Source organism: Talpa europaea (genome assembly GCF_964194135.1).
Source record: "Talpa europaea genome assembly, chromosome: 7".
In the NCBI taxonomy this organism is placed as follows: Eukaryota; Metazoa; Chordata; class Mammalia; order Eulipotyphla; family Talpidae; genus Talpa; species Talpa europaea.
Genome location: NC_140074.1, coordinates 59,031,072 through 59,175,250, shown reverse-complemented (window position 1 = coordinate 59,175,250; position 144,179 = coordinate 59,031,072). Strand labels below are relative to the sequence as shown.

General features: G+C 43.2%; 1 protein-coding gene and 1 pseudogene across 2 annotated transcripts in view; both read right to left on the bottom strand.

The window, feature by feature from the left end:
- The window catches only part of LOC311174135 (ferrochelatase, mitochondrial-like), a 1,224-nt pseudogene extending 1,133 nt beyond the window's left edge, over positions 1–91 (bottom strand). Inside the window, exon 1 of the transcript in view lies at positions 1–91. This exon is cut by the window's left edge and continues 1,133 nt beyond it. The product of the transcript in view is annotated as a ferrochelatase, mitochondrial-like (transcript).
- A 46,459-nt stretch (positions 92–46,550) lies between these two features.
- ZNF462 (zinc finger protein 462) lies at positions 46,551–122,149 on the bottom strand (the record flags this gene model as incomplete). The annotated part of the gene is made up of 12 exons (XM_084237499.1): positions 46,551–46,988; positions 48,006–48,129; positions 51,996–52,128; positions 65,268–65,491; positions 74,325–74,461; positions 76,410–76,677; positions 104,924–105,115; positions 109,116–109,234; positions 113,004–113,107; positions 114,865–115,026; positions 115,781–121,386; positions 121,930–122,149. The coding sequence occupies 12 exons, from the start codon at positions 122,147–122,149 to the stop codon at positions 46,781–46,783; spliced, it is 7,497 nt and encodes a 2,498-aa protein (XP_084093625.1). The 3' UTR covers positions 46,551–46,780.
- Positions 122,150–144,179: the final 22,030 nt, after the last annotated feature.

The window sequence follows — 144,179 nt, the reverse complement described above, 5'->3', positions numbered from 1 at the left end:
CACCTCGGTGGCTGGCGGATCCTTGCAGATCACGGAGCCAGGCGGCCGCAGGTTGCAAGGCTGCAGCCATGTTGGTGTCGACGGAAAGCATTCCCGGGGCGGCTGGGCCCGTCCCTGGGCTTGTTCTGTGGAGCGTTGAGACCTGGGCCCCGCCAGCGCCCAGCCCCAGGGCGCCCCCACCCTAGGCCCCCCAGAAGCCATCTTCAAAATACCCCGGGGTGCAGTGAAAGGAAAGTCTAGCCAGAGAAAAGAGGCACCACCGCAGAAGGCGATTCCGGAACCCCTGTGCCCTTGAGTAGGACCCTGTAAAGGGCTGGACTGGCCACAGTGCAGGTTTTTTGATCCCATGCAGACCGGGTAAAGGAGGAGTCAGAGTCCTCAGTAGTTTTGCAGGTTTTTTATTTGGGGTTCACCAGGCATATGGCAGGCAGGGGTGCTGGTGCCTGCCAGCCTCCCAGCCCCCAGCAAGTCTTCACTCTATCTGGGCTCTCTAGCGTTTGTTCTGCCGCTTCTCGGCTTCTCTTTTGGCTTCTGCTTCGGCTGCTACTGGTGCTGCTGCTGCTGCTGCTGCTGCTGGCGTCCCAGTGACGCCGCCCTTAAAAAGCACAGTCTTAGCTCAGCTGAATCCCATCTACCTATGCCCACACCCTATTCCAGGTGCCCGCCATCAGGCATGCATTCAGGACAAGGATCCATCATCTATCCTGATGGCGGAAGGGCAGAAAAGCCTGATATTTTCTTTACCCTACAGACCCCCACGTATGTAACTTTCCTGGCATTTCCCCACAAATTATAGACATGTTCTGTGGAGGAGAATTTCTATTTACTGCTCACTATTGGGGTGGTATGTGAGTGAAAGAGATGATGCACCTCATGCCTTATGGATGAAAACAACTACACAAGGTGGGGGAGGAATCAGCGAGGTCATTGATGGTGCTTCTGCGTGCTTTATGCTCAAGGTTGATTGTTTAATTAAGACCAGCTGGCTCATTCAACAGCGGCTAATTCAAGGGAAGACTTAAAGGACTGGTTTTCTGATCTTAAATATGACTTTTGAAGCCCAAATAGTCCTGATTATTAAATGTGAGCTCCAAGGAGGACTTAATTAGCTTTAGGAAGAGAACTGTAAATAGAAAAGGCATCCATGGACAAGTTTGTCATCCTTCCTTGCGGATCAGCTTACTCATCCTGTGTATCTGCATCATATTGGAAAAATATGATGTATTTGGGGAAGTTACATCAGCACAACACTGTCAAAGGAATTGGCCTGATGAAAATAAAATATACTTACATGTACATTTATATATGACAAAACTTGTGTAGCAACAATTACATTCTCATTCTCCATCTATTATTAATCATTCTGAGGTCCATGGCTTCAATATTTTTTCTAAGAATTTTCTCACCACCAGACATTCAAAAAAATTTCCTGAAGTATCCCTTAGTAAATTAATACTGCTATATTAAGACTCTTAAATCCTTTAATAATTCTTTGGATAATTCCTAAATTACTCTAAGAACTGTATCCTTGGAAATAAATCCTAAGAACAAAATGAACGTGGTTTTGTTGGAAGGACCAGTTAAAGAAAATAGGCATCTTAAAATGTGGTAGAAAAGTGGCAAAACCTTTTTAGACAACCATTAGCTATCCTCATGGAGGAATAGATTAAAATGTCTAAAAGAAATAGAAATGTTAAATGCTCTCATTTTGCATCAAGTATGTAATTTCTTTTTTGTTTTGTTTTATATCCAACCAGTTGAAACCTACAAAATAATACAGCACAGATTTCTTTTTGTTGGTCCTATAATACTTCCCCCAGAACAATTATGCATGTGATTCGGGGACTGTCACAGCCAAACTGATGTCTTCCCTTGGGACCAAGAGGAACAATTGCCTGTCCCCATGGGGTGGCTCTAAAAGCGGAGACTAAAAGCCAGGCCTATTTGATGAATGGCAGCAGCTCTCTGGAGTGTGCCACCCTGTGTGGGTGAGGCAGGGAGCTGCATAGTTGAGCCAAAAGACTTTCTCTTAATGGTCAACTGCAAATTGTATGTGACGGCGACAGAGCCCCATAAAAACCAAAGAAAAGAAACCATAACATTTCATTCCAAAAATCATGTGTTGTTGTTGTTTTTTAATCCCCTAAGGGTCTTATTTTGGTTCGTTTTTTAATTGTCCTATTTTTTTCAATCCTTTTCTAGACTTTCATCTCATGAAATGAACAAGGGATGGTTTTTTTGTTTTTTTGTTTATTTTTTTGTTTTGTTTTTTGCTTTTTTTTTTTTGCAAACCAAGTAACACTTTATCGTTTGAACCCCACTTGATGTAATTTCAGGTCACTGATATGTGTGAAAAATAAATATTTCATTACCTTCATGGTTCTCTTCCCCAGACTTGCACGTCTGCTTATTTTAAGGTCAGGAGTTCTGATTTGTGAGTAGGGTGCCTGGTATCTCATCACAACACATAGACCTTCCAGATTGAGACTTGTAGGCTCTCCTCTTCATCTTTGCCCCAATAGCAACATAACTCCAGACCCTCAAACCTGATCTCTCTGCGTAAAATAAGGACTTCGTCGAATCTTGTGAAAGCAGAGTCTAATCCCTGGTCACAGGTGTCCCTTCTCCCATTCTCAAAATTCTCTTTGAGAGACTGGAGATCATGGTGGGGGAATGTCTGGGTTGTTACCCCTGGAACATCCTTTTTCCCTTAGATAGTACCCTAGTCTGAACCAGATAACCTCAAAACAGGTCACTAACAGGTGTAGCAATCCAGAAATCATCTTTTGCACATGTCCTATAATATACCTCTGATTCCCAGACAGTGATTCTGAGAAGGACGCCCCAACAAAGTGTGTGCTGTCAGCCAAGGTGCTCTCCTTAAAGAGGAACAGACTTATCCTCACTACAACATAAAATAAATGAATTCTCAGTAGGTCACCAAAATAGCTAAGGATTTGGTGAATAATCTCCTATAATCATAGTGTTTTACATTTACTCCATTTTATTCAAACTTTCAATTATGTTCCCACCCTGGGACACTCATTTAAAGGTTTGATATTGGATAGTAAGATATGGGGTTCTGGACTATAAGATTCTAGGGAACTTCACAAATAGTGATATTTCACCTGAGATACTTGGCCCTCAGAACAGTAGGCAGGTTATTCTGGGGGAGCTGTTGGTACGTCTCAAGATGGCTTTCTTAAGATAATTTATAAGTCTTTGAAGTTGACCAAAGTCATTTGGTACCAGTTAGCTCAATCCTAAACAGGACTCATAAAATCAAAAGCTCTCTAGGCAACATTAGTCAAATCTGAACTTTGTCCTTCCTTGGTGACAGAATTGGCAGAGGATCTTTGCAGAACCCCAAGGAAGTTACTTTGTCTGAATTAAGGGTAATGCAATGGTAAGGAGAATTGATGTAATGAAGACTCAGCACTTAAATGACTAACTGGGTTTCATTTAATTTTGAAGTCACAGATTGGATCTCACACCACCACTAAAACACATTTCCTCTCCAAGGAAGTTGAGTAAGAATATAGGACCAGAAAGGCAATGGTTAAGACTGCTTCCAGAGACCTCAGCTGGGCAGTAGAATCAGGTTCAAGGTTGCTTTCTTGGAGGAAATGTGTACAGGAAAGTTAATATAGGCAGTAAAAGTGGGGGTGGCCACCCTAAAGACTTGTGTTATGTTAATCATTCTTGAGGTGGCTTCACTGAGCCAAAACAAGCATCCAAAAGCAACTACCTATTGAAACTACATGCAAATTTGTGAAATTCAGTAATTTTCATCACCTGATATATTTACTAAGACCTCCTCTTGGAAAACCTCTGACTCAGTTGTCTGACTTATCCATGAATGTAGGACATCACCAGCGTAACCTGCACCAGCCCCTAAACATGCCTAGATCTAGATCTTGCTTTCATTGTTTGAAGGTGATTATTAGATTTTACTCAGTCTTTGTTTTGGTGTTGGTAGAATGTGCTGGATCACAGACCTGGCCAAACTTACTTCCTCGTTCAGTCTGTTTGACATGGCTGATTTCAAACCTGTTTTAGAACTAAGTGTGGTAAATGGACTGATAAGGAAGTGAAGGTCAGATAATCATTGTCCCAAGAAGACCCAGGCAGAAACGGGTCTGCATATCCATAGGGTATGTTCATTGTGCCTTCTGTCCTATTGATTCCAAATGACCCAATTCATTCTTTTTAGAAAGGATGAAGGAATTGTTCCCTAAGAATGAGACCCTTGTTCATATGCAGAAGCACAAAAAATATAGTCGTGAGGTCTCTTCCTAGGAATTCCTCACTTTGGACAAAAGATGGGTCAGGATCCATCTGAGATCGGGTACCCCCAAACATTCTGATCATGCCTTTGCTTAAGCTATTCCTGCTACCTACCCTTTCCCCTCTCCACAAATATGCCAGGTGCCTGTTCCATATGCCAGGTGCCTAGAATTCAAATCAAATAAATACTACTCCCATTTCCTCCCAAACTCCCGCCTTCCAGGAGCTCTTAGCTTAGTGGGAAAGATGGGCAATTATACTAATGAGTGATAAGGCTCAGTTGGGTTAAATACAAGGTGCACTGGAGATATATACATCAGACTAGGACTTCAGGTAAGGCTTCTTGGAGGAGGTGGGAGCCTGAACTGACTTTTGAAGAAAGAAGGGGTTTACATAGTTAAAAAAGGCAATTCAGTTAAGGGTTTTCCAGACAGATGATTAGTAACTGAAACCATGGAAGTACCAAAAATTTCATATCAGGTTTAAGCTGTGAGTGGGATTTTGAACAGGGAATGGCAGAATCGTATTTGTCCTATAAAAAGTCTATGGTATAGGCAGGACTGGAAAACAATTATCCTTTCTTTTCTCTATGCACATTAAATCTATTAAAGTTATTTTACACTAGCATCTCCTTCATCTTTGTACACACAGATGGCCAAGCCCCTTTAAAGCATGCAAGTTTGGGGACCCAGAGGAGAGCCTTGGTTGTACGCTAACAGATTTACTCATCCAGTTAAGAAGCCATGCTATATATAATGAACATATGAGGTAAAGTTTAGGGATGGAGGGTGAGAGTTCAATGAACCCTCAGTGGCAAGAGAGTTGTGTGTAGGGTGAATGTGGAGGAAAGCTATGCTCTGGTCGTGGTGCCAGGCACTGGTGAGTAGTCCATGAAAGAACCACCATCTGAGCTCAGGAAGATAAGGTAGGGTGCGCAGGAGAATGAGGTGTTGACTCTCTTGTTCAAATGTGAACTGAGTAGGGTTTGCACCCTAATGGCATTGTTCAGTTCTATCAGAACATTCACCCAGTGACAGTGCATTGATCTGTCCTTGTCCATTTCTTTTTCACTTAAGTGGAGTGAATTCACTGAAAATTGATGTAGTGTCTAGTTACGCTCTATCACCATGCCCAGATGTTCAATAAATGATCTCTGTGTTGAACTGAATAGAGGTGAGGGCCTCCTAGCAGAGAGCCCAGTGTGGTGTGGTTGACAGAGCATTAGCTTTGTTCTCCAAGGGTTGGGCTGGGAACTTTCCACTGCTTAGTTTGGGAGCTTTGTATATATATGTAAAAGTATGTATGTGTGTATGTGTGTTTGTGTGTATGTCTAACACATATAGAGCCATGTATGTGTGTACATGATGCCTTTTATGCTTATTTTTCAGGGATACTCTAAGAATAAAATGTAGCAATGTCCTGGGCTAAAGGATGATGGGTGCTTTGATGGTAGGGGTAGCATACATCTGAGGAGCTATGAACCTAATCCCCTAATTCATGTACAGTGTTGTAAATCAATGCATGTTACTGCAATTAAAAAAAAGCAAAACAAACAAACAAGAATAAAATGGAAGCACAACACATAGAAAGAGCTTAGTAGTTTAAAACTCAGAAGTCCAGGGCTCCATCCCATCCTAGCTCTGCCCTCACTTCATGAGGGCCTTGAGTAAACCCCTACTCTATTTGGCCTCAACTTCTTTAAAAAACGTGTTAGATTAGATAATGTTCCTTTCTCGCCTAGCATTCCACTATTTTTCTATGAAACCAGATTATTTCGGGTCATGTAAATAAATCTATATGCAAATGATAGAGGAGAATCACTTAGAGTTTAAGGGCGGCTTCAGCAGTAAATGTCACGTACTTAAGAAGAGGCCCCCTGGTAGCTGCTGTGACGTGCCACTCAGACTGATACCCTCACTTTAGAACCCAGGTGCTCACATCACACCCCAGCTGCCAGGGGTGTTGCCTGCTGGCTGTCTGCCTGCAACTTGTCCTTGGCTGAGGAAGTTGCCTCTCCCCAGAGAGTTCTGGTGCCCTCCCCATCCAATCACTGGTCAATGTGGGAGCAAAGGCCCAGTCCTGTCATCTCAATTTTGGGCATCTCCAAAGATTCGGTCAGCTTCAGAGTTCCCCTGGGGTCCATCAGAACGGCTTTCCAGTTCAACTTCCCCTTCAGCTCTGCCCATCCCACTTCCTCCCCAAGAAAACCTCTGCCCACAAACCACCTTTTTAGGGTGTTAACCCAGGGAACTTGACCTTTAGCTTTTTATCAGGACTCTGGGCCTCTAGGACTTGGATGCATGCTCCCATGTCCTTATCAAAAGGGCCGATGGAAGCCTTAGCTCCCTCGTGGCTCTTAATAATTACAGAAATGCAGCTGGACCTTCCACTCCAAAGGTGACATCTCCTGCTACCCCCACTGTAGGTCAAAATGGCAAACAAGATTTCTTCTCCCAGAGAAACTTTTCTAACGTCCAAAGACAGAGAAGCTAGCAAGTCAGAGAAGGACTGAGTTAGTAACTTCCCAAAATGGGAAAAAAAAATTTTTTTAAAAAGACTTAATAAAAAAAAATCATACTGAATGAACCTTCACTCACTAGAAATCAACTCTCAGTGAAGGAGGAGCATCAGCCTGATTTGTCACAGGTCTTGCCTCGACTGTCAGAGCTTCACAATTTAGTCGCCCCTCAGCCAGAGTTTTATTTTTGATATCTTAAGATCTGGAGTGAAGACGCGAGAACTTCCTTCTGTTACCCGAGTTTGGTCTACCACAAAGCGGCAGAGAAATAGAATGAAAAGGAGGAAGAGCTAAATGATGAGTTATAATTCTTGAATAGCTAGATAAATATTGACTAAGATTGCCTATGAAAAAGAAGCGTTCAGATCTGCCTGGAAAAATTAGCTTCCCTCCTTCCCGCTCTCCCCCTACTGTTCACAGCTCTGCTGTGCGAATCTGGCTCCGTTATTTCTCTCTGTGGGAGCTGCCATTTTAATGACTCAGCGCAGCACTTTTTCAGCGGGAGCCCCTGCCTCAGGTGGCCGATCAGGCCTGGGAGAATTGAGGTCTCATTTAAACAAAGTCAGAAATTTCCCAACTTGTTTTAAAGTGAAATAGATTTGTAAAAATAACAATAATAATTATTTGACAGTGCTTGTTACAGCTCCCAGTTCGAAATTTAACCTTTCAAGTAGAATCCATCCTTCTCCTTCCCCCATAAAACTTTCCTTGCCTTGGCTGCCGAGGCACCTCCACCCTGAGTTAAAACTCAGCAGCTCAGACCAGTCTGATGTGAGTGAACAAAGAAACTGCAGAACAATTTGTTTCTGAGTTTGGGTCTTTCTTAAATATTTGTCATTGCTCACATAGCAGCCATTCATGTACGCTTTAAAGGAAATCCATCTTTGTACTTCATCTATGTATTTATAACACAAGCCTCTTCATTTGGGAGAAATGGTTGATTGACACTTTAGATAATTTGCATCATTCAAAAGAATGTTTTCATTCTGTATTTTATCAATAGGGGCATCATTTACAGTGAGATGAACGAGTCATAGAACAGGGCTCACTACGTTCTTATGTCCAAGGTCCATTTTTCTCAGTCCTACCAGATCTCAAGCCATTTTCCCCTGAGCCTCCTCTGCGCTGGCGCTACTAGCTCCTGCCCATCTTCAAGCATGTCTAGCTACACCCCTGCCACCGCTTCAGCTGGACTGAGACCCAGCTGCACCTGACCCCGCTGTGTCTTTACAACTCTCCAAAGTGAAGGCCAGTCACCTTCTCACACCTTTCCCACAGACCACCTGTGGGGGTGGGGTTCTCCCCACTTCCTACTCACCTGTCCAGAGTATTGTCTTTCCTTCTGCATCTTCTTGTGTAAGGTAACCCTGTTGTCTTTTTCTAACCCCAGTGATATTACTAACCAACCTCAGAGCCATTCATCTTCACCCATAAAGGATTTTCGTACCTTATTTACAGACGTCCTTTCCTCCCATCTGTCATCTTTCTCTAAGAATTAAGTATGCAAGAATGCACTCCTTCAGCTAATTCCTTTATTTATCCCTAAGTCTGACCCACTGTCGGTTTTCTCCATTGCCCTTTCTCCCCAGAACAATCAGCCTGTGATGTTTCTCGAAGCCTTTCGCCCTGTGTTCAACTCACGAGGTCCTGTCAGCATTTCAGAGGTCCAGGTAACTTACAGTCTTCCTCCCGTGTCTTCAGTAGTTTTCCACTGACGTCTCTGGAATCTGCAGGTGCTGCTGTTCTTCTCTCAACACCTCAGCCCTGTCCTCTGAAAGCCAAATCCTCACACCGTGTTTCATGGTGTGGGCCCTGCAGATCCATGTCAAGGCAACTGGCTCCTGCTCAAACTTACTGACTTTTGCTCCTCCCGCTGTAGCAAGACTACATGTCCTGCCTTCCTCGCCATTAGGAGGGGTCACGTGATTGCCTTAGAGCCCATGGGATATGAGGGGTAAGGTATGATACTTCAAGGTCAGGCCCACAGCCGCCTCTCACATCCAGTCCTTCCTGCTTTGCAAACTAGACGCTGACACCCTGGGTGAGACTGAGAGTCAGCTGCTAAAAGTAGGCACCTCGAATCCCTGACTGGAACACAAGCCCCTCTGTCTCGGTCTGTTTGGGCTGCTGTAGCAAAAATATCAAGACTAAGTGCCTTAAACAACTGAAGTTTGTTTCTCACAGTGCAGGAGGCTGGGAAATCCAGGATCAAGGTGCTGGTGAGTTTTGCTGCAGTCAGGGCCCTCTTCCTGGTTTGCAGACCCCTTTATACCTGTCTTCACATGGTGGAGAGGGAGGTCATTGGTTTCACATCACTTTTATAAGGGCACTAATCCCATTCTTGAAAGCTGCACCCTATTCATCCAATTGCTCCCCAAAGGCCCCCACCTTCAACTGCCATAACATTGGGGCTTAAGCTTCAACATATGAACTAGGACGGGAACACAAACATTCAATCCACAGCATCCTTTCTCCCTGCCCCCCGTCCCGTGCCCCAGAACTGAAGAAAAGCACATGCACTGACCACGAATAAAAACACGTTTTTGACAGAATTAAGCCTCTGGAATTCTGGAGTTCATTTGTTACAGTTAGTTTTATTCTAATATAAATGTGAAAGGAGAAGGAATTCTAAAATGGATCAGGTTTGAGTAGTCATCAGGGACATAAAAGTGGGTCACAGTAAGGAGGGGCCAGCTTCAAGTGGGGGGATAAAGAGAATCAAAGTTCTTGCTTCTTCATGGACACTGTTCTTTACTGTTTCGCTCTTTTGGCCTTCTCTCCTGAAGCTCCATTTGTGAGGCGGGGGCTTCCGCGCCTGCATGTAATGCTGGTAGGAATGAGGGTACGCGTGACCCGGAGCAGAGGAAGCAGAGAGCGGGTGAGAGGTGTGAGGAACGACTTCACCCCACACAATCCCCCACCCACCCACCTTGGCAGTAGACAAATTGTGTCCTTCCCACTGTGAGCACCCGAGGGGCCTGTGGCATCGGTTAGCAGCTAATTAGGAATCTGGAGTTCTCGATGCAGGTCTTCTGTCTCCATCACGCTGGCTGGGGCAGTGGCTAAAAGCTGGGTTAAAGGGAAAGATTCAGGACCAAGGCCATAAGTACAGCTGCGGGTACCCATAGGACTTGGCGGGTGGCTCAGGGTAAAAGGGGCGACCTTCTTCCTGGAGAAAGAAGTCACATGGGCCTGAGGAGTCGAACTTCAGTGGCAAACTGGAATCTTTGTGAGCTTACCAGAATGGGTGTCGGTAGCCGTTATGCTGAGGAGGGAAATTACTCAAGGAGTGAATCTTTTCCTCTCTGTCCTGCTTAGCATTCCTACATTCTGACATCTCCACTGAGAAACACTCTCTCTCCTGATCACACAGTGCCCGAGCAGGAGCAGATGGCCCCAGGGAGCAAGGGCAAAGTGCTTTATGGATAGTATCTCATTAAAACCTTCCACCTTTCCCCAAAGAGTCAAGCCACACCCCACCCTTGCTTCCGCCAGCTCACAATCCCTGCTTCATTCAAACCAGATTCTGAATAATAAATATTGTGATTTATGTTGAGTCATTTGGGAGGAATCGTAGATGGAATCTCAACATCTCCATCCACTGAAAGGCACCATTAATGTGTTCACATCTTAATGGTTGTCTTGACACCTACTTACCTGGAATGCCAATGATTTACGGTTATTAGGTGGGGGTTCCCAGGTGCCCATTATTCCCATTGGACAGAAATCCAAGACCCTTATTCTTTCCTTGAATGTTGATGTTTTATACCTTTCCACTATCTCACCAATACACCAGGCTTCTAGAAATATTGGCTGTTCTCTAAATGTACCAATTTCCTTCAGGCTTTTGAAGCTTTAAATAAACTGCTCCCTCTGTCAGAATGCATTCCTCTTAGACCTGCTACTGTGATCTTCTGCTTAAGAACCAGCTGAAATCTCATCTCCTCCATCAGCCCTACTTGGGCTTCTATAGGACGAAGTAAGTGCTCTTTCCGCTAATCTTCCACAGCATCAAATGGATGAACATCCATTTGCACCAAGCTTCAGCTACAAGCTATACATATATATTATGTCGTTCACACTCTGCAGTTGGTGATATTATTATAACTAATTTTACTGATAATAGAAAAAGGATTCAAAGACATTAGTAGCTCTCCCTTTGTTACATGGTCATTAATGGAGCCAGATTTCAAACCCAGGTTAAACACCAAACCTGTACTCTTTCACCCCATAAGCTTCCTCCATTTTCCCCCTAAAATCACCTGCCGTTTTCTCCATCAGGTTTGAGATTCTTAAAGTAAGGGATTGTGATGTTAGGTACCTGTTTCCTAGTATGTAGAATAGTGCTTGGTATACAATAGGTACTCACTAAATGGGAATGAATGAACTAAAGAAAGAATGAGCAATAACATTGTCACTTTAGAGAAATTTCCGTTGTCTATTTAAACATGGTGGGGGCTCATGAAAATTGTCAGATTTCCCTTCTGGTGACAATTTTGAGAAGAGGGATTCCTTTGGGAAGAAGAGAATAATTGCTCCAACTAGGCAAATCCAGGGGTGATTAAAATTAGTCTACACGAGCTTCATGGAGACTTGAAGAGCTAGCTTATCTTCCATTGAGCTTATCCACAGGATAATTGAAATACACAGATAGTGTCTGAACGCATTCATTTATTCATTCCCTTATTCAACAAATATTATTAGAGCAGGCTCTTGTGGCACCCAGAGGTCACTGTGTTGAGCTTTAGGGACACAAAGGCCAACACAGTCATGGTCCTCCAAGAGAACTTGGCCCATCCAGCATCTGCCAACAGAACCACCCTTTTCTCTCAGGAAAGCATCTTCCTATTCTCAGGCTGGGTGTTTCTGCTGGGCCTTGTCCACTCTTGGACTCCAAGCTTGTGAACATGATGAACTGCAGTCTTGCACCCTCTAGTTACAGTGATTGGTTTTGGGGTGGGCTTGAGAGTCACCAATGGGACTTCTGGGATTAGAAAAATGGTGCTTTCTTTTTGCTTGTTAAATATAAATGAGGACCTACTGGTAGAGAGTGAGATAAATACAAAGGAAGGCAGTATCAAGAGTTTGCTGGAGTCAGAGGGGGTAAACTGATGGCATAAATCCAGGCCTTGGATACCTTCATATCAAAGGCAGCGGAAACCCTAACCATCCCATTCAGATGAACGAAAATATTCCCCCTTTTTTCTTTGTCTTGAGCCATTCTAAGATGGGCTTCTTTAACTTGCAATGAAATAAGCCCTAAATAATAATAGCATTAACTTCTGGAAGTGGAATTTTAAAAGTGACCACATAGAATGTGGAATTGGCTGAATTACATTGGGGCGCAGAGCAACAAGAACTCCTGTCTTTTGGTGAAAAGTTGGAAATTCCAGTCATGTGTTAGGTGGCAATTGGATTGGACACATGAAATATCTTGAGGCTTGCACCATATTTCAGAGCTAGGAAATACAATTACATTGGAAAGGATTGTCCACATCTTCTGTTCTTTAGTAATGTCTTACAGGGATGAAGCAAGATGAATAGGAAGGAAACAAGCTTTGTCAGAGAAGCCCACCCTGTCTCCATCAGCTGTCCTGGGTGGTTGAGGAGAATGCTGCAGTTATGAAAAGTTTAATCCTCCATCTCAAATTAACTTAGTATAAGTGGAGTTAAGGGAGGCTAAAAACACAGAGGGATAGAAGATTAGAACCCTAAAGTCTTATAACCCGAAGCCTTCCAATCATCCTCCTAGCAGTGTAAAAAGCTGACCTCCGGGATGCAGCTGGGAAGCAAAAGGAATCTGAACCTTGCACTCCCCACCCCACATCATGCTAGCACATGAGTGGAACAGGAACACCTGCTGTGAAGGCAGAAACCTCCAGGTAGTACTCCAGATCCAAGGAGCATAATCCTGACTTTGGGTGTGACTGGACGCAAATCAACTAAGAGCTTCTTAAGGCTGGAGAGGCAGAAATCCCCGAAAACACAGTCTGTCAAACAATATTCTGCAGCACAGCAACCAGTGGCCAGGTAACCCCACGCCCGTGCTCTTCCTAGGAGAAAGTGAGCAGCCCCGAGAGAAAAGCTACTGGAGCTCCTCGAGGTGATGGCCCCAGGGTCCCTGGAAAGGGAGCTCCTGCCAGGTAGCAGACGCAGGCCAGACTGGCCATGGGCAAAGGCATCCTGGTCGTCCTGTCCCCGGTGCCATTATCCCCATCCACACGTTCTGCTCGTGTCTGGACCACATGCCAGTGATGACAGTATGTCGGTTCCCAGTCTTTCTTTTTCCAAGATTGAGCTTTCACTAGTAGTTATCGTCCACTTTTCTCATCAGTGTGTATCATACTTGTTGGTAGGGAAGGGAGATTAAATATGACCTTTAGTGATTAATGGTTAAATTTTAATTTCTGGACCAAAAACATGTCACATCCCAATCTCATATAAGCACAAATGGCTGAACCCCACCCTGCTCTGGAGTGAACTCTAGATTTTGCCTTTCTAAGAGGTTCTGAGATGATGTGGATGCTGTCATTGTTTTGTTTTGAGTTCCTCAGGTAATTTTAATTTGCAGGCAGTATTAAGAATCTCAATTCTAGACCCTCTAACAAGCATTTATTTGTGTGTGTTCCAAAATATTTCATTTATTTTTTTTACATCATTGTTCATTTTTAAACAGTATTTGCTTCCCCCCACCCCCTCAGGTGTAGTCCCCATAGTTTCCATCACCAATGCACCTGTGCACCATCACCTCAGTCCCCTGTGCTCCTCCCTCCCTCCCTCGGATCCCTCTCCCTCCTCCTCCCCCGCAGGATGTCTCTGATTTATATTTGTCTGTTTTTGCTTTGTCGTGTTTTGTACTGTTATTATTTTTTTACACCGATGTCTTATTTGGTTCCCCTACATTCCTGCTATAAGTGAAACCATCTGATATTTTTCTTTTTCCTCCTGGCTTATTTCACTGAGCATAATTCCTTCTAGTTCCATCCACATTGTTGCGAATGGCATGAGTTTATCTTTTTGGATTGCCGAATAGTGGTCTGTTGTGTATATATACACCACATCTTTTTGATCCAGTCATCTATTTTGGGGCATTTGGGTTGTTCCCAGGTTTCACCTATTGTAACTAGTGCTGCAATAAACATAGGGGTACAGGTGGTCTTTTGAATCAATGTTTTTGTACCCTTTAGGTAGATCCCTAAGGGTGGAATTGCCAGGTCATATGGTAGATCCATTTTTAGTAGACTCAGGAACCTCCAGACAGCTTTCCATAATGTTGGACCAGTTTTTCACCACATCCTCACCAACATTTGTTATTGCTTCTAACAAGCATTTATTGAGCATACACCATGTGCCAGGTACTGAGTTAGGTCCAGGGCATGGATATGATATGTATGTGAATCCATATGCATATATGTAGATGTACACAGGAATAAATTCCCTGCTCCTGAAACAATCACCACCTAATAGGGAAGAAGTCATATAAATCAAAATAAATTTCAGGGTAATGAATGAAGTAGCCTGGGGCTGAGCACACACAGGGAAGTCAGAGAGGAATGCAGAAGGAGAAAATAGCCTTAAAGAATGAGTAACACCTTTCAGGTTCTAGACAAAGGAACAGCTTGTGCAAAGGCACTGGGACATTGAACAGGATCACATAAAAATGCACAATTAGGAAATTACAAGAAGCTTGATGTAGCTGAAGCATCAGAAATGAGGTGGCAGGCATGGAATCTGGGAACTGGAAGACAGTCCAAGATGCTCCTTATCTCATGGGAAAAATCTAAAGAGTTTAAATAGTTTAAATAGCATGGTCTGCCAAATCTTTGGCCAAGATTGGTCAGAATCTCCCCCCATACCTCAATGCTGGTGAAGAGCGGCCAATGGTGGGGAGAATCAGGAGCAAATAAAATGCTCTGGCAGAAGAGGCAGTTGCTGGCACTCCTGGGGGAGCCACTTGAGATTTGGGGTGTCCATGGCTTGGAAGAGAAAGTACTACAGAGACACCTGGACTATGGAGAGCCAGCCGGACTTTCCCTAAGAAGGTAGTCACTATCTGTCCCCACTAAGAGCCGAGATGCTCCCTCCTCCCAGGTCAGACACAGACGAGCTGGCAGGGGCCGCCCTCATCTTGCAGCCAGGAGCCAATGTGCCAACACACAGCTGCTGACTTTCTTCCCCCCTCACGTTAAGTTGGAACATTTTGCACTTTTCTTCCCCAACTCTTTCAAAGCAAGTCATTTTCCTCCTCTGGAAGGATGCCCATTGTTCCTTTGACATTAAAGATAGGTCTTCACTGTTTTCTCTTAAGGCAGCAATTGGTGAAGTTAAGCTGTATTATGCGGACTTGTCAGAAGGATACAACATTATACAAAGGAATGATGTGAAACAAAAATTGCTCTCTTCAACCTCCCCAACCTCTCCGGCATACAGATTGCAAGCCATTTTCTGCCCTCGTGTGTTCCTGGCTTAGTGTGGAATTGGGGGTAATTGAAGGGAGTGATGGGGCGAGAGGCTCCCCAGCCATATAAAAGCCAGTTTTCTGGCTGCCAGGGAAGCAACCTGGGGCTGGGAATTGGTGGACAGAAGAGGACAGAGGGTGAGGCTGGGGGATGGGAGCCTCAGGAGGAAATCCTTTCTCACCTTGTTTTCTCAGCAAAGTGATGGGGACTTCAGGCTCTCAGAGTTGTGGGGTGCTGGGTTTTCTGTTTGTTTTTTTAAAGATTTATTTATGCATTCAAGAGCTGGGGTGCAGGCCAGAGAAGTGGGGGGGGGTGAGAGGATTCACCAGAGACAGAGTGGGGAGCAGAACAGGCAGATCTACTGAAATACACTGCTGAGAGGAGCAGCGGGCGAGACAGGAGAGGTCTGCTGCGCCATGTGGGTCACCTCTCTGGCCGGGGATTGAACTCATGCTGCAGTGGCTACGGACAGCTTCTTAGTGATGTGTTGTAACCCCTTGTGCCATCAGGGAGCCCTCTTTTCTGTGCCATATTCAGAGTCCGCTTCCTAGTGACGCTTACTTGGAATTACGTGGTTAATATTGCTACTGGAGTGGGTCCTATTAGGGTGTAGCCATCCTTCCCTTCTTCTCTACCTCCCTCCCTCCACCGGGCTGTGGGCTCTGGTTCCCACCTCACCAACTAACCAAATTAACATTCCCACTCCTCAGTTTCCTCAGCTGTAAAATGGGAGTAAGAGTTGGATCACCTTCTAGCGTTGCTGTACTGTCTAAATGATACTTAGCACAGCTCCTGGCAGTCTACGCCCTCATTAAACATGGGGTGCATGTTACTATTTTTATCATTATCGGTGCACAGACTTTTACTAAGTGCCTCCAGTACCACCCTGGGTCCTGTAGAAGGAAATTCTAGGAGATGGGACATAGCTTGTGGTTGGTGTGAGATAGGTGAGCTGTGAGCTTCCAGGATTGGTGGTGAGTGCTGGGCGGGTTCAGCACAGGCTGCTGTGGCAGGTGAGGGGTTCACCTAACCAAAGCCAGTGGTCAGAGAAGGCTTCTGGAGGATGGTCTCCTTAAGGGGACCCAAAGGATGAATGCAAAGGAGACAGTCATCCTGCTAGAGGGGACAGCATGTACAAAGATACCAAAGCATTGGATGTCTTTAAGGTGCATATCATGGAGTGTTTCGCCTATATTTCCTTCTATGTATTTTATGTTTTCAGGTCTTATGTCTAGTTCTTTAATCCATTTTGAGTTGATTTATGTGTATGGTGTGAGGTAGTAGTCAAGCTTCATTCTTTTGCATGTAGCGACCCAGTTTTCCCAGCACCATTTATTGAACAAACTTTCCTTGCTCCAATGCATATTCTTTGCTCCTTTGTCAAAGATTAGTTGACCATAAATCTGTGGGCTTATTTCTGGATTTTCTATTCGATTCCATTGGTCTGTGTGTCTGTTCTTGTTCCAATACCATGCAGTTTTGATGATTATGGCTTTCTAGTATAGTTTGAAGTCTGGGAGTGTGATACCTCCATTCCCTTCTTTTTGTTTCAAGAGAGCTTTGGCTATTCGGGGTTTTGGGTGATTCCATATGAATTTCATCAATAATTGTTCTATTTCTTTGAAGAATGACATTGAAATTTTGATTGGAATAGCATTGAATCTGTATATTGCTTTTGGTAGGATGGCCATTTTAATAATGTTTATTCTTCCAACCCATGCTCAAGGTCTTTTGACCATTCTTGGTCAAAGGAATAGAATGAGGCAGAGTCAGAGGCCAAGAGAGTCACCCTGGAGGAACTGCCCAGCCGGAGCCTCAGAGCCACTATAGACAGCAGACAGCTCTCAGCAGGGGACCAGGAGTGAGGGACAGCGGGTGGTGCAGGGGCCTGTGCTCTCTGGTGACACAGTCACCAGCCCTACTGTGCTGTTTTATGCTGTTCTGTTTAGGGCTGAAGTAGGCAGGTTTGGCCCCTTTGGGTGCTGAGCCATGGTGAGGAAATAAGACAAAGAGCAGTATCCACCCAGCACTTTCCAGAGTATCATCACTCTCCCAGAAGCTGCATAATGCAGGACACAGCAGACTGACCACCCACCATGTGACAGACAGATAAAAAAGCACAGCTTTGAGAGATCTGCTCAGTTGGGGTGGCAGAGTCTGGATTCAAGTGTAAGAACATCTGGCTCCAAAGCCAGTGCTCTCTCCACTAGCCCAGGAGTTGATTTAAGAAAGGTAGCCCTGGACTGAGACCCACAGAGCTGGCCCTTCCCATGATGCGACCCAGAGGGCTGGCCCTTCTCATGATGCAGCCACAGCCTTGCTCTGGTACTTGGGACAAGTCAGTTAACTGCTCTGTGCTTGAGTCAGCAACTCTGACAAATACGGAGCTGGGAATAGAAAAACCAGAAGATCCCTTCCAACTGCACCAGCTGCCGGTCTTAATGCTGGAGGCGCCTGGAGCCACCTGGTAAGCCACGGTGAAATCTGGAAAGGTTATTGCCTTGGACAATGAATTCCATCCAAAAGCCCAGGTGTGGGCCTCCCCGGTGGCGCAGTGGTTGAGCACTGGGTTGCGAAGCTGCCTGCAGCCTCTGCAGCGCCGGTTCGATCCCCGGCTGCTCCCTGGCCACCGGAGGAGGGTCCCACATGACGCACAGACCTCTCCTGCCGCCCGCTGCTCCCCTCAGCAGTGTACTTCGGTCCTTCTGCCTGCTCTGCTCCCCGCTCTGGCTCTGGTGAATTCTCTCACCCTCCTGCGCTTCTGACTGTACCCAGTGCTTGTATAAATAAATAAATAAATAAATCTTTAAAAAAAAAAAAAAAACCAAAAAAAAAAAGCCCAAGTGAATATATCTCCCGGAGAGCCCTTTATGCCTCAAATAAACGGTGATGAACCACCTGTGAAGAGAAGGGCCTTAGAAAGGGGGAAAGTCAGATAGCCCTGATGACCAGCAGGGCGGCGCCATCTTCCCCAGTTTCCTGCCTCTAGTCCAACTGCTCTTCCAGATGTTACTCCCTGGCCCTCTCCTCCCCTCTTGAGCTCTTCTTGGTTTCAGGCTGAATAGTTTTCCCTCACCCCTGTGATTTGCTTGTGTGTCCCCCAGGATGCTACCAGGGCAGAAACTCAGCAGGAACTCAGTCCCGTTTGTGGGTGAACAGGAAACAAGCATTCCTCTCCCCATGGTGTTCACGTCCCCCAGGGCTCTGCTGAGTGGGGTCCTCGCTTCCCAGAGGGACCTATCCTTTCCTGCCTGGGCATCGTTGTTCCCTTGGGAGACTAATTTTGGTTTCTGTAGTTGACAATCACAGAAAGCATGTGAGAAATTTTAAAAAGAAAAAAAAAAAAAAAAGACCTTCCTCTCCTAGAGATGACCTGTGTTGGGCTCCTAGGTGGGGGATAGGGCTGCTCAGGCCGACACTCCCTGCACTCAGGGTACACAAGACTCACTTTCTGGGGCCCCAGTGAGCTTCCCAGCTGTGCCAAACAGAAGGAAGCCTGGACTTCCTGGCGGTCCAGGCCTGGGCCTAGAGGCCACTTCCTTTAGTTTCTTTTGGTTCCCTTGACCTTCTGGCTCGACATGCAGATTAAGGAGATTGGCCCGAGGAACAAAGTCTCTCCAGTCACCACGCAGATTATTCTGGAATTAGGCCACCACTGTCAATTTTATTTGGTGATCCCAGTTGGATCTCCAAATTATACCTGTAATTTGGTGCACTCCATGTATTACAGTCTGTCAGAGAAATCCTATAATTATTTTTTAAGTGACAAAGTTTTAAGGAATAGCTAAATAAATGTAGCTAAATTTAGAGCCCTGTCTCTGTACAATGGAATGTGGCAGGAGGTAGAGATATGATCAGTGGCTGGTAGGAGAATTTTGTTACTATCCAAAAGGTGGCAGCAAAAATTACCTCAATTAACTTAACAAGAAGCCTGTCCTCCTCTGCCAGCCTGCCCAGGAGCCCTGGCACACACCTTTCTCCTTTCATGCCAGAATCCCATGCCTTCCTCACCAAGCTATCCCCAGCTCCACCTGCTGTCCTGTCTGAGACAGAGGCCCATGCATCCTGCCTTCTCCCTGTGAGCACCCCCCCCCACCCCACCCCCCACCCCGCATTCCAGAAGGAGCAGGGTCAGGAGTGCGTGTCTCAGAGAATCTCAGTGCAGCTCAACGCTGAGCAGGAAGGCCAGAGAGAAAAGGCAGGACCTGGTTCTTCCCTGAATAAATGCCCTGTCTAAATACCATGGAAAAATAAGAAAGCTTTTCTACAAACCCCAAAACATAAGATTGCAAGGGAAACTTGATACATATTCTCATCCATTTAGCCAAGTTTTTGTAGTTTTAAGAATCTACTCTGTGCTGAATGTTCCTGAATGACTCTGATGCATGGGTGGGTTGTTTTAGTGTTAATACCCTTCTTGGTCCTGGCTTTGCAGCAGTGAACAGAGCAGAAGTCCCTGCCTGCATGTGGTTGACATTCTAATGGGGGGAGGCAGGCAACAAGATAGATGGGGGGAAGCACAGTGAGCTAGATGGCAGTAACACCAAGGAGAAGGACAAAGCTGGATAAAGGCATGCCAGAGAGTGTAGCAAGCAGTGCCAACTGAGAAAGACCAGGGGATCTGGGCTGCAGACAAAGTTGCTGTCACTTGAGGAAAGACCATACAGGGATTGAAGCAGGAGAATAAGGTGGGATTTGATAGACAAGTTTGATAGACAAGTTTGTGAGGGGCCTTGTGCTCCTTTCTCAGGTGCGCTAATTTGGTATATTTTCCCCTTTTGATCTTACAAGTGCCTCTCTCTCTCTATCCCTGTGATCATCTTGGGACAGAGGCTGAAAAGCTGGCTCCCAGAAATACCTGCAACCTGGTCTTTGAGGGCCACAGCTTAGTGGACTTTTCCTGAGCAACTTCTGTGATTGGTGTCCTACTCCTCATGGGACTGGTCCCTGGTGACTAAGAACCACACACCATGGGGCCTCCCTAGTGGCCTAGGGGTTAGGTCTCAGTGCTATCACCGCAATGGCCTCAGTTTGATTCCTGGCCAGGGAGCTGCCCACATGGCGCAGCAGACCTCTCCTGTCCAACCACTGCTCCCCTCAGCAGTGTATTTCAGTGAGTCTGCCTGTTCTGTTCCCCACTCTGTCTCTGGTGAATCCTCTCACCAACTCCCCCCACTACCCCCACACCCCATACACACCTATGGCCCCTGACATCAGGGAGAGGGCTAGAAGAAATAGGGACATCTTTAAAGAAAAGGAATGCAAGATGCTAAGAAAAAAAGTATAATCCAGTGTAAGCTGATAGCCAAGACTTTGTCCTAAGGACACAGGAAAGGCTTTGAAGGGCTCAAAAACAGGAGAGATGTCATCAGATTTTTTTTTTTTTTTTTTTGGTTAAAGATTTATTTATTTATTTATACAAGCACTGGGCACAGTCAGAAGCGTGGGAGGGTGAGGATTCACCAGAGCCAGAGCGGGGAACAGAACAGGCAGACTGACGAAATACACTGCTGAGGGGAGCAGCGGGTGGCAGGAGAGGTCTGCGCGCCATGTGGGACCCTCCCCGGTGGCCGGGGAGCAGCCGGGGATTGAACCGGCACTGCAGAGGCTGCAGGCAGCTTCGTAACCCAGCGCTCAACCACTGCGCCACCAGGGAGGCCCCATCAGATGTGTTTTAATCAGCCCCTGGGGCCTGGGAGGCATGGGATGCAAGAGCTGTCACTGAATTCCATGGAACACAGTAGTGCTGGCTTAGGGTGAGGAAATGACCTTGGAAATGAGTGAGTGAAGTCACTGAGAACAGAGGGATACAAGGAAGAATTCATGGGGCTTGGTGATTGGGTGCAGAGGGGAAGCAAGCACCTGTGGCCAGTGAGCAGAGATCTGCAAACACCGTGATGCTGTTTACCAAGATGGGGAACCAGAAGGGTCCAGGGAGTGAGGAGGAGGTGAGGGTCATGAATTCAGTATTGGGGATCTTGAGTTGGCGATGACTGTGGGTTCATCGAAGTAGGAAGTGAGAGCTATCTTGACAAATGTGGCTCTCTCAGTCTGAAGTCCGTGAAAGAGCTCAGGGCTGGAGCTAGAAATCAGGAACAATAATAAGTGGGTGGTACCAAGCCCCCTGCCGTGGCTCAGATCACCCCAGGAGAGATCTGTTCGCCTGCGTGGTGCTTTTCCCCATCTGTGGGATCTCACCCAGCCTCCTTTGAATCCCATGTATTATGCTGCCTTTTGAAAACAAACACACACACAAACAAACAAACAAACGCTTCAATTCCTGATGACTCAAGTGGCATGTGTCTGGCCCTGATTGTGCAGACAGTTTTGCAGGAAGTTGCCAACACAATGAACCATCTGAGGACTCTAATGAAGCAATTATAGTATGTGGAGTGAACGATCAATCAGCTGTAAACGCAGTGGTGAGAATTTTACAGAGATGGAGGGCAGATAACAGCTCTGTGTGGTTATAGCAGAGGAACCTGATCTTGGAGATGGAATATTCAGAAACTGGGAAGCTCTCCACTCCTATCCCAGCATCACCAAGGGAAAAAGTTCCTGTAAGAGGACTTTCACCACCCACTTATTAGTGCTGTTCTCAGCAGTGTGGTCCTGGATCACAAAGAAAACTGTTCACATTTGAAGAAATTATGGTTAATAAAGACCTTTCACCTCCAGAGGGATCTCTACAGGTAATGTATTTCAAGCCCTTCTCATTTGATTCTCGAATGTAAAACAGATTGGCTAAGGGAGATGTCCAGTCGATGGCAGTGGTTACAATATTGTTATTTTCATTGCTCTATGGCAGTTCTGAACACATATTACCTTGAGTTCTCACAATAAGTCTACAGAATAGGTATTGTTAGGCTTACGTGATAATGAAGAGGTAGAGACTTGAAGTTTAAATAACCTGTCCTGTGTCTCAGAGCCCAGATGTGGCAGCATTGGGTGAACCCAGCCTGCCTGATTCTAGAATGCTTCCTTTTCCCCATGCCTGCCACCTTCCAGTCTCTGTCTGAACATTTGGGCGAACTCCCCATCTGTGCAGCCCATTCTCTTGACGGCCGGTGCTACGAAATTCCTAATGACATCTCCACCATCAGCTAGGCCAACCTCCTACAGCACTTGAGGTTACTTCAGCCTCGTCCCATGTGACACGGGGCAGCCACAGCCACCATCTTCCCAACAGGCATTCCCTCTGTCCAGGATTTCCTTGCCAGGCTCACCTCCCACTGTAGAAGCTGAGAGGGCCGGGAACTCACTGCCCCAGAAGCGAACCCTGAGAAGGTGGTTCTGGAGCTAGGGAGCTAGGGAACTAGAGAGGCAGAGAGGTAAGTGTGGCCAAAAGCAAGTGTCTGGATTCTTCTCCTAACTTCCCTAACCGCAGGCCAATTATTTACATGTTCTGGGACCTCGGTTTCTTCATCTCTAAAATGCAAATGACCATACTCATCACAGGGCTGTTCTGAAAACAGAATCGGATTAAGTTTATAAGCTCCCAGCAAAGCGTTGGACATGGAGAAGTCACGGAATAAGGGGGTGTTATTTTTATTACCATTACTGAATACCATGACTGTGATTCTTATTATTTTTACCTTATGAGATGAAGGCACAAGGTTCATGGGTATGAACTTCCTAATGTTCATGAATGTATAGAATGCTCTTCCCATCCACCCCCCCCGAAACAAAAACCCAAGTGATAATATTTGCATATGCATATTCATTATTCATTGCCTGGGCAAAATATTATCCCCACCTCAACTGCCAGCATTTGTCTCAGAAAAGGAACTCCCTTAATTTAGGAAGAATAATTAGTTGCATGAATTGTTTAGTCTTTCTTTCAAGAAGCTTATAGTCACTGAAAGCCAAGGATATTGGGTTAGACTTTAAAAAAAAAAAATCATATTTCCAGAGTCAGTATGTTGGGTATCAGGTATGAAGTTTTAGAATATCTGTTTTAATGAAGGGACAAAGTTGAGAGATGTTTGAAATATGAAGAGCTGGGTATTTTTAAAACAGTGATTTTCAACTTTGTGGTGTTTAGACTCATTGTGACTGTGATAAACATGCAATTGTATCAAACATCAACATTCCCAAAGCATGCCTTGCTCTTTCATGGCCTTGGTAGTGCCATGACCTCTCTCTGGAGCTTCCAATCCTTCTTTAGTAAGAAACTGAAACCCTGTTGCAGTTTTATCTGAAGGACTTTATGCAAGATTCCCCTATTAGTCAGGGTTCATTGATTTGTATATGCCAGGAACCAAAGGCAAACCAAGACAAAGGAGGATTTACTGATCAAAATAAAGAAAGACTTGGTGGGTGGATGGGTAGATGGATGGATGGACCAGACCCTGCTGTTGCCTCTGCCAGGGCCTGTCATGTCTGCTCCCCTCAGCAGAGCCCACCCTACTGCTTACCAGGACCTACTGGGCCTGGTTGCTTCTCGGACCCTCCCCTGGGGTTGCTGGAATCTGTGGGGTCCCCCTAGATGCTCATCGAGGCCTGCAAGGGGGCTACCACCAGTGGTGCTGCTTCCATGCCCTGTTGGAGGGCTCACTGAGGTCTGCTGAGGGCTACTGGCTGGGGGGCTGTTTTCAGGACCTATCCTGTAGCTCACCAGGTCTGTGCAGAGGGCTGAGGAAGCCTGGTCTGGCGGGTCTGCTTCCATATTTTGCTAGTTCTGGCTATTGCTCTCTTAGCAGAAGCAAAGTATGTGCACCACGTGACTTCCTCCTGGGCTCTGGAGAACACACAAACAGAATGAGAGCTTTTCCTCCTCCCCTTTCTCCCTTTCCTCCTCTTTCTTCCTGCCTCATCCCCAGTCTTTCTCCAAAATTCCTTGCATACACATTGTGATTCTCCTTGGTGTTCCCAGGACCTAACATGTGCCTTGTCCTCTTCATGGGGACTCCTTAATTGTGGTGTGAATGACGATTAAAAAGGATGTTAAAAACAAGAGAGGGTCAGAAAGAAGTAAATTTCACTTCTGCCATTGAGCGATCAAACATCAAATCATATGAAGTGTATTGAAGTAAAACCTTCCAGGAGAGGCCAAAAAAGGTTTAAGTCACATTCTCCCCTGAATTCCCTTTAACAAACGCAACCAAACACCTGGGAATAAGAGACCTGCCACGGCAGCATCCATTTAATTTCAAGATGGAAACCCTAGATAGAATCCCTCGTCTGCAATTATCCAGGTGGAGCACAGACAAGTTAATATCAACAGCTCATCATGATGCCTACACTGTCCCCAGAACCCAGAGAAAGGGATTCTTCCTTTAATCCTCTGTGGCAGGACAGATGGCACTTACAACCCAACCTAACACCTGGGAAATGTTTTTCACGCTACCAATTAAGATGCGTTTCCTCCACTGTGTCCATCACTTGCACCTGTAGGGCAACGTGCAGCCTCGCCAGGAGCATATTCCATCTGATAGGTCCCTTGTCCATTGGGGCGTTTTGCTACGGATCCAAAAAGTGTTGTAAAGAAAGAAAATGAAAGTTGCATCTGAGCTCGAAATTTCCTGGTGCACTGATGGAAGTCCTAGCAATTTTTTTTTCACTGTTTCATGCAATTGACAATTGTTATGAACCTACTATGTGCAAGTAGACGCCAGAGAGAAAAGAAAAGGTCAATCCCTCTATCACTAAGAACTCATGGCCCAGTGGGAGAGATTAGAAAACAACTAATTAAAATTCATTGTGAAAATGCTCTAAGTAGAAACAGGTAGAGGTGCCGGAGGAACAGAGAGAAGGTACGGGTCAACAACTGACAAAGGGCCAAAATAGAGCCTCGTGTATTTGTTCATATTTATGTAAAAACAGTAGCTCACATTTTTATAAAGCAATGTGGTTTTCAAAGCCTTTTCACACATTCATCTCACCGTATTCCCAGCACTGCCTTTACATGCCACCTTTACCTAGAAATGATTCTTCCTCCCTATTTATAGTTTAAGGAATTATGGTTCTGATGGGCTAAGATATTTGCTCAAAAATAAAAGATAGGGCCTCCCTGGTGGCGCAGCGGTTGAGCGCTGGGTTGCGAAACTGCGCGCGGCCTCTGCGGCGCCGGTTCGATCCCCGGCTGCTCCCCGGCCACCAGAGGAGGGTCCCACATGGCGTGCAGACCTCTCCTGCCGCCCGCTGCTCCCCTCAGCAGTGTACTTCGGTCCTTCTGCCTGCTCTGCTCCCCGCTCTGGCTCTGGTGAATTCTCTCACCCTCCCGCGCTTCTGACTGTACCCAGTGCTTGTATAAACAAAACAAACAAACAAACAAACAAGCAAACAAATAAATAAAGCATGCCTCTATAAAAAAAAAATAAAAAAAAATAATAAAAGATAAATGGAAGAACAGTTCAAAATGAGGCTTCATTGATTTCAGAGTTTATATTGAACTTTGTCTGAATTGAACAGGGTTCTGAGGTACAGGCAAAAGTTAATTAAACAACAAAACAAAAACCCCTCTGCACCAGGCTTGGAGGGTCTGTCGCCAGGAATAGCATCACCCCTAGCCCAGGCCCAGCACTAGCTGGCACAGGTGCCAGGGCATCCTCTCTGAGCACTAGATCCCATCGTCTGCATACCTGACATCTCCACTCTCCCCCGTCATGTCTCAGATTGCTGATCTGGTTGCTTTGAGAAACCCAGTGGAGTTGCCGCACCCATTGGTGGGCGGATTCTCCATGACCTCTCCTTCTGGGGTCCTTAATTTCTTAGTAGATTCTCAAGTTAGTTCCCTAATGAGCAGAATCTCCACCAAGTCCCCTTGATTCAAGGCAGCAGGGAAAACTGAGAGCCTACCATTTTTAGTTTTGTGGGAGTTGACCTCATCTTCACCATCATTCCCAAGTCTGAGGTTTAGAAAGGTGGCAACACTTTCTGTTCCCTTCACCATTGCCTGTCAGTAGCGCAGATTTTCCTGCTTTAAAATTTATATTTATTCAGCTTGGCTCCGTTTCTAACTCCCCGAAGCCCTTTTGAACCCTGCTTGAACCAGCAAAACCACTCCTTGCCACCTCCCACATCATGCAGCAGGACCACGGCTGCATCATCACAATCATTCCAGAAAGAGCTCACTTAATTATTGATCCAACCCATTCATTTAGGTGTGTGGTTAAATCCTCTTCCTTGGAAGACTGGCCAAACCAGCTCTAGAGTTTAATCACTAAGCATCAGTGACCCTCACTTCCGACCACTGAATGGGAAAGAAGGAACCAGGGTCCTTACTAATCTGTGAAATGAGAACTATTTTCCTTCACTGACAGAAGAAGCTGGCCCTGCTGTGAAGGGACAATGTGGGGGAGCAATGCGCTGGGTTTTTTTTAGGTCAGTGATTTTCAAAGTGTGGTCTCCTGGATCACAGAAGCACCTGGACACTAGTTAGAAGTGGAAACTCATGGGCCCCAGCCGAGATGCACTGAATCAGAAATCCTGAGCAGCCAACCTATGAGGTGATTCTGAGGCATGTGAGAGCTCGAGAACCCCTGCTCTGGACCCACCCAGGAGCTGCTTCTGACATGACTACCAAGGCTTTTGATTCTTCGTGGTCTAACTGTGTTTTCTTCTGTAGATACGGATGGGAACTGAAAGAATTGCATTTAAAGCAGTAAGCCTATTGTAGATTATTCTTTGGGATAAATCTACTCTAAAAGATCAGCCTCAAAGAAACCTGTAATGGTTAGCCTCTTCAGCAAAGTAATTAATGACTCAACCTTGCACTACTTCATTGCCATTATCTCATTCTGCCCACATTACAGCCCTGGAAGGGAAGTTATTTTCAAGATGAGGAAACAGACTCAGGAAAGTTAATTTACTCGTCCAAGGTCATGTATCTCGCAGTTGCAGAGCTAGTGGCCTCTAAACTATGCCAGGGCTGTGGACTCGATGGGGCTAAGGCAGGGGCAGTTGCGCTCCTACCAATCTGTAATGATTAGAACACACACATCTCAACTAATCCTCTCTCTGCTGAGGATGTGTGACCCTTTGACTTGGTGAAAATCTCAAGTGTGGAGCCTCACTTTAAAAATACAATTTTATACAAATCTCCCAGTATCTCCATGGCTTTGTAACAGCAGATGCGTGCGCAAGCTAGGCAGTCCATCCTAAGAGAGAAAGGCATAAAGTATGAAAGCAGGATCAGATGGCTACCAAACCGTGCTCAGTCAGGTTAAGCCACAAATGGAACCATTAACCTTCACGAGTTCTTGGAATATAAGAGGCTATTTTTCTGGTACTCCTAAGACTTCTGTTAACTTTTACCCTAATATTTTTGATCCCACCTAAATTTGTGCCCCCATTCAGTTCCATCCCATTGTTGCTCCTCTCTTGACCCAGCCTGGATCCCATGGAAAGCATTTCAACTACATTCAAACCCCTCATCCCACTGCCCCCACCCCCACCCCCAACACATGCGCTCCTCTGCTACCTAGGATAAAGTCACTGTTAATTTCATCACTTTGGCTCCTGAACTATTCATTGCTTCCAAATCGAAGGGCTCAGCCACACTCTGGATTAGATTCATTTTAAATCCATGCCTTCACCTGCAATAGGGCCCTCCATCTTCCCTGTCATGTCTCCCACATGCCTGCCTTCTCCTTCCCTTGCTTCCCACTGCTGTTTTACAAAACTTTGTTCCTTTCCTCTACCCTCTACCATCTCTAAACCCCACCATCAACAACAACAGAGGATCCTCCATCCTGGTCACAGAAAACGGGGGCCACTAAACAGGAATTTCCTCAACACCCTTCTGCTTCCTAACCAATCTGTGTCTTTACCAGTTGAGTACCCAAGGTAGCACCCCAAAATACATGTTAAAGTCCTGAGCCCTAGTGTCATTTTATTTGGAGTTAGAATGTAGAAGGAGGTGATTAAGGTCAATTGAGATCATAAGAGTGGGGCACTGATCCAATAGGGTTAATGTCCTTGTAAGAGAGAGCAGAGAGCTTACTTGCTTTGCCCACAAGCACCACGGGAAGGCCACGTGAAGACATAATGAGAAATCAGTCATCTGCAAGCCAGGAAATGTCCTCAGAAATTAGATTGACTAGGATCATTAGTTTAGACTTTTAACCTCCAGAATTGTGAGGAAATAAGTTTCAGTTTTTTAAGTCACTCAAGTCCATGATGTTTTGTTATGGTAGCTCAAGCAGACTAAGACCTCCATGCTTTCTTCTTATCACAAAGAGAGAAATTGGGGCTTCCCTGGGGTGCAAAGGGTTAAGGCAACCTATGAAGCTGTCCACAGCCTCTGCAGCATGAGTTCAATCCCTCGGCCAGCCAGGGAGCAACACACATGTGGCAGCAGACCTCTCGTCTCTCCTGCTGCTCCCCTCAGCAGTGTGCTTTGGTCAGTCTGTTCCCCACTCTGTCTCTGGTGAATTCTCTCCCTCACCCACCTCCCCACACTTCTGGCACATGCCCCAGTTCTTGTGTGCATAAATAAACAAATCTTTTTAAAAAAAGAAATTGCCTTTCTGCTGAAGTTAGTGCTTCTACCTCAACATTTTCCCTCTCTTGCCCCATTCAAGATTCTGACTTCTCCCTGTTATTTCTTGCTGTGTCAAATTTCCTCCACCTTTAACTTCTTCTCCCTATATTTTCCTTTCTCTAAAATGATAAACATGTTAAGTTTCCCATTTAAAATTGTTTCTCCTTCACTGCCTTTTAAAGATTCACCCGAGATAACAGATTCTATGTCCTTTTGTCTTTTCGCTCCTCAATGTGGAACTTTCTGGTTCTTTCCTTAATTCTTCTACATAACTACAGATTTCATGTAGGCAAATTCATTGGCCTCTCCAGGATATTCTTAACTTACTTCTTTACTACATTTGACATTCTTGAACTTCTCTGAAAACCTATTTCTTTGAGGGGCCTCCCCTGGTGGTGCAGCGGTTGAGCTCTGGGCTGCGAAGCTGCCTGCAGCCTCTGCAGTGCTGGTTCGATCCCCAGCCACTGGCAAGGGTCCCACATGGCGCGCAGACCTCCCCTGCCACCCGCTGCTCCCCTCAGCAGTGTACCTCGGTCCATCTGTGTGTTCTGGTCCCCGCTCTGGTGAATTCTCTCACCCTCCTGCACTTCTGACTGTACCCCAGCTCTTGTACGCATAAATAAATAAATCTTTAAAAAAAAACATTTCTTTGATTTTCCTATTACCAATTTTCCCATGCCCTACTCTTAACTCATGTCTGCCTTTAAATTGTTGGGGTTTGCCATGGTGCCATGCTTAATTACTTCTGCTTCCTTTTTTTTACAGAAGTTGACAGCACGCACATGATGATATTGAGGAATCTTATCAGAGAACAGAGAGGCTAATTGTTTCTCAGGGACCCCCTAAACTGCCTCTCATCGTCTTGATATAACTATGTTGGTTTGACATGTTTTTCAGCATTCTAGGCTTAAAAACCTGGTTTTTATCAATGCCTACAAGTAAATTTATCACAAAGTATAAGAAATAAATTTCACAGACTTATGAGTGCATGAAGCCAGGCACGAAAGTATATATATTGTCCAATTCCACTTATATGTAGTTCAAGAACAGCCAAACCTACTCTATGGAGAAACTTGTCCTCACTGTGTTTGCTATAGGAGTGGTAGGATAGGAAATAGGACTGTAAGATTTATGTATTTGATGTATATTATTTATACCTTTAAAATACATTATTCATTATATATTTACACATTTTTTTAAAATACTGCAAGAAAAGAGTTTGCAGCAGTCTTTACTAGTGCCTTCTTTCCTTTTAGTCAGAACTGCAAGGCAGGGCAGGGGTGGAGCTGCAGGGGATGGTTTAGAGAGTGGCTGGAATCTGGATTGGCTATAGTAGAGGGTAGGACTGGAGATATTAATTTGAGGCTCACACAAAGGGAGTAAGATGAATTGGATGGCATTAATTAAGATGTCCAATAATTCACCTCCAAATCGGGAGGGCTTGCCCTGAAGACTTGAAGTCTGTAAGCTACTCCTCCTTCCAGTTAACTAGAGGCTTAAAACAGATAATGTTATACCATTTTTGATAATACTTCAAAACAGACAAGATTTTATGGGAGGTCACTCTTGGGGCTGTAATTTTTCGGTGGATCGATGGGGCCAAGCTCAGCTGAGATGCTGGGACTCCTGGGCCTCCTCTTTTTCCATATAATCTCACAACCTCCCTCTTTTCTCTCTCTTCCTTCTATGCAGTCTCCCCAGCAGTGTTGCCAGACCCCTAAGATGGGGCTCAGTGTCCTCACAGCACAAAAGTGGAAGCTGGTAGATATTACAGCTTATCCCCAGAACAGACACCCGTCACTTCCTCGGCAGCCTGTGGGTTAAAGCTTGTCACAGGACCAGCCCAGACTCCAGGAAGGGGCCTAAACAGTGGCTCACTGAGGCCCATTTCTGTAACAGAATACTAGTACCATTTTGCATCTATTGACCTGTGCACCAGGGAAGGACCTTCCTATAAGATGGCCCACATCCGCTTCTAAGACTTTCTCGTAATTTTGCTTCTCATTACTGACATCACTTTTTGAACAATTTATGTATTGAGATGGAAAACAGTGAAATTCCTTTGATGCTACGCTGTCTTTCATGAGTCTTTGTATCTTTTTTTTTTTTCACTAGATAATTTCTAAGTTCATGGTAGAACATCTTGTAGGTTAAGCGCTGACAGATTTTAGACGCACTCACCCTTGCTAAAGCTTCACCTTCCATGTCTGGGATTCCGAACCAGCAGAGAATTGAGCGCCAACTGTTTTCAACGGTGCTTAGGTTACAGGTATTTGGCCGATGAACTGGGATAAGGTTTAGAGTTAACCCAAGTATTTTCCAAGTTCTGCACACACATTCCTCCACATTTCTCATGGCCTATGGGAACCTGTATCATTTCAGGCAGTGGCTGGGGCAGTCTAAGCTCATTGCCTCAAGGAAGGGAGGCCACAGCCAAACAAAAGAGAACAAAGGCATCAATTCTCAATCTTGAGTTTCAAAAGAGCCTTTTCAAAGTCCTGGCAAAGAAAGCAGGTTGATAGAAAAGGTTTTTTGAGTTTCAAAAGCTTGGCTTTTCTGGTGCCAAAAGCCATATGCTATGCTATATACAATAGATTTAGGGTGATTGTGTGGTGCTATATAAAAAAGATAGACCTATACATATAGAAATACATAAATATAAGGAACGATATAAAAAATACAATTTTTTAAAGTGAATGGTCTACTTCCGAGCATCTATACAAGTTACAGGGGCTGCACGGAAGGGGAGGGCATCTTAGGGGAAGCAAAAGAGCTGCAATAAATATTCTCGAGACAGGACCCTGAATGTGACTCTGCTTCACAAATGTTACTGGCTGCGTTCTGTGCAAGTAGACTCTGAGAGAAGCTCTGTGTGCAGAACGATGGTTAGAAATGAACACCTAAGAAAGGAAGAGAAAGAAAGAAGTGGGCAGAGGGAGAAGTTGAACTGAGATGCAAGCCTGAGAAAACCTTAGAGAGCAGGGAATTCTGGAGCAAATCTTTCCCACCACATTTGTTCTATGTTGGGTGGAAAGACTGGGCCTTTATACCTCCACCTTCTTCAGTCATCAGACAGATGTTACTCTGGGAAGGGCATGATCTGAGGAGAGGTGGCTTTCTGCATCTGGGAGGAACTGACAGCTGGAGACCATCTGCCTGTGCTCTCAGCCCTGCAGCTGTGCAGCAAGTACTTCCATAAAAAGGGGGTCTGGCCAGCAGCAATCTTCAACAGTGCCATACTAATCCTCTGCTCTCTGAGCTTAATCCCAGGCCAGGAGATGTTAGAACATTTGGGCAGGTTTAGAAAACCAGCAAAAAGGGCCTGTGTAGAACTTCCCAAGTGTGAGCCCAAGAAGCTGAATGGTGGGCTGGAGATGAAATGGTAGGGTTCAATGAGAGCTTAAAAGAGCTCTGGAAATCTTGCCAGACCCCAGACTGCCATGGGAGAGTGTCTGTAAGTTTCCTGGGACCCCAGGAAGTGCATTAATGGTTGACAGATAGACTGTTTGGACCAATTAATACCTGGAGTTAACGGTAGCACAGATCACATCTCAGCTGATAAAATCCAAGTTTTTGGATTAACCAAAACCCACAAAAATTGAAGTAGATTCAGCAAGGACAGATGACAGCTCTAAAGTAGATCCCTCCCTCCTTTTTCTGTCTGGGGCTAGGATTCCATAAAGCAACCCCCTAAACCCATAGCTTCAACAAGCAGGTAAATCCCAGGTCAAGACCCAAAGAAAAGGGTAGAAAACATCCTAACTGAGTTTAACTTGAGGTGAGAAAGGAAAATCCTTAAGTGTTGAGTTTATCTAGAATTAAATAGATTGTGTTTTCTGCCATCAGCAACATGGGGGTTCCAGATAGATACTTAGTTCAATTATGAGAAAAAATATTTTATGAGTTATGTTTTTATTCACTTCTGCCCTAAGTTGAAAATTCATACTGCTATATTATGAAGTGATCAAAGAAGTAATCACTTCAGTCATAGTACAGATAGAAATGTAAACCATTCAGAAGATCCAGGCTTGCTCTGGGCCATGAGCATAGTGCAACAGTGGGCGCTATCTTCAAATCCAGACCCTCAGACCCTGCTGGGTGCAATTGATACTGGGAAATGATTTCCACAAATCTGTGTATATATATATATATATATATATATATATATATATATACACACACACACACACATGCACACACAAACACACACACATCTATCATCAAGGCCTTAAATTATTAATGTTTTTGAAATCCCACTTTTAGTTATCAGGCTTAAGAAAATAACCAGATAGCATTCTAATTGCCATACAAAGGCTAGAAAAAGACATAGGTTAGGGGATTGATCTTAGAACTTGCTGAGTTAATAGATTGGCTTCTTGCGAGGCAGCAGTAGAGATGGAAGAACTGCGGGAGGCTGGGAAGATTTCTGGAGGTAAAAAGCTGGAATGTAGGGCCTCCCCGGTGGCGCAGCGGTTGAGCGCTGGGTTGCGAAGCTGCCCGCGGCCTCTGTGGCGCCGGTTCGATCCCCGGCTGCTCCCCGGCCACCAGAGGAGGGTCCCACATGGCGCACAGACCTCTCCTGCCGCCCGCTGCTCCCCTCAGCAGTGTACTTCAGTCCTTCTGCCTGCTCTGCTCCCCGCTCTGGCTCTGGTGAATTCTCTCGCCCTCCCGCGCTTCTGACTGTACCCAGTGCTTGTATAAACAAAAAAACCAAAACAACAAACCAGCAAAACAAATAAATAAAGCATGCCTCTATTAAAAAAAAAGAAAAGAAAAGAAAAGCTGGAATGTAAAAAGATGGACTAAATGCATGTGACATTTTAGGGTATAACTTCTAGTTTTTTGGTGAATAGCAGTGGTATTGACTAATACGAGGAAGATTTGAGAAGGTAACAGTTTTGCTGGGAAAGGCTAAAAAAAAAAAATCAAGAGTTTTTTTGTGGTCCTATTGAATATTTCAAAATCCACAAGGCTCTGTCTCTGACATCTAGTCTGGAGTTTGGTGAAGAGGAGAGGGTTGGAGATATTAATTTGAGAATTATGAACATAAAGTCAGCCTTTAAAGCCACAGGACTGAATGAGATCATTTACTGAGTTACAGAATAGAGTGAATCAAATGGATGACAGATCCAAGTGTTTGATAAGATTATTATAGATTTCTTTTCTTTTTATTGTCTTCTATATTTTACAAGGTGCTCACAAGGAAAATATATTACTTTTATAATCGGAAAACAAGCAAAGTTCATCATAAATCTGCTGCCGTCCCTCAAACATCTTCACCCCTTCCCTGCTCCTTTCTCAGAAAAAGTGTTTCACCTATGTAGGGCCTGAAAAATATTAAGGTGCTTATTTAATTGGGAGTCTGAGAGACAGTGTTTGCATGAAAATCAACATCCCACCTCTCCTGCAGCGCAAATGAGCCACTCAGGCGCTCACTGAACTCACATCTTGCTGCTGATTGAAACTGTGCCTAATTATGTGTTGCTCCTCCAGCTCTGGAGTAGGTAATAGCAATGTTTATTTGCCAAGGTTGACAGTGATGACTAAGTCATTTTCCTCTTCATGTTTTTTTTTCCTTTTTTAAGTGAAGAAGCGAGTAACTCTGCCTGTCATGCCGCTAACTCGAGGAGTCGACAGGGTTGTCTCTGGTTAGTGAGAAATGGGGCGCAAATCAGACATCTCAGGAGGTTCCTGCTGTAAGCTATTTGGAATAACTTTCAGGCAACGGTAAAAGGGATTCTTGCTGAATGTTTATTCATTTAACTAATATTTACTAGGTCTCCTCAGTGACCCTGGCCCTGTTCTGAGCAGAGACAAAAATAAATACAATGGGGTGTAGGTTCTCAAGGGAGGTAAAGGCCAGTGATGACCTGAGTTCCAGTTGTTAAGGGCTGTGATGAGGGCAGTGTGGGGCAATATGGAAGCATATAACCCGGGGAGTATGGTTCAGGGGCAAGGCCCTGTGGAGAGGATTATAATAGTTAACTTTTATCAAAGTGCTAGGCACAGCTTTTCACAATCTGCATGGATTAACTCATCTATTCCTTCCAAACACTTGCAAGCTAGGTACCATTAGTACCCTTACTTTACGGGATTTAAAAAAAAAAAAAAAGTTTAACTGAGTGGTTAAACCTGAGCTGAATATTTAGGGACAGAGAAGAGTTAGCGAGGTTGGGGCTGGAGGGAAAATGTTCCAGGGAATTGGAGCAACAGGAGAGAATTATTCCACAGACTGTGAGGAACATCTGGGGGAGGGGGACTTGGGGTCATCTTTGCGACTGAAGTCACGGAAAATGGAGCTAGAGGTTTTAAGAAAGGAAGCGACAGAATCAGATTTAGCCCCATTCTGGCTGCCTGGGGTCGCCTGGTGAAAACCAGAGGGGAAGTGGTTGCAGTGGTCGTGATAAGTAAACGAAAGCTAAGCTACAGCACCTGGAGTGAGGCTCATGGATTCAGGGGGCTCTGCTGGGGACAACTGGTCCTCGGCACTATTGAAGGTGAAGCATTAGCTGAGTGAGGATTTGGGGCATTGCCCTGGCTTCTCCCCGGGCAACTGGGAAAGTGGGGGCCCCGGGGAGAAACAGGCCTTGTGTGAACAGATGGTGCACGGATTTGTTCTTTGAGGCACCTTCAGCCTGGATCTCTGGGGAGCAGGAGAAAAACACCCAAACAAACCATCAGAAAGACAATGAATCTGTGGACTTGGATGTGAGAACGAACAAACCAATAGAACTCCTTATAGCGTGCCTCTTACCTACAATCTGAATTTTTAGCATTTTCCTGAAAACTTAAGTGGAGGGAGACCTTGAAATATTCTTATAAGCTTGGGATAATAGAAAATTAGTAGCACTTGTTATTAGTGTTTTAATATGTGTTAAATGTCACCGCCATTTTACATCTTTTTTGATTATTTGAGGAAAAATTTTAAATGCATTGATGAGACCTTGATAGCTTTGCTGCTGTTGCTGGCCCCTTCTAACTTCCCCCCACCCCGAATTTCTATAAGGTCTAAATTCTCCCAAACTCAAGTTCTCCCACTCCTGCAGTTTTCAGAAGCCCACTGTTTGAGTTAGGGGAGGCAATGCCTCATTTATGAACACTCTTGCAGACAGTGAAAGGGAAATGACTCAGAGGGTTAGTGATTTTCCCCCAGTCCCATCCCCAGTCGATAGCAGAGATTGAGTTTTAAGAGAAACCCATAAGACCCCCAAAACCTAGCATCGGCTCTCCCCACTTCCCTGAGAAGCAGGTTGGGTAGATTATAAGGTACAGGCTTAAGAAGAAAGGTTGTAATTCTTTAACTGTCTCCAAGGAGAGACTCTGATTCTTGGAAACTAATGAGTGCTGTAGAGGTTGAGTCCTAAACAAGACAAGAGCAACAGGTTATCTAAGCATCTGTTAGAGTCAAGGAAATGGCCTAGATGGAGGTATAGAGACAACTTGCAAGATTTTCGACATGCTTTCACCTGGCTAGAGAAGTTTACTGTTATCCTTTCTGAGCAAGAGGACTCGCAACAGTTGAGACACCCAATTAGAAATGACCCCATGGTGCCTAGATCAGTTTCCTGAAGCAGAGGACAGTCCAGTGCTGAGAAAACCACCTCTAGAACCTCAAGAGTGGATATAGTACTTTGTTGGGGGACTTTCCTGTTGGAACAACTCCTAGAAACACAGACCATGCTCTCGGTTTCATCACGTCATTTACCAGCACCTACACAGATGCTGGTTGCCCAGCCATCATTTAATTCCCCTTCTCCTTCCCAGTTAAACTCAAATTTTCCCCATCTCATTCCTCTCATTCCCCTCATTCCATCTCATTTCCCCAGATGGAAATCACATTAAATCAAGACCAGCAGATGGTGATGATCCAGGGCTGTTTGTGTGCGTCAACCTAAGCGGACGCAGATTACAAGGAAGGTTCTATTGACCGTCCCCTGGAGAAGTGGCTTCTCTCTCTTCCCTTCTAATAAAGTCTGTAGCACTGAGGTGAGGGCCGCACTGTGACCGGGAGGGGAGCCAGTTTTGGGATGAAGCTGCCATTGCTGGTGGCAAAGCAAAGGCTCTGGACGAAACCCTTGACGGCATCACTGAGCCGCTGGTCCTCGTGCCTGCTTCCCACCCTACATCTGGACCTCTGGAGTTATACCAGTCACCTGCACATAACACAAAGCACACTAGATGAATCCCTCTCCCCTGCTGCAGGTAGGGGGCAGGAACTGGGGTTGCAATGGTCACTGAGACAGTCTTCACTCACGATGGAGGAGAAACGCTCCCAAATGAGCAAAAACACTCAGTTCTGAGCATGCTCTTGCGATTTTGATGGCTACGGAAGCTCCCGAGAGGGCACTCTCAGCTAACCTTGGCAACTAGAAAGTAGTTGGGGGCGGGGGGCAGGGAGGGTTGTAGCAAGTCAACCCAGGCCTGAAGGATGAGAAGACATTTATTGGAGGAAGATATACTTTCAGCTGACAGACAGGCTCAGATTTAAATTTCAAAAAGTTCCCTCCCATAGGCTATAGAATTGAAAATATTTGACCCTCAAATACTCATGTGTAAGGAAATGGGCTAAGTCAGGCTATTTTCCCCCGCCTCCCACCGCCAGCCTCTATGGATGCCACCCCCTGCAACCTTGTTTTCCTCCTAGGTTTCATTGCCCACTTGTTTTAACATGTTATTGCAAAAAGCATTTGGAAACTTGAGCACGGGGCGCCCGTACCTCTAAGTAGGGACACCCCGGCCAAGAGGGAGACTGAGAGATCGGAAGGAGAGAGGGGAGAGAAATTAGAGAGAGACTGCAGAGATGCCCAGCGCTGGGAGGCTTGGTTGCTGCCCCTCTGCCCCGCCCCCAACACCCCCCTACCTTCCACTCTGCTTGGATCTGGTCCCCTGCTTCGGCATTAAAGGCCCGTCAAGTCTACCGAGGGATCCAAGATTCTCTTTTCCACTTGCTGGAATCAACCACGAACCTGCCTGCCCTGACACTATTGCCCTGACATCACATATATCGGGATCCTGCAGTAAACAACCCAGCCCCCCACAAATCTCTTGGCTCTTCTCTAGCTCTCTCTGCTGCTGGCTCCTGTTCTCCCTATAGAGTGGGGCTCTCGCCTGCTGCCAGCGCTACGTTTATCCCATCGCCTCTAGGCACAGGTGCCCCCACTTACACACACACACACACACACACACACTAATACCTGTAGGGTAAAGAAAATGTCAGGCTTTTCTGCCCTTCCGCCATCAGGATAGATGATGGATCCTTGTCCTGAATGCATGCCTGATGGCGGGCACCTGGAATAGGGTGTGGGCATAGGTAGATGGGATTCACCTGGGCTGAGACTGGGCTTTTAAGGGCGGCGTCATGGGGACGCCAGGAGCAGTAGAAGCAGCAGCAGAAGCCGAAAGAGAAGCCCGAAGCAGAAGCAGAGAACGCCAGAGAGTCCAGATAGAGTGAAGATTTGCTGGGGGCTGGGAGGACTGCCAGCCTTCCAGCCCCCCAGCACCACTGACTGCCACATACCCGCTGAACCCCAATAAAAGACCTGCAAAAAACCACTGAGGACTCTGACTCCTCCTTTACCCGGTCTGCATGGGATCGGAAAACATGCACTGTGTCCTGGTCCTGCCCCTTACAATACCCTTTTTTTTTTTTTTTTGTGGGCCCCTCGCCCGGCAGCCGGGGAACGAACCAGCGCTGCAGAGGCTGCGGGCAGCCTCGCAGCCCAGAGCTCAACCGCTGCGCCACCAGGGGAGGCCCCGCGCACGCCCATGTTCTCTGCGCCCGGGTGTCCACAATCACGGGAGGCTGTAAGACCACAGGTGCTAGCTATAGAGGCTAATGGCGGCAGCGCGTAAAAAAGTCTGATTTTTAACTCATATACTATAGTCTCTGAAGACTTAGAGCCCGGCAGCTGAGGGTGTCTTCGGTCAATGAATCCTGGGGAGACAGAAGGCCTTATTCTATCACATACATGATGTGAATGAGGTAATATATGTATGTGAATATATATATTCACATAATATATGATGTGAATAATATATAATAATATATAATAATAATATATAATATATGATGTGAATCAGATAATATATGTAAAGTGTTTTGGATAGCACCTCTCCCAGGGTCTGTGCTCACATGGTATTAACCGCCATCCTCAAGGTATTGTGGTTATTTTGAAGTCTTTAGTGATTGGGAACCTTTGTTTCAAGGGATCTCAAAGAGAGATGGAGAAATTGTTACAGGGCAGGGAGAGAGGCACCGCAGCATCACCCTGTTACAAAACCAGTTAGGACCTTCCAGCATCTTCTCCAGGTTCATCAGCCAGAGTCCTGCAGTGCTTATGTTTAAACCAGAGCAGTGATTATAGGGTTGTCAGTTGCCAGACTGAATAACTCATTTGGGATCAATCATGGAAACCTGTCACCTCCTCATGCTGTTTCCAAAAATGTGTGGTCATTTATCATGTGGTTCTGGAGAAGCCTCTTTCTCCTCAGTGGCAAGTCAGAGGGGGTAGCAGCCAGGGTGACCAGAACTTTCAAAGTGCCCTCTGAATACAAGCAGAGGAGCTTCTGGCAGATAATTCTTTTGTTTCTGGAAGATACGAAGAGAACGACACTAAAATACAAGGATTCCTCAAAGAGAATGGCACCTACTCGAATGTGAGTTTGAGCCAGTTGAGCCTCTGGTAAACTTGTGAGAGCCCCCTGGGCCACGCTGCCTTCCAGAAACTGGCACAGATTCCCTCCTGCCCCACCACTTGGTCACTCCGGCCACAGACCCTTCACATGAGGGCACCATGTGATGGACCAGCTATGTTCAAAGGTGCAGGAATGCAGTGGGTGGCCCTGCCCTCCTCCCTGCCATCTGTGGCCGAGATTCTGCCTAATGTTATTGATTTTCACATTAGATACTCTATTTTACAAAGAAACCGAGGCAGAGAAAGGCTCCATAGCCTTAGGTTTCGAAGAGAATAAGAAGAGAACTTGGGACTCTGACCCAGCTCTGTTTGACCCCAGAATCCATAGTGGGAACGCAATGTTTTCCATTGTTACACATTTTTTTCTGAAGAAGTCAAGCCCTTTACATTTTTGTAGGTCCCAGCAAGAAAGAAATCATGTAGATTTAGTGGCTGCATATCAATGCCAAACACAACCCATTTGTCCTAAACTATTTTTCACCTTAAGCCACCTTAAGAGAAAGACCTCATTGTTTCTTCTTTGTAGAAGCGGAAGCAGAGATCCCAAGTCAATGAAGAGTTAACCACAATGTTGAGGGTGATGAGGATGGTTTCTGACAGCTGGGCATGGAGGAGGGGCGAGGTGCTGTGCTAAATGCCTCACGTATTTACATATTTAATTCTCACAGCATGTATATGAAGGGGTTCTTTTATCCCCAGTTACAGAGAAGGGGAAACTGAGGTGCAAAGAGGTCTTCATTATTCAAGGCCATACAGAGGTGCAGGAGCTGGGATGTGAGCCGAGGCAGACTCCATTCTTAGCTAGCTGTGCTGTTTATCCATTCCCTGCAGTCACAGCAGAGAGCGGGGACTCAGGCAGGTTCATCCAACTCAGGTTCCATGCCCTACCTCCTGCCTCACAGTGCCCCAAGGATTTCAGCACCTAGTTTAGTATCAGAAAGTCCTTCTGGAAAGAGTCTCCCTTGACTCAAATCTGAAAAGGCAGCGGGTGCCACAGCCCCAGCCGCGCAGGGTTTATAAAAGGTCTTCCTCTTGCTCCACGTATCCTTTGATACTCCCCACCCCCACAATACGCTTCCACCTTGATGATCGCTCCTTAAGCAGTCTCTCTGCTTACCAAATGCCCAGTGAGGGACAGAAGGACACACAGCAGCAAGGCCCCCCCCAGCCGGAGAGGCCACTGGGAGCCAGGGTTCTGGGGAGCCGTGGATGGGTCCAAGCCTGTAGCTGTAGTCTTCCCAACAGCCTCCTGGAGAAGGTTCTTTCAGCTTCAGGGAAAGGTCAGAATTTCAATCTCGTGTTTTCACACATCTTAAATGGATTTCAGAGGCGCTGGTGCTGCCCCTGCTCCTCTCTAAACAATGTGGTTAAGCTGCTGTAGCGTAGCTAGAGGCTGCATTCCTCCTGCATTGTGATGTGGGTTTTGGAAGTCATGCGTGCAGTGAGCTAAACCAAACTAAGCTGTTTCATTAATGGGAGCAAACTCAAGAGAGAAATTGTGAATAGAAACAAGAGGAGTTTGCTTTCCACCCCTAATTCAAAAAGCCAGATAATTAAGTAGGCGGAGAAAGGAAGTGTCCCTTCTGATTCCAAGAGCTGCTTTTCTCTCTCTCTCTCTCTCTCAGTCTCTCTCTCTGTCTCCATTTCCTTTCTTCATGAAGTGATGCTGATGGGGTATGTGTGTCGGGGGCAGTATTAGGAGGAAAGTCCCTATCAAAGATCTATTAGCCTGGCCCCTCTGAGCAAAGTTTTCTTGTCCTGTGGAGAACATCGTAAGAGCTCCTGGCCTTCACTTTTGTGCTGTCTCCCTGTCCTCTTCACCCAGGCCCCCCACATGGCCTTAAGCAGCAGCTCCAAATCTTAACTTGCCTGCCATCTCATTCCTACCCTTCACTTCAGACCCCACCTCAAAGACAAGCTTCAGTAGCTGGTTCCAGTTCCCCCACACCCCCAAGCTCACACCTACAAAAAGCAGGACACTCTCCCTCCCTCGTAACCTAATTCTCCCTCTCAGGAGAATAAAGGCCCCTCTTCATCTGCAACGCCAGTTGTTCCACTGCGCCCTGGATCCCAATAGGAACTTGCATGTCATTAGCCTGCAGCTGCCAATGCGTTTCCCTCCACTGTAATAAACATGTCCAAACCACTTGTATTCTGAAAAAAAAAAAAAAAAAAAAGTCTTCCTTTAACTCTGCCTCTCTAGCTCCCATCCACACCCTTGCCTGCGTGCTTCCGCCAGTACCCTCCTGATCCACTCATCTCCCAGCTTGTCAGTCACACATCATCCCCTCCCTCACCACCACCCCTTCTGGTTTCTGCTCCCCCCTCTGGGGAGGTCACCCCTGTTATAGAATCTTCAGACCTGTGGACCTCCCCATCCAGTTCCTATTCACCTCCAGGCCAGAGAGGAGGAGGGTGGGGAAAAAAGACCCTGTGAGGGGGAAGCTGGTGTTCAGTTCCTGACGTTTTCTCAGAGAGAAAGCCTGGAGTTTCAGACAAAGACATTTTTCATCTACCAAGCTGCATATTTTTACTTAGATATTTAAAAAAGCAATCTCGAGCTCCAAAAGAAAATGTAACACTGATGCCAAATCAGACGAGCACTAACACTTGGTATCAACAGGAATATATTTGAATTTAAAAAGGCTAGCTGCATCTGACAGCAATGTGTCTCTGCTACTTAAAGTCGGAATCGGAGTAGGGGTGGGGCAGAGGAACGTCTTCCATAGACATTTATGAAGACGGGGGATAAGTAAGGGCATTGACCATCTGGATCCTGTGACAGGGAGGAAGTGGGGAAGGCTTCCCATCAGAAGTGACATTTATGCTGAGTCTTAAAGGGCAGGCACTCTCCAGTAAAGGGGTTCAACACTGAGGCAGAGGGAACACCATGGACAGGATGGGGTCTGGGGAAGAGAACTGCCATTTTCAAGGAACGAGACGCATCATACCTCCGAGTTTCTCGTGGTCTGTATGATCAGGTGCTGTTCTATCACACCTTGACCTGAAATATAAAAAGCTACAAGATGAACACATCCTTTGGTGATTTTTGTTAAGCTTAGGTCTAAAGACTGTGTTCAGGGAAGCAATTTCTCCTGTATCTCCCCAATTCAAATGGGTCCTTTCAGACAGACAGGAAAACGTTCATAATCAAGGTCACCAGGGCTACCAGTGTATCACAAGTGAGAGAGGTAGGTAGAAGCCTCACGAGTGTGGACTGGCAGCCCCAATTCTTCATGCTAGTCATCTCTTCCCTGTGGTATCTGTCCTCACTATTCATGCACGAGTTGTCAGCATACAGGAGCCACGTCTGTCTTGCCTGCCATTAGGGCTTAGCACCAAATATTTGCTTGAGAATACTGGTTAAGAGCATGGACGATGGGACCAGCATTCTGCGATTTGCAAAGAACAAAAGATTTCTCTACCTTCTACCATTTCCAAAGGAACAATTCTCTAAGTTCCTAATGTGGTAAGGTTGCCAGTTCCTGGGCCCTTCCTGGGCACATGGGTACACAGACCATACTTCCCAGCCGCTGGTGGATAGGCAGGGCTGTGTGACCAGGTCTAGACCATAAAGTGAGACGGGAAATGTTTGCTACTTCATGGTTGAGATAGCAGCAGCATCATATGGAGGGCTTTGGATTCCTGAGTCACCAGATCAAAAGGTATATCCTGCCATCAACTGTCATGGAAATTTGTGCAAGAATTCACCTCTACTATGCTAAGGAGAAGCTTTTGCTGTGCCCCCACCATAATTATTGTATCAGTAAGTTCCCCTTCCTGTCCATAAGACAAAGTAGGAGTCTGAATTCGACATAAACTCAATAAACACACTGTCCATGAAATATTTAAGGGAGGCCATGAGAGAATAATTGCTTTGCAATGAATAAATTCATTCCATCACCATCTCTTTAGGATAATACACATAAACTTTTCAACCTGCAGTTCTAGAAAAGGTTGAGTTATTTCTTTAGTTAAATAAAACATTACTAAGAATGTGATTCTTGATGTTTTTGCCTTGCTTACCAGGAAGCTCAGCACCAAATTTGCGGCATCTGTACAGCCTTGTGGATTGCATTTTTGCCAACTTTCTACTGCTGTTATTTTGCTATTCAGTCTCATTTTCCTTTTGGATCTTGCTTTCTCTATTTTACCTAATTGCATTTTACATGCATATGTTCTCTTTTTCTTTATGAGGGGGATAAAGACCAGGAAGGTGGTGAAAACCAAACTTTCAGAATGAGTTTGGGACAAATGATCCAGGAGTCATTCTTCTAACACTGGCAAAAGCAGACATTCTGAATCAGCCGATTGTGAGTTCACAATCAGTGCTGCTGATTTTAATTTGCTCTTCTTCTAGGTTTCATGATGATTAATTTATTTATAACAGGGTAGCTCGAATAAGTTAATGATGATAATTACTGGAGTAGGAGGTACAGTAAGGTAGTTTGTGGCAATGGTTGTGAATTGTAGTGAGTTTAAAATAACTATTCATGGATCCAGGGGCCCCAGATGACATTTTATTACTAGCATTTCTCCTTCTGAAGCTCCTTACACCACTGAAAGTATTCCCTCTGAAAATTCCAATTGGTGATAAATACTGGATGCAAAAATATTAACATTTTAAAATCCCGGCTTACAGTTCATCTTACTTTTTCCTTTACTTTCCATACCTGTGCAAAATGAATGACTTCAACTACCTCTCATGTACATGCTATTGAAAAGCAAAGCTGTATTATTTCTACATTTCTTATCTGTAGTCTTATCTGTAAATGATCAACAACAGATGCACATAGACACATGTGAAAAAAATTCTTTATTAATTTCTCACATTTCATTACAAAATGTATGTTGCAAACAACTTGAATAACCTACTTGTGTGTTTTTTGTTTTTTAAACCCTTGGCTTCAAGAACTCAGGATTTCCCTATCTTTTATCAAGTTTTGGGAAACACTTGTCGCTGGAGTCAAAAGGTTATCATTTTGCTATTTATTTTCTTCTCTCAAGCTCTGAAAAAAAAATGTCCTCTGTATAAATTAAACCAAAAAAGATGTTGTAAATTCTATGGCATTACAGTCAACAGAATTATAATAATGCATCCAAAATGTGCGGCCACAAAATATCAGGTATATGTTTGAAAAAAGGAAAAAAAAATGACATTCTAGCCTTGTTAAAAGGATAATGGTCCCATATTTTTATTAACAGGTTAGCAAAACAAAATCCAATGGATTACAATATTTACATGTTATTTGAAAAATAAAGTAGTGATAAAAGCATGTCACAATTATTTTCTTTTTTTTTCTTTTTCTTTTTTGTTTGTTTTTGGGTAACCATTACAAACACCCAATCCAGGTATGGAACTGTTTAATACATTTGAAAAGAGGCCAATTGAAAACAAAGATGGACACAAAATGGATCTTTGTTTAGATAGTTCACACTTTCCCCATTTTCTGGTTTCCACGTGATGGCCCCCCTCCCTAAAAAAAAAAATTAAATTAAAACAAGTGCCCTATGAATAAAAATTCATAACAGCAAGAAAATAAAAGAAGAACATGCTTTTCAAGTAAGCACTTATTCCACAAATGCACTACCTTTCCATGGATTTTATTTGAAGCTGTGTGGGACACTGTCATCTCTGCAATTCCCTTCCCTTCCTTCCCTCCCCCTCCCCCAACCCTCCAAGTTAAAAAAAAACAAAACAAAACAAAACAAAACATGAAAACCAAAGGACTCATACACACACACATTCACACATACTCACACACATACGCACACACACAGGCTTCTAAAACCTAGGCTTCAAGGAAAGTTCTTTTCTACTTTTTGGAACGAAACCCTTTGTTCACCATCAGAACATATTATAAATGTAGACTTAGATTTAGTCTAAGCGGTTCCCTCCTGAAAAAGCTAATATGGGGAAACAGAGCAGCTGGCAGCTAGATTAAAACAACAACAAAAAAGTAGTTCTCCAGGCTCCTTGTAGGATATAAGTATTTCTTGTCCACGCTCACCAAAGGGATGGGGGTCCTAGCACATCCCTTTGTCCCCCAGATAAATGAGAAACCCCTCCCCCCCAACACAATGGAAACAAAACAGAACACAGATTTAAAATTCACACACAAAAGTCAGCCCATCCTAACAGAAATTATTTGTGTGAGACGGATAATGTGTTAATTTGACAAGCAACAAAAGGGTGAAGAGGACTTCCTCATCTGGTCCACAAGCTGCATAGCTGTGCCGAAAAGTTTGGTTCTTTAGTTAAATAATAAAAAAAAAAGTTAACTTCTTTGTTATTTCCATGTTTAAAATAAAAACATTCCTATTCACAAAAAACTAAATCTCCCTTGCCCCCAAATTAAAACAAAAACAACACACACACAAAAAACAATTTATATGAAAAACTGAATTGTGCTGTGTTTGTAACACTCAAATTGATAGAAAATAAACATGTGGCAAACAAAAACTCCACAGTCACCTTAAAATTAGCTCACATGAATCTACCAAATTCTAAATTATAGTTGAACACTAATAAACAGCTTACCTGGAATAAAGGATGACAATTCACAAACAGTTATCTAATAATTAAAGTCTGTTTCTTTTTTTTGTTTTGTTTTTTACTAAAATAATTAAAAAAATCACAGTATTTTAAGAAATAAAACCCTCATGGGGATTTTAAGCACAATTTGTGTTCCTTTCTTTAAAACTCTTTTTTTTTTTCTCCATTCACCATCTTGCCCAGCAGTTCTCTCTACATTTAACCACGACGACGACGACAGGTAGTACTGACAATGCAGAGAATTCCCTTGGTTAAGTTTGAGGTACTAGGAAACAGGTGACTGTTTTATGCAAAGCAGTTTTTTTTTTTGTTTTCTGTTTTGTTTTTTGTTTTTTCCCAAAGCGGCTGCAGTTAGGTCTTGAAAAAGCTTAAGGTATTAAAACTAGAAAAACGCACGGAAAGTTGTGCGTCAAAAAGTTGTTCCCCTAAGAGAAGTCTTCTCCTGCATGGAGCGTCTGTTTCTGCATCAGTCCAAGACCACCACAGAGCACACCGGTGCACAGGAGGGGCTTCCATATTCTGCCACCAGTGACACTTCATGATGCAGATCCGGAAGAAAAGGTGTAGTGATGGAAAAGAGCCACATATTCCAACCATTTAAATAACTTTAATTTACATACTCACTCACACAGGTACCAGTGCTTTGAAAATAGATTGTTCAGTCCTAAAAAGCAGCTTTTTCTGTCTTCTCTTTTCTGACCCCCCTTCTCAGCCCAAGCTGGCCCTCCCACTTTTTCATCACGGTTCAAGTAAGGTTTGATTCAGAATTTCACCAAACGCTTATTCGTTTTTGGCCTCTGCATTCTCCAGGAGAGCTTTGTCAGCAGCGACTACACAGATGGCTACTGTTTCATTCTTTAGGGAAAAGTCTATCCCGATTGCCTCATCATCTTCTTTTTCCTCAATAGAGGGCATCTTAATACTGTCCTCCACGCTCTCTTTCAGGTGGATTTCCTCTCTGCTCACCTGGCTGGTGTCATTCAATGCCCTGGCAAAACATTTATGGTAGACACAGATGAGTATACATATTTTTCTACTGAAACACAAAAGACTTATGTGTCTTTACTTCTCTGAGCCTAAGATCTTCGTGGTTAAACAAACCGTGACAACCTTGGCCACATGTTATGTCTCAGTCATGTGTTCCTGGTGTCCTGGAATCTTATTAAAGATTCCAACCTACACAAGCATTCATTATTATACTACGTTTTGATGATGCCACTTTGTTGCCAGATTATGATACTGGCTTTATGTCCTCTCTTCCACCAGGTCATAAGTGTGATTAGCAAGACTTGTCTTAAGTTCAAAGTCAGCAGTAGAACCTGGAAGGCTGGAGGTTGGCTATACTTATTATGACTAAAAGCACAACTCGGGTATTAAAGATCAAATGGACAGGTCCAGAAACAAAGTGTAGAAACAAACAGAAAACAAACACCTGAAGATGGAATCCATGGGAAGCTTAGTTATAGTCTTTGAAGTTTAGCTGCTTCAGGAAAGGACCAACTCCTACTCTCTCTGTCTGGAGGGCCAAGGGCTCTGTCTAGGGGATGGCTGCATGTTCAAGGATCTTGTGAGTAGTTTATAGACATGCTCCCACCTACCTGGGAGGCAGGCAGAAGCTGGCTCGGTCAAGGGAAGAGCACTGAAGGCAGTGCGGGTTTGTGTGTGGGGTGAGGAGTGCTCAAAGCCACTCAGGGAATGAGTCATCCAGAGGCAGGAACTTTTGATCTTCTGCCCCATCCCCGCATCAGAGAATGCGAGGCTGATGAACGCTGAAGGGACACTATGCGAGGACTTGAGCAGGACCTCTTATTCATTAAGATGACTCCTCCTTGTGTGACTTATATGTGGGTGCTCATGATAAAAACTAACCGAATAGGAGATACCCAGTTCCTTACAACTAACTCTCCTCCCAGAAATGGGACACAGACTCCATGCATCATCAGGGAAACCCAGAAAAGAACATGGTCTCTTCGGGAGTAGGCATTTTGGGGAAGGCTCCACTTACATGCCATGTCTCAGCACATGCCTCTCCCACTCAGAGCCCTGGGAAAACGCCCGTCCGCAAAATTCACACGGAAAACGCTTCTCAGTGTTCATCGGAGCCCCATGGTCTGAATATCGCATCAGATCTACGAGAAGAAGGCAGAAGAACCACTTGAGTGCTGAGGGAGTCAGAAGAGCAGTCAACAGTCATTAGGAAACTCCCTCACCTACCTTCACGCAAAGCCACTGGTGAAAGCAGTTTCTACATCCTTATACTTTTTCCTACTCCCAAAGGGTATTTTTTGAGTAGCTCTCAAGAACTGGTCCTGATTCCCAGGTCCCACGCTTCCCCAATCCTACTCACCCCCCCAGTTGCATTCATTGCAAGGAAACTGTTTCTTTCCTGCCAAAAGAGCCCTGCCTGCCCATTGCAAAGGTGTCTCAGCACTTTTTTCTCTACCTAATCTCTCCCTTCTGTGATTTTCCCGATCAGTGCCTCACAGTTTAGCACCTCTTCATTTTCTATTTGACACGGGTTTTCCTTTGCTCGCTAAAAAGAATATATAGACTACAGAAAGCACCGACCAGTTATGCCTAGTATACCACAGGGTTTTGATTCATTCCCGGGAAGGGTGAGGCTCCCAGCTATGGTCATCTGTCTCGGATATCATAATCAACACCTCCCAGAGTGACTGCAGGCGCTGAATGAGATCCATACACACCTAGTGTGAATGTGAGTCTTAGCACATGGGGGTGCCAGGATGTGAAACACATCCTCAGCTAGAGAGGAATCCTGGCCAGACCAGTATCTACCCCTCAATCAGTGGTGTCCCCAAGATGTGGGGGACATGCAGACTTTTCTGGCCATGTCCATTCTACAAAGCAAATACTGACTGTGGTTTTGTGTTATCTGCAGTGCCGGGAACATGCTAAGGGTCTGATAAATGTGGATTGGCTGGCTAATTGTTTACAGGCCACTCCTCCTGGCAAACTCCAAGACGAGGGTTTATATGGCCTTTGTGTTATCCTGAGTCCCCAGCCCATATGTCTTTCATTATACCAGGAGGGCCAAATCTTCCTGTGGGTAATAAACAGCAGGACCTACACGGTTCTGCAGCCACGTTGCAAAGTGAGGGCCGCGCACAGGGAAATGTTGATCATCCCTATGAATCTCATCATCGTGCGCCTGTACATACAAGATATTATAGGAAGTTGCCTCCTGTTTGAAATACTCCACCTAATAAAAGCCTCAGGATGACGTTAACAGGATAGGTGTCTCTGCGCTGCCTTAATCTTCAGCACAAAAAGCTAAGTGAATGGGACCAGTTTTAACAAAAGATGAAACATTTTCTCACAAATTAAGAAGATCACCACACAAGCCATTAAAAATAATTGCACAGACTATCTTCCTTGATTCTTTTCATTGGAAATGAGACAGCACCATCTGCTCTGCGCATTAATTCCTTAGCAGGGATTATCTTGGGCAAGAAATCAACAGAATGCCTTCCTGACTCCTCCCAGCTGCATAATGAGAGGGGGTGGGGAGGATTCGGCTTGGCTTCATTTTGATTTCTTCATGCCTGGTTTCTTCTCTTTCAATTTCCCTCCAAGCTTCCTAGGCAGGACCAGCGGTGGTGTCGGTCAGACCTCTCTCCAGCTCCCGTGTTGCGAAGGGATGTTGGGGATGGGGTGGCGATGAAGCCAGGAGCCCCAAGAATGAGGGAGCATGCCTGATGAGAGTGTGCATCACCAAGGAGGGCCTGCTCCTGGCACGTTTGCTCCTTTACCCTTAGGAAACATGAAACCAGCCATCTATTCTTTCCAATGGCTCATGCTGTTTCATCCTCAAAGGAGGAGGCCAATCATTACCTGTCACACATCAAATAGCTCCCCATCAGCCCGAGAGCTGTGCTAAAGCCACCTCCCGCTCTCTACTCCTAGAAGACAGACCGTCTGGCAAAAACACCCTGAGGCTATTGTGTGCTGTTTCTTCTTGTTGGCAAGAATATACCTAGATGGTGGAAAATTGATTCTAGGTCTATTCAAAGGAGATGAGACAAAGGAGGCTGTTATTTCAAGGACTGAGAGGGGGCCGGGAAGATTTAGGCTTCTAATTCCCATTCATATGACTAGAAGAGACTCTTATAAACCCCCACCCTCTGAGAGAGGAATACACGCTTCTCCACTCCAAGACTTTTTCTGTCCCTTGGGGTTCAGGCTCATGAATGTGGATTCTACACTTTCCAGTGAGAAGAGATTGGCCACTAGGATGTCCTGTCTGGTTAAATTGAGCTGGTCTGATGCCCCAGTGCCTACATGACATGAGTGGGCAGCAGGGATACGGTGGCCCAGGTATCTCATGGCCGCTGTCTTTCTTCTAATTTTCTATGCCTCTGTTTTGAATAAGTCACAGGAAAGGGAAGGATGGAAAGAGGTCCTTGCCTCTGCCATGCTCCTAACTTCTAAAATCAAGAGTGCTCTGCTTTTGTGATTAAAACATCCTACTATCCATGACAGAGGAAGAGCAGAGCAGAGAGCACCAGAAGGTAAAGGGAGGCTTGAGGCCCTCTGTTAAGGGCATCCTCTTGCAGAGAACTTTGGTAGCAGATATTAAAGGACCCTATTGGTAAAATGTTTTTTTAAAAAAAAGTGAAAAGAAAATTTAAAGCCATGCTTCTCAGCTCCAGTTGTTTTCCTTAAAAGGATGCACTAGTACAACTCCTTTTAATAAAAGTTGTGACTTCTCAAGAGCAGTCAACCCACAGAGCGAGATAGTTCCTCTGTCCATTGTTTTTTCAGGTTGACCATGGGCACAGGGGTTTGAAGAGCTGGTCCACCTTGCCCGGTGGTCCCTGCTGTCCTTTGGTCAGGGGTTCAGTGGTCACACTGGACCCCCACTTTGTAAACCCATGGTCTCCTGGTGTGGCATCAAGGCATGGGTGAAAGTAGAGACAAGTTAATAGGAATAAGGAGAATGTTGGAAGGAAATGCCACTAAATAAGCTTTCTTAGGCTTCCTGACTAAGCAGAAAACACAAGGATATTCTGCAAAAGCGCATCTCAGAATAAGGCCCTCAGGGCCACTGATGGACAAAATTCAGGGCCAGCTCCCTTCAATGAAGGACAACCCATGGCCCAAAGAGTAAGTAGTAGAAAAGAGATCTTGTCTTTGGAACCAGAAAACGTCAGTATTTTGTTTTACTTTGAATGAACTCCTAAACTTTCCGGGTTTTCATTTCCCTGATTATAAGATGATGATAATACCACCTACATTGCAGGGTTATTATCAGGTAGTTACTACATCCAGCAACTGGGCTAATGCCCTGTGTATTATTTCACTTAAGCTTTACAACAACCCTAGGAGGTAGGTGATTTATTATTATTGTCGTTGTTATTATTATTACTTTACACGTGATGACTGTGCAAGGGGATAGAATAATTTACCCAAGGTCATAAAGACACTAAGTAGCAGAACTGGGATTCAGATCCAGGCGGGCCAACTGCAGAGCCCTCTACTTTAAATATGATTAAAGAAAAAAAGCTTATATGAAAACCACCAACACTGGGCCTGGCACATAATGATGCTTCATAATGGGAAGTAATAGCATTCTTCTCATCACTGGGATGAAATCTGTAAGTTTATTTCTCATGTTTATGCCATCCATGTGCTTTTGATAATTTGCAGTAACTAAGGTAACATATCCTAACCTACATTCTTATATGCACAATATTGGGATTTCCATGATACTCCGGAAACCCAACTCTGCATCACGGAAGTGTATGTCTATGATTAAATAAAAGGAGAAAATGTCTGTTCCCCTGGAGTTTCTAGAGATGGTAAAAGTTTACAAAGACATGGCCTCTGACATGTTTCTTAAGTCAGTCTGTTCTGCTACTTAACTAAGAAGGATCATTCCTTCTGTTCCTCCTACAACAACCTTCTGCCTCCCGTCTGTCTCACCACGGACATGCTGGATACCATCTGGGGAGCAGAGGGCAGGAACGAGACTAACCTCTGTCATCTGCCTTGCTGTTCATTTCTTCTTCCTTGTCCTCATCATCACTGCTGGAACTCTCCATCTTCTCCTTCATCTGTTCCAGCTGATCCAAGTTCACCCGTCCAACCAGCTCAAAGTTACGGCTTACCTGTAAAAGGCCCAAAGGAAGGATGGAACGATGAACCACAGAGTGAATGGGGCTCTTCCTGGAGGAAAGCTCATTTTTCTAGAAGGTGTTTTTAGTGCCTATGAGGTCGTTTCCTTCACTTTGACTCTTTCGGGGGTGTGGGAGAGGGTACATCCTTTGCTCCCAGGTTGTACCATTTGCAGTGGGACTGTCCACGTTGGACCTTTCTTACCAAGAAAGGTGAAGTACTGCCAGCAGGAAATCAAAGGGACCGTGAAGCCCTTTGATAGAGTAGGTATCCAGTAAACACTTTATGCATTACACTGAAAGGTGTAACTTTTGTTAACTATCCAGCTTCCAATACTTCTGGAGGTGAAGAGGTTCTGTGAATATTCTCAGACCAGCAGTGAGAGTCACAACCTTTCCCACCAAGATCCTATCAACTGGGAGGGCTGCGGGTAGTCCATTCCGAAGCCCAGTGTAAATGGAGGCGATGTTATTACTGTCTGTGGTGCCACTGTTTATGAAGCTGACCACAGTCTATTTATCAAAGCTGGGATCATCCGAGAAAAATCTAGACGACTAACTTAAAAAAACCTCTTAAAAAAGGGTTAACGATGGCTGATTTTTATTTATGTAAAATGCGGTTAGAACAGTGTAGGAATCTAAAATTTCTTTAAAATCTCAACCAAGGGAAAGAAAAATCCACACTAAGAAATCCCTGTGATGATATTCTGTTTGGGGGACTCCTGTCAATAGCAGCATAAACTTTATCTTCTTCATTAATCTATTTTCAGAACCTCCTCAGGTGCATGCACAGAATTGCCAGGAATCACAGGTGAGCTCAGCCAACAAGACTCAGGCCAATAAACCACGACAGGCGAGTCCTGTGTGTGAGCCACGGCCCTCTCCCTGCCAGCGACTAGGGAGGGACCTTCCAGGGAGAATGAGACCTGGCTCTGGCCTCCAGAGGCTCATAGTTTAGTTGAGGAGGGAAGACAGACATCATTAATTAGATTCCAAGGCAGACTTCCATAGCTGCTACTGCAGAGATGGAGCGTAATGAGGGCACAAGAGAGGACAGGCAGAATTTACAAAACAGTCCCCAAATATTCTCTGGGACCAGACTGGAACAAAGATTTGCTGAGCACCACCAATTCCATATGCCGGGCAGATGGGTACATCCCCATCAACTGTGACAGACACGGGGAAAAAGAGGCTCGGAGCAGGGCTGACAGACAGCCCCTGTGACAAGGCTTAGCTTCACCCCAACAAGTCACACAGGAAGCAGGTAGCATTTAGGAGGAGGACAAGAGTCAGAATAAAATCTCTTTTAAAATAAGAGAAATCATACAGTGACTTAACGATAGTAATAAAACCCCTGAGATCAGCTGACTTTGATATCAAGTGGACATGAGAGTAGAAAAGATGTTTTCGTCAATCTCAATTCTTATTCATATTTTGCTCAGTAAAAAAGGCCAGTTCTTGTTTAACTCATTAAAATGAATTTTAAAATGAACAGACTGAGATGAGAAGGAGGAAGTCGAGTTTAGGATCTTTATTATTTCTCTTCCCTTCTAGGAGAGTTTACAGAACAGTCTCCAAGGGGCTTTAACTTATGGCACCTTCCTACCTAGATATCTATCTGCATGTCTCATTCCCACACACCAAGATGAATTTTTATTGACTTTAATGATATAAAAGCAAAAAGCAAAGGAGCATGAGTTTTGAAATCAGGCAGAGGTGATTTCAAGTTCAGGGTGTGCCATTAACCACTAGATTCTGGGTACATCACCCAACATATATCAATGTCATCAGTGGTAAAAAGGGGTCAGTGTAGTACCTAAAACTACAATCCCCCGAACATAGTTCCCTTTCCCTTTCTGGGAAAATGATCTTTTTCCATTTTGGCTTTTGGAAAATCTCATAATAAGCACTGTAAATGCATATTTATGAGGTTATGTTTAGCCACAAATTCTACATTTTAACCAAATAGCATTTATGACAAATATTTAAATAAAAGTTTTCTGGGTTGCCAGTTTTTCAGGAAAAGGAGGAAAGGTTCCAACTTGCCTAATTTTGAGATATGTGTGACGAACCATATTTTCTAATGAACCAATTGTTGAAAAACAGCCTTTCCTGAACACCTTCTTCTACTTCTTACCTTTATTCACTCAGCTGTAGGTGTAGGTGGGCAGTTGCCAGAAAGCAAAAATAATAAAACCCAGAAAGACCAAGACCAAAAAAGAATCCTCAAACATCTGTTTAAATCCAGTTGTTAGTATTTGTTCATTTGTTCGTTCATGTTCATTCATTCATTTACTTACTCGGGACTTCTAAATGCTTGTTGCACGCCAGATCCCTTGCTAGGTGTTGGAGCTTCTACTTCCCAATGAATTTGTGCTGACATAATATTTTTCCTACCCTTCTCAGATTTCTTGAGGACTGCCATTTGTCCATCATCCTATCATCATCATCCCCGTACCAGAAAACTATTAATGTTGTGAATTTACACAATTTTAAAATAGTAGATGATATTTTCACCATATGATATTCATCAGGGGCTGGCCCAGGATGTATTTGTCCTGAAGATTTCAAAATCTCTACTATGAAATTAAAAGATTTAAGAGTAAAAACTAAAATTCTTACTATATAATTAGAAGAGTTTAAAATAAAACTCTTGATAGTGTTGGGTTCTTTCTGTATTTTAAATCCCCAAATCAGTAATCCAATCATAATCTTAATACAAAAGAAAACCCCTTGGCTGCATTTTTGAGCTATCATCTCTTACCTGGATTAGAGCAACCCCCTCCCTCCCTCTTTGCTGTTTTCCCAGTATCTGTTCTTGCCCCTTCTTGCATCTATTCTCCCGTGTGGTCTGGGCAGTTTTTTTGGTTTGTTTTTTCTTTTTTTTTCCAATTTCAACCTATTCATGTCAGTCTCTGCTTGCCCTAGGGATAAAAATCCCCATGGCTGGCTATCATCTCATGCTGGCCCGCTGTCTCCAGACTACCTCAACTCTCCTTTGCTCCCACACCTAAACTTACAGGGACTCCTGGGATACACCATATGCTTGACTTCATACCTCCTCTACTCATGCCATTTGCTCTACCTGAAATCCTCTCAAGCTTGTCTCCTCCACGCGATGTCTCCTCTGTCTTCCAGCCTGGCTTTTGAATTTCTCCCAGTTCAATCTTGTTGCCTTATGTTTCCTCAGCATCCTCTCTCCCCTTTCATAACTCATCTTACTCAGCAATGAATTTTCTATGGCCACCTCTACTCCAAAGAGCTGCAAACTCATGAGGACAGACTCTTATTCAAGGCTAGATGACCATGGTCAGTATGTGTCCAGATTAGAGAAGGCACTGTTCTCACCTCCTGCATCTCCATTTTAATTTAATATAGTTCTCTTTCTTATAGACACTCACAAAGAAAATTTGGAAAACAGAAGTCTCTTGAAGTCCAAATTACCTATCCACAATAGCTATTAACAAGCTATGGCACTTCTACATTCCTGCTCTCTCTGCAAAAATTATTTACATTCCGATAATCATATTCAAACATACAAGGTGCATAGCCTACCTTTTTACTCCTGGCATGACAGGTGTATTTATAGTGTCCATATAAATACTATTTTTATCACTATATATTTTATCAATTATTGTAGTTTACTTGACCCTTCCTATATGAGCTTGTCTTTTGCTATTTCTGGCTTTTCACTATTAAACCTGCAATACTAAAACATACTGTATATAAACTTTACTTTCATTTGTAGCTTTAATTCTATGGGTTAAATTTCCAGATGTGAAATAATAGGGCCCAAATCAAAGGATGTGGATTTTAATGAATTTACAATATATTTCTAAGTTGGTTTCTGAAATGGTCATACCAGTAAGTTACTTTCATGACCTAGGAAACTGACCAACTTTTTAACGGCGCAAAGGACATACTGAAGGGAAGTCATTTTTTTTCTATGGAGATGAGAATTAACTACTTTGTTTCCCAAGAAACAAAGAAGTCCACAATAAGGAGGTCTACAATAAGGAGAGAAAGAACAAGTTTGAGATTTGCCTTTTGGTATGTTGTTGAAGGATGGATATTTCAAAGACATAATTACTCAGACTATAAAACTATAAACAAATCCTATATCCCATGAAAGCTATTCGTGCCTGTCCAAAACCCAAAGTCCCCTAAGGAGGCCAGTAACTCAGAGTGATGGTGAAGCTGCCTCTCTAATGAGAAGGGGAGATGAAGTGATGATAGCCACCAGCAAATGCTTTAACCCCTTGATGCTGCAGTGACCACACTATAAACCCTCCCATGCTCATGCTTCATGTTCAAGTTCACAACTACAACTCTGTTGTTGTTTGTTTGTCAGTTCTTAGCCATTCAACAAAATGATTTAGGACTGTCCCTAGCAGATTAAAAACTCCATATTTGAGGCTTATTCTAAAGGGAAGGAAATATTCTATGATTTACAAATATTACCAAGTTGAGCATGCATTTTCATGTTATCTTAGGGTGGCAAGTCAAAATTCAGTCTTAGAGAAAAGACAGCTATAAACTTGCCCATTCATGGAAAAATGTAAGTTGGACACTCTTGTCTTCAGAATGCCTTAGCAGACATTAAGTGGGGGTGATCAAGAGGACAAAAACTCTACCTAACACTTCCAGAGTACCATGCCACTGAGGGTTCCCCCTCCTTCTTACTTCTAACATTTCTATCATGTAGAAGGGACACCTGGTCAGGATGCTCACATCATCTAATACTGCAAGTCCATGTTAAAATAATCTAAGTGAACGTTTTATTTCTAAAAAAAGTGACACCAAACAACATGGAAAAATTGTCTGTTCCATCAGAGAGTGCATCTCAGTCACACACTGAGAGTATCTGTGAAGATTTTAAAGGACTTACATCATAAGCTGGCAAACTTTCTGTAAAGGGCCAGAGAAGCAAATATTTTAGGCTCTCTGGGGACCTGGAATCTGTGCCGTTATCTCAATGGCTGCTCTAGTTTGCAAGCAGCTACAGATATAGTAAATGCACGAGCAAGGCTGGATTCCAATTAAAATGTATAAAACTGTATATATGAAATTTGAATTTCATATGTCATGAAATATTATTCTTTGCTTTTTTCATCCATTTAAAAATGTCAAAACCATTTTTAGTTGGTGGGCCATATGAAAACAGGCGCTGTGCTGGATTTGGCCCAGGGGCCAGAGATTGCCAACCCTTGACTTCAAAATCAGGTGGTTTATCCAGCAGATCTCTGCAAGTCAGAATGGGAATGAAAGAAAGAAACCAGTGGGAGGAAGGTTCAGGAAAGCACTGACTCTATGATTTATTAGAGGAAGATGGTCAAAGGTGCAGGTAAAAATCTTGATTTCTCAGAGAAGAGTATTTCAATCAGAGTTCTGTAAAAGCTTCACGAAAGGCTTTTCAGCCAAGTGTATTAAGGTTCTATGGAAGATGAGCCGTGACACCATACTGCTCTGCACGATGCTGCCCTCCTATTTTGTAGACACTTTTATCAAGCACTTAACATGCTGGGTTGTGAGTCTTTGTTTAAGCTTGTAACTTATACTTGCTTATAAACTCTTCCAGAGTAGCAACCATTTCTAATGTAGCTTTATATGCCCAACGCAGAGTATAAGGTCAGCCATGTAGTTGACACACGATAAATGTTATCTGAATTTACCAGTAGCATAAAAACCCATGGGAGATCATAAAGTATAAAGAACTTCATGATGTTGCCATAAGGTTGGCATCCCATGATATGAATTTGCTTGCTAATGAGAGAATAAACCTGGAAATTTTCTGCAAGCTTTTTTTTCAGTTCTTACTAAATATTCATTATGTGCTAATAATTAATCCCGTTATTTTCTGCAACTATTACTCAACGCTTATGGCTGTTCTGTAAGATGTGTATTATCATCCATATTTGTAGAGGAGGAGGACAGAACACAGACAGGTAAGACAGCGGGGCTGGAACATGTATCATTTTAGATGGCACAGCTTCCATTTTTCCCATGATAAAATAAATCACCTGTAGAAATGCAAAATTATTTACAAAATATGTAAAATTCACCCATGGTAGACTGGCTGAACAAAAGAAAGAAGAGGGAAAAAGTATTGTGAAAATATGTTCTGCTGCAACATTCAGGGGGATAGAACAGTGGAATCTTTCAAGAGTTTTTCCTCAAAATAAAAACCTTTCTAAGAACAGTAGGAATAAAGGTAGTAAAGTACCCAAAAGGGCATGGGAAAGTCAAGGAGAACATCTCTTGCCTTTCAAAATCAGTGACTCAGAATCAGAAAACATGCTTCCTCCAGGCCTCACTTAGAAAGAGCCCAGATAAAATCAGCTCATTTTGAGAAATGCCACGTATCTCCAGTCACTAGTACCCAAGAAAACCAAGTGAAAGTCATTGTTAAGAAACCCAGAGAACTTTGCTGCTGGCTGACTGAGCTGTCACCAAGCTCCTGGACTCAATATCCAGAAGCAAAGACGCTGCTGCCATTGCCAGATTTTGCTTATTTGAACCAACTGGCTCCTAAAACTTTCCTACTTGTAAAGTGACTTCAATTTATGGATTGAAGCAACAGACAGCACTGTATGTGGGACACGCATGGTAGACTCTGGTTTCTATTTTAAGAAGGTTGCATCCAATGGAGAGACTGGTTTAGTGCATGGTGTGCCTGAGTAGAGTAAGAAGGGAAACCCATGGTAAGGTTGGAAGCAGGAGTAGTTCATGCTTGTTACCTGGGAAGTTAGAGGATGCTTTCAAAGGCTGCAGGCAAAGAACATCTTCAGATGTCTACTTGAATGATACTGCCTAAGGTCCTGCCAGGCATGTCCTTCTGATAAACAGTTACATCTCTTCTCATCTACTTATAATTCCTGTCTCTGGCCAAAAAACATGAAAGAAAAGAGTCTGAAGCCGACAAACCAGGGAGCAAAATTAACATGAAGAAAAGCAGAGATGAAATGACCTGGTTTGCTAGAGACACCTTTAGTTTGCCAACATCCTGGGAGCAATAAAGCTAAAGTGCTAGCACTTAGCTCAGTAATTCAATTCAATTAAAAAAATAAATGTGGTCAAAATGTTTTTTTGTGATTTGGAACAGGGGGAAGTTCCTCTTTTTGTTTGAGTTGTTCTCCTCTACTTTATTGGAAACAAATGTTTTAATGTGACTTTCCTGCACCTATAAATTTCACCAGTGTACAGTGCTTAACAATCTGATTGAAATAACTAAAATGTGGGTGATTCCTGCTGAACTTACTTCTCTGCAATTTCCCCCAAACTGGCAAAAAGTAAGAGACATGAGTTCCTTAGAGTTCAGCCGCCTGAGGCTCCATTTGTATAAAAAAATTAAAAACATTTCAAAGTAAATTCAATTAGTGAATGTGTATTGCCTTGAATAGACCATGCTTCTAAATTTAATATACTGAACATGACAATTTTACGAGCAAACCAAGTTAGAGATAATATATTTTTATGTTTCCTTAAACTAGCAGAGACTTCGGAACCATAAAGAACATTAACAAGGTATTACGCATATACTTAAACTTTGTTCAAAAAGAAAAAAAATATGTGTTTTTAAATGCTACACGTGCATTTGTTTTTTCCCCCCATAACTTCAAGGTCTCTAGAAATTTTAAGTCTTCATCTTTCACAAGCATTGCTAATAAATGGAACAAAAATGAAATGTATGATTTTGCGTGTGTGTGTGTGTGTGTGAGACAGAGAGAGACAGAGACAGAGAGAGAGAGACAGAGAGTGAGAGAGAGTGAGAGAGAGAGAGAGAGAGAGAGAGAGAGAGAGAGAGAGAGAGAGAAGGAGAAGGAGGAAATGGAAGGAGAGAGAAGAGATTAAGACAATAATAGTCTGCTTTATGAGACCTAGTGAGATTGAAAGGGCATTGGAAGAAGAAAAAATTCAAATAGCCTGCATTTTACTTTAGATTCCAGGTGAATACAAGCGATTCCAGTTCACTGGCACAAAGATAAAGATCTAGGGAAACATGATTCTCTGTGTTATGTAAAAAAAAAAGGGGGGTACTGACTATGGTCCCTTTTCTACTTCATCTTGGCTTGTGAGGATAAACAAGACCCATGCACCCAAGAATTTGGTTTTTAAGAATAGTGTATTTGACCTCAAGGACCCTTTCTGCTGTCACCAGCATTCTGTCCAGCCCATGGGTGACACAGTATGACATCTCTGGAGACATTCCTGAGGTTTATAAGCTTTGCAGGGAGAATTTAGGAGTCCAGTTTTGAATGTCCAACTCAGTTTAATAAAATCCAATGACTAAAAACACATCCTACAGTGCTTCTGTAGCTTCTTCTCCAGATTCTCTTCACCTACAAATTTACCTAAAGCTATTTGTGGAAGAATGTAATGATTAAGTCCCTCAACAGTTTTACTGGGAAAAAAATTAGTAAATACTAGCTTAAAACCAATTGCTAAGTCTATTTCACCTGTTAATTTTGGCAACTTATAGATTAATCTGAATTTTGAGCATTTTGTGGACCTGTTCCCAGGATCAACTATCTGACAGCAAGAAATTAACACTTACTGAGGACCAACTGTATATCAGGTGCTAGAAAACTTGTATCTTTTAGGCAAGGAGGTATATTTTTCTTACCATTAAATTAAACTATTTCAAGTGAACAGTTCAATGAGTTTTTGCACAATTATGCATCTGTGCAACCCTCACCATCCATCTAGTTTATAATGGTTCTCCTATCACTCTAGAAAGTTCCTGTCTGAACTCAAAGCCTGAACCTCCAGCCCCAACCAATCTCTCATCTGCTTTGCCTCTATAATTTTGCCTTTTCTGATAATCTCATATAAGGAATCATGCAGTCTTCTGTGTCTGGCTTCTGCCCACCTAACATGAGGTTTCTGAGATGGATCCCTGCTGCTGCATGGATCAGAAGCTTATTTCCTTTCATTGATGAGTAGGATTCCGTTGCAGAGATGCATTCTGGTTAGCCACTCACTTTATGTGGGAGAAAGTTGTCAAATGGGTGGTAAGTATCTGCTAACTCTAAAACTAATCGCCTAAATGTTCCAAAGTGGACATGTCATTTTAGATTCCAAGCAGCACTGTGTGAGATTTCCAGTTCTCCCCATTTTTACCAATACTTTGGTGCTATTGGTCTTTTTAATTTGAGCCGTTACACTGGGTAGTTGTGCTTACTGTTGCTTTCATTTGCATTTCTTTCCTAAGCAATGATCAGTGATCATTTGCCATCTGTACATCTTTATAAGTAAAGTATCTATTCGAATCTTTTCTTTTTTTAGTTGTCTATTTTCTTATTGAGTTGTAAAAGTTCTTTATATATTTTGGTTAAAGTCTTTTGTTAGATAATTACTCTGTAAATATTTGCATCCAATCCATTGCTTGTCTTTTCATTTTCTTAATAGAGTCTTCTAAGAGCAAAAAGTTAATTTGATGACATCTAATTTATTGATTGTTTGTTCTTTTCAAAGAAAATCTTAAGAAAATCTCTAAGAAAATCTTACCAAACCCAAGGAAAGCTTTATTATTTTTCTAGAAACATTGTAGTTTTAGCTCATTCATTTGTATTGATGATCTACTTTTAATTTTTTGTGTTGGGGATGAAGTAAGGGTCAGGATCATTATTATGCACATAGGAATGTAACTGCTCCAGTATCATTTGCTTTTTTAAAAAAAAAGTCCTTTCCTAATTACGCTGGCTTCTGGGACGAAAATCAACTGACTACATCAATGAAGATTTATTTTTGGACTTGGTCTTCTGTGCCTCAGAGGCACACATCTAAACACATGCCAATACCAAACTCTTGATTATTCAGCTTTATGGTAAGTTCTGAAACCAGGAAGCGTAAGTCCTCCAACTTTATTCTTTTACTACTGTTTAGGTTCTAAGTCTTTTGTATTTCCATATAAATTTAGTATAAGTTTGTCAATTTTTTTTTTAAAGATTTATTTATTTATACAAGAACAGGGGTACAGGTCAGGGGCGCCGGAGGGTGAGAGAATTCACCAGAGAGAGCGGGGAGAAGAACAGGCAGACGGACCAAAGACACTGCCGAGGGGAGTAGCGGGAGAGGCAGAAGAGGTTTGCCATGCCAGGTGGCTTTCTCCCTGGCTGGCCGGGAACCGAACCCACACGGCAGAGGCTGAGGACAGCTACACAGCACAGAGCTCAACCCGCTGCGCCATGGAGGAGGCCCTAAGTTTGTCAATTTCTACCAAAGAAAGAAGCCTACTGAGATTATCATAGAGATTATATTGAATCTATAGATTAATTTGGGAAGTTACTAATATGAGGCTTTTATGCACAAATATTTATTACATCATATATATTACATTAATTTTTATTCCTCAACAATATTTTATAGTTTTCAGTGTTAAAGGTCTCACAGTTCTTATACTAAATTTATTCTGAAATGGCTTATTCCTTTGGATGTTATTATAAATGGATTTGATCTTTGTAAGATTTCATTTTCAGGTTGTACATTACCAGTATATAGAAATGTAATTGATTTTTGTATATTGATCCAGTGTTCTGCAACTTTGCTAAACTCACTAATATTCTAGTAGTTTATAGATTCCTTAGGATTTTCTACCTACAAAGATCCCATTTTCTGCGACTATAAGTTTCATTTCTTCCTTTCCAATTTTTATGCTTTTAAGTTCTTATTCTTGCCTTACTGTCCCTAACCTTTGTATCTAAAGCAGCAAACTTCTCTTTAGCACATTATACACTGACGTGAATGCTGAGATCAGACTTTTGTATAGCCTTCACTCTGATGAATGACCCTTTTACACTAGTGCATAATTATCACTGCTTATCAAAAATTCAGTTTTAGCAGCACTGCTCTCTTTCTTTATAAAATAGTGTTTAGATGATGATTTCAAAAATTCTAACAGCACTTCATACTCATTATTTAGAAAAGAAGGAATAGAAAATGCGGGGGTGTGGGGGAAGGAAGTGCTGCTATCAGTAATAAGTACAATTCTCATAAACTTAACAACAATTGAGACAAAGATGAAAACCATTTGGCATGGGAAAGTGGCAATTCTTTAGCCTCAATTAGGTGCTCATTGGACTTAATAAGCTGGTCAACCAAGGGAAAGAGTAAAATGAAAGAGCACAATCTGGCAGAATGAAAAAATATAACATCAAAGATTCTATCGAAAATGCAAGGTTTCAGCAGTGGTTTTCTATTTTAGGATTTTAAGAACTGAACTGCCTTATGATAGGTATAACTGTTATGATACTTGAGGACAGTTCAATTCACCAGTAGAATGAGGAACACAGTGGGTCTCAACGTGGGGGAAACACCCAGGACTCCACTTAAAAACTCTTGGAAAGGTGTTAATGATTCGTATTTACAAATCAGAAAGCAGATACAGAAATTTAAGTAACTCACTGAAGCTGTACCATAAATGGTGGCGACAAGATTTAAACCAAGGCCTGTTTGGCTCCTGTTTTCCCAAGCAACCCATTTCCCGGATCAATATCCTCGAAGTCCCAGCCTTCCACCCTGCTCCAGAAGCCTCTGGTTCCACATCTGGTATGGCTTCTAGTATTCTCTGTATCTCTCCAGCAACTCACAAGCTACTGTGCAGCAACTGGGGAAGAATTTATCTCCTTGGCTAGCTTAGTCCCCTAATATCAGCCTGAAGGCTTGAACACAATAATCAAAAGATCTGAGGTAGTTAATGTAAATAAAATACATGTGCATAAATGTAGAAAACTTGGTCTGAAATGGATGAGTGATTTCCTTTGAGTTTGGAGGCAGAAATACCCAGGAAGTTTGAGTAAGAGAGGATATTAAAGTTTTTAAGTGAAGTAATTCAGGCTTCTCCTCTCTGTTTTCAGTTTTGGGGGCAGCCACATTAGAAAAATGAATGTATTCCAGAGCAGAGAAGTTACCATAAAATTTTCACGCTGTGGGGAGTCTCCTCTCTCAATTACCCCACAGAAAAAGGCTAACCTTTGGGTGCAAGTAATTCAGAACAAAAATCTTTATAACTTGGGTTTATATGGTCAGAATAAAGAGTTGTATTTCTGCTGATGGGGATATAGAGCAAGGAAAAGGAAACAATATCGAAAGTGCTTCTCATTGTGCCTTAAGTAAACACTCACTAGATGTTTTGGATCTGTTGGTTAATTAGAAAGTATTTCAATAGGCTCTTTTCATCATACAAATACTAATCATACCCACCCCGCCCCCCAATACTGCACTGTGAACAATACACAAAGCTAGAAATGATTGTTTCAGTTCCTAATGTGCCAAATAAGCCCTAGGGGAAGCGAGGAAGTCCTCCAGTAAGACTTCACCCTCATCAGTCATTCTTTGGATGAGTTTTTTCCACAAATTCCTTATTTTATGTACTGTATGAATGTGTTCTGTACCAATCCCCCATCCCTAAATAAAACACATACTTAAAACACTTAAAGTGCTAGACACCCACAGTGATGCCTTGGAAAATCTTTGTCATCAGAAATATATTGGAAACTACCTACGCTATTGAGGGACACCAGTCATCAGACAGAATCCAGGTGTTGGCAACTATGGGTCCTCAGCCTGTTGCTGATTATTGTAAATAAAGTTTTATTGGCGCACAGCCACACACACTCATTATGTATTGTTGATGGCTGCTTTCTTGCACAGTGGTGGGCCCAGCAGTAACCACTGAGACCATGTGGCTCACTAAGCTGAAAATATTTATTATCTGGCCCTTCACTGAAAACGTTTGCTCAGCTTTGTGACAATATATTTAAAATATGGAAATACAATCTGGTCAGGATGTTAAGTTACAGAAACAAGAAAAGACGATGCACTATTTCATGTATTGTACCATTAGAATTCTGCAACCCGAGGAAAGTTTGAAGAGATGAAAAATGTTAAGTTGGATTTGGGGTGGTAGAAGTATGGGTGATTTTCTGTCCACCCCCCATCTATCTGTTGCAATTTTCAAATATAAAATGAGCTTATATTTCCTTTATAATAGAAAAAACTGAACCTCACCTTCAATATTATTTTAGTTTATACCTGTCTTGTACACAGTGGTTGTGACAACTGCTCGTTTCCCAGATCGGTCCTTCCCACCCTTCCCCACAGGTATCTAGGAGCAGGAAGTCCCAGGCAAGTACCTTATGCTCATCCCGAAGGTGGCTGTCCAGTTCCTCGGTGTGCTTGGTCTCATAGTAGCAGAGCTGGCATTTGTAAGGTTTCAGTTCATTGTGCTTTTCTATGTGTTGTTGGAGGCTCTCGTCACTGGAGCAGGTGAAGGTACACTTATCACAGCGGAAAACTACTCCCTGCAAGTATTTGGAGAGTTTGGAACGGCACACTTCAATAGGGACAACTCGCTCTTCTGTGGAAACAAAGTGAATGAAAAGATGGGAGTTTTTACTGATGGTGAACACATGTTTTTACTTTGGAATATTAGAACAAACTCACCCATTGAATTTTCCGACTTCCTATGGATCTGGGTCCATAAACTACACATGTACTTCCCCTCCCCTATCAACACATTCTTCCCATATAAGTAGGTGCTTTTAAAACCAGAAGTTCTTAGTGTAGTTATAGCAGGGAGTAACTGGAGGGGGCAGAATGAAAGGTGTTCCTAAATTTCTGAATGCAGGTGACTAAGGTGCCAGAGAAGAAAGGAAGTGCAGCCATTTGTACCAACACTAATGATAACTGACAGTATTTCATACTGTTTGGGGGGACTTACTGATGCCTTTAGGGGGAAGGAAATTGACAGCCCTCAAGCACCTGTGTGCTGGCACTGCGTACCTTCCCAGCAACTCTATTAGGTTGTAGTTATTATCAGGTCTACAAATTAGTAAAGAGAGGAACTTTTCCAAGATCACACATATTATGATGGGCGGAGCTGAGCTCTGCATCCCTGCTCTGTGCACTGCAGATTCATTATTTCCAATTCCATGCCTGTTTCATCTTCCAGGATGGTCTAAAGGAGAATGTCCCTTCTCCTGAAACCAAGGGAATCTCTCATCTAGTATCAAATCCAAAAACAAAGAAACCTGTATACTTCATTCACTGAAGTCTACCTCCAATTATGAAGGCTCCCAAATGAAATGGCTGCAGGCAATATTCAGGGGGACATGGGGGTGGCGTGGGAGAAATGGAGGATTTGTGCCTTTGCAGACAATCTGTAATCTGATTGTCACAAGATGGAAAAAAAAAAAAAACAGCAAGGGAGAGGGTTTGGGTGCTTTTCCCGTTAACATACCAAATGCTGTAGGGCTGGAAATGCATGTGCTTGTTTATTTTGCACTCTCTCACCCTTGTGTTTAACTGCTCAAATTAAATTTCACACCAGTCTGCCCAGAGAATCAGCGCACGCGCCAGATATCCATAACTGGGAGAAAATTAAAATCTGTGCTATTTATGCAAGGATCAAATATAGCGTGTGTTTTCATGCTGTGTCTGGATTTCAGAAGACTCTCAAAGTTTACAAATGGACGCACACAACATATACTTATATTATTTTGAAACAGCAATGTATTATTAAGTCAAGAGAGCATGATTTATTCTCCAAGTCACCGAGTAGCAACGCTTCCAGAGCATTAGTATTTTGTGTGTTGATGTGACCCACTCAGCTAGAGTCCTCCCTTTGTTGTTGACCTGTGTTGGGGCCCTGGGGTATTCTCCCCATCCACTGTCACGCCTTCATCTCAACCACCACGCTCTCACTGTAGGGTAGTCACTGCCTGGGGAGTCCTTGAATGCAGCGATTAATTGGCCAGCAAAAAGCTGGGCAGAGGAAGCGTGGAAGGTGGTGTTTGCAACATACTCCCCAAAGCTCTAATGCATATGTTATTTTCCCTATACAAAGAGTCAGTTACTTATTTAGAAATATAAATATTTTTAAACCAAAGTTTAGCAGACAGCTATGAAACACACGATCATAATGTAATCCACACATATTTTTAGAATAGCAAGTGTTTAACAATCTTCTAACCATTCAGTTCCATGGTCTGGTATAAACGGAGGGAAAAAAAGGCTTGGTGTAATCTGGTGAGCCTTCAGATGCCCGGTCTGTGTTGTTTTACACCTCTAGCCCCGGTTTTGCAGCAGTAGCACCACTGACATTTGAGGGCCAGGTAACTCTTGTTGAAGGCTGTCCTGTGCATAGTAGGATGCGATAAGCACCCTTCATTCTACCCACCCTCTGGAGAGCAGTACCCCTTCCTCCCCAGTTTGACATCAAAAACACCCCCAGGCAAATGCACCTTGAGGAGGCAAGATCAACCAGAAACACTACTCTAGGCAAAGGGTCAAGCATTACCTCCAGCGGCCCTGGGTAAGAATGTAGGACATGAGCAAGCTGTTGCCCATGGCAATGGGTGGGATGGGAGCAGGCTGAACCACGGAGACCTGTCCACACACCAAGGGTACACCTTTGCACTCAGGAGTTCTTGGGAAGTGCTGATGTGAACTTTTCTGGCACCTTCCTTGGGACTGCACTCCCAGCTTCGCTCCTGATTTATGGTTGTCATGTCTACTGCTTGCACTTTTGTGCTTTGGCTTTGACTTGTCCTGTCTGCCCTAGTTCTGTCACCTCAGTGGAGATGGAGAATAAGGCCAACCTCTGACTGTGACTCGAGCACCTTGAAGACAAGCAACAGTCACCCACTGGTCTCCCCTTCACCCTGTAACAGCAGTAATTGGTTGTTTCAAACTTGTTTTCCTCAGCAAGTCTCCTTTTCAGTTCCTCTACCATTTGGGTTCGTTTTCTTTGTGGTTTCTACTTTCACTATATGTGCCGGAGTGAATTTTACACAAAGTCATGAGCATTCAGAATACCTTGGAGTTCAAATAATAATAATCAATGTGAATGACCTCGACAATTTATTAAGTGCTCATTATATTTCAAGCATGGTTGGGTGTTCAGCCCTCACTTCTAGATTTTATTCTCCTAATACTCTGCAAAGTCAGTTTTATTATCTTCAGTTTATTGATGTGGAAACAGAGAGGTTAGCCGTTAAGCTACTTCCTCAAAGTCACTCCTGTAGTTCAGCACACGTTGTGACCTGGGAGCACAAGTTTGGGGAGTTGCCAGAGCCTCTTCCTTCACCCACAAATCCCTAGGGAACACCCAGTCTGTGAGCAGTGTACTTGCAAGCCTTTAATTCCTAATATTTAAAAATGCAAAAGACATCTAAGGCCACCATTTGTATCTGAAAGTTTCTTTCGGATCAAAGTTAATTTCCCCTCTAACTTGGAAATGGTAAGACTTCTCATTTCCAAACTATGACATCACTAACATATACCAAGGGATTTTGACCAAGAACGAAGATACTCATTCTATTCTATTTTAAAAAGTGAACTTTTTCTCCTTTCTAAAAACATGGTTAATATGACCAAGATAAAAAGCAAGACCAACTTTGAAAGGTGGGCAAATGACAGACTGTTTTCTGAATGAGTCATTTATTTCAGAGGCATATGAAGGACACACAGTCGGGACTGGACAGTTTCCAGGTATGGAGCAAACTCTGGGTCAGGCACAGAAGCTAAGCAACCAATGGTGGGTCTTTCTTGACTTCACACTTTCAAAATTACCTTGGGTAAGAAAGCAAGTCCTGAATCACACTTGCCGTGACTCAGCTTTCACCACTGGCTGCAAAAATATTCTGACTTCACTCAGTGGACTACAAGATAGATGGTGCTTCTCATCTCTTCTTACACAAAAGATGCTTGGAGCTATAGATGGACAGAAACCCAGGAGGCTGGACCTCATAGGAAGGCCAAGGGGGACACGTGTGTCCAGCTTTCTAGAGCTTGATGGAAACAGCTGCAGAACTCCAACTACAGAGAGGGAGGTCACTCCTGTTCAAATCACCAAAAAGCCACATCACTGTGGAGTCTCAGATCACCAGAGACTCTTCCCAAAAGGCAGACCACAACACACGTGGGTTTCCTCCCCACTAAGTGCCAAGTCTAAATGAAGCAGGGAGAGATTTGGAAATCATTCACTGAAATCAACTTTGTAGGCAAATTATCATGCCAGAGGACCAGGACTTTTTTGGGCCAAACCAAAGACCCAGCCGTTATCCTCAAACACATGACAGGGACTGAGTGGCAAAGCCACTAAGAAAATAAGCAGAGTTTCTAAAAACTAATCATTTCAAACATTACCATAAATAGATACACATAAACATAAACACAACAGCTCCTGGTGAGAAGTAAGATTTGATATTAGCCAGGCTGCCACCCTCAAGTCAGAGAGAATTGTACCTGGAAAAATACTTGATGCGGATAGAAGGGAACGTCATTTCACTGGGGGGAAAAAAAGGCAATCTCACTGCAGATGTTTTTCTCAAGAAAAATGATACTAATCAGGCAAAATAGATGAGATGTGTTCCATTTCAAAAAGATGCTCACCTGCAGGATTTAGTTAAATTCAGTTTTTATCTTTACTGGGATTAGGGGCTGGGAAACAATCTCTGGGTATGCCAACTGGAGACCAGTATCAGGGATGACCCAGCTCCACAGAAATATTTGGAAGGGACCTCCCTGGTGGCGCAGGGGTTAAAGTCTCAGCACTATCAAACTATCTTCAGTGACTGAATCAAGAGTTCGATCCCTGGCCAGGGAGTTACACCACATGGGAGAGCAGACCTCTCCTGTCTCGCCTGCTGTTCTTCTCAGCAGTGTGTTTCAGTAGATCCACCTATTTGCTCCCCACTCTGTCTCTACTGAATCCTTTCACCCTCCCTCCCCCACACCTCTGGCCTACACCCTAGTTCTTCTGTGCATAAATAACTCTTCGGGGAAAAAAATTTCGAAAACTGTGTTTCATCCCTAAAATTCAATCAGTGCTGGTTTTGAGGCTCTATATAGGTGCCTGAGGCTCATAAAGCCAAAGCTATGCACGAAGCCTCGGACATCCTGTGTTGATCAGTTCAAGGCAATTGCACTCTTGAAACTGTTTATTGACTTGCATATTGTCTCTCCCCATTAGAGTTCAAGTTTCTTGCACAAATCTTGCCTGACTTTTCAGGGTTGTATCCCTAGAGCTTAAAGCAAAGCTGACATAGAGTAGGAGTATGTTATTCAAATAAATATTGTTGACTGAATGAAAAACCCACCAGGAATAGAAGTCCTACCACCAATTTTAGCCTCAAAACAAGACTCAGGATTTAATTTTTCCTAGTTATACATGTCCAGTCACAGCAAACCTCACCAAATGTTGATCTGACCTTGGTTCATAGTTCCTCAAAGAGATGGGTCTTTAACACTTAGTACCAAACTTTGCTAGCTGGTATTCATCAGGGGGCTCACCAGTACCCTTGCTTTCTGTCTGTCTACTGGGTCAACTTTCAAATTCCTACACGGGTATCCAAACCTGCCATAATTTGGCCTCTCATTCCCTTCAGGCTCACTGAATAACCTGTAAAGAAGTCTTCCACTCAAGGTGGATCAAACGGTGTCCCCCAGAAATTTATGTCCACCTGGAACCTCAGAATATGACCATACAGGATATAAATCTTTGCCCAGGTAATTAGTCAAAATGAGATCATACTGGATTGGAGTGGAGCTCAATCAGATGACTGGTGCTCTTCTAGAAGATGAGAGGATGCATGAATATAGAGGCCAAGATGAGAATGATGCAGCTGCCCGCAAGGACACCAGGCAGTGCTGGGGCCAGCAGACGCTATGGGGAGTCAAGGAGGTTTTTTCTCTAGAGCCATCTAAGGAGACCTGTAGGCTCCAGAATGTGGGCATAATAGATTTTTGTTGTTTAAGGCACTCAGGCAACTGATCTACCCCCCAAAGTGTTTCCTCTGCTTGTTGGAATGCATCAAGTGAAGGCTACCCCCTACCATCACCTCCCTCTACCTCAAACAGTTTATCTGCCACTGTGAATCTCCTGGGTGCCCGCCACTCACTGTACTTGTGCACACACCTCATCTGCACGAGGAGGGAAGATACTGGGTCTTATCAACCCCCTCTGGCCCAAGTAACCCAAACAATGAATGTTTGTCAAGTGCATGTACAAACAGTGTGTTCTCTTTTGCCACCATCAACGTAAATCCATGATTATGTCTCATATTCAGATTTCTCACAAGAGGAATGGAATCTCTTTCCTTTCCTCTCTATTTAACTATATAAATTTATCTGGAACAAATCCTAAGGAAACTATTCTTGCAAGCAGTAGTTCTGTCTCAGGGCCAGTTCAGAAGTTGTTTTTCTTGCCTTTCATCCCAAGTATTTTAATTAAGTGAGGGCTCACAGAGATCTCTTACTGCAGGCCCTAGAGACCAAAGATGTTTATTCATCCACGGAGTAAGGGGAGCACAGGTGCAAGAAGAGCCATGTGTTGTTACTTTGAGATCAGCCCTGGATTGATGTCACAAGGTAAACACCCAACCCTGACTCTTGGCTTGTCAAGACCAGCTTCCTACTGAGACAGTACTCAGAGCTGACACGGACACTAAAGCTGGGCCAGGACACAGCTGGAAGCCATGCCTGTCCTGAAGCACCAACTCTGAGAATTAGGGGTCCTGGTCCCTGACCTCCAGCCCCACGGGAATTGCTTCCTCAGACTCAGCTGCCACAGCTACTGAACACTTAACAGGTGACACCAGCCACACTCCTGGGGTAACACCATGACGGCTGGTGAAGGCCTGGGTTATGGGCCAGATAAACCTGGATTCAGGTGTCAGTCAGGCCGCTCATTGCTTATCCAGCTGTGGGTAACTTGGTCGATCTTTCTCAACCTGCCTTTCCCCTTGTTATCAGGGATAACAGTAATACAGACTCCATAGAGTTTGGTGAAAACGTTGGAAAGTAGGTACTGGACAGCACTTAGTATAGTACCTGCTCCCTACTAAGCGCTGAGGAGTGACAGCAATCACTGTTAATATCACTATAACCCTCAAATGCTCGTGTTCATTTGCGATCATTCACTCCAGATTAATCCTCAAGAACAGACCCCAATGAGGACAATTTTACATATTCTGGTACCTCTTTTAATCTAAATGATCTTCATCAATAAACAGGAGACTGAAGGTAACCAGTGACAGGCCGTAGGATGGATGTCCTTAGGCATGGCCAGACTGTCCTTAGATCAGAAGGCTGGGGTTAACTCAGTTCCCTGACTACCAGCTGGTGACTTTGGTGATGCCACCTCAGTGCTCATGAGTCCTCTGGATGTGCCACTGTGTTCACAGAGGGGGATGTGCAGTTTCAGCCACAGTCCCCTTTGCGAAGCCCAATAGAGAAATTACTTTCAGGCTTCAGTGTCTAGGATTCCTAAAAATGTCCCAAAAAATATTTCAATGAAGTCTAACAAATTTTCCAAATCCAGCTGACTTGGGGAGAACAGCATCTCAGGGGCAGGTCTGCAGGCCACAGCCAGCAGAGCCCAGGACCCTCTGGCCAACACTACATACCCAGACACTTGGGGAGCTTTCCCAAACTTTCTGGTGGCCTCTCAAACGGTTTCTCCTTATTTTGACATTGCTCCAACTCCTCATTTGTTTTCAAATCTTATAGTTCTACACAATGCCTGTAGGATACTTTCAGTCCTTTGTGAAGTGACCACAAATACTGATACCACATTAAAGAAAAAGTGCTTGTCCCCAGTCTCAAGTTTCACACACATCCAGCAGGACTCCACACACTAGTCTTAGCCCCCACGTTGCTGCTGGAAGAGAAGCAACCTTGTATGTGCAGGAAGCACTTTGCCCAGGGTAGAGCTTCCAGAGTGAGCTGGCCACCTTGGCGTTCAACCTTGCCACCCTGTCTTGGATTCTTAGCCTGAGAAAGGAAGGTCTTTGCACTTCACAGGCACCAAAGCTCAGATCCCACCAGGCAGCAATCTAGATAAAGGTAGGGAAGCACCCCCACATGGTGGGGTCTCATCGTGTCTGTGTGCTTAGCAGCGACGCTACTCACAGGCTCTCCCCAAGCTACAAGGGGCACAGAGCCATGGCGACACATGGGCTGGGAGGCTGGTGGCCAGCTAACTGAGACAGAACACCAGGTGGGAGCACCTGGACCCAGAATTTCGGCCTAAATAGTCCACGCTGCCTCTTCCAGTTTGCAAGTGGGGGGCCAGGCAGCAACCATCTCACGTCTCATTGAGAGCTCCCCGGAAGAGAATGATGCTAAATGTTGAGCCTTCCACAGATTGCAGCAGATACAGGGAGGATATCACAAATGCATTGCTCAAAGGCAGTAGCTCTGGGGCAATACTGGAAACTTGGAAAATACTCAGCAGTATCCCCCCCCAAAATGGCTAGCATTTCAGAGAATGACTCTCAGCACAACAGCAGAAGAGCCTCAACGCTTTTGAGGTGCATGTGGCAAACACCAAAAAGCTTTCCCAGGGAAGAAAGGGAGGAATGGGAGGTATGTAGGAGGGATGCAACATCAAAATATGAAAAGAGCCAGACAGACTGGCAAGGTAGTCCAGTCATTTGTCTATCCATCCTCAACTTGAATCTTTTCAGGACAAAGCAGTTTTTACATAAACATGTTTTTCCTTCAATGTAGAGGAAATCTGTTGTTACTTGTTACCACCAAGAACCCACCCTGAGGGGCCCCAGGATGCCTCCTCCTGGGGTACCAGGTCCTGGGTACATAGCTCATAGGTACACATGGCATCTCTTTACAGAGGAGTGAGGCTCAGCAGACCCACAATATCAAACCAAAGCCCATGAATTTTCTAATACCTATCAGGCAAATTTTATTCTTCAAGAATTTTCTCTCTCCACCCATTTCCATATTCTGCTTTGGAAATCTTCATTATGATCTTCCTCCAAGAATTGCTTACAACCTTGTAGACCTTTTATAATGTGTGACCTTTTATCACATGTGGTCACCCACCCATTCTGTTTCTCCTTTGCTCCTTTCTTAGGTGTGTTCTACGCAAGGTTAGGAGAGTAGAGGATCTGAAATGTGAGTTCTCTCACGCTTGGAAGCCCCCACAAAATATGTACCTCAGAATCCAGCACCTTTGCACCCCTCCAGGTGAAGGAAACCCTCACAGTAGGAAGGGGTCTTTATCCTGCCAACTGTCACTGTGGTTTTCATTGTGACTTCTTGTTTGGGAATGAGGTGAGGAACGAGGGTCTGGGGTGAGGATGCTGCTGCCACCTTGGGAGGGTATCCCTATAATGCAGTCTGCACACCTTCTCATTGCACCCTAAGAAAACTGACGCAGAAGTTACCTCGGTGCAGCACAATATGATCGATCATGTTGCGTTTGTATTTGGTGTGATAGAGGCAGAGAGGACAGCGGAGATCTTTGGGGCCCTCCTCAGGAACTGCTGAATGTCCCGCTTCCACGTGCATAGTAAAAGCAGATCTGCAGAAGTGGGACAAGAGGCCATGAGTGTGACATGGGATCAGTTTGGTAACATGCCCCCCCCCCCAGCAACCCCACAACAGTGCTTCAGGGTGACACCCCTGCTTGAGGGATTGGAAAACATAGTGGTTAATCACGTTTGCCAACCACAAGCGCCCTGGCCACTCACTCAGTGCTGAACACCAGCACGCCAAGATAACTTGCTTTTGGAAATTTTGCCACTTTGCTGGGTTCAGGGCTTAGGTTGAAAAGAAATGGATTCCACAAACACTTTATTCTTGAAAATTAGAAATTGCTTTTCCAAGTATGAAAACACAATCCACAGAGACTTCTCATCATGCTTGGCAGGAAAGGGACTATTTTAAAGGTAGGCTAAAATGACTCACCAATGGCCCACCTGATTACAGGTAAGGGAGGAAGGACAAGTGGGTTGGAAGTCAAGATGGCTGATGATCAGGTGAATGAAACCCAGAGCAGTTATACTAGCTCACAGATGGAATAGTACTGTTACCTCCCTCGCCATCTTTTTCAAAACTTCAAAATTACAAATGCTTCAGTGAAATGAATGAAACTAAGAGCTTATTGGGTAATATTCCCTTCTTATCAACCCAGCTGCATCTCTCAGGGGAACTGTGTACATCTGTCAGTGGGTCCTGATTAACTGAATCCTTTAGCCTGCTCTCAGCTCTAAGGTTGCATACATATTTATCTGGAAAACAACTCAACCAAAAAAATAGCCAGATATTTAACACATTTTCTGTCAATTCACAGTAACTACAATGTTGGTAGAAAAAGAGGTTTTTTCTCCTTTTCCAATTCATGTTTTTCATGGGGCACGATGCCTGCTTTTGCAGCCTCTCCGTGGGGAGTTTAAGTCCTGGAGCAGCCTAAGGCTCAGGTCCTGAGTGCAAAAGCAGAAGACAACAATTTCATATAAAAAATATAGCATCTAATAGCATAGCATTGTAGGAGCATGTGGCCTGTGATATTAACACTTAGTGGCTCCTGTGTGCCTGGAGCTATTCTAAGCCCTTTGGATATATTTGGTTCATTTACTAGAAACAAAAGCCCTACAAGATAGGTACTATTATTATCTTTATTCTACAATTAAGGAACTAGAGACACAGAGAGGTCTAGTGACTTGTCTAAAGTTATATAGTCAATAAGTTGCAAAGCTGGGACTCAAAAGCAGGCGATCAGATTCCACACTCTACACTCATAACCACGAGCTAAACAGCATCTCACGGGCTGAGGTTAAATCACAGGAACTTGGCTTAACCACCAGAAGCATTCCATTCTTAAACTGAGCCCACCAACTTTGTCTTACACAGAAGCAAAGGAGACTTTAGATTATCTTGTTCTAGACTGGATCAATCAATCTATGACGGATTGATTGATCATAGATTGATTGATCCAGTCTAGTCCTCACAGCACTGAAGCCTTGCTCCCCTGGTATCTTTCAGTAATCTGATCTGGAGAAATAAGAATTTTTGACAAGGGGCAGCAGGAAAGTCACTACTGCTGGTTACTCTTTCTGACTTCACTTTGTTTTCAACAACATATTTTTTTTTCAAAGACAAATCAAAAAAAAAAAAAAAAGGGTGGGGGTGGGGAAAGGTTGTTCTCTAAAGGGAAAACACTTATTGTTTTGTGACCTAGACCAAGGAAATCCTTTGCTGGGATCTCACATTGCTGGGGCACCTATTTGCTCTGATTTTTAAACTCATTTGCTCTGATATAACTCTTCTTCCCATCCATAAATATCAAAGTGGTTTCCGGAACTAGCCCCCACTTTACTGAAGATGGGCCCCGACAACTCTTGTATGATCCTGTGGGCAGGGCCTGCCTGCCCTGTATTCCAGGTAGGGGTAGAAGGGAGGATTGTGCGGTGAGGGGTGGAGCAGGTGCAACCCTTTTATTTTTCGAGGCTGCCCACTGTGCCACTTACTTAAAGCCTGTGTAGAAGGAGCAGTCTTTGCACTTGAAGAGCTTCTTCCCGCCATGCTTGTCCCTGTAATGGCGCCGGATGCTCTGGATGTAGCCAGAGGAGAATTCACAGAATTCGCAGTGAAGAACAGCTTCGGTTTTCTGCTCTGCGCCCCCAGCTGCCCCAGCCAGAGGCACGGGGCTAACGCGGCTGTTGTTCCTCGCCAGTGCAGCAGACTGGTAGTGGTTCAGCTGCTGCTGAACATCTGGAGGCTCTGAGTAGGATGAGTCTGTGGACAGACGGGGGACAAGGACACGGGACACAGAACTCACGGTGGAGGTTTGGCACTTGAAAACCCCCAGCATTAGTTTTAAAAGGGATGACTATGATCCCATCTTTCAACCTTGATTACCTTCCACAACACAGATCTGGGGAAAGGCAGCTGGGGAGGAAGTGTCACCTTCTTTAATCTCACTTTGAGGGCTCATCGCATTTAAAAATAAAATTCTGAGGTTAAAGGTTTCAAAGTGAAGGAAGAAGGTAAACTGTTTTTGAAAGGAAATTGCAGTGTGGCAACAGGCTGCCACAGAAGACCCATCCTTGTTGCTGAGATAATAAACCTGCACAAAGTGTCCGGGAATCTACACGAGGAAGGAAAGTAGATGATGCAACATCTCCTTTGCAGCCCAGAAATATTCAAGCCAACCAAGTCTTTTTTTTTTTTTTTAAAAAAAGGTCTTTAACAGAAATGCTCAAGCATAAATATAAAATGTTTTATACCTTAATATAAGGTATAAAATTAAGGTATAAGGTTTTATACCTTAAATATAAAAATGTTTTATAACTTCAAGTGATTTAAATTTTAAAATATAAAAATCCCAAAGTGTTCTCCTGGAATGGATGTTTAAAGCTTAGTCAGCATTAAGATGGAGATTTATTCATAAATCCCATTAAAATGAAATTCCAAACAAGTTTCCCTGAAAGGTATTTTTAAAGGTGGCAGTTCTGAGGAAAATGTTGGAAATGATAGGCACAAATCTTAAACCTGAGAAGCCTCAAAGGTATGTGGTGGAGAAATCTGATCTATAGGGAAGAGGGGATATTTCTGTTTCCTCGTTAAAGAAAACAAACAAACAAAAAAGTTAAGAGTGAGAGAAAGTGAAAGAAAGGTCTAGAACCCTTTGCCCACACATTGCTTTGAATGCTGAGGTTAGGAATCCAACATCACTATCCCGTATAACCTATAGCTGCCTATGACTGATGCAAATGAAGTCCATGAACACCACACAGATGAATTTCAGTGTAACTTTCCTTCAAAAGAAAACAAAGGGCTCTTTTCTTAAGCCTTTCAAAAAGCAAGGGGGAGAGGGGATAGAAACTGTACCAGCCTCCTCCTGATTTGATGGACACTTAATTTTCCAAAGCACGGTTCCCTGAGGCAGGACATGGAGGAATTCTGTAAAACCCGTATTTGATGAAACTAGTACCATCCATCCTGCCGGCTTCTTCGGAAAGAAAAACAAAAAAACAGAGCACTCTCCCGCATTAAGGGGCCACCTCTTGTCTTAAAAATACTAAACTGCCTTCCCTTCTTGTTCTTCTCTACCCTCTCCTCAATTCGTATTCTTCAAGATCGAGAAAAACCCCTTTGGAAATTGTAAACAAACCTGCCATACAGCAAAATAAAACAAAAGGAAACTGGAACAATATCTTCGAGCCTCCATGGGTTCATTACCAGGTGTAAACTGAAGACAAAGGAAGCCAGGAATGACACAACTGAATTCATTTTACCCGATTCTTTTATCTCCTTTTTCTTTATTCCTCAGCCCAGGCTGATGAACCCACTCAGGATCACAATAATGCAATTGTCAACTTCTCATTCCTTCTTTCAATAGCAGGTTTGTTTACCATTTCATGGATTGTTCTCGGTTTTCTATTTAAGCCCTCAAGAATAGTTTCTGCTTAAAACACACATGATGAAGCACAAACACTCCACACCTCTCTTGTTAACACAAGCATGGGCTGCAAGTTACACATCGCCACACCAGGGTCTCCCCAAGGCCCTGTCCTCCTGCTACTGTTGGTCCTAATTTGCTCTTAATTCCACAGTAGAGAAATTCTGTGACCAATAAGACCTGAGCTAGGTCCTACTGCCTGGAAGCTGTTCACCATCCACAAGCCTAAGAGACCAAAACAGCTGTGCGAAGGAACTGCCTCTTTCTCAATAAGCAGCTGCTTCCAAAGTAACCACCTCTGAGAGTCCCACAGGCCAGCACAGGTGTTGGCGGTCACTAGCAGCTCCCATCCCATTAGAGCAAGATTATAAAGAAATCAGAGGCTCCTGAGCGGATGACAAACCACCCGTGTCTTACCTTTTGCCCACCCGACCTGACCCGTGCCCATGCAGCACTCTCAGGTGGGATCCTGTATTTGTTTCTTATGTAGAATCTACCACACTGCTTATTATCCCATTCATTTCAAAAGCAAATTCTAAATTTTAACTCCAGTATGTATATGTCATATGAAACTTGAAGAAATAAAATGCAAGAAGTGGCAAGGAAAGCTTTCCAAGTAAGGCAAGCTCATCACCCTTCTCAAATGGCACTGCAGCAGGGAAGCTGGATGGGTGGGTATCTGTCTCCCTGGATAACATCAGGGGATGGGTTTATTTACAAAAACAAGCAAGTCCCACCACCCTGGAAATATCTGTACTAATACCCAGTTACAACTTTTGGGGTCTTCTTAGGATTTTATTTTCCTTTCTGGTGCCAAGATACACACTCTCTTTCTCTCACTTGGAGTTTGTGAATAATGTACAATTTTAGCACTTTGGGCACTAAAGTGACAAAGACGTGAGTGTGTATGATTCCACCAATCTTAAAAAAGCCATTTGCTAAGCTACGTAAAATTCCAGTTTGTTTAGGAAGGCAGCCTGAAGAACAGGAAGAGGATCATTTTGTGCGCAGGTTAGAAAGGCAAACAGATTGTTAGTAGCAGAGGGCATGCCATGTCATAAAGACTATTGGCTTTCATTGAGAGCTTAAGGGAAGGAAAGCAAACCTGCTCTATGCTTGGGGAGCCCTGACTTGAGATCTCAGGGAAATACAGGGGCTGAAATGCAGGAGTGTGATTCAGGGAGAAACCCTGCACCCAAACTTGGATCACCTGACAGATCTCAGTCACCTGTATGGCCTGTAATATCAGTACACACATTCTTAACCCACCCAGGATGCAGTCTGGGAGTTTAATTCTCTTGTGAATTTATGTACAAAATTGGAGAAATTAAACTATGTTCTGTAATTACAGTTATAAAATCAATTTAACCAAGTTAGTGGTAGCCATTCCATTTCATAAATTGTTGATAAGAAAATAATTATATTTTGTAAAATTGGGGTCAAAGTAGAATGTAGCACACATGGTCACATGCCTATAGGCGGAGGTTTAGAATTTAATATAAGCAGCTAGCAATTAATTCTCACGACGATGGTGTGCAGTGCAGGTTCTCACCCCAATTTTACTGATGAGGAGGCTGAGACTGAGAATGGCTACAAAGCGACAGGTAGTATTTAAGCAACTGTCTGACTCTAAAGTCTGAGTTTTGTCTAGTAGCCTCTGGGCTCCCTGGAAGCATGTCCGAAGAATATAAGAACTTCTGTAATAAACATGCAGCAGGGAGGGGAGAGGGAACATGGGAGATAGGTTGACAGAATGGAGAACATAACCTCAGAATAGAGAAAAATCAGAACACATGCAGGAAAATAACATTAAACTGAATATGAAAGAAAATGCTAAAATAAGCATTTCAGAGCACATAGGGGTTAAAGAGTAAATAATAAGGTTCATGGGGAGGAGAGAAGGAATAGCTAAAATTTCAAAATACTTTATAAGAGCAAAAAAAAATGAACAACAACAACAAAAAAACCAATGACAGAGACACTTTCACAGGCATACTACCCAAGTAAATACTGTAGATACCCTGTACTAGAACTTTCCTGCCTTGATGTTATGTTAGATGCGTGAGGCAATCCTCTCAAGCAGCTCTCAAATTCCTCAGGTGGGATTCAGCTGGGAAAAGAGGGGCACCCGAAAGTAATGGGAGAAGTTGCACTGTGCACCTTCATGGTTCCTGGACAGCCCAGGATCACAACGCCCCCTCCCCATCTTTGTCATGTTTCCAAGAAATGGCAAACTTCTTGCCCTGCTTCCAGCTTCCCGAAATACCAGCCCAACCATTGATACCCAGTATCAATTTAAATGAAAATGATTCTCCCTCCCCTCCTGCCTGCTCATCAGAGATGAGCCAGCATAGAGACAATCGCAGGAAATTTAATTTTATAAAGTGGGCCCTGGAAGAACAGTAAGCATGACAGCATATACCTCCTTGTATATTCTGATTCTACAAACAGTTAGTCCACAACCTCTTAGTGCCAGGTCAGCTGGCTGTAGGGATTCAAAGTCAAAGTCAAAGACGACAGGTGGGGCGATTCTAGCAGCTCAGCTAGACTAGGGAGAGGGCAGAGAAGCTGACTTATGAAAATATAGGCCTTCGTCATGTCTAGCAAAGTGCTCCATTGATTGAAGGAACAAAAGTGGCAAAGAGAACAAATGAACAGTAACGGGAGAGTTTAACTATTGCAAGATTAAGGAAGACACAAGGAAGAGTAAGAATCAATTGGGCAGTAAATTGTGGGCGCCGAGGACAGCCCCCTGTGTGCTGAGCAATCCAAGAAGGAAGCAGCGCAGGAGGATCAATTCTCAATTTTCTGCAGCTCCGCGTACAGGGAGGAGTGAAGGTGAAAAAGTAGCAGAAGTACCTTGGTGCCAGCAACCACATTTAATTATATTTGAGCTAGTTTTTCATGCAGACCTGGCAGAGAGGTTCTTGGGTTGGTGTGAATCAAGTACCAGGAGAAAATAAAAGACAAAGATTTTTAGGCAAGCAGATTTTAGAAGTGGCCAGGGGGCAAATGATTAAGTGACACCCATTCATTCAGCACATGTTTACCCAGCATCTAAATAAATGGGAGACCCTGTGCTAGGACTGTAGGACATGATCCCTGCCCTTAAGCAATTCACTGTCTCAGACAGACATGTAAATAATTGATTGTGATGCAATGGGGAAAAAATAACCTTAGTAGGGGCATCTAAAAAGATGCTGTGGAGAAGGAGGCCAGTTCAGCAGGACCGGAGGCCAGTTCAGCAGGACCTGGTGACTGATGGAATGTGGGAACGAGGGAGATGGAGGGGGATGTCCAGAGCACCTCGACTGTCCATTAATAACTGTAGCTAGGATTAGTGTGTTAATTAATAAAATTTACACTAGACATGAAGATACCTAAATGTTCAATTCTCCACACCCCCATCGTAAGTCATAAATAGAAATAAACAACTACATTGTAATCACAATGACAAGACAGTGACTTAATTCTTACTGGGACAAGAAATCAAGGTCAGAGGATGAGACTGAACAGAAAAAATACATACATCAGAGGGAGGGGGTAGGTACCTAGCACAAGGGAGAACTTAAACTCTTCAAGCACTAAAATGTCTAGAAAGTTAAAAAATGCCTAGATTATAATTTAGCAACCAAACGTTAGTAGTATAAGGAATAGAATATTTCCTGTGGATATTCCAACCACAAATACAGTAACTATCTAAAGTATGGGCAGTAGAGGGTGGGCCCAATAAAGTTGGAAATGAGTCCTCCATTTCTAGCTGAGAAATGACAGAAAATTTGAGCAACATGCTGAAATCTTATACTGCCTCTGCCCACACATGTCCTTCTGCATTGGGAATGTCAGTGAGTGGCCCCCCACTTCACTCAAGTTCAAATTGTGAGAGGCTTCTTTTGAATGGGCACATGTTTCCTGTGGCAGCACATTCAACCAGATACCACATCCTAGAGACAGAGGTACTGACTCACCTGCATCATTTTCCTCTCCAGCCCTCTGCCTTCCCTTCCATTGCTCACTCAGAGCCTCATCTCCCACCTGGGCAATGCTAACATCTCCTCCCTGAGTTTCTTCTGGGACCCAGTCTAGTTTGGCATGCACACATGTCATAGACACAGAACACAAATCACTGACATGATTCTGATAGGCTCATACCCAGTGCTCAAGGGTGACGCGTCTTTTCCTTCCATTAGTACATGCAGTTCTCTAGTCTGGTCCCAGATCAGGTTTTCAGCCTCATTACTAGCTCGTTCCTGATTCCTTGCAAATTTTACAAACTCTGTCATTTGTAAATGATCAGGCTTCCCTGGTTCCCATCCTCTTCTTATAGCCTGGCACATTCTAACCCATCCTTCAAAAGTCAGCTAAGCTTTGTCACCTACTTTGTGAAGATCTTTCCTACCATCAAGACAGAATTCTGTTTTCCTCCATGTTTTGCCAATGCCTGCACATTGTGGTTTCCCCCCCAATCTTGTTATGCCTCATATCACACTTACAAATTCTCTTTAGCCACCTCCTCCAAGAAACTCGCCCAGACCAATGGGTTTGACCTAAAGCATCCTGACTTAAAATGATCCGGGCTACAGAGTCTGGGTGAGCGCTGTGGGCTGGTCCAGTTCAGTTCTCAGCTGCTGAATTAATGCTAAGAGGAATCAGCTTTATTTGCTTCCAAACATCTGCATACCAGTTACATTTGCTACTGAGCTTATTCAGTTTAATTAATAATATCTGAAGTGAGGAAATAAGAGTACAGAAAGTGTCATTTCTATGAAAGCTACATGGAATGCTTTGAAAAGACTTGATAAAGTCAAGTTGCTAAAAAAAAGCACTGTCAAATTATGTTTTGGCAAGACCAACTATAAAAGATTGAGGAGAACATAAAAATCTGAAGGACTCTGCTATAAGACTATTCCACAAATGTCTAAATCCTCATTCCACTTAAAGGAAATTGAAACTGGAAGTACGCAGGATGCTATGTAGGTGATTGTGGTTTATGCAAGAGAGACGGTGGGGAACTCCAATCAAAGGACCCCAAAATTCAGAGACAGGCTTGATCTTATCACACAATACTGGTGAATGGATTCAAATATAAATATATATTTATATTTTTATTACTTTTATTTGTGTTAAATACAAATATCATGAAAATATAAAATGCTTAAAGCATTTTAAAAAGGATTGCCTGTATTAGGCAACATTGAAATATAACGAAGAAGCTCTAGGTTTTGATGCTATCAAGTGAGAAAGTTTCTACTGTCTTCTATGTTTGTCCTCCCCCTTATTTTATATTAGTTCAGAAAATATTTATTGAGAGACTTCTATCTGCCAGGTACTTCTGAGCATTTGATACACACCAATGAAAAAAACTAGCAAGGCTCTTGCCCAGGTGGAGCTTGCGCTTTACACCTGATCTCAGCCAAAAGCACAGAAGTAACAGAACAGCTCACTTTTTTGGGTTGACATGGAGAGCCATGGGCCTTTATAGCCAGAGATTCATGGTCTTTTCTTAAATAAAGACACACTTAAGAAAGTGTTTGCTGGATTAAAGTTGTAGATAAATTTCTTAACTTCAGTCATGTTTACCTACCTACCTACCTACCTACCTACCTATCTGCCTGCCTGCCTGCCCATCCATCCATCCATCCATCCATCCATCCATCCATCCATCCAGTGACAAAAATAGTACATAGCAGAGATGTTAAGATGACTCACAAACTCAAGCATTCTGCTTATTTAAAAACATCAGGTTCTATCTGAATTCCTTTGAAACTCAATTTAACTCCCTTCTTTTCTCAAGATACCTTCTCTTTACTTTGTGCTATTACTAACGAACAGAGCTTGATCTCCAGACGAACACTACCAGCTACAAACCACCAATGCAACTTTCCAACTATTTCCTTTGAAGAGTCTCAAAAATGTTCTCTATCTGTGGACCATTCCCAAAGAAAATTGCATTTGAAAGTAAGCTTTGGAACATAAGCCATTTCAGCTCCTTCTGGAGAATGTCTTAAGGGGAACATAAATCTCCAGAGGCGGCCACGTTTTGTTTCCTTCTTTTGATTTTGCCTTGAAAATCTCCAGGCCAAGGACTGTGGCACCTCCTTGTCTTCTATCATCAGTAGAGTTCTCTGGCCTGGATGCACAAGATTATGATACAATGGCCAGGGGACAATGGACATTGGAGGACTATATATAGGACTTCTGGGCTTGGTTGTCATGGAGGCCAATGGAAAAACAAACGCCTAATCCTGAAAATAAGGTTGAGGCCAAACTTGAAGGAAACACACACTGAAAACTTCCTGTCATTCTGATGAGTAAAAACAAAACCTTGAAATATGATCAGGGAATAGATTTGGATAACAAACAAAACAGAAAAACACCCAAAAAATTAGTCTTCAAAATGGCAAAAAACAGGCAGTTGTCTCCTTTTGAGATTTAGTGTCCTATCATACTTAAGTTCATTGAAAGGGTCTTTCAAAATCTTATTTTGCACGAAGCTTCATGTCTCACTGTCTATATACTTTGGGGAAATCCAGGCAAGTCTGACCTAATACAAAGAGGACTCCTGAACTTATAATTCACTAGGTCTTATATTTGGGGACAATTCCAGAGTCTATTTTTTTTTTTTCCCTAATAACATCACCATCTACCCAGTCAACAAAATCAGAACAAATTCTTGATTCACTTCTCTCTTTCATCCTATATAGTCAATGAAGGAAAAAGCCTTGCTGGTTCTTGTCCTCTGAAAAGCTCTTAGCTGTGATGGGCTCACTCACTCTTCCATGGCCACTGCTTTCATTCAGGCCCTTGTGGTTGTTGGTGTGAATTTCCACTGCAAAATGTTCCCAACTGGCTTTCTATTTTCAAGTTTCCTCTCCCCCAGTAAGATTCCATTCTTTCCTAAAAGCAAATGAGATCCTGGTATTCATTCACCCTTTTTCAAAAGAAAAAGGACAAACACGACCTACCTACGTGCTCTGACCCTCTTATCTTCCCAAACCTAGGCACACCACCCTGTCCCCAAACTGGGCTTTGCTGCCAGCACTGGAGGCTCCCAATGCTCATGGTATGCTTTTCCCCTGCTGCATCTTTGCATTCTTGCAATGCCTTTCTTCTAATTTCCAGGCTAGCAAGCTTTACATTTTTCAAAACTGAAGTCAACTTTACCATCACTATGAAGATTTCCTTGATCTCTCTAGATACACCTATTCCATTCCCCCTCTAGGCTCTTCCACTAGTAACATCATGCTGAATTTTGAGGTTAATTTATTTGACCTCCATCAGGCTATGATCTCTTTGAAAGTAGGCCATCCATCCACCCACTCACCCATCCATCCATTTTTTTTTTTTTAAAGTTCACATGCCCCAGAATACAGCTCAGGACCTAGACTAAAACAGGTATGCAAAACAACAACAGAATATGTTACAAAGCTACAGAAAGAGTTTAAGCTGGCCTGGAAAGCCCCAATTTAAAAAGAAAATCCAATCAACTAAATGACATGAGAATTTCCCATGGAATTTGATGCATGAAATAGATGATATTAGGGCACCTGGGGGCCACTTTTGATGATTCTCCATGCAATTCTTTTCTCCCTCCTGTTTGCATCTATCAGTGGGCACAGAGTTTGTGAAATCCAGACGTTTAATAGGTCTCAGGTATTTAGTTGCACCATGAACTTCTCCATAGGCAACTCCTCAACCAGAAAAATAAGGCCCTCTAATAATAAGCACCACATTCTCACCATATGAAATATTTTACCGGATTTCTCCCATCAGGAATACTCCCATCCCAGCTATGTTGTACAGACTATTCATTTTGTTTAAAGACTTGTGGTGGGGGGGCTCTGAAAAGCAGAGATGGTTTCATGTCACCCCACCAGTCTATGGAGAAGTAGGGCCATAACTGGGGCTCCTGCGTGGCCCGGTTTCTAAAATATGTTCTTTCTCTGCCACAGTCATTAGCAGACATTGTAGATATTCCTTCTACACGAAACAGAATTTATAACTCAAAGTATGTGTGTGTTTCTAAAAACCCTCCATGACACAGACTGGAGATTTGTAGGGAAACAAATGAATGTGCAGCAAAGGAGCCTTTTGCTAATGTTTTTCAGAGGAAGCTCTGGGTGGCATCTGCCATTGTTAATTGAGAAGCTCTGACAATACCAAATGCATAATTCACCTGTGACTCTTTTGAATTGTGTGATGAGGAAGTAATGTTTCCTGCTGTTCGTTTAGATCGTATAGATGTCTTTACCACACTGAAAATCCAACGAAATATGTTGAATACAAAAGCTTCTTTATATCGGGGACTTGGCCTCAACCATAGAGAGCTTGCTAGCAACTTCAGATGGTATTTCTAGCTCCTGGGCCGTGGGCAAGGCTGCAGTGTTTCCTCCTCAAGACTTGAGCAGAGGGAAGATGCCTACTGACTTCAAGGAGCTGGCCACAATGATGAACAGCAAGCGAGAGCCCAGACGGGGAACAATGGTGGAGATTTCTTAAAAGATTAGATAACTGGGAGGAAAGAACACCTCTGAGTAGAAGCATATATATTTAGATGCATAGAGAACGCTTAGTGATGATATGGAAATCAGGTGAGGAAAGCCACGGTTGATCAGGAACAGGAAAGAGCAGCCACACTTCAAAGCACAGAGTTATTTTAAAATTGTCCCCTGCAGTGGGAGTCTGTGAACCGGCCAACGCAGTGGGTTTCTAACCCTTTCTCTATTTTCACTGATTCCCAAGCAGTAGGAGAAAACCCTGGCTCTGGTATAATTTTTAATCACCTTCAAGCAGATTGGCTCTTTCTTGAGGATGGCGCTTCCACCCTCTCCAAACTCATCCAGGAAAAGAGTGCGCAAAAAGAGTGCGCAGCCTGGGCCCAGGTGTGGGGTCGAAGCCCCCCGAGGCCTTAAGGGTCAGGTGTTGAGGTCCATTGTCTAAGCTGCTCTGTGCCCAGTGGTGGTGGCAGGTACTTTTTACAGGTCACTTGACTGCACAGGACCTCATGCAAAGGGACGTGTTCCTTCCAGATGGGGAAAGCAAGGGTGCAACCGGAATGTAGACCTCTTCTCCGCTCCCCAGAGCATGCTTCTGTGCCTCTGGGTCACCTGTGGAGACCCCAGCCGAAGGGCACCCCCACTCCCTCATTTGGAAAAAGGCGATGGTGACTTGCCACTTCACAGGGGCTGTGAGGAAAGGGCCAGTGTGTGCAGGGCAGCACACAGTGGTGCCAGAAGGGCCTCAGTCTTGTGGCAACTCAAGTCTACATCCTCAAGCTTTGCACCAAATTATCAAATGCCTTTTAGTATTTATGAAATGTCTTCTGTTGATGAAAAGATGTGGTCTCATCCACTGGACTTTTAGGGTCAGGTGGAAGGGGCACTTTTCATGCAGATCCCCAGTTGAGGGATGTGCCCCACTGCAGGATGGGCAGGTGATGGGAAGTTAGCTCTTGACTGGTTTTGGGCAAAGCCAATGAGCTGCCACTTCTGGCAACAACCCCCACCAGCTGTATTTTGCAGCCGGCCACCATAGGGAGGGGTTCACTTTGGGCTGGGATGCTAAAGAGGGACAAAGATGGGCAGGAGTCAAAAGGAGGCCTCTTGGCCAGACAGAAAAGTCAGGAAGGTTTCTGGAGGACCCGAGTGTCAAGACTTCAAGGACAAGCAGGAATTAACCAAGGGGATGGAACAATTAAGAGGAAGTGTGAAAACAGGTGAAGGATGTTGTAGTAAAGAGGACAGGGAGGTTGGAGTGGGAGATGGGAGGCATTCTGCAAGGCTGCAGTACAGAATGCAGGAGCAAAGAAGAGCTGAGGAGTGACCCCAGAGAGGTGGGATCCAAGCAACAATTCTCCATGCTGAGCTTGGGGTTTATTCTGAAGCCACTAGAGGGTTTTAAGCAAGAACAGGTGAAATAGAAGCCTCACATTTTTACCTTTACTGTGTCTATAAATTGCCCTGACCAAGTATCTCTTAGATGGGAAGGCAGCTCAGCACAAATGCACTCCCACCGTGAGCAAGACCGAGTGGCAGCACCTGCCCCGCTGATGATGGAATCTCAGCAGCAGCCAACAATTCTGTACTTCATTTTGTCAAGTAGAAAACACCAATGTGGTACCTTTCTTCCTTTGGATTTTAGTAGCAAATTGGAATTATTCATCTGTCATTCAGTTCCTACTGTTTCAACTGCATGTGCTACACTTACATCTGCACTGGATCCCCAGAGGCCCTCCCTATGGGAAGGAAAGAGGGAAACAGTATAACCTGCCTCTCCTGCTCCCTGCCAACCCTTCATCAGCAAAAAAAAAAAATAAGGAGGAAGCACAAGAAAACCAAGTGGCTTGTTCACATGCTGGCAAACACCACAAATGTACAGGCACTGGCCAAGGTCCCATGGTCTCTTTTCCAAACACAGGGTCTCAGCGCCATGCAGTGTTTCTAGAACTGTATTTTACACCTTGGTTTTACCAGCCATGTATCCATGCAGGGACACTTAAGACATTATTTCCTGGATTCATTTAAACTCAACTCAAAGGTCAAAATATTATTTTGTAAAGTGATTCTGGATGCATGAGCTTTTTATATATGGTTTATTCGTAACAAATATTCTATCTACTTTATTTTAGGTATTTGACAAACACAAAGATCATCTGACCTTGTATTCCAAGAGCTATCAGGTTGTTACTACCACACACCCTAAAATGAACGAGGGCGCAAGGAAAAAAGCAAACGCCCAATGGCATCTGTGTGTTGTTAGCAGAGTGGCCAGCAAACAGGGGGCCTCTGGAGTCAGAAAAAAAAAAATAATTTGAATCTTGATTCACTGCTTTAAACCACTGTAATGATTATTTATAGAACATGACTTCCATGTTGTAGGACATCCAGTCTGGGAAGGAGGGGTCCTATAGGGCTTATAAAGATGAGCAGGACAAAGCCTCTGTCCTCAACGAGCTCCCTTTCTGGGGTCCCCAAGAGAGGCGGGCACAGCACCTGGGATGTCAGAGTGGGGAGACTCAGTCACAACAGGGGGGTCAGGAGACACATCACGGAAGAAGGAATTTGATCATGGCTTTGTAAGACAAGTAGGGCCTGGACACCTGGAGGCGAAGAGGGGAGGTACAGCTGGGGGATAGGCTCGGAGGATGCTCAGTGGTAATTTGTTCTTTCAACAGGCTGTGTAGAGTGGCGGAGGCGTTTTGGCTGGAGACTGGTAAGACTTAGCCTGGCTCAGGGTAGATGGAAGAGAAGAGTTTGTAGCTGGTGTGGTGATGCCTTAGTAAGACAGGGAAGGGAAGAAGCGGGTGGTTGGGAGGCAGCAGGGAGATGAATCAGGGACGCATAGGCAAAGTAATGGCTGACTGGATGTGTCCAGGAAAATCTGAAGATGCAGGAGATTTTAGCTGGGCCCCAGAGACCTGGCAGAGGGGCAGGTTGGCGAGGGAGTTGAGAGGGTTCCATTTTAGAACCTTTGACGGGAAGATGGAAAGAGATCTCCAGAAGGAAGAGATGAGGGCCGGATGGAAAAGTGGGTCTGCATTTAGTCTAAGAGACTGGGGGGAGAAATCGGGATTTGGGCAGCATCTTTGAGTGAGGGTTCGTTCACTCCCTGTGCTTGTGAAGGGCAAGACAGAGCTGAGGTCTGTGTGATGGCAACTGAGCAAAAGAGGCAAAAACCGGGCAAAGAGAAGGTATCAGAGAGGCCAGAGGAGAGCCCACAACACACAGCAGTACGAGAACCACGGGGGAGAACTTCCCTGGGAGGACAGTCAGCAGTTTTAAAGGCCCTGGACAAAAAAAAGAAGGATGAGGCAGGAGTAGGGCCATGGACTTGTTTGTCTAGAGTCAATGTCAACCCTTGTGACAGACATTTCATTAAAGTGGTAGGGGTCAAAGTCACACTGCAAGGGATTCAGGGGGGCAAGGGGAGGAAGGAGGCGGAAGCAGAGTAAACAAGGAAGGGATGGCTCCCAGAGAAAATGTCAGAGGAGCTAACCAACAGGAGGTCGCTTCCTCTGAGTGGTTTCAATAAAATGCTGGAGGCAGAACACCGCCTGGCAGTTTAAGAACGAATAAGTGGCGAGGAAGTGTAAGTTGGGAATATTGGTTCTTTCGAGGGATTTGGAGGATATAAGACTGCAATTGGAGGAATAAAACCGTGAAGGTCATAGCTAAGAATGGTGTTAATATTTAAAACACAGAGCACTTTCCTGGGGCTCAGTTAGCTCCTTTTTTAGACTTTTCAAGGGAAAAATAAAGTATCTAAGAACAGCGGTTTAGGAAATAATGTGACATAGTAGACTCCCCTCCCTTCTCTCTCCTCCCCCAGGTGGTAAATATGACCTTTCTTAAGCTCATTTTCCTCTTTCCTAAAACAGCAGGGAGCTGGTTATGGAAGTTCCTGTCTCACGGGATTGCTGTGTGGACTAAATGAAATGAGGCAATGTTTGTAAAATACTCATTCAGTAGATGTGCAGTAAATAATAGTTATCATTAATTAAAAATGTATATTGATTAAAGCCTATAATAATACTACTAATGAGGTCGGACACTGGCACTTATCAATGTATTACACCAGTCCATTTGGTCATCAAGTCATACGGAGTTTCTTGTGCGGGTGGTTTCAATGGAGACCCAAAGTTCAAGTAAATTTATACCAACAGGACTCCAGATTAAGCACCACTTTCCAGCCACTGAGTTATTTTAGACTCTTCATAAAGAGCTTATGATGTAAAGAGAAGTGACTTCACTCAGCTTAAAAGGCAAAGCGTGAATTCTGCTTCTGTTTTCATTTAGGAAAAAATCCTCATCAATCTCTGCTTGATTACAATTTATCATAAATTGACAAAAATGTGTTTCTCTTGCGCTACTTTAATAACACCGACTATTTCTCCAGTCTTTTAGAAGATGGAAGTATTTCCATGTTATTTCACTTGATCTCTGGAAGAACCCCAAAGTCTTCCAGGGATCAAATGTCGAAGTAGGCATCATTGTTATTTTACTTATTAGAAATCAAGGCTCAGAAAGTCATGATTTCTCTTTGCGCACTTGTGTGCCACACACAGAGACCTAAGGCTGCCAGGCTAGGATTTCATGGCTATCACACACATGTGCTTCCAGGGTTTGGCGTTTCCTGGATCTGGGCTGCACCAATGCTCAAGCTGGACCCAAAACTCAGAGGTGCAACAATTAAATACGTGCAGACAATTAAATATGAGCCATCCAGAGAAGTGCTTTCCAAAAGACCATTTGCCCCTGATTTTTACTAACTCCAGCTGGGTGAAAAGGGAACTGGCATTTGCTCAAGGCAAATGAACACAGTGATGTGAGGGAGATACCCCCTTGGGGCCAGCAGGACTCCAAATTCTACTGAAGAACATGGAGCTGGGGCAGAGACTCCATGGAACATTGGGAGGCTTCCCTGAATGGGAATAGAGAGGAGAGCCAGCCACAGCCTCCCGAAGCCCTGGCAGAAGTTGGACGATGTGTTGGGTGATCAAATATCGTGGCCGTGTTGCTATCAACAACTGGCTCCCCTTCCTGAGACAGGCTGGCCCACCTGATCTGCAAAGAGTAGGTGCTGTGGGGGTGGGAAGGGGTCCTCTCAGCACTCCCTGTTATTTGTTTTCCATTTGAGAGATATAACTGACATATATAACACATTAGTTTCAGGTGTTAGCACTTCTTAACTTTGTGGTTTTCTATGGCCAGCTCAAATAGTTCCCTCCTTTTACTGGGCTCATGATTGGCACAAAGACCACCACCCATCTGGCCAGTCTTCTTCATTTACCAAATTGCCTTCTTCTACATTCTTTTGCCTCCTCTTCACTTAGAGAAGGTTAACTAATAAATTGGAAAGAGTTTCCTAAGCCTGCACTTGACTTGCACAGAACCACCATCCCTCCAACCTCCAGTTATCCAACTCTTTTCTGCATCAGCTACATATAACAAGTGGCCATCAGGCATACTGTGATTCAGACAATGTGCCAGAACATTAGAAGAGGGAGAAACAATACTGTAAACCTTTTGTTAAGTTACAGGGTAGACACATATAATAATGAAGCCATTATATGGCTTCCAAGGTACTTTGTTGAGTGAGAGAATGGTCAATAATGAAGAGAAAAAACCCAATCTTTCTAATTTTTTACTTAAACAGTAAACTTAATTTTCTAAAGAGTTCTTCATTAGGGAGGTAAACATAACCCAGATGATAAAGTACACTGTAGATGTATTAGCAAAAGTGATCACGCTTTATCGTCAGCATAATAACATAGAGAATTTACCAATGGAAACATTTTGACGAGGATGCTCCCCACACTTCATCACCTACTGCACATTTAGTGACCACCATCATTTCTCCAGCAGTCCTGTTGGTGGCGTCGCTCCCGCCTGTGTGCAAGGTAGATACAGATTTCTTCAGCTTTCCTTCTCTATTCCTAATTAAAAATTTACCCCGGGACAAAATTTAAAAAACTATAAAACCTGAGTAACAGGAAAGTCACAGTTCACAAGGACAATCAATTGTGATTCCAAGGCTCTGAACTGGAGAGCTGCCTCCTCCTGCCACTGTCCCGTCAGCTTTGGGGCAGGTGAGAGAGATGGCAGCGAGTCATCACCTCTGGGACATGGGTTGTGACTCCATTCTCTCAATCAACAAAGAACCTTGGAATACTTTTCAGATGACTGACATCATAGGGGAATAAATCTGAGCAAGCTTAAATCTATCATTCACTCATTCATTTAATTTTTTTTTAGCATTTTAAAAAGACAGGTTTATTAGGAGAAGGATAAAGAAAAAGACACCTGTCTAGACACAGTGGACAGAGAGCTCAAGCTCAAGAGTTACTTTTAAAAGTAAATCAGGTTTGCAGTTAACAAGACTAAAACCTGAAAACAGATTGGAAAAGCTGGAGATGAGAGACAGGAAGCACAGAGTGAGGGTTCTTTGGGGCTGGAGTCTGGGAAGAAGGAAGCCAGAGAATAACAAAGAAGCTAGGGAAACAGGATGCTGGAGAAAGTCCCTCTGCAAGGGTGACCCTTGGGTCCGGGTTGAGTCGAGAAGGCAAGGAGACCACAAAGTAGTGGCCAGAGAATTTAAGAGCCTGAAAAGTGAGCAGTGCAGCAATTCTGGTGAATTCAGCCACAGCAGGCGCTGGAGGGCAGTCAGGCAGGAGGGCAAGTTCCCCAGTTGAAGAGACCTAGTATTTGTTGGGTCCGATCATGGGTCCTAGTATTTATTGGATCTGATCATGGAGTCAAGCGTATTGGAATTCCAGAGCATGGCGGTTACAGCTGGGATAAAAAGGAAGACTGAACCTGGCACTGAGTTGGCTGAGGAAAGTGAAAGAACACTGCAGAGAAAAAGAAAAGGCAGTAAGTAGGCAACAGGCATTTGAAAAGGGACCTTTCTGGGCAGGCAGCAGAAATATTAACAGGAGGTGGCAGAAAGGAAGGAATGTGCTCATTCCTCTTTTTGGCTGCATGGAGCAAAGAGATTACTCACTGTGGCTGCAGAATATAGAGAGGGATGTGGAGCTGCCACTGGGGGATGGTCAAAGCCACTCACCAGGAGGGGAGAGGAGTGATGGGGAAGGTGTGATGGGGGAGGTGCAGGCCCAAAAGACAGCGCTGCAGGCAGCAGCCCGATCCACCAACTCGGACCAACACACTAAGCTCCCAGTCGCTAAAATTTCCAGCGTTTTTCACATGTAAGCTGTATGGTTGGTTCTCCTTGTGTGTGTTTGATAGCGAGACTCTAATTTAAATCAAGAAATACTAATTGAATGGCTTGCCACGTGCTTGGGCTCCCTTGGTCCTTGACCTGAGAGAGCATGCAGTTAAGCTGCAGAGACAGATAAGATCGCCAGCAATTATAACAATATTCAATGAGTCCAGTAATGGAAGTAAAGCAAGGGTCAGATGCTAGCCAACAGATTTTATGTTTGTCCCCCTGCAAAATCTCATCTTCAGCACATTATTCTCAACAGTCTAGACAGTCTGTAATCTCGATTTTGTCATTTAACTTATGGACCACTTGTCAGTATTTCTAATGCAGTAAGTTTGAAAAAGTAGGAAGAGATTGAGTAATTTTTCAGGGGATGAGTGAGGCTTAAAATAAAATAAATTAGTGAATTTTTGATTGGCAATATCAATCTCAACGGCCTAACATAATTTTTTTTTTTAAAGATTTATTTATTTATTATTTATACAAGCACTGGGTACAGTCAGAAGCGCGGGAGGGTGAGAGAATTCACCAGAGCCAGAGCGGGGAGCAGAGCAGGCAGAAGGACCAAAGTGCACTGCTGAGGGGAGCAGCGGGCGGCAGGAGAGGTCTGCGCGCCATGTGGGACCCTCCTCCGGTGGCCGGGGAGCAGCCGGGGATCAAACTGGCGCTGCAGAGGCTGCGGGCAGCTTGGCAACCCAGCGCTCAACCGCTGCACCACCGGGGAGGCCCGGCCTAACATAATTTTGAGAATCCCATTTTATTTTTTTTTTTTTTAAGATTTATTTATTTATTTATATAAGCACTGGGTATAGTCAGAAGCGCAGGAGGGTGAAAGAATTCACCAGAGCCAGAGTGGGGAACAGAACAGGCAGATGGACTGAAATACACTGCTGAGGGGAGCAGTGGGCACAGCAGGAGAGGTCTGCACGCCATGTGGGACCCTCGCCGGTGGCCGGGGATGGAACCGGTGCTGCAGAGGCTGTGGGCAGCCTCACAGCCCAGTGCTCAAGCGCTGCGCCACCGGGGAGGCCCAAGAATCCCATTTTAAATGCATCTCCTTCTCTCACACACATTTGAAGCCCATGACTACTCAAAATTTATTATTTGAAGGGGAGTCATTTTTGTTTGGAGATGTGGACCCTTGTATTTTAGAGCTACAGTGAGTCAGGTAATGATAGAAGCTATCAAGTGAGAACAAAAACATGAAAAAAAATTGGTAGACAATAGGCTCAGTTTTGTAGTTAAAAAAATTTAAAACAAAACAGAACTTACATTTGTATATGCACAAAACAAACATTGAGATGACTCCACAACAAACTCCACAACAAAATATTTTGGGTACTAAGAGAGATAGGTGGCATGGTGGGTGGCCCTGACATCTTGTGTTACAGATTGCCATAAAGCTGTACTTTAATCACCGAGTAGGTATGATTTCTGTAATCACAAGGGGAAAAATTCATGCAGGCAACTTAAAAGGAATAACACCCACCATGACCATTTTTAATCCATAATAATTCTCAGAGATGTCAGTTTACCGTACCTAGATTCAAAAGGAACCTCCCACTTTCAGGGGGGATAGGGACCCCCTATCATTGCTGTTTTCCTTGTTCAGTCTATTTTGTAACAAATCTAAAGCCCCGAGTACCCCTGAAGTCTGGTTCTGCCTCTCCTCACCCTATCTCACTAAGTTCCCCACAGACCCTTCACTCTAGGTGTCCAAGGATCCTTCTGTATATTTGCTCAGTTCTGTTACTCCATCCACCTGGATGAATCCCACACCCTTCAAGACCCAGCCTGAGCCCTACCTCTTCCAAGAAGCCCTCTGTGACTCATCAATTCCAACTCGTTTCCATGGATGTAGTTATTAAAGCCCAAGTGCACAATTTCTCACTTCATTCTATTCTGCTCTTTTAACACTATCTGTATCTCTTTTCACTTAAGCTCTAAATACCAATCAATAATATAAACTTGGCTTTAGTTTCCTCTGGAAGATAGCAGAGGCCCTGAACATAGAAGAAGAGGTTGTGTCTGGGCCATTCTGGGTCATTTATGGAGTGTATTTCTGCTACAAGTCTTCAAGGAGATGGCACAAAGGTGAAGGACACAGGCTTTGGATTCAGACAAGTTCCACCATATAAACAGTTTGGGACTTTTGGATTCATCATTTCACTCCTTAAAGTCTCATATAAAAGATGATGAATAATTTGTACCTCCCATTCATTAGACATATTAATTCAGATGACAAACTTAAAGCAGTCAGCATAATTTTAAACATAAAAATGATTAACTTTATCACTTAGGAATCAAAAAAGACATGCAGAAGCCTTTCAACAAGCCAGAATGGATGACATTTGAACTGGGCAAGGAGAAAGAAAACAGCAATGCTAAAAATCAAGGACAAGATTAAGGGTTTAGAAGGTCCTGCCTTGCTCCATGTGGCCATAGCATTGGTAGAGAGCTCACAGTGTGTGAAAATAAGAGATGACATAAGGAGGGTGGCTTGTGTGAGTCATCTAAGAATGTTTTGTGTCCCCAAGGAAGCTGAAGAACCTAGCCCAGGAATGTCTTCTCGAAGAGCAGTATGCTGGTAAATAAAACCTTAGCTGGGCCCGGGACTTTCAGCTAAACAAACACCTCTTTTGGGTAGAGCTGGACTCTGAGGCCACTTGCATAAAGAAGAGCCTCTGGCAAGAACATGGATCTCTTCCTGAGCATAAACAACCAGGGGCTGAATCCAGCAAAGAGCAATCCCATCCTCCTACCTGAATCTTCCATGTCACTTTGCCATTCTTTATTTATATTGGCATGTTTGATTAACCACCGCCCTGGGATTTTTCTATAGGATATTATTTAGGATTATGAATGAGTTATCAAAAACATGTGTTCCTCATTTGGACAAGCTTTCCTGGATCACACCAAAACTCATATAATTTTTTTTTTTTTTTTTTTTTTTTTTTAGTGAATAATCATTCTGTCTCTAAGATTGTTTCTGGCATCTTTTTCTCGTCCCCGCACTTAAAAAATGATTCTCACATGCCCATCTTCTGCAGGACATACCCTCTGCTCCAGCAAGGCTGTTTCAAGATCTCTCCCTCTGAATCATGGCTCAATCAGCCTAACCCTCCCCAATCCCGCATCCTTCCTTCTGCTTAAAATCCTCTAATGCAGAATGGTATTTGAGAGAACAGAGAAGACCTATGAATCATGAGGCCAAGAAGTCTCAAGAGAACTTAAGGGATTTTATATCAAATGTAATTGGGCTAAAATATCCAGCTTCAACTCTAGGGAAAGGAAATTTGAGTTGGGCAGTGAACAGACAAGGGAAAATTCTTTCAAGAACGAACTGAGATTAGTTGTTTTAAATAAGTTGATTAACAATTTAATACACTGTCTACCAAAAAAAAAATAAAATAAAGTATATTTCTTCTTTCTTTCAGATACTTCCCACAGCATCTGAGGTATTAGAGGACTTAAGGTCATCTCCAACCCAGAGATACAGGTCAGACGTAGAGTTATGAAGAAAACTCCAGCGTTGCTAGGAACTAGCTCTGAATGAGTTTGGTAGTATAGGCTTGTGTTTCTGATGAGCAAATGTTTTTCTTGGCATGGAAAGAGGGAGATGGCTTAGTTGACCAAGTTCCCAGGACATGGAAAGCTTACACTTGAAATGTATTTTAATTCTTGGCACAAAAAACTGTAGCTAATTCAAAAAGTCACAGAAATCTCAGGCAGGTGGGTTACTTGGGGAGGGAAGGTCCTATCACAGATTTGACTTCAGGATGATGATAATTTCAGAGGCTTCCTATTTTCAACTGGGGCCAAGTTCCAGTAATTGAAGACCTTGCGTATAGGATAAAGCTCATTAGAGTCATCTGCCCCACCTTGAGGCACTGGAGTTGCAGACTACTAAGTCATCATAGTAGAAATGCCATTCTTCATAATAAGCATTAAATTCCAGGTCACATTTTAATATAGAAATTCTGATGTCAAAAAGAAAAGGTTAGTGGGCCTCCCTTGTGGTGGAAGGGGTTAAGATGTAACCTATGAAGCTGTTAGCAGCACGAGTTCTATCCCTGGCCAGGGAACAACCCACATGGCACAGCAGACCTCTCCTGGCTCACCTGCTACTCCCCTCAGCAGTGTATTTCAATAGATCTGCCTGTTCTGTTCCCTACTCTGTCTCTGGTGAATCACCCTCCCGCACATCTGGCCTGTATCCCAGCTCTTGTGTGAAAATAAATCTTTAAAAATAAAATAAAAATTATGGTCAAGACATTAAAATTAAGCCTCGTATCCCATATGTTACATATGATGTAAATCTTAGTACTTCACAATTAATCACAAGAGTCTCTATTTCATTATTGTCGTATTTAAAGAAACCGCCTCTTCTTTCTTACACCCCAAGAGAAATCTGATTGCAACTGGAATCTGTGTGGAAAGTCTGATGCCCTAGCAACTAATTGGATCCTCTTAAAGGTTGAATTTTATGTCTGACCTATTTAGAAACCTGAAAAGCTTCTCTTCGAAAAGTAGACATCTCAGATCTTAATTTTTAAGTGTCAAGTATTACTGCAGTCAAGGTTAAATGAGTTGATAGTTTGGTGTTACACTCAAGATAATTCCTAGAGAAGATTTTCTTCCAGTCTTAAATATAATTCACATGCTAATATTTTTACAACTCTAACATTCAACATTTCATATATGAAATAAAGACTATATTTATATCCAGTTACATTTTAAGGGATGTCCACATGTGAAACAAAAGTGTTTATAATGATTATTTATTAAAGACTTGATTTCATGGGTATTGCTGAATCCCCACATCCCACACTCCCAAATCATGGATGGCAGGGGTCAACAATAGACTGCCATGGGCCAAATCCAGCCCCCCCCCTCCCTTTTTGAACATGAAGTTTTTTCTAGAACATAGTCATGACCATGTTTACATATTCTATATGGCTATTTTCACATTACAATGGCATTTGAGTCATTGAAATAGACTCCATAACCCAATTCTTAATTTATAGTTTACAGAAATTGACCAGTATAAGTCTCATCAAATGGATCTCTAGATAAAATATATTAAAAATCTGGTGGCAACTTTTCAAGTAAAACAGAAGATTATATTAATTTATGAGGAGTTTTGTTCATCAGTATTATCTTATACCTTTCTCCAGATTTGGATTCAACTGCCACCAAGCACTGTACATTCTTTTGACAAAAACAGACCCAAATTTCACCCATTCCAAGGTCAATGATTGTGCCACTTGCCAGGGAAGAGGTTCTGCTACTAGGTGACCACACTAGCAATACTCACTTCTCTAGCTCCACCACACTTTCTGTCTCTTGAGAATTGGAAAGACTGATACCCATGTCAACCTTCAGCCTTCCACCTCCACAGAAGACCCCCTTTACACAGGGAAGGATGGATGACATGCCAGACAATTTTTGCTAGCATAGTCCCTATGGTTTCATCCTTGGATCATATGCCTTTGAACCTGCTTCTTAAATGGAAATGAAGTAAACTTACCATCTTACAATTTGTTTCTGTGGAGTTGGATGTGTCAGGAGGCTGGAACAATGAACTGATTTGAAAATTGTGAGGCCTCCATGAAATCATCAGAAGTCAGTGTTTGATAAGTACCTACACTACCTGTCCCCAGTAGAAAAGGGGAGAGAATCAACAGCAGAGCCACAAGTACAAACAGAGCACTAAGAATATCAGTGATAGAAGAGTAATCAGAGGAGGGTTGGTTGGGGGCCAATAAAAATCATTTTTTAGAAGAAATGAAAGTCAGCAACAGGGAGGAAATCCTTCCAAGTGTCCAGTAAGTCTTCTGCAAAAGCATGAGAATGTAAAGGAAGAATCTAAATGCTGGGGGTTACAAGTACAGGGAAGGATGGAAATATCAGTATCTGTTAACAGCATCACTCTGGAATGAGAAGAGTGAGGATACATGGCAGACTCTAATTTTGGGATTTTATTTTTTTTTTTTAAGGTCTCAGGCTGAGTGATCCCGTTTTTTTTTTTTTTTTTTTTTAAAGATTTATTTATTTTTAAACAAAAGCTGGGGTACAGGTTAGAGGCATGAGAGGGTGAGAGGATTCAGCAGAGACAGAGCAGGGAGCAGAACAGGCAGACTAATGAAATACACTGCTGAGGGGAGCAGCAGGCGTGACAGGAGAGGCCTGATGCACCATGTGGGATTCTCGCCTGCTGGCCGGGATTGAACTCACACTGCAGAGGCTGCGGACAGCTTCATAGTGTGGCGCTCAACCCACTGCGCCACCAGGGAGGCCCGGGACTTGATTTTGATATGGCAATAAAAAGTCCTCTGTGGGCCTCCCCTGGTGGTGCAGCGGTTGAGCGCTGGGTTGCGAAGCTGCCCGCAGCCTCCGCAGCGCCGGTTCGCTCCCCGGCCACCAGAGGAGGGTCCCACATGGCACGCAGTGTACTTCGTCACTCTGCCTATTCTGCTCTCTGCTCTGGCTCTGGTGAATTCTCTCAGCCTCCTGCGCTTCTGACTGTACCCAGCGCTTGTATGAATAAATAAATAAATATTTAAAAAAAAAGTCCTGTGAGTCTTCAAGGATAGGTGTCTTGACAAAATAGTGCTTATTAGATATTAACCTGGAGTTCAGAAAAAACAAGCAAAAAGTTCTAATAGAAAAATCACAATTACAACACCATCTTCTAACCATTCTTCACTGACTCATAACAGCACAGACTTCTCCACTGGGGAGACCTGTGTTATGAAGGGGGAAGCAACACCACGAAGAACTCTTTTCCCTGGGCTGCAAATAGGGCAAGGACAAAAAAACCCTCTGTTATCCTCATTCACCTTACTTATTTTTTGTCTTTTTTAATATGTATCACAGTGGCTATTTCCCAAAGCAGGCAATTTCCTCCAGCATAAATGGAAAGATAGAAAAAAATAAAATCTTCTATTCTTGGGGAGAATTTGAGAGAGGAAAAGATGGAATGTCACCACTGGCCTGACTTCTAAAGGATACAGCTGAATATTAAATGACATATCTGTTGGCCGTAAACCATGTGGCTTCTCAGACCTAAACAGATATCATAACTGAACTACATTGTTTTTCTTTGTTATTTCATAGGGGGGGTTGTGTGTGTATGTATGTGTATGTGTGTTTTCTATACGAAAAGCAGAGACCTGGAAAAAGCTTGATAAAAGTCAGTCCTGTGTTTTATGCAGCAAGAGAAGAAACCCAGTAAAAACACACACAGCAGATACTTCCTTTTGTGGACAGCTGGAAGATTTCCCCTTTATGCATTGCTTAGAATAGCCATTACATGGCATTTCCCATTGTCCTACACATAGAACGAATACCCCACAGCCTCTGCCTTACTTTTCAACATCCGATCATGAAGAATATATAGAGGATTCATGTTCTGGTGAAACATGTCAAGACTGACAGCTCAGGCCCCAAGAGATCTGTTTATGTACAGAACAGGTGTGTGGCCAGGCAGCTAGGGTGAGATCTCCCTTCCACCTTCTCATTTCTGTCTTCTTGCCTCCTATTCTTGCACTGCTTCCCTCTGGCTTGGGGAGGAGAGCAGTTCTGGAAGAACCTTCATTTTCAGGCTGTTTCCTTTTGCCAGAGATGACTGGCTCGCTCTCAAGGCTGCAAGCATTTGACCACTGGAAATAGCAGCGAGCATGTCAACTCATTTTACTCACCTCCCTCACCAGGGAATCAGGGAGCCAAGGACACACTGGTGATTTCCCTGGTTTTATGGATCTTTACTCCCCCTGGGCCTGCATCACATTTTTGGTTCTTGGGTTCATAGTGTCCTGGCATCTGTAGTGTGGGAAATCTTAACTGAGAGCCAACAGCCCCACAGCTTCTCCCTATTAAAATGTGCAATTGGATTTCACATGTGTGTTTCAAACACCATTCAAGGCGTGATTTACAGGCTACTGTTCTAGCCTCACAGCTGTTTCTCCAGCCCCTAGACTTAGCCGTTTCTAGGAATCCACCACTCAGCTCCCTAACAAATAGTCTTCCCAGTTTTGATCTCCACCATCATTCTTGGGCCTCTCCAATGATGCAAAGATCTACAGTAAGGTTTTAAGAGACTGTTTATTAGATGAATAAACTATTAATTATTCTTTCCCTGGGATTATTTATTCATGAGAATAGCCCATTTGATGCCTTCCTTCAGTTCACCCCACTCTTTTATCAAGTTTTTTAATTCAATTAAATGATTCACTCCTGGTCCATTAATACAGATTACTTATATACATTAAAAACTGCAGAGGGTAAGTGATCTCTGTGTAGGTCTCAAGATAAGACACAATTGCCACCTGAGGCCAAGACGTCACTATATTCTTTGCAAGGGTGGGAAACACTTTTATATGTTGTAACTCATCTCCCAGTGGCTGAATAAAGACAGACTCTCTGTGTTACACACTCACTGCATCACACACTCATTGTGTTACACATTGTTACACTCCCTGTGTTACATGCTCTCTGCATTAAACACTGTGTTACATACTTCACACTCTTTGCATTATACTCCCTGTAACAAATTCCCTGTGTTCACTGTGTTCTAGAGTAACTCAATATCATATCAGGATTCTGTAACCACCTTCCCCAAGGTCCTAATCTCTCCAGTTTCAAAGAACCTGAAATTTCCCCTAAACGTTGAGGCCTCAGGCTTAGGGCTGTGATTAGTTCAGAAGCAGGTGCTGAGAACATCATCTAAACATTTGATTAAGTTGTTGGAGGGAATCCCCCTGCCTTCACTTGCACTTCTCCTGGGCAGAACAGAGCTCTGGGCTGAGTCTGGACTCTAGAGCTGAGTTTGACCTCTTCTTCATAGCCTATGCCAAGTCCTTGGGAGGAAGATGGTCCATGCAGTGAGTGGTGTGTGGTTCTCTTGCCCTGTAACTGAGACCTTTCAAGGGAGAAGAGTGAGGGAAAAGAAGGAATGACAGAGGAACAGGCCCTAGGGTAAAGTCTTGTGAGAAGCAGTATCTGGATGAATCAATTTTATCCAAACGGTTCCACAGGTGTAGCTTCCATTTCCGATGAAAGCGATTAATTAAAACTCACATTAATAAAGACATCAAATTATATTTGGAAAGACTCTCAAGGTACAAAGGCGATGCTTTCCATGTCCTATTACAGAGGTAACTTGGAGACTCTAAGTTTCCGGGAAAACAACAGCAGCACAGCTTTCCCCTCCCTACACTTAAAACATCTATACCACAGTGGCAGCAAGTGCTGACGGCACTTTAAGCCACAGTCACAATCACAAGCCTCCGTTGTACAATAGAAGTTCTTAAGACAGGAATGCCAGCAAGGAGCTCGTGTGTTAACACAAGTGCTTCTGATTTGCAAGGCAGGGCCACCAAATAAAGGCACTTGATAAAGGCAGCTTTGAGTCTCAGGACTTACCTCTCCTTGTCCTCCTACAGCTGTCTTCTTACAGAACTCATGAATAAAGATGACTCGTTTACTCTTTTGATAATCTGATAATTAGACCATGTTGACATGTTGGGTTGTCAGGTTATCTGAACAGTCTCTCTTTTTAAACCCTTACATTAAAAATAACCCAAAATTCATACTTGTTATAAGCAGTTGCAAAAGGCCAGAATTACAAACATAGGGTGAACATTGTAAGAATAAAAGCACCATGTATTAAAAACCTATTGTGTATCAGGTGCTGCAGTAAACATTTTACATAAGTACCTTTTCTTATGAATCCCTCAAAATAATCAGTTGAGGCAGATCTTATTACCCAACTTTTTAGAGGAGGTATAGGAAGCCAAAATGGCCCAGAAAAACACAGCTAGCCTTGACAGAAGGAAGAACCAAATCCAGGCTTTTGTTTCAATGAAATTATGAACTTTCCAATCTACTAAACCCCTTCCAAGAATGTAACAGCAAACCTTGGGCAGTCCATTCCCTGACCTGGGAAGCATTGAAGCCGGTGGCAGTTAACTGGTGACTGAAGGTACTGAAGAAGGGATTCAACCAGGAGAGGGGGTGGATGAGGGAAGCCTGAGGACTTCAATCCCAAGACTCCAGAGACTTACTCCTCCCCTAAACATCTGATTCTCTGGTCATCCAGGTAAGCCAAGTAATCAAATCCTTTCTCTTTCTTGGTCTTACCAAAGCTAATAAGCATCCTTTGTTCATGATGCAACATCTGTAGACACCAAGACCGGTGCTTCTCTCTCCCCTACAGCTCTGGTTACACTGCCAGGAAAGAAACTCCCTGCATGAATTCCCATTTTTCTTCTGAAGGTCCAAAACCAGGCACCCTCCTCCCAACTGATGCTTCCTTGACATCCTTCAGCTCTTGAAAAAAATCTTCACATTATCTCAAAATCATCTTGTGACCCAGCTGAACATACTTACCCCATACCCATTCAACCTTCCATTCCTATTCTGACTTCTGCAGAGTTAACTTTCATAGCTAGAACACCAAATATTTCAAAGCACATATTTTTAAGAGAACAAGACAGGCTATAAATACATAAATAAGTAAACGAAATAAATAAATAAATAAATAAACCTGCCTGGTAACCCATCCATGTTCTTGCTCACAACCACCATCAGAGTCTCCAACAAGAATCCAGCCCACTCCAGGTGCTGGGGCCACAAGCAACGCTGACAATCCCACCACAGCCCCCAAGAGACGCTCACGGCATTCACGTCACCTCCCCACACCAATTTCTATACTGTCAACCTCTACTCATTTCTTCCTTCACGTGAACCATCATATTTTCATGCAAGAGTTTCCTCTAGAAAGAATGAGTGGCAATTAATCCCAGCCCACCTCAACCCTGAGTGGTTAATTCAGGCTCAAAAGCCCGTTTTTACCGTTGGAGTCTTCCACTTCTTCAGCTGGAGTAGCTTTTTGGGAGGGGTGGTGGGCATGTGAGGAGAGGAGACTGACAATGCGTGGCCTGGGGAGGGTCAGGGCTTTCCCGTGGACCTTGAGGGAGTGTTCTTTCAACTGGCTGATTGTCATGGTGGAAAAAGAGCACCAAGAACACTTGTAGGCATGTTCACCTGGAAGTGTAGGGACAGAGAGGAAGAGGAAAGAAGGGTGTCAGGCAGGTGAGCTTGCATGGAGCAGTGCGTCCCAGACCTGTGGTCCAAGATCCCTTGCAGACCAGCTCCCGCCCATTCTCATAAAACCACAGCAACCCTCCGATGTGGAAACTCTTGGGACAAGTTCTGCAATCAAGAGACAGTATCTTTGTTTCATGTTCTGCTTACAGGGACAAAGCTATGGGTTGATTCCCTAACAGAGTGGGAAACCACATGTCTATGCCTCCTGAAGAAAACCTTCCCAGTCTTTCTTTATCCTTCTCTATACTAGAAATGGCCATTCAGTTTTTATTAAGTTTGTCATTCACAGAAAATAGTATGTTTAATTCTTTCTCTGCCAGTGGCTTCTAAGAACAGTCACTCACCACACACTCCAGTGTGCTATTCTATTCTCATTCTTCACTTTCTTGTTGACTACACATCCCCTTGATTTCACCTTATTGTATATTTCTAGAGGACCAGTCCACAAACCTCAGCACAAAACATCATTTCTTTATCTAATCAATAGTGCACAAATGAGTAAATAAGTCATTTATTTAACTGAGAGTTGAACATGTATAAATGTGTGTGCCTCTAATAGATTTCAATAAATGAGATATTTAAGTAAAAATAAGCACGTTTCTTTTACTTATTTTTATAACACTGAAATTTAAGCAGATTGCTAAGACCAAATTAAATTTGGAGTATGACTTACCTTTGCCCTAAGTCAGTTTTTAAATTAATTGTATTCTAAGAAGTAAGGGTGTAAGGGGGCATACTTATACTGCTGGACAGATATACACTGGAATGATTAATTCAGCAAGAATTTTGCTTTTTCTAACAATGGACTTAGAATGTTCATGCCTACAACTCAGTCATTTCTACTTCTGAGAGTTCATATTAAGGAAATATCCTTTAATACACAGAAATTGTTCTTTAAAAAGATACATTATGTTTAAGAAAGTTATGAAAGGACCTAAATTTCCAACCATAGGGAAATGGCTAAGTAAATGTGGGTGTATTCTTCTTGATCAACTATCATTCCCTACAATAAATTTTTGCAAAGCTTGTAAGGAGAAAATAAGAAAAAAAAACCCAACACTCAGAAAAATAGAAAAGCATAATATATATTAGATTAAATTATAATCACAATTGCTAAAAAGTAATTATAGAAGAAATGGTTGAAAGGTAATCTGAAATGGTAACAATAGTGGTATTTAAATAATGAGATTATGGATGACTATGTTTCCTTTTTCATTTTCAAATGTTCTCTAATGAACATCAATTTTTAAAAATGCATTTTAAGGTGAAATTTAAAAAGCAGAGAAGGAAGAAGAGTAACAAGAAGAGAAAGGCCTTTAGTTAATAAAATGTTTTGGACCAGTAAAAATGAACTGAGAAAAGGTTGGTGGTCTACAGATTTTAAGTGAAGCAGAAATTAGAATGTAGTAAGCGCCCCTGTTCTTGCTTTTACCCAGGGGAGAGGGTTACTTTCCTTCTGCCTTGAAAATTATTATATGGCTTCACATAGGAAGGGAGCCCCAGACCCCAATTTCTACATTAAGCCTGCTTTCACCACTGATGACTTCCAGAGCATGCATTTTTAAGAAAACCTTAAAGAGAGCAATAGAAAACCTTGAGTGAGGCAACACTCTCACCCTAAGGGCAGAAAAAAAGTTCCAAGAAGTCAGAGAATCCAAATAAATACACCTGTCAGCTGGCCCCCCAATCATTACTTAGGAGTTATGGCCGATACTGGGCCATGAACAACAGTATTTGTGAAAATAATATGAATACACATGTATATTTATAGTAAATGTATTCATATTTTATTAGTTAAAAAATTGAAAAAGAGAAAAGCAGTAGCTTTATATATAAGATACTATATTGTATATAAATGCAACATATAACATAAATATACATATGTAAAATGTCATCTACACTATTTCACATACATATGTATACTTACTAATATATACATACAAATACAAATGTACAAATATATTTACTAATATAACATACATATGTTACATTATGCTTAATATTATATGACAATTTCTAGAGATACAAATTTATATTATATTTACATACAGTATAAAAGACTATATAAAACTACTGCTTTCTTTATTCCACGTTTCATTTTCTAATGAAGCCTGTGCATATGAACCTGATTGTAACTAGTTACTACCACATGCAAAAGTGGTTGTAAGTAGTAGCACAACCCAAAAGAATTCAAATTCAGATTATTTGGTTGGTCTACATATTTTACCCCTTAAAACAATTCATCTGAAACACATGAGTCAAGAGTCTTGGGAAATGTCTCTGCTTTCTCTACTTCCCGGGCACCAAGATACACCATGATTCCAAGGTGTGTTGAGAATCGAGTTACATGGCTCCTCCTCCCTTCTCTCTGGATGCCTCCTTTTCGCCAACCAGTGAGTGCAGGAGGCCAATCTGCTCAGGCAGCTCCAAGAACAGACACTTCAGCTCAGCGCCCAGGAGCCAGCGTGCAGCCTCTGGCACTCTTTGAAAGTCCTTCCCACAGGCCAAATCATTTACCCAATTCCCACTGGTAAAAGTGCTTTTGACAAGGCTGAAGTCTATGGGAAAACCTCACCAGGATGGTGTCCCAACTGAATAATTTACAAGATATACAAGTTAGAAAGAGTGGTTCATACCCCGAAGCCTCGTACTCCATGGACTTCAGGAAGATTTTCCCGGAGATATAAAAATACTGACAGAGAAAAGCTTCCACAGCTCATCTCCCCGCCCCATTCCCACGTGGAGCCTGGGGCAGCTGCAGGCTTCAGTAATTCACTCTATTAAGTCAGTTCCTCAGGTCCCAACATTGAGGAAACAGCAGACTTGGTTTGAGTAGGTGGTGAAAGGGAAAGACTCATGTTCTGGGCAGTTCTGACAAGCATACAATGGAAGTTAAATAAAGGAGACAGGAGAATTGTAGGTAGGTCATTACAAAATATAAAAGTAGGATTCTGAATGCCTTAGCTGAGGGAACTCAGTGAAGAGAGCTGATTTCTAGAAGAATCTCTGGCAGTGCAGCTAGGTATCCTGAGACCCTTGGTGTTTGGTGTAAGTGCCTCTGAGGCTGTCAAAACTTATGAGAAGACTGGGCTGCTGTTGAGTCTGGCTTCTGAGTGACCGGCAAGATCAGAGAGAGGCCCCTAAAGCCCTCCCCGCTGCCTTTTTTACATCATGCTTCCTTCCTCTCCTAGCTGAGATCTGATGAGCTACCTGTGACCATCCCTCATCATATGCAAAGTAGAAAAGAGCAGAAGAGAGAGAAGGCAGCATTTTGTCAGTGATAAGATGCAAGTTATATTCTAAAATGAAATTTAGTGATACTCTAAATCCTCATCTGATGCCTGATACTCTAAATCCTCATCTGACCCCTATCTTATGGGATTGTCGTAAGAATAACAGAAGATGATGAATATAATGTGCTGAGCCTGGTAGGTGAGGGAAGTGAGCAGTGAGTATAATGAGTGGGAACAACAGTGGAGACCAGCAGAGCTCCTGAACACACACCCCGAGGTCACTGCTTAGCTGATGTATGGGTATCTCAGGGCATCTCCTGAGAAACATCACACGTCTTGAACTTGTTTCTCTGGGCAACCTCAAGATTATAACTTTATTTTAGTTGGGAACTCTCTTTAGTGCCTGTAAGAATTTTCTGCATCTCCGTTAGAAAGTCTGGATAATTTAGAAATTTCTTTTCAAAAGAAATCCTATTAGGAGCATAAATCTGTAGGAGCTGCCTGTTAGTAGCATGAATCAATAAGGACAAGGTTGTATTATTTGGGCTTTGGCCGACGTTTTCATTTATCTTGATTAGATTCAAATAAAACTGAACACACAACCATTTCAAGAACGTGTTTTCATGTGTGGGCATAAGACTTCCATAATTTCACTCGTTAGATTTCAAACTCAGAGAATTTGTGCAGCACTAATACCAACTCACCAGCATGGGCTTTGAGTATATGTGTTTTCAGCCGGCTGTTATAGGAGGACTTGAAGGAGCAGAGTTTGCATCGGAATGGTTTATGATGTCCGTGATGGGTTTGCATGTGGCGATCCAAACTTGATGTAGAAGGGAAAAAAAAAAAGAAAAAAAAAAAACAAAGGAAAATGAGAAGATTAAAAATTGCATACAATATTTTCTTAATGCCCTTTCACAGCAATCACATTTCTAAGCTCGGAGTTGTTCTGTTACTTTCCAAAAACAGTCGTTCTGTTACTTTCCAAAAGCTTTTTCTTTAATGCATGCAAAAAGAAAAGTAAAACTTTGATGCCTACCAAAGTCCCTTATCTACATCCCTTAACATAGTTAAAGAAAAAGTATTTAAGAAAATTTGCTTTTAAAAAGGCTAATTTTCGGGCCTCCCCGGTGCAGCAGTTGAGCGCTGGGTTGCGAAGCTGCCTGCAGCCTCTGCAGCCGGTTCGATCCCCGGCTGCTCCCCGGCCACCGGAGGAGGGTCCCACATGGCGAGCAGACCTCTCCTGCCGCCCGCTGCTCCCCTCAGCAGTGTACTTCGGTCCTTCTGCCTGCTCTGCTCCCCGCTCTGGCTCTGGTGAATTCTCTCACCCTCCCGCGCTTCTGACTGTACCCAGTGCATGTATAAACCAAACAAACAAACAAATAATAAATAAATAAATAAATAAGACATGCCTCTAGAAAATTAAAAAAAAAAAAAAAAAGGCTAACTTTCTTTTTAAATCTCAATTCTGCTTTAACTGTGAACACTCCAGGGAGGAAGGGAGTTTTCCAAGTGGTTAAATTACTTGCAATAGTCTGACTTATTCTTTTTTTTTTTAATAGAGGCATGTTTTATTTATTTGTTTGTTTGTTTGTTTATACATGCACTGGGTACAGTCAGAAGCACGGGAGGGTGAGAGAATTCACCAGAGCCAGAGCGGGGAGCAGAGCAGGCAGAAGGACCGAGGGGAGCAGCGGGCGGCAGGAGAGGTCTGCGCACCATGTGGGACCCTCCTCCGGTGGCTGGGGAGCAGCCGGGGATCGAACTGGCGCTGCAGCCGCAGAGGCCGTGGGCAGCTTCGCAGCCCAGCGCTCAACCACTGTGCCACCGGGGAGGCCCGGTCTGACTTATTCTTAATGTCTTTGTAAATATGGAGGCACAGGACAGGTATGTTTAAGGAAGTCATGTGAGCCAAAGGCTGGCAATCCCTTCAATAAACACAACCATGTTTGCTCTACATCTGTCTTCTGGAAGCCACATCTAAGGAAGTTATTTAATTATAATGAACTCACAGTATTTTATAATAATTACTAGTCTAAAAAAAATGATAAATCTACCAACAAGGTGTGGGAAGAAGTTCTAATTTGTATTAGCACCCCAGAGAACAAGATTCCAGTCTAAATGACTCATATGGGATTGGTAATGCTTACCATTTAAACAAGGAACGCTCTCTTGGGTTCCAAAGGAGTATTTTCAATTGTCTCTGGACATCTTCCTCTGGATGTCCTTTAGCTATCTTAAACTCAACCAGCCCTAACAAGTCCATTAGTACTTTTTCACTGAAACAGATTTTCTTCACACCCTTGTTTCTATAAAGGGCACTACTCTTCTCTCAGTAGTCAACCAAATGGTAGATGCCACTTGTACTCTGCTTTGTCCCTCTATCTCCTGCATTAAGTCCATTTTTCTAAGTCATGTAGATCCTAGTTCCCTCAACCATTCCCAAAATTCCATCCTGACTTCTTAGATTAGCTACTATTATGGTCTCCTAATTGGTCTCCCCATCTTTTATTTTCAACTCAAGAGGACAATCTATGGAGTCAGACTGCCTGAATCTAATTATGGCTTTTTTTTAATGCTGTATGTACTTGAGCAAGTTATATGACTTTTTATACTAAAAGGACTTAATTTTCTTTTTCATACATGGAAACAATAATGGGGCCATACCACATAGGTATGAGAAAACAAGATAATATGGGAAAGAGCTTAACACGGTGCCTGGCACAGAGTGAGGCTCCAGAAATGTCAGCAATTATGAGGACTTTATACCATTTCAAAGTTTTCCTTTACCAGTGATGCAAAGTACAAAGCACTACTTCCACAAAGACTCCAACATGGTCTCTACTCAAATATTCAAACTTGACCTTCTACAGTTCCTTTACATCTTAAAAATTGTTGAACTGCACTACCAGGCTGGATTCCCAAAAGCCTCACACTCTCTTCCTCAGGTTCATGTGCGTTCATCTTTTCTCCTACATCACATGTCCTTTCCAAACTGCTCAAGCCCCATCTTCCACCTTAAGACTTAACTCCAAAACACCCTACTGCATAAACCTCCCAGCTCTTCCAAAGTAGATGCAACATTTCCCTTTGAAAATGCATAGCATTTTATTGATATACAGGTGTATACAATGAAACATCATACACATATATACATATATATCAATTAAATATCTATATATACACTTAACATTGTGAATTATTTTGTCAAATTATTTGTGTGCTTACTTTATTTATAATTCAATTGGATCCTAAACTCCCTTAGATGGCTGATCATGTTCTATTCATCTTTATAGTCCCCCTAAGCCTCCAGCACAGTGCGTGACACAGGGTATAATCATTTACTCACAGAGATATATTGAGGTGCTACTGTGAGTCAGAAAATGTGATCAATGCTGTTCAATAAATACTTATTGACTTGGTAAGGACGACACAAATTTTAAGTGGATCTGATGACAAAGATCAGATATTAAGCCTGGTATGATAATCGTCTGTATCCTATCCTAACCTCTGTAGAAGCACTGCCTCCCCCTGCCTTTCAACAACCACTAAATAGCACTTATATCTTTTTAAAAAAGCAAACAGCCCATCATTTCTTTTCAATTATCATAAAAATAAACAGCATGTCAGTCTTACAGTCACCTTCATCCAAGACTGTCAGAACACATCATCGAACATTTATCTCTCTTATAAAGTTGAAAGGGAAAGGCAATAAAAATTATTTCTAGAACCATCCCTCTGCTTATCATACCAAAAAGCCTTACAAAGTACCCCAAACTTACAATCTCAAGGCTCTGATGGACAACAGGAAGCTCCCTTTCCTTAACCTTCCTGTATTCTGCTACCCATAAACTTCTTTATTGTGCCAGCTCTTTTTAAGAAATATCGAGCAACGAATCTTTGCTCACACAATTAACAGTTCTAATTTTACTTTCTTAGCTATTCAGTTTCCCAAATGGAATTTCACTTCCTCAAAGGATGATTAGGTTCCGAATAAATGTTTGACAGATGCACCCACCAACCTGTCCACTCTCTGGTCTTCCCTTGTGTAAATCACAGCAACACCTCCCAGGCTGTCATTTAAAAAATGCCCACATTTGGGCCTCCCCAGTGGCACAATGGTTGAGCGCTGGGTTGCGAAGCTGCCCGCAGCCTCTATGGTGCCGGTTCGATCCCTGGCTGCTCCCCGGCCACCGGAGGAGGGTCCCCACATGGCGCGCAGACCTCTCCTGTCACCCGCTGCTCCCCTCAGCAGTGTACTCGGTCCTTCTGCCTGCTCTGCTCTCCGCTCTGGCTCTGGTGAATTCTCTCACCCTCCCGTGCTTCTGACTGTACCCAGTGCTTGTATAAATAAATAAATCTTTAAAAAAAAAAGGCCCACATTTGCCAAATTTAACATCAACCCAACAATTTACTCTTTGCCCCCCTGGACAGATGAGGTGACTGAAGCTTAAGGTAACATAGTTAACCAAACAGCAGGTATGAGCCACGAGCGGGGCCTCTGGCCTCCTCCAAGCTCCTGTTCTAGTGAGCTGCCTTTTACTATTACACCTCTTCCCAGTTACCACTTGCAACAACTCCATAGCACTTACTTGTGCCTGAAAGCAGAAACAAAGGAGCAATACTGGCAGCTGTACTTGTCCTCGCGGGTAAACATGGCCAAGGCCAGATGGCTCCTCTCATGAGAACGCAGCCCCTGCATGGACATCAGGACTCTGTCACATTGACTACAATGGTAGCCCCCCGGCCGGGTTTCATCCTCCAACATTCCATCAAGCAAGCAGTGTTCACCATCCACCCGGTCCACCAGGGCGCCAGTGGTATCTTTGGCTGCTTCCAATCCATCCAGAAACAAGTGGGAAGGGTCTTCAGCCTCCTGCTAAGAGAACCACACACACACACATGCCCCACCAACAAAATAAATATCCATCGTCATTGCTCCGGCTTTCCTACTCTCCCTTCATTCTCCCAAATTCATCAGCATTTCATTGTCAAAGCTTCCTCCCCTGCCTCTCCAGCTCCCCCTAGAGGAAGGGCACGGCTGACTGTCATTCTCCATGCAATGGTGGTGATTTTAGGGCAAGGTATCCAGGCAAAAGTTGCTACTGCTGGGAAATGTGAGAGAAAGGGCTCACCCACTTTGAAGACAGTTCACCCACTTATCTCCCATCTTAAAAAGAAAATTCAAATTGTGATCCACCTGAACTGACATAAAGCAAGGTTAGGGTTAAGGCTCAGAGAAAAAGAAAGGAAGGAAGGAAGGAAGAGAAAAAAGCAGAGAAGTTTGGGCATCTAGGGGTCTTGCACCATCCTCTGGGAATGAAGGAGAGTGAAGGATCCTGCCTTTGGCTGCTCTCACTCATCCCCACCCTAAGGGATGATGTCCATTCAATTGAAAAAATTAAGGAGCAGCCTGGTTTTAAGTTGCTCATGTCTTGAGGTGGCTCCTTGGATTATGCACTGATTACACAGGAAGAGCCTCTTTCTCCCTCTCAGCCATGCCAGGAAATAAGCCTAGCTCGGAAAAAGCTGACTGAGACTGTTCCTGGGGGTGGGGGTGGGGGTGGGGGGTGGCACAGCTCAGCAGACTGTGGGAGGGCTTCAGCCTTGGATGAAGAAAAAACAGAGGCTTTGCACCTTCATGCCACACTGGCAAAACAGGACACAAGATCAGAAGGGCAGATGACAAAACATATATTTATGTATCCAGAGAGAATGAGCAGAGCCCGGAACTAACTTCTCTGCTCCAAAAAGGTTAAGTGCTTAGCAATACCCCAGAAGGCAGGCGTGGGGCTCAGTCATTGGGACCGAGGCTGCTATTAGGATTATGACATTCAAAACAGGTGTCTTAGTACAGGTCAGGGGGAAGAGGGGAGAGCTTGTCAGTGACATATGGGAGAGGGGATGGAGGAGACAAATCAGGTCAGCGGGCTCTCGGGCCCAACAGAGCCTCGAGGCTTTTTGTTTTGGAATTAACGTCTGACACTCCTAGAGAGCCCACGGTAAGAAGCGAAGATGGGTTCTCCTGGGGGCGCTGCGCCATCAGCCAGATGTGAACAGTTAGGAAGCCAGCAGTGGGAGGAGCAGAAGACCAGGGGAACCGAACCCACTTGATCCCTCAAGAGCTCAGGCACCTTCGAAGAGCAACCAGCTAACGGCACTAAAGACAGAAGAGCGACCCAAAGCCTCCTGTACCGAGAGGCCCAGATCTTCCGTGTCACCAAACTATCCGCGCGGAAGGGAACCAGATCGAAACGCAACCGGGTCGAAAGACGCAAGATGAGGAAGGTCCAACCTGCAAAGAAATCAAAACAAGGCAGCCCAATCCAAGCAGAACTCAGGAATGCCCCGGTTCTGGGACGCCCTTTCCTGAGCTGCTTGGAGCAATGGGATTAATGCGGAATTGGAATCGCTCACACACAAGATCGCTCATCCAGACCTCCCAGTGCTCACCTTCACGGCGGACACCGCGGGGACGCTGCCGTACTGGACGTGCTTTCGGAGGTGATTGCAGATGGCTCGGAGCGTCGGGTGCACTTCCACACAGAATTTACATTTGTAGCCCACCACCTTCCTCTCCTTGATCTTTGGCACCTCTTCTAAGTGACCAAAAGGCTGGTAAAATACAGTGGTAGCCATCAGTACTCCGAGCCCTCCCTCAATTGCCGGCATTTATTCTTGTAGTTTACTAGCAGATTTTATTTTAAAGCAGATTAGCAGGTTAAAAACCAAGGGAGAGATATGTGAGTATTTTTACATAACGGATTCGTCAGTCGTGGCATACTGCCTACTATGCAAAGTCTCTGGAACCCAAACATGTTACAACTTGTGAGTAGAGAAGATGTCTGTGCAGAAGCCTCATCGTCACTGCCACCAAGTTATCTGGTTTTCAAACCAATTTCAACTACGCAGGTGAAACGTTGCATAGCTATGCCATTAATGAACTTCTTGACAAAATATCTACTCCTTGAGCTGTCAGGTTCCTGTAGTAGACACTGCAGACCAAGACATGGCTGAGAAGTGCTAATGATACCACGAGGCGGCCCACACTGCCTTAGAAAGAGAGCAAGCGTTGTCATGGAACTGGGCCTCAGATAAGGCTACTTGGCAGAAGGAAATGCAGAGAAACCACCCCAACCCTCCCCTGGGGAGCCTGGGGAGGAGTGGAGGGAGGGGAACAGGACCTTGGAGAAGGGCGAGCTTAGAATGGGGGATAATCAAGCTCGGAATGTTTAATTGACTTATTGAGCTCTCTGGCAAGCTAAGTCACTATGAAGCCTGTAGCAGTTTGGCTGGCAACGAAGAAGCGCATGTGGGCACCAGTGATGAGAGGCCTCCTGGGGGAAGGGAAATCAAAACATATCCTTACCCTCTCTTGTTTGAAATCTGCAAAAGCACCATCTGCATATTTCTGCTTGCTCAAAAGCTGTTTCCTCCTCTCCTGACGTTTGGCACGCTTCTGGAATTCCTCATTGTGAATGTTCAAGTGTGAGGTCAGCTCCGCTGTGCTTTGCAGTTTGCTATCACAGTGCTTACACTGGTAGGCGGAGCTCTGCAAGCGGGGGCCGTTGCCCAGAATGACGAAGTCCCTCTTGAGGTCCCGGCTGTGGTGGTCAGTGTAGTGCATGCACAGCAGCTCCGCCGTGCTGAAGGACAGCTTGAAGCATTTGATGCAGCGGAACGGGAGCCACTCGATTTCCTGAGCTTCGCCCTCTACCTCGGCCTTCTCAAAGCTGCTTCTCTCCTCCTCTTCCATCAGCATCGGCTTCTCATGCTCGTCAGCATAAACTGCGGTGAAGTAGCCCCCCAGCTTGCTGGCGTGCTGCTTCTTTGGGAACACCCCGGGGTGGCGCTTCATGTAATGGGACACGATGCCTTTCTTGCTGAAGGACTGGAAGGAGCAGAGGGAGCACTTTTTCTTCTCCACTGCCCGCCGGAGTTCCTCACTGAGCTGCGGGGAGTCGTCCTTGGGGGGGGACGGGATGATGACCTTGTTGGGCTTGTCACTGATGGTCCTGGAGGCTGCCAGGCAGTGGGTGTAATAGGCATCGATGTCGTGGCGCTTCTGGTAGTGGGCGGCCAGCCCTTTGCGGATGGGGTTGGTATAGGCACACAGGGCACACTTGAAGAGGTTGTTCTTGCCTTCCGGCTGGGCTCGGACATTGTTGTGCTTAATGCGGTAGTGCCTGGCGATCCCCTTCCTCGTGGAGCAGAAGTACTTGCAGAGCTGGCACCGGAACACAGTGTGGGAGACCAGGTGCGAGGTAGAGAAGTGAGAAGTGGACACGGGCTCCTCCCCTACCTCCTCCTCGGTAATGGAGACTTGGGAGGGGCTCACTTCAGTGGTTATCTCGGGCTCCAGGGACACTGGCAGCTTCGGGGGTGACTGGGAAAAGACATCGAATTCAGGCTGATTATGATACTTCTCGTAGTGGATTTTGAGTTTCTCCAAAGTGCCATGCGTGTAGGGACACAGCTTGCAGCGGTAGGCGCCGTACCCTTGCTTGAAGATCCTGCTCGTCTCTTCCACGTCGTTCTGGGTGATGTCGGCAGACTGCTCCACGTCGTGCACAAAGTCCTCGGCGGTCACCTTGATGGACGGGTGTCGCTTCTGGTAGTGGGTCAGGACGCCGTGGATGCGGGTGTTGATGTAGGGGCAATGCCTGCATTTGTAGACAGCGCCGGGGTTGATGTCCATGTCCTGGGCAAAGTCAGCAGCCTTCACTTTCATGCCAGGATGCTTCTTCCCATAATGGGTAAGAAGGCCATGCAAGTTGTTATACTCAGACTGGCACACTGTGCACTGGTAAGGGGTGGAGGATATGGCGGGGTTGGCTGACGCTAGCTGGAGGCTTTTCTCAGGGGAGAGTCTTGCATCCTCTGGGCACTCAGCTTCCTGCTCGGGGAGTGGAGTGGGCATACTGTTTTCACAATTCATGGGGCCCACCAAGTCTTCAGGCGGAGCCAGGGGATTCTCAACAGCATCCTTCTCCTTGATGATATCCAGCAGCACCGACTCGTCACCATTCATGGCCCACGGGTGGAACGCTTGGTAGTGACTGGTGATGTCCCAGATGGAGACAGCCTCAAAAACACAGTCTCTGCATCTGTATGTTTTGGCTTCAGCTGGCATGGCAAGAGAAGGAGGAGAGGGGTCTGGCCCAGCCCAGAGCTTGGTAGCCATGTACGTGTAGTCAACGTAATGCTCTGGGTGCCTCCTTTGGTAATGCAGAAGCAAACCACTGGGCTCCATGTGGGAATAGATGCACCACTCGCAGTGGTAGCCAGCTTCTATCAAACCATCTAGAAATGCCCACCGCATGATGGACGTGACCGTGGCCTTCAGGGCGGGGTGGTCTTTCTTGATATGTTTCCTCAGTGCATAGAAGTAGGGAGAGGTATACGAGCACTGTCTACATTTGAGCGCCCGGAGCTTAGTCTTGTCCCGCTCCACGTTCGAGGAGGGAACAAGCAGGCAACTGGCAGGCTTCTTCTGGTTCCGGTCACAGAGGCTTCGGATGGTGGCCGTGTGCTGCCGGATCACATCTGCGTTGGCCTTGAAGTCGCGGTGCTTCTTCTGATAATGGATGAGGACGCCTTTGACGGTCCGGTTCCCGTAATCACAGTGCTGGCAAAAGAACATCTCATTCTCCACAGGAAGGCCATCCCTCTCGGAGCTGCTTCGGTTCAGCGGCTGCATGGGGGCGGGTGGCCGGGGGGAGCCTTGGGGCCCCTCGGCCCCTCTCATCATTGCAGCTGTGGGAGGAGCCTGTCTGATATATTTGGCAGTAACCTTTATTTCTGGGTGTCTTTTCTGGTAGTGGACAAGCACTCCCACAACTGACCGATTGCTGTAGGAACAGTGTTTGCAGTAGTAAAGCTCAGTACTGAGGTCTGGTGGCGGGGGTGGTGGGGGGGGTGGGGAACCCATGTTGGACATTTTGGGAGACATTGGAGCACCCACCTCAAATGATAATTGAGAAAGGGCAGAGCCCCTGTCCACAGACACCATTCGCATGGTTTTCTGGATTCTAAAGTAGGAAGCCTTTTCTTCAGGGTGTTTCTTCTGATAGTGAACCAAGACAGAATGCATGTTGGGGCTCGCGAACGAGCAAACGTCACAATCATACACGACAACCGTGTTAACCGAGGGGTCCTTCTGATTTTCACATTCTGGAGTAAAGGTCTTTGAAGGAGTGCTTTTATTAAATGGAGCTGGCATACCACCACCACGAGCCACGGGCGTGGAAGTCGCCATGTTCTTAGGAGCTGAATTCAGAATCTCCCTCAGGGTCTGGGATTCTGTATTCAGCCCCTCCTGCTGCTCTACGACATAGCTTGAAAATATCATCGCGTTGTTTATCTTCACCGTGGGATGCATTCTTTGGTAATGTGGCATCAGGCTTCTAACATTCGGGCTGGTGTAGGAGCAAAACCGACACCGGTAGATCAGGTCCGAATGGTCAAAGTTGAGTACATTCATGGCTTCTGGGTGGTGTTCGCCGTAATGCTGCTGCAGATCTTCGAAATTGGTGTAATCGATGTAGCATTCCAGGCACCTGTACACTGCGCTGTGATCGTTGGGGTCCAAGATATACCGAAAGCTGAATTTAATGTACGGGTGCATGCGCTGGTAGTGGGTGCTGACACTCCGGGCAGATTTGTTGTTAAAGTCACAGTGTTTGCAATAGTAAAGCCTTCCAGAGTCACTAAAGTCCGTATTTTCGTTGCTGTGCTCCGTTCCGTAGATGGGAGTCTGAGTGTTCAGCAGAGCAGTGCTGGAGACCTGGTGATCTTTCATGTTGGTTGAGGAGCCGTAATAATCCTCTTCGTCTTCAGAAAGGGTGAGCTCAATCTCAGCCCCGTTGGTGGTGTTGTAATCATGGGTGACACTTCGGAAGTTGGGCTCCTTCGGGGGCTCACTGGCATCTCTCGCCCAAATCTGTTGGGCAGAAAAGGAGGTGGGCACCTCCAGGACTGGCTCTGTGGGTTCTTCTTCCCTGTCCAACTCCACCTCTATCTCCACTTCATTGTCTTCCTCCTCCTCCTCGTCATCCTCCACGTTGATCACCGCATCTTCCTGCTGCTTGGTTTGGTTGATCTTGCTCTGCAGGTTGCTCGCTATCTCATCAATCCTAGTTCTCTTCTTCACCGGCGACAAATCGAGAGGAAAGTCGTTAGCAAGCTTCCGCGCGGCCTTAGCTACAAAATTGTTTTTGGAGGACAACCCAAGGATTGAGGTCTGACTTTTCTTCACAGTGTTGCTGGAAGAGGGGTGGCTGTCTGTCTCACTTTCCAATGGTAGGCTCGAGGGCTGCCCCTCGAATTTTGGCAAGTTGTCACAGAAGGAGTGTTTATGCTGCTGATGGACTCGTAGCCCTTTCAGAGTCGTGGTGGAGTAATTACACATGGTGCACTTATAGGGGTGCAGGGGTGGGGCTTGCACGGGAGGCTGCGGCTGCTGGGTTGGTGGTGGCTGGGGCTGTGGCGGCACCTGATGTGGGGGCTGCAGCGGCGGCGGCTGCGGCTGTGTTGGAGGTGGTGGTGGCAGTGGCGGCGGCGGTGGCGGTGGTGGTTGCTGCTGCAACGGATCCAGCATGACTCCTGACTTCCTGCCATTGATGCTCGAGCTCTCGTAAGACATGACACCTTCACTGAGCGAGGCAGAAAGGCTCTCGCTCTGAGAATTCACAGCATCCCAATCTGACGTTGTACCCGTGTGACACTGTTTGTGAGCCCCAAGTTTTAATGAGCTCTTGCAAGTAAACGGACATTCGTCACATTTGTAGACAGCTGTCTTTCCAGACAAGTGGATGTTCTCTATGTGACGGGAGATGCTACGGCGATGCATGGTGAGGAAGGGACAAAAGGGGCACTGGAACCTATTCATGAATCTCCTAAATGGAATCCCCTTGGTCTCTAATAGTTTGTTGCCATCTGAGCCCATCAGCTGCTCTGCAGACATGCCTGATGTCTGGTGATCCATAGCATTTAAACCATTCTCACTGTCTAGTTCATTTAACTCTTCATCAGAACTGGAGTCATTCAGCATGCTGTTCGTTTCCAGGTCAGCTGAAGAATTGGTCATGTCAGCCATTCCGTAACGGGATCTCTCGGCCAGGTTAACGAGGCCAGAATTGTGAGGTGACTTCGGCTTCATCTGAGGGTAAGACATGGGTGAAAACTTGGAAGCTGAAGAATTGGGTCTCATGATGGAGTTACTGACAGAGCCCCTGTAGTTGGAGACGTTCGCGTTGGGTATCTCCCGGCTTGCAGCATTCATGGACAGATAGGTGGAGTTAGAAGTGGGGCTGGGAGCATTCTTGTTCTGCACTTCGGGGAGGTTAGTCCCTTCTTGCTGCTGTCTGAGGCTGGACAGGATCTTGACCATGCTGCGGTGTTTCTTCATCATGTGGTCACACCAGCGTTCTCGGCGGGGCGTCTGGTAGCTGCACCACTCACAGCAGAAGTTACCTCGAGACTTGGTCAAGGGCTTGACCATGGATTCTAAGATGCTGCGTTCTACAACCTCTGCCGGCAGTTCCTTGCAGGGGTCCTGCAGGGACACAGGTGGGACCACAGGGTCTGGCATCGGAACAGGGGCGGGTGGAGGAGCAGAGGTTTCCTTCAAATTGTTCTTGTGATACATCTTCTGATGTTTAATTATTCTTGCCCTCCTTGGTGACTTGTATGTGCAAAACTGGCAAGAGAAGACCTTTCCAAATCCCTCATGCATCATGATATTATAATTTAAGGATCCTGGAACAGGGGGTCCCACTGAGCTCCCTTCAGCTTGAGCTCCGTGGACCTTCCTAGTATGTTCTATGAGGAGGTTTTTTGACCTGAAGTAGCGTACGCAGAACTTGCATTGAAAAAACTTGTTTGTTGGTTTGGGACTAGGGGCAATATGCTGACCATAATATCCTGGACTGTGGCCATAGTAACTTCCGGTCCCCAATGCAGTAGCATTTTGACCTAAAGAGAAAGCATATGGTAAGTGGGAAGAGAAAAGCAGAGCGAAAGAGAATTAAGAAGTTCAATCATGCAAATCAATTTTTCTTTTCAATTATTCTTCATTAATGAACATTGCAGTCAAAGGGCCTAACATCTCAAAATGAGGCCCCGAAGAGTATTAAGGAAGCATTAATGAACATACATATATTGCTTCTCATGGATGAAGACACAGGATGCAGCCTGAGGTGCAAAACTCGCCTCATACAAAACTCGTGTCATATAGCTATAAATATACACATTTGACAAACTACAACATTTCTTCTAGAACGTCACAAAATACTACCTTGTTCTCCAAATTATAAGGAAACGAAGAAACACAAGGACGCTGAGAAGATAATCACCTGGGATACTCAAGATGAGAAACATGATGCCCAAAGCACAAAAATCACTCCCCAAAGAGCAGCAAACTCGGTCAAAGCCATGCACCCAAGCACCCTGGCTGCAGGCTGAAAACAGAAGAGAGCAAAGAAATACATCGGGTCTGTGCATTTAGTCTAGATTTACCTGATAAATCCTCTGCAATTGCAAACTCATCCTTTATAGAAGAAAACTCCACTTCCGTCTGATTACTGGCATTCATGGACCCGGATCGTGGCTCATTAGCATTGTCTTCAGCAACATCAGTTGGCTGCAAAAATGCTGTGTGGACATCCTGAATATGCGCCTTGAGATCTTCATAAGATGGGGCTCTGAAGTCACAGCCATCACATTGGAGCACCTCCATGATCTGGGTCTACCCTCTCACATTAGGAACCTGCAGTGGTAGTCAGAACAGAACATCTTCAGGAATGCGGATAGGTATAAGTCCATCCATGGGAAAAATTTCTAGTATCGGCACATTTCTCTTACTGAACTTTGCCAGTTGGAAAACTGGCCAGAGAAAGGCAATCAGACACAACAGGGATGATGTCCTTGACTACATAACTTCAAAGGAGGGGGGAGGAGAACAATAAACTTTTTCTAGCATGCTATAAATATATCTTCACATGTCATTTGTCAGAGTAACTTCAAAAGTTTTAGCAGATTCTGAATTTCTTGACTGAATTCAAACTTCTGACTCATTTAATATTGACTTGGGATGTGGCTCAGATCCCTTTTCTTTTTGAACTAGAACCTTCTCAGAAGTAAAAAGATGTCTGTCCAACAGAAAGGACAATTTTCAATCATTAGCTGTTTTAATATTGTAATGCTACATCTTCCAAATGGCCAAACAGTACTGAAATCTCAGAGTGGCGGTAGAGAGAACTTTCATTGTACTTTTCACTATTTAATACCTTAATTGATATTGGGGTACACCTCTTTTCTCCCTTCCCCAAATAGTTTAGTTGGTGGTTTTTTTTTTTTTTTTTTCAATCCATGAGCTAAATGGTTATTTGCTCTCCTACCAATTATAACCTAACAGCTTCTCCAATCTAATTAGGTCATAAAATATTTCTCATGAGATTCTCAAACCACCAAGTTTAGATGACAATCCAGTTTCTAGTTTAAAGTTGTACTTCAATTTACATTCAGGCAACAGATGAATGTAAATTCAGTTTACATACAGTTTTGAAGGGGATGCTTCTAAGTCAAGACTTTATCTTTTCCTACTGCTCTTTATTACAAATTTGAAATATATCCTTGAACACAAAACTGTGAACTTGGTGCAGAATGAAGCAAAACCTGCCTGGCTATTTTTACTCTATTTACTGTGTGACTGAATCGTGGAGAGCTCGACACTAACTCAATGGAGAATGCCACCACTGAGAAGTCAAAAAAGCATTAGAAAGGTGGAGTCCTTCCTATCTTAATACATACACTGAGTTCAAATACACAATTATTATCTTAATGAGCAAGTTACTTCATTGAGTTCACTGCAAACTCTACTGAGTCATTGTGATCTAGAACCAGATGGCCAAGAACTAAACCTGTAGCCAAATCTCTCTCTACTTTTATTGCACAGCAACCTTCTCCACTTTTATGGTAAAAGATATATTATTTCTGTAGGGGGAGAAAGCCGAGTCAGATGCTAGTGTAGTTAGTGAAAGGAGCCCTTGCAGAAGGATTTTCTATGAAAGAAGGCTCCTCCTGATAGCCTGCTAAAATAACTCCTGGCAAAGTCCAGCTCTGGACAGACTGAGCTTACAGAGTGAAACACAGATATTTACCTCCTCTTCTTTCACCCAGCAATTTATCCTTTTTCAATAAACATTGAACTGTACACCAGAGTCTTTTCAGCTAACTAAGTCTCAATATTCCAGATACACAAGCTTTTATGTCTAAGCACCAACCCAAATTGTGTGGAAGAGGTTGCTATCAGCTCTGGATCAAATTACAGCAGTCGCTGAGGCCCCACCCCACTTCTCCTTTCACACAGTCCATTAGACCTGAAAACAAATTTTTCCATGGTGCAGACGACTCCTGCATTTAGAACACTTCACAGAAAAAAGCAGATCATCCAGTGTGCTCGCCCCATCCCCCAAGCTTAGTCCTTTCATCTCAGCCAAACAAGCCACAGCTCTGCTGAATGTGTTTATCACACTTTCAAGAGATATGAGCTCCTGCGTCACTGAAGCTCTAAGACTCACTAAGCTGCCCTAGTCCTCTGAGCTTTAGGAGCAGCCATTTTAGCTCAGAGCTTCTCCTCCGTGCACAACATGGCTTCTCTGGGATTCTGCTAGGCTGACAATCAAAATGAACAGAAGAGCAGGCTGGGCTCCTCCTATGCTCTTCTCCTCCCAACAAAGAATGAACTGTTTGCATTTCTTTCCGAAAAGCAGCACCTTTCTCCTTCTCAAATGTCATTCACCAAGATCTCCGAAGGTTCTTTTATCCCATGATTGATATGCCTGCTCATTAGTCCCAGCAGAGCACTGGTTATTGCAGGACACTCCTGGACCAGACCCTGTCCTACAGCAGGATTTGGGGGTGGGTGGGGGGACCTCCAGAATGCCTTGGCTTCTTGGGAGTCATCCTTCCACACAGAGAAGACATACCATCCGATTCTGTTTGCCAGATTCCAAAGTCTAATGACCTTTGTTAATCACCAGCCAGTCTGTCTGCATCAGCAGACCCTGCCAACAGACACACCCTTCAACACAAAGGCTGTAGCTATTCCTTTTAAAAGAGGTTCTCTGAAAGCTCCATTGTGTAGCCCAGAGGAAAACAAAATCTCTTGCCTTCAAAACTTCAAGCCTTTAGAAATAATGCAACAAAAGGCTTTCTGCTGAGTGTCTTTTGGAAAGTTTGAGCCTGGTTTGCACAACATCAACAAAAATGACTGTCCTGCATAAGTGAAGCAGGGCACCTTCAGCATCATCATCCACCAGAAGATGAAATCCTTCTCCCTATGCGGTTCTCTAATATCTTGGGATCTTTGGAAGCTGTCGTCAAGGATTCTAACTTTGCTGGATGTAAACACAAACCAACAGTCTCCTTGTTCTGCTACAAAGGAGATTAGAGGGTTATGAGATCAGAAGGAAAAAAGGCACCGATTTGGAAAAAGAAGAGATGATGAAAGTGATTTCCTAATGGGTTGGTTCTAGCTTTAATGTTGTGGCAGTCTCTACCTCCAAAACAGCTGAGTCTTACAGGAGGTTAATCTCCAGGCTGCTGAGAGCACCAGCGTCAGGTACAGCCAAATGGCCTTCAATTTGATGTCTGCACCAAGTTCAGAAATGAGGACGTAGCCTCCTTTGAAAGCCATTTTGCCTTTGTGTACACACGTCTCCTGAAGACGCTGACAGAAGAAGAAAACAGAAATTGCTGGCATGGTCTAACCAAGCAAAGAAACAGAAACTTGGTGTGTCTGTAGACTAAGGAGGTAAACGTATAAGAAGAGAGAATAGAGGTGAAGGGGGCAGGGAAGGAGAGAGCCACAGAAACTGGACCTGAGGGTGACCAGAGCTTCTGGTCCGCCAGAGAGTATGTTCTCGCAGCAGATGGTAATGCTCTGGAGAAGCCAAGCACAAGCAGAAAATAAAGATAAGAAAGAAGCACTGTATTTGATGGCTGCATCAACCTAGAGAGTGCAATACCCTTAAAGAAGTTAAACCAGACACTGATCTGCTATACAATGATGATTTCAAGTTCAAAACTTTGCTCTCCTATCTACTTAATTTAAACAGGCTATGAGCATGGGATTGGCACTCTTTTTTTTTTTTAATCAAATATCAGCAAAATCAGAAACAGAAGAGGAAGCTTCTGAATTCATGAAGAAAAGTGCTATCTCAAAAGGTCATGAGAAGGATCTAAAAATCAAAGAAGCTCCCCTTCCTCTGTCTCCTACCCCGTGGACCCCAAAGCACCACTCCAGGACCCTCAGGGTCAAACAGGTGTGTGATACAGGACTCTAAACACCCCCAACACGAACCCCCTAGGTGAGCAGAGATGCATTCTCAAATGACCCAGCACCTAATTGATTCATCCTCCTAAAATGAAACCCCTAGACCATTCTAATTATTCATTATCCTTCAGTACTACTTATACTTGGTTGTTGGCATATTCAATTTACACATAATTGAGAATTTCAAAATGTAGAGTTCTGATCTACAACTTCAAATTCAATTTTTCACATCTGATGAACTCTTAAAGACATATTTAAGTAAAATCCAGAGATCTTGTTACAGATTTGGACTAGATACACAAGAATGGAGAAAGGGAAATTATGAACACAGGCTGCTCTCTCTCAGTCTTCACAACGTAAATTTTAATTTATACCCTCTGCCCACCCACTTCCATTTATGCCTCAGTTTCCCTCCTATGGAGCAAAAAAAAAAAGAGACAAACCACAGCTTTATCATGTGTCCCTCCAACTCACTGGCAAACAGTAACATGAGAGCAGGAGGGGCTCTTGGTCTCACCATGTTCTCACAGTCCTGCCACCATCAACTCTTGTCCAGGTCAGACTGCTGAGCTGCTGTTAAGCCTTCATAGCCCAGGAACATAAGTGTGGTCTTCAAGTCAAAATTCCAAAGGTATCCAGAAAGTGTCCAAATGATCAGTGTCCTGATCTCTGACTAAAGGACCACAGGCCAGAAATAAAACGGTAAAGCGCCCCAGCCACAGTGATTTCGTAGTGACTAATTATAACCTACAAAGCCTCTGAGAAATAGAAGCAGAAACACCATGAGATGCTCTTCCTCTGTCCACTCCAGAAACCTACTTTCACTCAGAAGACGCTGAACTCCCCAGATCTCCTGAATCACGATTCTAATAAAAGGCTTTACTTACTTAACTTAGCACCTGTTGTTTGCGTATTTCTTACCTTTCTCTCCTATGAATGGAAAAACCAACTGTCTAAGGACAGGTAACGGATTACCGACACTGTGGAAGAGTTTAGCCAGAAAGGCAGAAAAATCAGGGACCTAAAGATCATTCTACAAATGTATTTGCAGATCAGAAACTGTCAATATGATGAAGTCAAATGGCTATGGAATATGTTGGATAACATGTCTAATTCAAGCCCCAAGACTATAGTTTGGGAGGAGGGAATAATTTTCATGCAAATTTTTTTCATGCAAAAAATATCACTAAATAATCCACTTATGCATTTTGAGTTACTATCTTAGCAATAAGGGTGTCTCATATCACCATTTATCATTTACTCTTTCATGGTCCAAGTGGAAATGGTAATAGTTGATGAATCATTTAAAACCTCTTCCCAAACATCACTGACTGAAAATTGAGGTGCGGTCTCCTTTTAAGAACAGGAACAGTAGTTATGGGATCAAACTTACAAATATAGAATCAGTCTATCGCTCTGTTCCCTACCTATCTATGAAGTAATTAATTTTTTAATTTAATTTGAACTCAGATACACCTATGTGCACTCCAAATTAACAGCAGTTCTATCTACTAGGGCAGAATCAGTCCCTTCCTGAGCTCCGTACAAATGATACATATACTGTTCCTGTGGTATAGGTAAAAAAAGAAATACACCAGCAAAACAAACCAACAAAGAACTTGCGACAAGAAGCTACCTCCATCGACTCCCCAGCATTTGGTACTGGCTCACCATGTGGTGTCTTCAAATGTCCTATCAAATGTTTATACCGTTTGCTACATGATCTAAGCAGTTCTGTGTACTCTTGGCAATTCACCACTCTAATGAAAGGTTTAACATATCAGGGAGGATAAATAATTAAGGAATTCAGAAGGGAGACACAGCTGTTCTTCAAAACCAAATTTTCAGAAGAGAAAGGATTAATTTGCAATCACATATGTAACCCCCAATATGAGACTGAATTTAAATAGTAGCAGAGAAATACCATGAGACCTTGAATCCTGCCAAGGCACGTGGCCTCCGTGCTATGTGGTCGGCCTGGTCCATCTGTGGGACCTCTACACAAGCGTGAAGTCTGAAGCAGGCAGTCAGTCTGCAGATTAATAACTCCGTCACCTTCTGGTGGAGGATGCTAATCTTCAGGCTCTCTCTTGTTTTAGCTTTGTTCTCCTGCATCAAGTTTTCAAGTACAACAGAGCATGCTGGAGTAATATTTCATAACAGATACCTTTGGGAGCATCATTAAAATGAGATGAGCATCTAGGGATGCAATCCAAGTGACTGAGAAAACGTCCAATATGTAAATAAGAAGCGATTCTGGCTGAGTGACCTGTTATGAAAGCAGGTACTGAGTGTCTAATACAGAAAGAGATAGTACATACCTTCTGGAGAATTCATGCATTCCTTTGCAATGATATAAGGCTAATTGAGGCCAACAGGCCAATAGGCAGCCTGCCAGCCCTCCCCTCCTTAGAAAAGGAAGCGTGTGATTTGAACAAGGAGATAAAAGAGGAGAGAAGGGACAAGAAAAGAAAGGGAGGAAGCAGAGTGGAATCTCAGCAGCATTAGTCTTCATTGCCTTTAAAGGGGAATCTGCAATTCACAAGATAACTCTATTTCAGAGATTCTCCTTGAGAAACAAAAACTGAAGATGCCTCCTCACTTTAATTCCCCAAAAGCAACCATGACAAATGAGATCCCAGATCATCTTGTTCTTTCCAATGACAGAAAACCATTCTTGGAGCTGGGTGAATTCTCTGAAATGTCATGGGCCATCAGGAAGTTCTTGGAAACTTTGAAGTCATTCTCGTGCTAGCATTCAGACCCAGCAAGATCTGATTTCTGTCCTCTCGAGTCAAACCTCACCCCAACAGCAGAGTCAGAAAATCAGGGTGTTTCTTCAGAGACGCCACAGAATGTTGGCTGGGTTTCTACAGACACTTTTCACACTCCAAGAACTCTCATTATAAAAATTGTAAAATTAAAGGGAAGTCGCAGATATGCTGCTGGGTCTTCATTACAGAACTGATGAAGACGCAGAGTAAGCAGAAGCTGCAGCAGAAGTCATTTGCCGTGTCCTGAAAGACCCCTTGGGGCACCCAGTACCTCCTCGGTGGGTTTGAAAAGCGCCTGAGCTCAGGCCTTGGGCTTGTCTTCACAGCCATCACTGTTCTCATCAACCACACAGTTGAAATTCTGCAGTTTCAGTGAATCAATCCAGAACCATATTGTGACAACTTACTTTGCTCCTTATCACCATTGAGAGAAACAAACAAAAAATGACATATGAATGCTGACTTACGGAGAACACAAGAAAATTTTGAAAGAAGAACTCTTACTGAGGGCAAAGAGCCCACAAAAATTCCAATAATTCCCCAGGATTTATTTTTTGCTTTGCGTTCACAGTTTCCTCAGAAAATTCAGATAAGTCACTCCCTTCAGATGAAAGTTGTCCCGAGGCTTCCTGTGTCAGTCACCCACGAGGCCCTGATCCAAGCAACACGATGAACTTTCCAGTCTGATTTCTTGTATCTGACAAAACTGATTACACAAGTCTGGCACCTGGGTCTATTTGTCTCTCTCCAAACCTTGGTTTCTGACCTAACTACCCTGGTCAGGATGAAAGCCCTAAGCAGACTGCTTTCTAGAAAGGTAAACAATGGCCGGACCCACTGGATCATAAACAATTTCATATCCTCCTATCCAAGGAAATGGTAATTTTTCTTTTCTCCTTTTGGCCTCCATCTGTAGTAGGAGCCATTGGAGGATTGTCCTTATTCCTTATTAAGCAATCCCCCAGGCTCATTCAAACCCAGTGGTATTCCAACAACCCCTGTTACTATAAGATTAATAAAATCTTATAGTGATAGGCAAAACACGCTAGGTGTTCATGTATGGTACTGGCAGATACCCCAGACTTAGGAATTAAAAAAAATAAAGATTTCTTTTCTCTTCTCATTTCCAATCTACTTTCAGTCAGTAAGTCTACTCTTAAAAAAAGCACTGCATCCCAAGAACTTATAAGCAGAAAGGTAAGACATTTGTCTTGCCTACACAACAGTAGAATTTATCACCATGTGAAAACACTACAGCACTCAGTGCCTGGCTAAGCCTCACATTCCATAAATCCCTAATGATAAAAATCTCACCTTTGCCCAACAAACTTAGGTTCTCCAGCTTACTCACTATCGGGCTGTCCTAGTGACAAGGATGCAGAAGTACCTATCCAGAAAATAAAACAATCTATTCCCTGCAAGTCTGATGACCCTCCCTGCCACCTACATCTTGAGCCTTCCCACCCCTTAACTTGTTATCATTTTGGTAAAAGAAGAGTGATGAGAGTATGATGTTCAACCTTTCTGTACACAGGAAATGTGCTTTACAAGATTTCCTTCTCATATTTTCAAAGATTTTTTTTTTCCAATTTAATTCATTCTCTCTTTTCATTAGTATTCAAAGATAAATGTTCATGTTTGTACATCTGGATCCTCCTCATTCTAGTCTGGGCTTAAAGTTCTCTCTTCCAAGGGACTTTCTTTGACAACTTCATCTAGACACCCTCCCCACTCCCATGAAATTGAGGTGCCATCAGCAGTCTCAACCATTCAGTCTCTCTTTACCTTGTTACGCTCATTTATTTCCTCCATTGTCAGCATGATACCTGTGTGTGATGTCCCCCTCCACTGCAAGATAAGCATCCTAAAAGCAGGTTCATGCCTGTCTTGTTTGCATCGGTATCCTCAGCACTGGGGACAGTTCATACAACTGATACTCAACAAATATGTTGAATGAATGAACAAACGAACGAACGAATGAATGAATCAGAACTTCTGAATGATAGGAAGATTGATCCTAAGAGTTAGGTTGTTCTACCCTATGTTATCACAAAGCAGTGATCACAATCAGGGGGCAATTGGCCAACTTCCTCCCTCACCCCAGGCTGGGAACATCTGGCAGATTTGGAGACATTTTTGATTATCACAACTATATGGGGGTGCTATCAATGGGGAGAGAGTAGGGGTGCTGCTAAACATTGTGTAATGCACAGGACAGCACACACACACAACCCTCCCAAAGAACGATCTGGTTCAAAATGTCAATAGTGTGGGGTTGGACTCTTTGTCACAAGTGGTCTCCCCGTATTTCTGCCTTTCTCCCTTATAGCTCAAAATTATTTAAACATTTTCAGTGTCGGGAAGTATAAAATTAAGAGCAAAGTTTTCTTTTCCTTGAAAAATATTTAAAGAATATTATTTCTGCCTTCATTAAATCAAAGAGAATCTACTCTAAAAGTTAATTATCAATAAGCATATGACATCTATTAGGCTCAAGAGCTGAAAGACCATGTAATTTGATCTGGTCCGATAACTTCATCTTCAGATAGCAAAACTGAGGTCTCAAGAAAAACCTGCCCAAGTCTTCTGGAACACAGACTCTCTGATACCAGAAAAAAGAAATCTACTGAATTTCATAATTTGAGAAAGAAAATCAGCAGTAAAAGACACACTCTATAAATGCTATCCAGTTCCTTAATAGTTATTCACACTTAAAGTCCATGCCCCATATTGTCTCACTAACAAGTATCTTCACTGGGAAGGCAGATTCCAGAATAACCCCCAGCATCTCCCCTTCTCTGAATTCCACACTCAGGAGAGTAACTAAAAAGGTGCAAAATCCACTGTCTGCAGTTTGACTGTTCAAAGATCTTCTTAGGTATGCAAGCAGTGTGTTCGTACTTGGGAAACACATTTGGAAGACTGAAAGTTGCTGACAAAGGTATACACAGAAGAACAAAAGCGGTAACACTGAATTATCTTTCTTCAGAATCCAACCTCATGGAATCAAAACAAGGTTATGTAGCAGCTTTATGCCTGCCAAATCTACCCCACGAGAAACATTGCCTTGTTTCTTATGGAAAATGTGTGCTGCCAAGAAAGTCACTGAAGAGGCTAGATGAGTGAGCCTTAGGGTATCTGGAAATATCAGGGTCAGTCCATTTAAAACGGAAAGAAGAGCCATCAGTCCCACAAATGTCTGGCAAGGAAGCCAGCCTTCTCATGGCAAATTTACTGAGGAGTTCAGGCCAATATTTCCAGAATATTGTGGAGACCTGATTTCACTGCAAGCTACCTATTACATTCTGAAACCAATGGCAACTTGGAATATTTTATACATGTAATTTATTCTTAAAGGCATGTTAATTTACCTCCCCCCTTTGTTTCTTCATGTGTCCATATCCCTAAAAGATACTTACATTCATTTATGGGACAGAAAAATCAGCTTCAACTTTTAAAATAGTCTCCATAAAATGGTCTCTGATAAAGTCCCTTATTTTAAGGAAGACGATAACTTACAACTCAAGAATATGCTGATCATGATGACTTAGAACTCAAGAACAAGGTTGCTAATGCTTTTACTCCCTTTGGAATACTTTCACCTACATTTTGTAGGACCAAGTAATTCCCATCCTTCTAAAGAATGGTCCTCAAAGTGGGGTTGAGAGACCAGTAGCATCATCAGCAAGAAATCATTGGAATGCAAATTCTCACATTTTACTCCAGACTTAATGAATCAGATACTATGGGCAACGCCCAAAAGAATGCACGTTAACAAGCCATTGGACTGATTCTGATGGCCACTCAAGTTTTAAGATTAAGCTCAAGTCTTCCTGTAGGAACAGTCTCTGAGGCCACCAGAGAGTGGTGATTCCTTCTCCATCGCTCTGGGAACCCTACTTATAAGAGCTGTTAATTGAATGAATACAATTATAGCAAGCAGTCTTTTAGAGAGTCTAGGAGAGGACTAATGTTTGCAAATATTTCATTTCTTATTTAGCAATTAATGGGAGAATTCCAAGTTGCAGAGTCCACCATCAGACGCTAGTAAGAGCACACTCAGAAAAGACAGAGTAACTGTCTTGGTGAGAGTGACTCGAGGGCCAATGCAATGCTGACATGGATAATCATCTCCCTTAAAACCTTCAGAATGGTCCATGACATGGTGTACTTGATATTTCTAAAGTAGGATTGGGTATCTTCAAAGGCAAGAATTGGAGTATTTTATGTAGAAATACTAAAAGTTGGGTAAATCCTCAGAATCCCTAGACGCTTCCATGACAGGAAGCTTCCGCGGTAAACAAATGTTTATTAAAAAGCATCCCCACACTTGGAGTGTTTATTTGATTATGGAATTAATGCTACAATACAGAGCTAAATCCACAGTAAGAATCATCATTGGAAAACAAAGACAGGATTGGAAGCCCCTCAAAAGAAGGTTATGTCCTTTAAGCTAACCAAGGGACTTTCAGCAGGGGAAAGTGGCTAACTGTCCCAGAGTGCAAATAAAACCTTGGCTGAAGGGAAAGAAAGAAGAAAGCATAAACAAAGAAAAAGTAAATTTATTCATATCAAACCAACAGACCTCAAATCAAAAGCATTACTTAAAACTTAAGAATTTGTTTCAAGATAAAATTCATTAATTGTGCCCTGGCCAGGAAACTAACGAGGACCCTTTTAGAGGACCTCAGAGTATAGAAAGAACACAAACCATCAAGAGATTTAAATTCAGTTTGAAAAGCAGAATGAACTTGAGATTTAAAGAGATATCACCTTCATTTGGGGGAGTCAAGAGAAAGTCCTGATCCTTATACCCCAATCAAACATAAGTTAGAGAAAAATGAAATGAAGAGGGGAAAGGGTGACAGAAATAAATTGGGTATGGGAAAGACCAATGAATAATCTATTTTATTTTTTTTTTTTTTTTTTGAATAATCTATTTTAAAGAACAGGTCCAGAAGAAAATGATATACAACAATTAACAGAGATACTAGAAAAGAAAAGATCAAAGATAAGATGATAAGACATCAGAATGAGATGAAAGGAGAGCTGGCAGTTGAAGAAAGAAACTGATGACAAAATAATATCACTGCAGAACCAATAAATATATTAAAGTAATAAGAGGCAAAATCCACAAACCAAAAACAAAGTTGATGATGTGGAAAATAGTCTTCAAAAACAGCACCAAATGCAGAGGAAAGAACAACCAGATGAAAGCAAGAGAAGATGACAGATAAGAAGGCTTGAAAACAAAGATCCAACATATAGATAAAAGGTATTCTAGAAGTAGACAGCAAACAAAATATGTCCAAATCTGTGATAGAAAATAGCTTAGTTCTAAAAAGGGAATATCGGATGTTCCAGGAAAAAGTAACACAGAATCATCAAAACTGAGACATCTTGGTGAGGTTACAGAATGTCAAGGATAAACACTGAATTGTATAAAATCAAGATATTAAAAAATTAGCCAACTACAGGGGGAAAAGTCAGGCAGCCTCTGACTTTTTCACAGTAACATTCAACAACAGAAAGCAGTAGAGGGAAATGTATAGTCTAAAGAAGAGTAAGATGTCAATATTCTGTTCCCAACTGTGTCCACTGCCATGTAAAAAAGTCAGGGGGAAAAAAACATTTTCCTTTTTGTGTGTAAATGAAGTAACATTGCTTATAACATTTAAGTTCTTCATTTGCATCATTAAAAAATCAACACCTGTAAATACAACATTTAGTTTACCACTAAAAGTTCACCACACAACTAATCCCTTTTCCCAATTTTCCAATCTGCAAGTCAAGAAATTCAGCACTTACTAGCTTTGAGATCTACTCAGTGATGCAATATATCCAAACCAAGAGAATATTCAAAATTGAGAGCTCAAGAGTAAAGAATTAAAAGGTGAGCACTAAATCCACTTATATTTATATGTAATTTATAATAACTGCAAAATAAGGGGCCTTCCTGGTGGCCTAGGTGCCTAGTCTCTATCCCCTATCACTGCTATCACTCTATCACTATCACTACTATGGCCTGAGTTCCAACCCTGGCCAGGGAGCTAGCCCTAATACAGCGCCGCAGACCTCTCCTGTCTCACCTGCTGCTCCCTTTCCCTTAGCAGTGTATTTCAGCAAATCTACCTTTTCTGTTCCCAACTCTGTCTCTGGTGAATCATCTCACCTCCCTGAACCTCTGGCCTATACCCAGTTCTTCTTTGGAACGATAGTTTTTTTTTTTTAATGTAAAATAAAACATAATAATAATCAGTCCACACAGAATTACATGAAACTCAGAGAAAATACTTAAGAATAATAACAAAAATAGAAAGGAGTTTGAAGAGACCTTATAGAACAAATATAAATGGGACAATATTCTCCACCTTCATAGCAGCACGTAAATGCTCAATATCACTTCATTTCTAAAGTTAATAAATCCCCAAATATAAATATAAAGCACATTAGAGTTACATATTTAATTAGTAAAACAGACTACATATAACTTTCAATTTTTTTAATCAAAGAAAACAGATCATATGGTAAAAGAAGACAAAGGCAGCTGCACAAATATATACATGTCAATGCAAAACGTTCATTAGAATTAAGTATATATGTTATATCAATAAATGTGAACTGGGTAACTCCTTCCATGGAAAATATTCTCAGTAGATTTAAAAAAACAAAACCAAACAAAAATCTAATTGCATTGGGCCTCCCCGGTGGTGCAGCAGTTGAGCGCTGGGTTGCGAAGCTGCCCGCGGCCTCTGTGGTGCCGGTTCGATCCCCGGCTGCTCCCAGGCCACCGGAGGAGGGTCCCACATGGCGCGCAGACCTCTCCTGCCGCCCGCTGCACCCCTCAGCAGTGTACTTCGGTCCTTCTGCCTGCTCTGCTCCCCGCTCTGGCTCTGGTGAATTCTCTCACCCTCCCGCGCTTCTGACTGTACCCAGTGCTTGTATAAATAAATAAATCTTAAAAAAAAAAAAAAAGAAAGAATAAAATATTAAAAAAAATCTAATTGCATTTTGTTTACAAAAGATAAACATTTAACAAAATGACACACAAAGTTTTAAAGTAATATCACCAATGATATATCAAGAAAAGTAGCAAATGATGATTAAAATTATTCAAAGTGAAAACTCAAGATGATAAAAGTCTTTCAGTTTATCCTTAAAGAATAAAATATTTATGAATGTAAAGGAAAATATATTAAGCCTTTCAAAACTTAAAGATTGACATATAGTAATGTAAAAAACTACAATCCATACTGAAGATCAAGCATGAATATTTGTGTTACCCCCCAATATCATCAAGTAGATAAAGGAAAAAGAAATGTCAATAGATACAAAAAGGAACAGACACATGAAGAAAGACAATTAATGGTTACTAGGATTAATAGACGTGAGAAACATTTTAAATTCTGTATCCTAGAAATAGAAAACACATTTCCATTTCACTTCAAGCAAATATATACACATATATATGTACAAAGGTTTTCAAATGCTCATGGGGGCCTCCAAAGTCTATGCCAAATTTAATGAATAATTAATTGCAAATAGAGAAAAACATTCCATAATTTCCACTTAAGAGCAATAAAACTGGGAGGGGGGGTTGTAGGAGGACACAAAAAATTCCAAACATGTGGAAAATTTTTTAATAGTCTCCTAAACAATTTTTGAAATAATCAGAAATAAAAATCCAACTGCAGAATAACTTTAAAAATGTTATGTAAACAAAATGTAGAGTTTGGTAAAAGTTATACTTAGAGGAAATTTCAAAACTATGGAGACTGTAACTCAAGAAATAATACTACTCACAAATCAAGTAATAATTACACTAAATGATTAAGCATCTAACTTAGGTAAAAAGGAAAATGTAAAGAAAAAGGAAGAAAATTAGAAGCAAGAATTTAAGATAGAATATCAGAAATCGAAAGACAAGAGAACCAACTAACCAGTTATTTTTTTAATATTATATAAAATTAAATTTAAAAACACTAGTTAATCTAATAACGAAAAAGGAAAGGGGATAGGAAAGACAAAATAAATACAGAAAATTAAGGCTAAAAAGTAAAAATATCCACAAAACTAAATAAATTTTAATTAAAAATTACTTTGTACAACTGGTAATATTTGTCAATCTAAATGTAATGGATTATCTAGAAACACAATATGTGACCAAAATGAATGCAAGATGAAACCATATCAATGGAGGGCTAGAAAACAGACCAAGAGCCAACCCAACTACAGAAGAGCCTTTAAGAACCTTCAAAGAATCAGTGTATCAGACACCTTTTCAAAAGGCTCCAAAATCTGAGGCATACAAGAATTTCACCCATGAATTTATTTCCAAAGCCAGTATAAACAGGCATCAAAGCTTACCTCAAACAATAAATAGTAACAATAATTTTAAAAGCAATGCAATACATTGTTAACTATGGAGGCAAAACTTCAACATAAAATCCAGGTGCACTTAAGGGAATACCACATCATGATCCCACAGTGCGGTTTGCTGCAAGAAGACAATATTTAATACTAGAAAATTTTGATACAAGTTTCTACCATAGTAAATTAATGGAGAAAAATAAGTTGAACAATACATACAAGCCTGGACAGCAGAAATTCAAGATCCATTTCAAATACAAATGTTTTAATCAGTTAATATGTGGGGTTATATATCCCAGCATAATGCTTACTGATAAAACATTAGAAAATTTTAAGTTAAGAGGCCTCCCCAGTGGCCTATGAGTTAAGTCTCAGTGCTATCACGATCTCACCACTGTGGCCTTAGTTTGATCCCTGGCCAGGGAGCTAACCCCACATGCCGCAGCAGACCTCTCCTGTCTAGCCCACTGCACCCCTCAACTGTATATTTCAGTAGACCTGCCTGTACTACTTCCCAATCTGGTGAATCCTGTCACCGAGCTCCCCCTGCCCCACCCCATACCTCTGGCTTATACCCCAGTTCTTCTATGCATAAAATAAATAAATCTTAAGAAAACTAAATTAAAAAAAAAAAGAAAATCTGACATTAAAAACTAGACAAGTATTATCACTGTTACTTAGCATTGCTTTGGAAATGCTAGCCAAAGCATTTGTACAAGAAAATAAAGAGAAATAACATTTGGAAAAGAGATAATTTCCAAATTTTAAAAAATAACATAAAGAGCCCAGGTGAATGACACTTTTGATTTTCTACTTTAAGAATTCAAATTTTTTTCAACAAGACTTTATTACTTTGGCATTTCAAACAATTGTCAAATGTAAAGCACTGGGGTGATTTGATCCGATGCTGGTTATTAATGCCTTTATCACATCAGGTCACTAAGAATGTTGACTCTCCTGCTAACCTTGGCATTCCTTTACTATCACATTTGGGACTCTTTAGTGACTCCTCATGTCCGTAGTTTCAGATTCTCCAAATCCACTGATTTTAGGAATTTCAGTGATTTTATGAACTCTGGACATAAAGTCCTGAAGATATTTTTTTTTTTTTTTTTACTGATGATATCCCCATTTATCAGTTCTCAGCAATTGCTCCACGCAAACATTTAAAAATCTTTTTATTTTACTTTATTTCTATAAAAATAAAAGCTACACTCTCACTAAAGGAATTTAAGCAGGAGGAAGGAAAACTGGGAGAATAAACTTGAATTATGAAGCCCAACCCAGTGTTCCCCTCACAACAATCTGGAAAAATCTCAACCCTGGATTGGTCTAAATCAGTGTTTTAACCTTGCCTCCTAAGATCGGAGGTTTCTCTTCCCCATCCTTTCCCTCTTCTGACACTACAGAAGATGTGTTCCCATCCCCCTCATCTACGGCTCATTCTCCAATTTAGACTCTAGATGTAATCCTTTCTGGCTTTATCCGGGAATCCACCTGATAGTCCTTCTGCCTTTGCCATTTCTGACTACTGGCTAAATCATTCCCATCTTAACTCTCTCCTATTCAGGAGGAAAACACACACATACACACACACACACACACACACACACACCCCTAATCACCCCATGGCCCTCTGGCATATATCCTTCCCTTGGGAAAAAGTATAGATATAGTCAAAACTTCTTTGAGTCGAATCCCAAGCCCACAATTTATAAGCTGTATGAATCTTGACAAACTACTTAAATTCTCCAACCTTATTTCCTCATCCATACAAAGAAGAGCTTATTTCAAAGGGTTGTTGGGCTGCATAACCTGGATAATGAACATAAGCATTTGGCATAGTTTCTGGATGTACAAGAAGACTTAATTATAATTGCCATCATTACCATTAATTTCCCCTTTTCACAGGTAAACTGTTTTTATGTTCCTCCTTTCTCCTTCAGTCCTCTACATCTGGCTTTTGTAACTATACTTCTGCTAAAATAAATTCACCATGGTCAGGAGCTATTGAAAGGATGCTCTTGGGACAATGAAATGATGCTTTTCCTCCTTATCTAACATAGCCATTATTTCTGTGCCATTGTTCACCAAAGAAAGCCCAATATCCCCTTTAAATAACTGGATGCCTATGACTTTCTCCACCCCTTCATTGCACTAATCTGCATTCATCCTTCAGTTTCAAATTAGAGCATGGTTGGCATCACTAGCATCTTGGGGCCAGACAACTGGTTTTTGGGGTCAGTCGGTACAGAGAGTCGAGCGATGTCTGGGAGCACTGTTGGCCTCCATCCACTATATGCCAGCTATATGTGCCTCTCCCCACCCTGGTGCCCCAAGTAGCAACAACCAACAGTATTTCTATCGGTGTCACTGGAGACACTGGGGAACAATGAGGCTTTATCCTGTTGAGTACCACTTTCTTCTAAAAAAAGATTTATTTTATTCATTTATGCATACAAGAGCTGGGGTACAGACCAGAGGTGCAGGGGGGTAAGAGGATTCACCAGAGAGTGGGGAGCAGAATAAGCAGATTGACTGAAATATACTGCTGAGGGGAGCAGTGGGCTCCCCACTGCAGGAGAGGTCTGCTGCACCATGTGGGTTAGGTCCCTGGCAAGGGATTGAACTCAGGCTGCAGTGGCTACGGTGAGCTTAATAGTGCTGAGACTTAATTCCTGTGCCACTAGGGAGGCCCAAGACACTTTCTTTAGTGAGTCCTGACTGGTGTTTCCTTGGGTAAGGGTGTCCAGGTGTCCCAGCATCGCCCATGCATTTTCACACAGCACCATCTGCCTAACTGCCTGAACCCCCACATTGTACTCTGAGTTCCCTGAAAGCAAGGACTGGGTGCTGTTCAGTCCCAGTCCTAACCAGCATCTGGAACTTACATATTCTTCCTCCACTTGGAAACAAATTTATTAGAAGACTCATCTTAATACAGATTTTCAAAAGGGGGGAAAAAAAAACTCATACATATCAAATACAAACTTTGATTGTAACATGCATCTCCTTTGAGTAATGTATAGATATGGGAAAAGTGTGTCTTAAAACCTAAATAGCAAGGAATCAGGTTGAATGGATGGGCTGTGTGTGTATGTGTAGAGGGTAGATATTGGTGGAGGAGCTGAAGCTGTGGATTAGAGAAAGATTATAGCACTTCAGTGCCAGATGGCCTTGAGTTAAGGATCTGGCTTACGGCAGGACTTTCTACTGGACTCTTTCCCTTTATATTCTCAGCACAAGTCACATCCTTCCCTAAATTTAAAGTTGTCCTTGGCTTAAGACATCCTAGCTGATTTGGAATTTTGGAACTTAATGATATGTTCCCACCTTCGCCTTCCTTTTCTCATATCCTTGTACATATTACTATGCTCTTAATACTGTTCCTGCCTCTGGCAATGAAATTTCAGACAAAGAAGAAACAGTGTCCTTACAAAAACCACTTTCACTCATAAAATGTTACTGCATTCCAGAAGGCTGGTGTGTTTGGAGGATGAGAAATGTCAGAATTGGAAAAGAACTAACTGATCTCTACAGAGCTGATTTTGATGGACTTGCCCCCACCACTGCCAACAAAATAAGTCTCTAAAGATCCATATATTAAACTAGAATGAGGTCACTGAAGGCCAAGGTTGGTTGAGGTTCAGCATAGTGTGGGCAAAGCTCTCTGGCCACTAGAGCTAAGAAGCCAGGCATCAGGCTACTCTGCTTGCATTACAAAATCGGTGCTTCTCCTTAAGTAATTCATAGGGCAAATGTTCCTTAGCATTTATAGGCAAGCGGAAAAATAAGCTGCAAAACAGAATGGCTAGTCTGTTACCATTTAAATAATAATGGTAATAATCACATGCTAGTTTATAAACATAGCAAAACAATCGGATGACACAGGCCCAGAAAGTTTTCTTTCAGGGTGCAATTAAAAAGGACTTTCACTTTCTCTAAATTCCGAAGTCTATAATGTTTGTTTATTTTTTATTAGTGTGTTGATTTTACAAGCGGGGAATTATTTTTAAAGTTTTAAGTGTTTTCAGAGTAATAAGTAAACGAACTAAACAGTCTCCCTTTAAAAAAAAAATCCGTAGGTCTAACAAGTCAACCCACATTTTAGCGAACATGGGGGTGTATGCTCACTTGGGTGTTTAAATACTTAATATGTGTCCACAGAATGACTTGGCACATGAACAAATGCAGCCCAACTAAGACAGACCACAGAAGACTAAGTGCCTATTAGCAAATGGGCCAAAATGTCAATGCTTTGCTCTCTTCATGAACTTCAGACAGGAACAAGTGTGTCCCTGATGATTGGAGAAAACAAGACTTCGCAGGAACCCACTATTAAATACCCCATTAACAGACCATCACATTTGATGATCAGTTTCATTCTATGAAACCCTTTGGAGGACCAAGTCTCTGTCCTTACATCCCTTAGGATGTCCTCAAGATGAAAGCCTCTTAAATATCCCTCTAGGAAATAGCAGCAGCAATATAATCCATGACCCCCCTGAAGATCTAGGGGACGCCAGTCCTGACCACCTCACCCCCACACTGAAATGAGGTGAGAAATCTGAGACTCAATGAGGAAAGTCTGGCTTAGAAGTGTCCTGTCACCACCAAGGTTCATGTCATCATACATCTACACTGGAAAGAAGAGTCACTGCCCTGGAGCTCTCTGCCCTGATTTAAAAGAGAAATTATTTTCAGTTGAGCCAAAAAGCATATTTATCGATCAGCTACCAAGTGCCAACACCATACACTTACTGAGCATTTTTTGAGTGCCTAGTAAACAACTTGTAAGGTTGTATATATATGTATATATATGTGTGTGTGTGTATGGGGGCGGGCACCTGGGCAGAAGAGGCAGGTATAAGGCTCTCACTATAACTTCCATCTGAAGATGAACACAGAAGGAAGAATTCAAAACACTATAATGAAGTGTGGATTTTAGTACAGTTTCCGACTACAAAGACAACTAGAGCAGCTGCGAAAGCAAAGGAGATGGAGGTCCATGGGGTTGATAATGAATATTCTTGAAAGCTAGGCAGCCAGCATGGGGCAACAGAACTAGCACAGGTTTTAGCAAAAGCCAGATAATAGGGCCTCAGCCTAGCAGTTAAGGATCTAGCTTTAAACCTACCCCCTGACCTCAGGCAAGAACAGAACTGCTTCCTCACCTGTGTAATGGGCCTAAAAATATCTATCTCATATGGATTAAACAAGGTAACATGTATGGAGTCTCAAATGTCAGATTCTTTCCTCCCTCCCTTCATTGGTAGAGCAACAGGGATCTCTTGTCATCTTTAATGGGGGAACGTGATACAATGAAACTGTGTCCTCAAGATTATTTTGGCAGCACCAAGAAGGACTTCTGGGGCAGGAAGGGGGTTAAGGAGGATAGTGAGACACAAGCAGCTAAACCAATTGCTGAGATGGTCCTGGTAAGCAAAGTAATCTAGGCCGGGAAGATGCACTGGGGAGGAGGAGGAGTTGGTCAAACTTCAACATGACTTAGAAGGAAGAAAGGACCAAAGCTAACTCCGGGAACATCATCCCATAACCAGGCACCATTTTCTGCCCCATCTAGATAAACTAATGAGATGTGGTCCAGCTTCTATTTGTTCTGAAACCTATGTCAGGGGAAGGTCTTCAGTGATCAATGAAAAAAAATACTTAAAAATATCACATTATTAACTGCATTTATAAAATAATAGTGCCAGTGAAAGTGCACAACTTAAAGAAGCAACAGCCCTTAGGTTGGACTACTTTCACCAAATGGTACTCAGTGTGTTAACAAATGATCATGGAGTTTCTATAATTTTCTATTTAGCTAGACAGCAAGGAAATCACCTAGACTAGCACAGTCAGAAAGAAATATAACACAAGCTATGCATGTAATTTAAATTTTTCTTACAGCCAGAAACAGGTGTAATTAATCTCAATAATATAGCCTATTTAGCCTAGTCTATCCAAAAATATTATTTCAACATATAATCAATACAATAACATTAATGAGCTAGTATACATTCTTTTTATTTTTCTACTAAATTGCAAGACTGAGTATAGTCTACGAAGTCTGAATATTCATGCAGTACAGACTTACAGCAAAATCTCCATTCTGAGCAGCCACATTTCAACTGCTCAACAGCCACAAGAGGCGCAGGGCTATTGTACTAGACAGTGTAGACTTAGATAACCTTCAAGGCTCCCTTTGAACAAAGTACTTATGCAAGAGTTTCCATTGGAACTCACCTTGAGATAGTCACCTAGTGCAGCTGAACATCTGGAGTGAGAGATTCAAAATGCTAATTGAATAACATCTGTTCCCTGGCTTACAGCCCTGCAATATCTTTATATTTTCCTTAGGATAAAACCTAACCAGTTAGGGATGCCTCCCATTCAGAAAGGAAAGTCTGCCATGTTAAGCTTTTGAAAAACCTTGAAAAACCTTTTGTAATTACTGAAATAAGGTCTTCCTCAAAACACAATCTACTGGGCCTCCTCAGTGGCGCAGCGGTTGAGCTCTGGGTTGTGAAGCTGCCCGCAGCCTCTGCGGCGCCGGTTCGATCCCCAGCTGCTCCCCAGCCACCAGGGGAGGGTCCCACATGGCACGCAGACCTCTCCTGCCACCCGCTGCTCCCCTCAGCAGTGTACTTTGGTCCTTCTGCCTGCTCTGCTCCCTGCTCTGGCTCTGGTGAATTCTCTCACCCTCCCGCGCTTCTGACTGTACCCAGTGCATGTATAAACAAAAACAAAACAAACAAACAAATAAATAAATAAAACATGCCTCTATTAAAAAAAAAAAAACCACACAATCTATTGGCCTACGTCGTCAAGGTGGTCATTCTCATAATACAGCAACCCCAGATCTGATCCTGCTGAAATCTTTAGTCAACCTGGGATATTTTGAGCTTGACACTTGTCCTGCCTAGTGGCACCCAGCATATGAGTTAAGATCCTGGGCTGGGAGTCTGTGTGCTTCAGTTTGAACCCAAGTTTTACTACTTCCTAATTGTCTAATCTTGGTTAATTCTATATCCTCTTTTACATCTGTTTCCTCATCTGTAAAAAGTGGTTAAAGAAAAAAAAGATGGTAGTACTACTTCCTAGACTGTAGCGAGGATTAAATAAGGTAATACATATCATTTATAGGGGCACAAGGTCTTTTGCCAGTAACTCTTAGCCATTATTTTCTTGGACTTTTCCAGTCCTCCAGAAATGTCCGTATCATGTTTCTCAGCAATCTCAGTGAGGTCTGCAGACAGTTGCACAATGGAAGAAGCAGAGCC